Source organism: Rhododendron vialii, chromosome 10a (assembly GCF_030253575.1).
Source record: "Rhododendron vialii isolate Sample 1 chromosome 10a, ASM3025357v1".
Taxonomy (NCBI): Eukaryota; Viridiplantae; Streptophyta; class Magnoliopsida; order Ericales; family Ericaceae; genus Rhododendron; species Rhododendron vialii.
The window spans coordinates 34,827,981-34,970,122 of NC_080566.1; the positions used below are offsets into that span (position 1 = coordinate 34,827,981).

Genomic DNA, 142,142 nt, shown 5'->3' on the forward strand with positions numbered 1-142,142 from the left:
AAATCGGTCATAACGGTAATGATATCGCTTTTATTATTGACCTAATTTTAGATATCATCAAGATTCTATATCAAAAAATAATAATTAAGTCATTTATACGAGTTGGTTATGTGATATTTGAGACACGGCCCAAGAAAAGTTCTAAACTAATGACTATGACATAAAGAGGTCGCTTGATTAGCTAAATAAGAGATAAGGTCAATCTCATTCTGTGTCCCAGGGATTCCCTGCAATACCTTCACTTATTTTTCAAACAGTAAGGATATCATGTACAAAATTGAGAAACACTTGTCGAAGGTCATTGTCTGAAAAATGAATGATCATTTTCCAATGATCCTAGCTTGTCTATTTTGACTTAACAAGCAATAAGTTTGTAACCTAGTCCACGTGGAATACCATAAAATAAATTTTTTAAATATCTTCATAAAGTGATTTAGAAAGATACGATTTGACTTATATAAGAAGGTTTAGGGTGGGTTTGGATTAAAAAGTTAAGTGGACTTATTTTTTTATCTTTATTTAAATTTTTTTTTGATTTGATTATTTTGCGTCAAACTTTTGTGACTTATTGATTCGTCTCGACAACAGGAATCGGAAAAGTAAAAAATTTTGATCGAAACTTATAATTTTTTGAATAAAGACAAAAATAAGTCAATTAGTCTTTTTTTTTTTTACTTATTCTTGTTTTTTTGAAAAAAAAATATGAGTTTCAATCAAAAACTTTTATTTTTCCGATTCCTCCCGTTGAAACGAATCAATAAGTCACAAAAGTTTGACACAAACTAACAAATGTGAAAAAAAAAATTGAATAAAAACAAAAAAATAAGTCAAAATGACTCTTAAAGCCAAACCCCCCTTGTTGAAAATCGTATAAAACTAATTAATCAAACATGTAATAAATAACATATAATGATTTCATATTTTGACTTATTTTTTCCTTGAAAATAAGTCAAAATGACTTTTAGGATTTTTCCTTGAAAATCAAACACCGCTACAATGATCTTCATATTTTTATTTGTTTATGTTGAAATTATGAGAATTTTTGGAGACAGGAATCTGAACGCGTTCGGACATAATTTGTGATGATCGGACGCGGGGTGCTATGTGTTGCAATGGGACGACAAGGAACCACAGGTGTCCTTTGCAAAGAAAATATGGTGCTGACTCACAATTTGACCACCGAAGTATATATGTATATATTCTTAGGTGCTAATCAAACCTTGCATTAGAAAAAAACAAAATTAGAAAGGAAAGGCAAAAGAAAAACGTTTGACTGTAAACCGCTCGCCGTTCCGACCAACGTTGCTGGAAAATTCTATAATTCTCTCCTGGTATCTTTCACCTCACTCCCTAATTTATGTAGCCAGAAAAATTATTACTCGTATAATTATTGGAGTAATTAGTCACAACATGTACATTCACCGCGAAAAAAATAATAATAATAAAACCACACACGCATACTGCACGACGGGTCGGAAAGCGGTGGCCACGGCCACCGGCCCCTCGAGCCATCCTGATTAGTCGTAGTTTGGTTTAGAGCTTTCTTTTTAAGAAGAAATTCAAGGAATGGATTTTTAAGAAAACAAAGAGTAGTCCAAATAAATTTGGTGTCAGTACTTAGTTAAATACCAAAATATGGTGGAGGTCACCAAGAAAACATCAGAGCCATTACTGGCCTTGCAAACCATATTGAGACGTCTAGACTAAAAAAAAGGGGACCATATTGAGACTTCACAAATAAAGAGCTCACGCACCGCTTTGTTTGCACTGTCGGACCAACAATTAAATCAGTTTGAGATTCTCCATTCCGTGGATTCTTAGCTGATTCCAGTATATATTACGTGTTTAGGTGCAAGAACTGTGAAGTGAGGTGACGTGTGTAAAGTGACCGCTACTTCTTTTTGGTGAGTTGCGCATACCTTAGTTACATGTATTTTCTAAAATTTTGGAATGAGATGCCATTGCTTGATTTTGCTGGAAAATATGGGATTTGAACTTCCTACTTGGTTTAATTGATGTTAGTGCATGCGATGGCTTGTTTATAAATCTTATGTGTTACAGTTAAAGACTAGACCATGGCAATATGTTTTGGAAACTAGAATTGTTACTAGTACATGCTTGTGATAATATGATTCATTCGAACGGTGTCCCGGGCGTTAGGGGACGGGTAAAGATACTAGTGGCATGAAGTAATAAGGTAGGAGATGCAGCTAGGCATCACCGGGTAATGATATCTTACCATTCTTCAATAGAGTCGCTCCCCAACCGACTGGCAAAAATACCGTTGAATGATATTATCACTCAAAAGTGCAAAAGTTGAAAGAGAAATAAAATGAAAAGGGGCCATCTTTTGGACCAAAGAAATGAGTTTTCGGACAAAATTGCATGTATTGGATGGTCAACGAAATATTTGAATTGTTGCTTTGAACTGTTTTATAATGTGGGGTATTTCCATGGTCAAACTTGTAATTTTGGTATACGTTTCTCACCCGAGCTTCGGCTTATGAAAACTTTTTCCAATTTTTCAGGTTAAGGTAGATAGTAAGTTGTGGGCTGAATGAGGTGCTAGAATAACCGTGGGGAATCATGTGTAGTCTAATGGTTTGTAATTATTATACTTGTACACTTATAAGCTCTGGGATTATGTTATTTATTCTACGCTTCCGCATACTTTGCTTATATGGTTTGAATTGTCAATGATAAGTGAGAAATCTCTAAACTAGAATTTGTGCAGGCCTTTGGCGGCTTAACACCCGCTTGGCCGGTCACGACTTCCAAGGTAGGTTTTGGGTCGTGACATAAAAAGTCAAAACCTAAAATGTACCTCTGATGACTTATTTTACTAAAACGTGGCCAACATGCATGGTTGTGATATCTACATGTACAATTCGGTTCAAGTCAGATATTTCTGATTTTGTTATGGGTTGCACCTCATTATTTCCTATCAAATTTTAATAATCTGAATTGTTCAATGTGTTTAAAACTTATTTTTAAGGGTACCCTTCGAAAATCAGCAAAAAATATTTCCGGCATGGGTTTGATATGAGCAATTTTTTATAAAATGCATTTTATGAAAAATTGCTTAGATCAAGCCCTTTCCAGTCATATTTTTTGCCAATTTCTAGCAAGTACCCTTAAAAACAAGTTTTAAGCACATTGAACGGTTCGGATCATCAAAATTTGATTGGAAAAATGGACTTCTGCACGAGGTCCGAAACCGTAAATAAAATTAGGGATCCCTGACTTGAATCAGATCGTCTATATGCAAATACTTAACTCAATCATAAAAGCTCATTAGACGCTTATAACTTAAGAAAGATATGCTAACAAGCAACTTATTATACGCCGTAAAAATTTAATAAATATGAAATTTTGATATGCAATCTCTTTCATACCAGAAGGTCAACAAACGAGCAATGCACGTGGATCACATAGGAACGCCACCCTTATAACATCTCCAAATTGGGCAATGATATATTGTAGCCCATTACAAAGAGAGTTGATAGGTGGTCCCATTAATGTATGAAGTGAAATTAATTAATTTATAATGTCACTGATTAATTTATTTAACGTAGAGTTTAGTTGGTTATAAGGACTGCGATATAAAGTAAAAGATTTTAACATATTGCATTGTATCACAAAGTTGGTTAATTGGTTTATTTTTTTGTTCTTATTCAAATTTTTTTCGTATTTGTTAATTTTTCATCAATTTTTTGGAGATTATTGCATCTTCATGACGAAAGAAATCTAAAAAGTAAAAAATTATGATCGAAATCCAATTTTTTTGAATAAAGACGAATAAATTAGCTTATTTTTGTCTTTATTCAAAAAAATTAAGTTTCGATTGTATTTTTTTTACTTTTAGATTCTTCTTGTCATGACGATGCAATAATTTCTAAAAATTGACGAAAAACTAATAAATACGAAAAAAATTTGAATGAAAATAAAAAAACAAACCAGTTGACTTGTTTAGCCCAACGGGCATGCGTGTGTCTCAAGATAAAGCAGGCTGGGTGTAAGGAGCAGCACTGTAGCAATGAAAAGGTCAGGGGCGTCGGGAAAGGGTTTGTTCGTTTGAAAATGAAAAACAGGAAGGGACTACAAAGTGCATTCTACTAGTACTTGCGGGTCGGAAACGTACTATACAAGACTTAATTACGAATAACTCCCCAATTGTAGAATCCAATATCTAGAACTTCAAAAGAATCCTAACAGTGGCACTTGTGATATTTTTTAACGGATAGAGAGGGTAAGATGGGACTATCACAAACAAACTTTTATTCATCCACGTGGGAACTTCCTTAATTTTTCAGTTCCCTTTCTTGTCCTCTTCCCCACCACTCCCCTATATATGAGTGAGAGAAGAGAGAAGAGAAGAGAGAGAGTAACTATGGACGAGAATTCAGAAGCAATTGAGGCAGCAATTATGAGAGGAGGAGAAGAGAGCAGCAAAATAGAAAACGACGACGACGACGGCGAGTACGGGTGGAAAACGGTGTCGTACCATAAGCGAAACAACAGGAAGCAGGCGTCCACTAAGCCTATCGAGACCTTCTCCGATCGGACGGCGTCGTCGTACGGTGGCTCCGGCGACGTGTTCCGGTCGATCGAGCAGCAGTCCGAGGATCGCCGACGCCGCCGTTCTGAAGCTCAGAGGGAAGCCGCCGTGGCTGCGGCCGCAGGAGGAGGAGATGCCAAATTGAACGGCGGGGAGGAAGACGGCAGCGACGTCGAACGCGGAAGAAGCGGCGGGGAAGATGGCGGCGGTGCGGAGGCGGCGAAGAAGGCGAAGGTGAAGAAGCCGAAGAAGCCGAAGGTTACGGTGGCTGAGGCCGCGGCGAGGATTGATGATTCTGATCTCTCTGATTTCCTTGCTGATATAACGGTGAAAGTTTTGTTCTTTTTTAACGGCAGAAGAAAATAATTTCTTTATTATAGAGATTAAAAAGTAAAATTGATACGATAGGAAAAAGATAAGCATAGAGAAAACTAAACTTTAATGCTGCTTCTACTCGCAGAATCTGAACTTTCCTTAGTTTTCTCGATTTCTTTATAAACAATTGAAAAAACACAGACAAAATAAGAACTGAATAAGAAGACTTGATGTTGACAAGATGCCAATAAAAAATTTTAAAGGTGAATTTTGAAAGTCTTTTGTGTTTTGTATCAGTTCAATTTAATCGGATACTGAATGCCTGATTCGTTGTTCAAATGTGGATTTTTTTTCTTTCTCAATTGTGCTGTGTTCTGCTTTCTGTTTAGGTTTCGTACGAATCACAGCAGGATATACTGCTGATGCGATTCGCGGATTATTTCGGGCGTGCATTTGCTTCAGTGAGCGCGTCTCAGTTTCCGTGGGCAAAGACATTGAAGGAGTCTCCTATTGCTAAGATGATTGATGTGAGTTTCTTTCGCTTTTGAAAAGTTCGTTTCTATTTGATTTAGTGTTTGATAAGTTTGGGGTGTTTCCACTGAACTATATGGACTAAAGCCCATGTTTTCACGGATTTCTAGGCAGGTCATTTTCTTCACGTGCATCAACTAAAATACCATTTAGCGGGAAAAAGTTGACTATTGTCATTAGCTTGAAGCAAAGAAATATATAGTGGAAACACACCCTATAGTAGAAACAATGTTTTTTTTCGGCATAACTTGGGTCAAGTATTTAGAGACAGATAGAGTTCGCTGTCTTAAGATATGTCTTAAAAATGTGAATGATTTGTGCGGCCAATGAGTTTGTTTTGTATGCAAGAAGTGTTGTATTTCATGCCAACATACAGAGTTGTAGACTCTCGAGTAATTGTAATTTCTCGTTGCTATAGTTCTTACAATACGTGCCAATGATTTCCTGCCGATTGGAAGGGAAAAGAAAGCAGAATTGTAGGTTGTTGCACAAGGTTTTATACTTTCTTCCAAGCTTCACCAGTTATTAATTTCCCAAATTTTTAGTTATTCTACTCTTCTTTGATTTGAACATTTGGAAGTAGGGATATTTTCATTAACTAGGGTGATGTGTTCGATATGCTTTTCTGGAATTGTTCAATCCTTATCTGATTTAACCTTACCTCAACAGTCAAACAGCTTCAATTTGTTATTCACAGTAATTCATATCATCTTCCAGTAGAAGGAATGGATAGCTAAACTTGGCTTACTACTTTTTCGAACAGATCCCTCTTTCTCATATTTCTGAAGCTGTTTATAAGACATCAACCGATTGGCTTAGCCATCGATCTTTTGAAGCACTTGGGTCCTTTGTATTGTGGTCGATGGATAGCATACTTGCTGACCTAGCTATCCATCAAGGAGCAGTTAAGGGGTCAAAAAAAGTTGTTCAACAAGCATCTACAAAATCTCAGGTAATTTTTTCCGTTTTCCTTGATAAGCTTTTGGTTGTTATCTTTAGCTTTAAGAATAAGGTAAAAGCTTGTTGTCACGTTGTGATCGACGTAATGACTTGAAATTTATATGTGATTTATTTAGTTACTAAGATTTAATGAATTTGAGGCTTCTGACTTTAGATCAATGAATACGGCATATTAGAGAAGATTCCTAACTTAACTACGTGTTATAGATCACTAAAAGTTCGTCCAGAATGTTTCAAACTTGCCCACGATGACAACCCTATAAGTTTGGGTAGCTAAACCGACAAACACAATCACACGACGACAACCTGTCCATCTTACATCTGAGTCCGAGAGGTTCAAGTTTCAGATACAGGACACTTGTCCAGTCCTATGAATCATCAAAATCCATTGGGCAATTATGAATGAAAAGAGCATTATAAAGCTAACTAGTTTGTTAGTCATGGGATTGGGCGCTGTTAATCTTAATTAACGTGCACAGCAGCACATGAAAGGCTTGGATCACATTCGGGATGGGATGTGACACGTGTTGGTTGTTAGTTTGTCTTTTTCCTAAAATATCTCCTAAAGGAGTATACTGATGCCGTTGACAAACGGCCACAATTAATTGAAGTGGTAGTGCTCTGTCGTTATGATGCCCATATGAGGAAAAGGGAACTGTTTGGTAGGGCTGAACTAAATGGCAGTTGTCTGGCACACATTTAATTTGCTTAATGGAAGAATTGCTCGTATATTGTGGAGTGTAGGAGTTGATCACTGCCTAAATAAGAACGAACTTAATAGACCTTCATTATGCAGTTTGAGATATCTTCTCCTTCCGATTATTTTTTCACTTTTGCAAGAAATATTATCTTAAAGTCTTGTGTTCTCCATTAAATGGCATCTTTTATGAATGCTTTAATTTATTTTCTTTCTTTCGGAACTGTTTTGCAACCAAGTGCACAAGATGTTTAAATTGTGTTGAGGCATATAACTCCTAATTGACGATGTATGCAGAGACTTACATGGTTCATATACTAACTTTGGAGGATTAATTACACTGACGCGGAACAAATTCTAGCACGCATCACGTGTGTGACTCAGAGAGTTAGGCAAAAGAAGAAGAGAATGTAATCGTGATATAAGGTGCATTTATGACATGAACAAAGCGGAAGCAAGTTACTATGAGAGTAGTTCAGTCTTACCTGAACTCTAATACCATGTTAAAGCATCCAATTCGAAATCAATTGGTTGTGAGTGAAGAGGCTCAAAAGTAGGGGGTCTCTAGCATGCTTTTAATTTGTTTGCTAGATGAATGGTATGGATTCTGTGGAGTGTATGATCCGATTATATGTGTTGTTTATAGAAATGAGGAATTGGTTAGACCCTGATCATAGAGATCCCGGGCCCATCTCTCATTTGACTCCCGACCTACGTTGTGAGTTTGGTATGTTACTGGCTTCCTGGAGCTGTTATGTTTAAGAAACTTTGAAACAATATATGCTTTTAATTGCATGCTTGTATGATCCACTATATTATGCTTTGAAGCAGGAACCTCTCTCTTCTTTTAAGCTCATCTATGGAGGGTCAAGGATTTGAGAAAATATGTTCAGAAGATAATTATGCTGTATCTTCTTTAATGATTGGTGCTTTTTCAGAAGGGTATTGTTACTACTGGAACATTTTCCAGTAAAATTTCCTGCTTCTACCATCTGAACCGTCGATATTGATATAATTCTGGAGCTGCAGGTTGCCATATTTGTGGTTTTGGCAATGACTTTGCGACGAAAACCTGAGGTGTTGATCAGTCTAATGCCCATAATAAAGGAGAATCCGAAATACCAAGGCCAAGATAAGCTTCCAGTCACAATCTGGGTGATTGCTCAGGTGAAACTAGAAAACACAATTTGTTGAATGGATGTTTTTTTTTGCTGTTGTGTTTGAGTAATTCTCAATCAAGATTCAACTGTTTTGTCTTAGTCTTGTCAAGGTGATTTGGTTGTGGGGCTTTACATGTGGGTACATTACCTCTTGCCGATGCTGAGCAGTAAATCAAGTTGCAATCCGCAGTCAAGAGACTTAATTTTACAGTTCGTGGAGAGGTTCGAAACTATTGTAATTATTTCAAGGGCTACCCACTTCTCCTTGTTTTATTTTCATTCTTATTTTCTAATTCAAAACTCATTCTGATATTTTACAGAGTTTTATCCTCCCCCAAAGCTCGTCCTATTCTTTTAAATGGTGCTGTCAGAAAAGGGGAGCGTATAGTGCCACCTTCTGCTCTTGAGCATCTTATGAGAGCCACATTCCCTGCACCTTCAGCTAGAGTCAAGGTTTGTATTCTATAGTCAAGGATCAAACTTTCGATCTGGTGTGTTTTTCGACAAGCATAGACACGGAAACATTTCGGATATGTTTTGGAGACGTTTCTAAAACGACAAAAGGGAAGTTAACAATCAGAATACAAACTAATTGGAAGTACCAGAAATATTTCAATACATGAACTAAAATTGATCCAAGCGCATGAGTAATTGGTAATCAGATTTTGAAGATTGATTCACTTATTCGTTGAAAGGAGAAATTATAAAGTCAAGATGTAAAACGTTATTGCTCAACAAATTGTACTTGTCAAACGAATCTCAAATCTGTATTTACACTTTTGTATGGCTATGTTTCATTGTGTTTTGATGTGTCTCGCTATATTCTGTTGTTGTCTTCCATTGATAACACTCGAACTTTGTTTCGGTCTCTTAGGAATTGGATACAAGTCGGTTGTTTCAGTGCAAAAGAGTTGAAATTTTAGAAGTCAAGGCATAACAAAAGAAGTAAACTTCAAGTGTCGCGAAAGGCGAGAATGATACACAAAATGGAACGTACAGGACGTTTAGCATATATGACCACCAAACCAGAGACCAAATGTCTATTGTCTATTGTCTATGAAAGCATGTGCTATATTTATTTTGCATTCTACCTGGACCACTCTCTGATTTTCACATAAATTGAGTATGAGGTGCATTGAATCATGCTCTGTTCAGGCAACTGAGAGATTTGAAGCTGTATATCCCACCTTGAAAGAGATTGCTCTTGCCGGTTCCCCGGGAAGCAAAGGAATGAAACAAATGACACAACAAATCTTGCAGTTTGCTGTCAAAGCTGCTGGAGAAGGCAAGACAAACTGACAAGCTACCTTATGGTGCCTGTTTTGATTATTCGGTTTGTATGCCTGTACGGTTAGATTGGGGATTGATGTATGGTGTTGTTTACAGGCGTGGCTGATCTATCCAGGGAAGCAAGCACTGTAATCATATGGTGTTTGACCCAAAACCCTGACTGTTACAAGCAATGGGTAAGTAGTTTTGATTATTATTTCTTCTACTGCTATGATTTTGTTTATTAAATTGAGCTTACTTCTTTCATTATGCATGCTGCAATTACTTATTTTGTTGTGGTAAAACGTACAGGATGACCTTTATCTGGATAATCTCGAAGCAAGTGTTATTGTTCTCAGAAAGCTGGTTGCTGAATGGCAGGAACAGTCGGTTAAGCATTTTACTCTTGAGCCTTTGAAGGTTACTTTAACGAGTTTCAAGCATAAGGTAATCAGATACACTGTAACATACACTAAGATGTTCTAAATATGCAGCTTGCCATGGTAGGAAAATGGAATATGAGCCCTGTACGACCATGGTTTGATTCTCTCAGTGTTCTTTGTGTGAGATGATCCAAATTGTTACTGAGTGTGTCTGGATCTGGATTTGTAGGGGCATTGGAGGGAAAGAATAACCAGACAAAAAATAAACAGCAGAGATAAAAATGAAGCCAAGAAAAATTTATTTCTTTGATTTTCCCATCTATAGCTTTCACTTGGTAAATCCATACACAAATCCGTAAACCAAACACACCCTAGGTTATATTGCATCAATCTGGTTTTGATGCTTGCTGAAAAGTAAAAGTATGCCCGGTTATATCCATCAATGTGGTTTTTTGACGTTTATATCCGATCTTCCGTGTGATATGAATGATGCTTGTTCTTGTTTTTGAATACGAAATCATGCTTCATTGCTCTCTTTCACTCCCACACAACCCAAAACCATCTCACCGAATATAACTGTGGTATCTTGGTACTTCATTCATTTAAGTTTTGAATTCCACAAATATTTCATGATCTTGTTCTCATTTGTCAGAATCGATTAACCTTGTTTCTATCTCTATCTCTATTTCCATTTCGCTTTCTTCTCACTGCTAATCAAGTTCGAGTGTGTATCAATAATGAACTTTTACCTGACCATTTATTTTGATGTTTTCATGTTGTAGAATGAGAAAGCATTGGCCACCGAGGAAGATGCTACCCGCCTGGCCTCCTTCAAGGATGCACAAAAGCACTGCAATGTGCTCATGGGACGACTGTCAAGAAACCATGGATGCATGAAGGGTATGGTGCTCATGTCCGTTGCACTAGCCGTGGGTGCTGCTGTCGTGTCCCAAAGCATGCACTCTTCCGACCTGAAAAAGCTTTTGGTAGATTTCGACTTCCTGAATCTTCTGAGTTAATTATTTACCTTAATATTGTCTGGTATACATGACCAAAATGGTCAATAGAGAAAAATGGGGAGGGAATGAGTTTGTTACATCTCAAAAAATGGAAATAGTTATAGAAGCCGCAACCGAAGAGAGGACTGTATTTCTGTGTTGTTCCTGGGTTTCAATCATGACTTTGAGTTATAGGTTTCCATTTTGCCATACAGAGTTGGAATTGGATGGTTTGATGAGAACCTTTCAATTAAGTTCAATTATTTGAACTTCTCTGTTTCTTTCTGAATTATTAGTTTTTATGCGTATTCTCTATTATGTTGCTTGCTGGAATAGTAGCTCCTTATATTGATTGCTGATGCATGATCTGTCCAGAAAATATTACCATTTTTTATTTTGAAATTTTCTTGTTTCGAAAAATCACGGCGTTCTTTTTTCCTTTGAGATAGTCTGTGTCTGGAACGTATTATGTTGACTGGTGGAATAGTAGCCTTCTCCTTCCATTGATTGTTGATGCATGCGCTCTCTAGAGATTATGATGTGTTAGAGGAGAAAAATAAGCATTCTCTAGAGCTACTTGTGCCAAATTGCTGGGTCTGTGGCCTCTCTTTTTTTCATTCGGTCAAACGGAAATTCATTAAAGATTATGAAACAGAGTACCACATAAGGAGTACACACACAGTCATTAGTCTTACAGAATCATAATAAAACCTAGCACTAGTCTAGCACTTGCCTGATGTTCAGGCTATCCCTTATAACAAACTCTCTCATAGCAATGGGCATATCCATAACAAACACAAGCTCATTTGTGTGTTTGGCTCTCATTTTGGCAAGGTAATCTGCACATTGGTTGGCCGAGCGGTAGATATGGCCAATCAAGGTGTTGGTCCGAGCCATGATATGGTGGGCTTCATTTTTCAACACACTTTGTGGATGATGACTTGGGTTTCGTTCCGTAATCAGGTTTACTGCTGTAAGGGAGTCCAATTCGATTGTCACATTGGCTAGCTTCCTTTCCAGAATGATTTCGAGTCCCTTGTAAATATTCCAGATCTCCGCTTCCAAGCTTGAGGTAAATGTTCTCATACCGTAAAAACCCATAATCTAGTCACCCTTGTGATCTTTGAACAAGCCTCCAAATCCTCCTCTCCCATTAACCTCATACTAGCAGCCATCCGTATTAAGCTTGATGTTACCTGTAGTTGGGTTAGACCAAGAGATTAGGCATGCCAGTTGAGAGCCCATAATGAGGGGACTTAAAAGCTTCAACAATTTGCTGGGGGTAAGAAATAATATTTCTGGCACTGGCTGGAATTGGCATCTCAAAGTTCTCAAAACTTTTTTGGCTCCTATCCTTCCAAATTTGCCATAAAGTGGTGATAAACATAATGTGCCAAGGTATATTATTTCCATTACCCAAGACTTTGTTGCTTCGCAAGTTAAGGGATATCCAGTCATGGTTAGGAGTATTTGTGTCCCCTCTCATTAAGTGGCTTAAGGGAATATTACTCCAAAGCTCCTTGGCAGGGGCGGATCCAGTGTAGGCACAAGTAGGTCGCGTGACTCACCTGAAAATTGGGTTCCAAGAAATGGACCAAAAGTTTAGGGAAGTAATATATATAAATTACCCCAAACACCACTTAATCTACTCGATGGTTCCAGTGGTAGGATGTTGAGCCTCCACCAAAGTTGTCAATACCGTACCGGCCAGCGTACCGTTTTCACTACTGGAATGGTACGTACCGGTACCGGGCTGTATCCCGGTACCGTTCCGGATTTACCGCAATTAATATTTTATATATATATTTAATATATATCTACCATATTTTAAGTATAAACATAAATTAAAAAAAAAAAGAAAAGAAGAGAGAGAGGGTAATTTTGTACCGGCCGGAACACCGGAAAATGTCCGGAACAGGCCGGTATTGTCCGGTACACCCGGTATTGGTCGGAACAGGCCGGTATTTCAACCGGAACGGAACATGACTTTTTGCGTTCCGTTTACACACCGGTACGGTACGTACCGGCCGGTACGGAACGGATTTGACAACTGTGGCCTCCACACATGCGACTTGAGTTCAATTCTTGTTGCTGTCACCAACATTTCACCTTTTTTTTTTTTTGCCGAGCAAAAAAAAACATTTCACCTTTTTTTTTGGTAATGGTTAACCATTAGAACAAAAATATTTAGATTGTACTTTAACATTTTAACGTTTTTGCAATAACAAAAATAAGTTTTTGCTTTAAAATTTTTATCATTTTTTACTTTTGCTTTAACAAAAATGTTTTTAGCAAAAAGCAAAAACGTACTCCCTCAGTCTATTTTTTAGAGTCCAGTATTCCATTTTGAGCTGTCATTTAATAAATGTCCATTTTGTAAAGTTAATGGATAAAAGTTTGTGAATTTTTCATTTTGTCCCTAAAGTAGATTCCATTTTGAAAAGTTAGTGAGTAGAAATGTAACAATGATGTTTTCATAGAGGGTAAGGAGAGAAAGTAGAAGTAAAAGTTGATGTGAAAGGTGTAATGATTATGTCCTTTTAATAAGTTGGAATTACGAAGCAGGATACTTAAAAAAGGACAGAGGGAGTATTTAATTTAACATTTTAACTCACAACAAAAATACGTTTTTGCTTTCACATTTAACATTTTTATTTTTTTACAAGCTCAAAATTGACTACCACTAAAAAAAAATATTTGATGGATTTATATACTCATTTTTGAATTAAATAATAAAAATTGATGTGAATTCGCCTACAATTTTAAAACATATAAGACGGGGTGACCCATCTGTAGAAAATTTCTAGATCCGCCACTGCTCCTTGGCTTTGTTACATTCCCTAAATAGATGTTCAATGGTTTCTGAGCAGGTGTTACATCTTGGACATAAATCCGAGGTTGCAATACCTCTCTTGCCTTAACAGCAAATGAATCATTTTTATCTGCCAACTGGTTTGCAAGGTTTTTTTTCCGATAATTTTTTTTTTCTGTGCTACGGAAAGATAAAGAAATGTTTAAACATTTTTTTCCCGCTTTTGTTGCATGGAGTATATACTTGTTGTTCAACCAATGCTATCATGACCATTTTTATGCTCCACATTCTTTTCTTTTGTTGCATATAGTGGGTGATATGAAATATTCTAGGAAAATTTTGAAAATCTAACTTTTAAAAAGTTATTGCAAGTGAGTGTCAAAAATTCCTGATCAAAGTATAGATTTTGAGAATCTAAAGATTCCTAGAAGCTGAAATATGAAATAAAATCTGATTCTAGAGAAGCTGGAATTAAGGTGCTTTTCGGATCAAATTTTAGACTCTGGGAATTGATTTTTAGCATTTTGAAAAAACATAGAAGTTTTTACTACAGCCCAACCATAATTCCGTTGCTATGGTAAACAAGTTGAGTATTTGTCTTTAATGAAAATCCAAAATCTCAAATCTCCAGCAAAATTTGAAACTAATAATCTAAAATTTTTACCACAGCTATCGCAAACATGCCTAAAGACTTGTTGTTCAAAGCCCCGTAATTGACTAATTGGTTGTGGAAGGTCGAACTTACCCGGACGGTACTATTTCTGGAAAATAATAACGCTATAATTAATGACCATTTTGTGCACCCCATTTTAGATTTATCATCTCATGTGTCATTAACACACACACACTCCAAACTTTACCTTGATGGTGGCAAAACATGAGATTGTATCTAATAAAAACTTATAGCAATATAAACGAGAGCAACCTCTACAACTCTGTTAGATCACTTTCTTTAAAATTTACGGTCATACGATTTTGTAAAGAACAAAAAAGGAATAGCTTTAATCACTCCTTTTTCTACCAAATCTCTCTCTCTCTTTGAAATTAGTTCAAATACTTTGTTAAAATGAAAAAGTTGATGTGAATTTGGAGACAAATGTGTTTATGCGCGGGAATTAATAAGAGAAAGTATAAAACTTACGTTGAAAGTGCCTTTAAGCACGGACAATCCGGTTGTATTATTCAAAATGTGATTGCACCGGCATTTTCACATGCTTATGTCTCACAACATAAACAAATGGAAGGGAGGAAGTTCCAATTTTGGCTATTAAAAAAAAAACAGTTCCAATTTTGTGAAAAAGTAACTAAAAGTAGAAGAATCAGTTAACTACATTACAAAATTGCAACAGCACAAAGAAAAAAGAATTAAAGATCAATGAGAGAGAGAGAGAGAGAGAGAGAGAGAGAGAGAGAGAGAGAAGCAAGCTGCATGAGGATTGTGACATTCCTCAAACTATCATGTGTAGCAACAGTTCCTGTTCTTCTAACTACCACACACACACACACACACACACAGAGTAAAGGGAATTGAGAACAAACACGGCGCTTTTAACGCTAACCTTTTTCCCGAGAAGTCTTTGGGTGCCGGCGGGTACCACACCCGTCAGCGACCTAGCCTTCCAAACGTGTTTTGGACAGTTTGGATTTTAGGGAGGAAAAAAAAGGAGAGAGAATGGTAGTGATCGGGTGAGAGGAAAGAGAGGGAATAAATCTGGGTGGTCTAAAACAGGTTTGGACGGCTGGGATCGCCGACGAGTAGTCGAGTACCACTACGTGGTACCTGTCCGGCACTCAATCATGTATATATGCATGCATGTTGATGTTGTCCAAATCTACCAGTAGTATCATATTACTGTAGTATTTGACTTTTCCGTAAAATTTCCCCCCTCCCCCTATATTCACGCCTCAAACCTCGCATAATAATATCCCAAACCCTCCCTTTTTCCTTCCTATAAATTCCTTTCGCAAATTCCATTCCCATTCCTCATTGTGCTTAATTTGTGAAAGCTCAGATCTAGAGACAAGTGATCGATCATTTTCCAAGTAGTAGTGGACCACTAGCGGTGTGTCTGTGCGCGAGCGGGATAGATAGAGAGAGATGGCGAGACGTCCGCACAACACTCTCTTGTTGCTTGTTCCACTCCTCCTAATTTTGATTACTTTCTCCGATGTGGCCGAGGTAATTTATAAACTCCAATTCGATCCCATGCTTGGCTTTCGAGTTTGCTTATTGTAAGATGAACAGTCGAGCGCAGAATTCAAAAATTATAGCAACTCAATGTTTCGAATTCTCATTATGCTTTCAAATACGACACTCCCAATCCTTTTTGAAATTTCAATCCAAATGTTTCGGACACGGATTCTTAAATGCTTCTATCAAATTGTATCCTAAAAAATGAAATTCAAAATACCTTCCAGAGGAGCTTTTTGGATTATCATTATACTTTCACTTACAAAGCCCTTTTGCAAAATAATTTCTACGCATATCCTCGATCCAAACGCTTCTACAGATTATAATTTACAATTCACAAATTAAGAAATAATTAAGCTCCCAATAAACAATCCATAACAGGGCTAACTTTTCATTCCTCTTTTTGTTATGATTCTTGTAACAGGGCTACAACAGGCTCCGTCCTGCAGGTACACTCCTTGCCCATTTGTTTCAACGTATACACCAAAAATACATGTATACATTTACTATATATATATCTTTAAGAACAAGTAATTAATTTCGTCGAAACCGGAACTGATCGATCTCCCCGGCCCGGCCGGCCCCAATTTAATTAACAGATTGCAGGCCAAGATGCACATACAGGTGCTCGGCGACGTCGCACAAGAAGCCGTGTATGTTCTTCTGCTTGAAATGCTGCTCAAAATGCCTCTGCGTTCCACCTGGGACTTTTGGCAACAAGCAAACATGCCCTTGCTACAACAACTGGAAGACCCAACAAGGCGGTCCCAAATGTCCTTAATTAAATTAATTAAAACCACTTTATATTAATAATTAATTATTAATCCCAACTTATTACTGGGTTCCATTAATACAATATTTCTGTATTTCTTTATTGTAAACCGGGAGGCTTTATTATGATGCGGCGAGAAGATTGATGGATAAGTCATTCTTTGAGGTTTTTTTTGATAACTCTCGAATGGGGTGGTTGTAATAAAATTTTAGTTACTGATCATTTGCGAGTTTTGTTTCACAATTTTTTGGCTCAGATTGTTAACTAGTAACTACTACCGTATGAAAGTTTAAGCTAATAGAGAAAAAAAGAGTACGTAGTAACTAGTAACTTTACTGTTTATGTCCTTATCACACTTCCTCAAGTGTAGTTAGGTTTGGTTGCTCACACGTGCAAGTATTTACAACGTAGGCGGTGAGATTTGAACGCGTAATCCACCAGATCATTCTACTTTCAAAGACTCAAACAGAAAGGGCAAACAAAAAGCCCCAACAGAAAAGCCAAACACTGGCAGAGCCCCAAGGAACCATATCAAGAACAAAACTAGAGGGTACATCCCAAACATCTCTGATTCTCAAATACTCAGAAGGCTTGATTGCCTTCTAGGAGCATAAACAGGATCCGGGGGTCCTGTAGGCTGTCGCCAGCCATCCATCTCATTCGGATTTAAAAAAAAAAAACCTCTTTTATGGAAGAATATTCTCTTTCCTAGAAGAGTTCTTCTTTAATCCATACCATTAAAAACACTTATGAATAATTGAGATTACGTCCTACAAGCCCTCAAGCCTTTTGAAACTCTAATCTCCACATCCGAATTAGAGCCCCCAGGCTGGAAAATGTGACAGTTCCTTTCTCATTAACAGAATCTCTAGACCCAAGAGACAAACATTTCTTTTAAATCTTGTTCCCTATATGCTATGAGATCATTATTGGATTGTTAGACAATACATTTTCAAGTCTAGAGTACCCACTTTCTTTATTTGGGTCAAAGACAACGTTGGCTTGTTAGTAGACGTTAGAGTTACACTTAACAGATATATCTTATCAATAGAAGTCGAACTCGGAACCTCACAAAGAGATTGACATTGCAACTTGATTTGGCAGGGTTATTGTGAATCGATACAATTTACGCTTGAAAAAAGAGAGGGCCAAAGTTCATTAATGTAAGATTCGTTTCTCTACGATCCGACCAATGAGGCAGAATCTTTTGTGCAGAGGGATTTTTCCGTCATTGAATTTAAAATTTAAAAAAAAAATCACACAATCTAACGGCCGAAAAATTCATCGGCACAAGGGTTGGGACAAAGATGATCGGACCCCGACCAACACTTAGCATCCATCAATAAAGATGGCCTGAAACACTGACGTGGCAGAAAAGGTGAGGTTTGTTTTCCCCACATGTAACAAAACTAAAATATTCCGTCCGCACAAAACCAGAACCCGAAACATTCCCACAAGTCACAACTTTGCTAAAGTGTTGGCTGCCTGGGGGCCACAGACTCAGCTTGTGGATGAAATTTAGCGGTACTATACTATACTCCATTTTCCTGCCTCTATTTTTCTCGTACAATTTTCACTCTCATCTCTCTCTCTCTCTCTCGGACGGTCAAGGGCTGCACTTCTCAAGAAGGTGCGTACTGTGCTGATGAGTATCTGCAACTCTCTCTTCGTTCTTGAATCTTCGACGTGATTTTTCCACGGTGCATGCTTTAATCGATAGATCTGATTGGATCGTTACATTCTGCGTGTGAGTTAATATATGTTGGCTCCCATTTTGAGAGTTTGGGTTTGTGTGTATTTAAAGGTTCATTCTATTTCTTCCTAGTCAACAATTGCCTAGTTGAGTTGGTAGGTGGAGTTATCCTCTTGCTTTCCCTAAAAAAACTAAGTTGTGCCTGCCGGTTGCGGTGGTGTCCGACCTCTGGTGCAAGCCCCTTGGCCCGGCTGTCGTAGTGCTGCGATCCACGGCGAGGGTCTTGGGCTTGCGTCAATTGGGCTGGCTCCCACATCGAGAGTTTGGATTTGTGTGTTTAAAGGATTCACTATATCTCTCCCTAGTCAACAATGTCTCCCTAGTCAGCAATTGTTTAGGTGAATTTGTAGGTAAAGTTACCCTCTTGCCCTCCCAAAAAAAAGTTAATATACGTTTATTAACGTTTACTTAAAACATGTTTATTTGCCGGTTTTTGGTGCATGGCACAATTTGTAATGTCCAGATTTAGTGTGAATTACTGTCTGTTCTTCCTTTAATTTTGGTGACAAAAGTGACTTTCTTGTAAGTTGTACGGCGTTTTCTTCATCGTACGAACAGAAAATGATATGAGGATTATGATTCTATGGTGTGAATGAAATTCAGTAGTGTATTTCTATATATGGGGCAAATTGATGCTCCTTTTGTCCCAAATAGCTAGTCCTTCTTTCCTTTCCTTTTATGGATGTCCCAAAATGAATGTACATTTCAAAAAGTCTAACATACAATTTTCTGCAACATTACCCTCACCATTTCTTTTATGTCATGTCAACAAAGCATTAACTAAGGGTTAACTGGGAAAGTCTAACACCAATTAAATTCCCCATCAGGCTGCCCTTAAAAAATTTGCTTCCAAGGGGAAGAAAATTGGGACGGAGGGAATACAAAGACTTCAGCTTTGTTCACAAGACTCTGTCCGTTTTGGCTCTCTAAAACCAACCCTCTCTAAGCGTAGTCCCCAATAAGTTTTCTTTTCAATTGTTACTCTCATTTCTCTCTCTCTCTCCACTCATTAACCCCAAAAACCTTCGTCAAAACTCAAACCAAACAAAAATCCCAGAACTACCCCCTCTCGCAGCACAGTTTCCGATAAATATTTTATCCATTTATTACTCTCGTCTTTCTATCTATCTCTCTCCATGATGTGGAAAGTCCTGAGTATATCAAGAAAAAGGCTCAAGAATGCTACTGCTAATCTGCCGCATCATATAGGTCTAGCACTTTGTGTAGAGATTCTGCAAGATTAAAGTTTTGGAATGCATAATTTTCCTTTTTGATGGCAATATAGTACTCACTCAGTCACATAATTTAAGTCTCTTTTCATTTTTGGATGTCCCGAAACACATGTCCACTTGAAAAGTCAAAGTTATAATCTTTACAATTTTCCAAAAATGTCCTTCATAAGTAGGGGAAGTAGGAACGCTTTGAAAGGTTGGGATAAAGAGACAATTTTAGTAAGAACTAAGAAGCACATTTTGATTTGACTTAAAGTGCATTAAATGTATGACTCCTTGAAAGTTGGAATTCCAAAAAAGGGACTAACATTGTGGGACGGAGTGACTATCTTAGTATGAACTGTATAGAACAATACCTGATTCATATCCAAAAATATTTGGCGTTGATACAACCAATTACTGGACGAATGCAAGTGTTAAATAAATAGCGTGTGAGTGAATCCCTTAATGTGGGAAGGCTGCATTTTTTATAGATGCTAAATATGAAGAGATAGAGTGATTGACAAGGTCCAACTTATGAAAAGAGCACTGGTGTTGAGATGTTGAGCTGATTGATTATTTGTTATTAATGATAAATAAAGCGCAGTTCTGTCATGCATTTGTTGCGTATGATTGTCCTGGTAAGTATTCTGTTGCAGTCCTATCATTCATTTCTTAGACAAGCTTAAGTGCATTTTTCTGTAGTTTTGATCTTGTAATTTGATTTTATTTCTAAATTTAAATTTCAGCTTTGAGCCTATTTGAAGGATGTGGTGGCCGGTATTATAAGCTTATCTTGAGTCTTCATGGCTCTTACTGCAAGCAAAGTTTTAAAAGGTCATGCGAATACTGATGGGATAATTCTCAATAACTTACATGGTACCAATTATATATTTGCCAATTCACCGCAGCACGCAAGATTGCATGGTACAAATCAAGGAGTTGAGCTTGGCCGACAGAGTGATTTACATCCCTTGACATTAAAGTGGAAACTCTCTAAGAAAGCATTTTGGCACATTTGCAGCAAGCCTAGTAGTTCTATTCTTTCTCGAGGACTTTCTGTCATTTGTCGATCCAGAGGGACACAAAAGACTGAATCACGCGAATGTGTCAGAGACCATTCTGATGTATCTAGGTATGAGGCATTAAGTTTTAATGATACTCCTGCAATTCAGCTTTAGCAGGTATAAAACTTGAACTACTAGCCATAACTTTACTATGCGGTTCTTATAGTCGTCGTTCTGGTGATATGATTTGATTATCTTTTTGTTTGCCATTTTATGGTAAATAATTACTTTGATTTGAAAATCTCTTTCCATGAGCGATGGAAAACCTTTTTTTTTTTTTTGGCGAATCAGGTTTCCTGTAGCCATTTTCACCAGTGTTTTAAACTTCAGACTATGGTTGCATTCAGTGGAGTTTTCTGCTTTGATTTGATTTTCTTAAGTAGTAGTCGTAACTTTCTTAATTACATAAATATGAAGCTTAATGTCCATTCGGATTTGGAAGGAAGTGCTATATGTACCCCCTAAGTTGTGAGGTAAGGGCAGCTAGGAATACTTGGGATGATAGGCAGCAATGACATAATTTTTGTTACATAAAAGTAAAGCATAAGTGCCTTTGAATGATAACATGATGCTGCATTTGACCACGGGTTCACGATATTGTGACCCAAAGCCTACGATTTTAAGTAATAATGAAAATAGAAGGATTACTAACTACCTTTAAGGAAAGAAGATAAGATTATCTATGCTAGGGTTGTTTACTACTGGAAGTAGCCTTTCATTTGTTGTTTTCTATGGAAATCATACATGTAAATAGTACTTACGTATATACATTGGGCGTGTATCAATCTTTTTGTTCCTTTTCCCTCTCTTTTTGTTTGAGTAGTACTCAAATATTCTGTTCTCTAATGTTCCATTGCTAGGCTTACTCTAATGTCCTATTTTTATAAGTTTTCCATGGTGCAATTTATTGTGTTACAGCTTGGTCAGTTTTTTCTTTTCACATTCTACTTAAAAAAATAGAATTTTGTATCAGAGCACAGAGTTGTCACGAGGATGATGAACATCACATCAGGCTGGAAAGAACTAATCACCCACACCAGCGGTTGGCCGAGGCATGCCAGTTTGTTCACAACGACGCCAAATTTGTCAATGAAAGGGCTCGAAATGACATTGTCTTGCTTTCTCGGTAAAGTTCGGTTCTCATTACCTTATCTGCATAAATTTTGCTTCATAGAACTAGCCATAGCCTGTGATTTTGACCAATTTTTCTGTGCCCTATTCAGAAGAAATGTTTCTTGTCGCATAAATTAACCCTGACCTGTAGTGGCGGATCCAGAAACTTGACCTAGCGAGTACTTATTAGTTTTAACCTGAGAAATGGCTTTCTATTAACAAAAGCCAATGTTATGTTCAACACATGTTAATGAGTTTGAATGATGGATTCTTTTTTCCCAGAATTAAGATTTCTAATTTCAGAATACAATCACCACAGCAATTAGAAAAGAGAGGGAAGATGTGTTTTTAAAAGAGTAAAAGTAGTGGACCGAATTGATTTAGGAGCTACTTCTGAGAATTAGCTTGGTGATATCCAAATATCAAGGGGCGCTACTGCAGTTTTTAGGGAACGAATGAAAGATATCCCAAAAATCTAGGGACTCAACTGTAAGTGTCAAAAAATCGGGGGAGGGGTTACCCCCCGGGCTCCATGTAGATCTGCCAGTGCCTCCCCCCCCCCAGTGCCTCCCCCCCACCAGTTGTAGGCCCTTGTGATGGATGATGGGCATGGTTAGGCGTTACTCTTGGCCCATAAAATGACACAATTACAGAGTATATGGGATGAATGTGTACATGGAACCACCTCTTCTAGGCTTTTCGTCTTCTGGGATATTCAATTTTGGTTGTCTATAACTTCCCTGCCCATAACCTCATCGATTGGGATTACATGGATACTGTTATTGTTGTATAGAGTATATAACTAATTTGGCAACAACTTTTCTCTTTAGTTGGTATGGTGGTGGTCAGTAGGATATCTATAGATATTTTTTGCACTTTTTGGTAACTTGGAAATATCTGCGTGTTATTTTCAGTGGCATCATGAGGTTGGATGCCCGCGCTCGCCAGGATGTTGCTATTATTGGTTCAGAGTTTCTTAAGCTTGATGGTAATTTTCTCACTTTCTATGCTACAGCCTACAATCAGTTCTACCATTGTTCTTGAATTATGGAGATCTGCTATTACATAATCATCTGACAAAGTCCCTGGACACTATGTTTGTGTAGAGTGAATTAATGGATTATTCTGTTTACAATCTATGTACGTCTGTGATAACAGTGTTTTGGTCCATGTGTAGTGGGGTTTGAATTTTCATCAAGGTTACCAACTGTTGTCCAAAGCGACCCATTTTTGTTCCGCACATAATGACCACTTTCTTTGTTCTTTTTTCCCGTTTCACATGAGGAGATTGGGGATGGTAATGACTCCTTTGTACAGAGTAGATTGTTCGTCAACTTCATTAATTTGAAAGATCAGACAATTGCATTGCGAGTGCTTAAAACATGAGATTTCTCAACTCACTCAACTTGAAATGACATTTTGCTTGGTAGCTCGGGCAAGGAAGGATACTAAGAAAATTGACAATGATGTGAAGAAAAAAGCTGAGCGCCTTCATCATATTGCTACTGTATGTATCATAAACATTCACAATTGTTCTTCCTGCAGTTGTATACTTGTGGCCCCCTTTGTGCTAATTTTCTTATGGATCCTGTATTCTTATCAGATCTTAACAGACAAAGCTCAATCTAAGTTGAAGAAAGTCGCTGATAAGCACTGGAGTGATGGAGCCTTGGAGGTGCTTTTGTTTTCGTAAATATTCATTGCTTGCTTCTCTTGGCGCATCACATACTTGCTTATTGCTCATTGATTTCTTTTGTAACTGGATTTTATGGTTGTGTGTGTGTGTGTAACTAGATTTTAGAGAGAGAGAGAGAGAGAGAGAGAGAGAGAGAGAGAGAGAGAGAGAGATGGTTGTGTGAGTGAGTGTAACTAGATTTTAGAGAGAGAGAGAGAGTACTTAGTTCATACACGTGTTTTCGTTTGTTACCCTTGAGGGGTGATCCACCAAGCCTTCATTCTTTGAGTTCTTCAGTGTAATACTCCTAGAAGAGCTTCAATTCCCCTAGTCTTCAGTCTAAGGTAATCACCAAGAGGCAAGAAGTAGATGGATGAACACAACCCATTATGATCTTCAGTTATGTTTCATTGCTTCGATAATTCTTACATGGACGATAGATCTCCAAGTATCAATAGAACTTTTGCTCCAAGTGAGACAAAATAGTATTTGCATCTCTGGAATCAGGTACGGCACTCAAACGGATAAAAACTAAAGTATGCATCTATTATCGAATATTGTGTTGACCTAAACCTCTCAAGTGGATTCCAAACTGTTTGAGCGGCTTCTTCAGAAACTTGATACTGGACAAAATTCTGGCTAACCGTGCATAATGTGCATGGAAAGATATGCTGGCCCTCGTGAATGTAATTTACTTGGCACCAGCTCTAACACAATTTTTACATTTCTTACGAAGAAAACGCTTCTTATTTGATTCCTAGGCTGATTTGAGGCGTGCAGACTTCTTTGCCAAACAACGTGCACTGGAAGATGCCTTAATGGCTTTGGAGGTATAATTAGTTGAAACTTAAAACTGTGTTACATTATTCCCTTGCTTACACTGGATTCAAATCAATGTACTTATTATTGTCCAGAAAAGACAAGTTTGCACTTCTACCCATTTCACGCATTCCATAATATGTTATCCATAACTTTGTTTTCTCTGGCTTCAGAGCATATCCACAATGGTAATAATCAAAACCAATAACCAAAATGTGTCACGTCAGCATTTGATTATCCATTTAGTCCATAATCAAACTTAACAACTTCTACCTCCACATTGGTTATTTTTGCATCCCTAACCAAAAAAATCCTCACAATACACAATGCACATTTGTCCAATCGCAAACGAGTTCTAATCACGCACCCGACCACATCAAATTATTTGTCTTGATGAGACGATTCCAATGTGGGGTGGTTTTGAGTTATTGAGTTTTGAGTTCGGTTATTGAGTTTGGTTATTGAGTTTTGGTTATTGTTAAAAGTTGTTAAGTTGGTTATGGAATGGGTGTAATTTGGTTATTTGCTAAAAGACTTGTAACTTTGCTTATTACAATGTGGGGTGTTTTTTTAGCATTGTTGTTAAATTTGCTTATCCACGCTCATTTGCTTATTACAATGGGGATGCTCTAAGGGTTTGTGTTTTTGTTTTACTGTTCAACAGTTCGTCAAAAATGTCCATGACACGATGTTAAACAAGATGTACAAGTTGTAAGTTGTTTGAGTTATTCTCTTTCCATTTTAAGCAGGGGAAAAATGCAACTTGTGCTCAAGTATATCAAGCTTCAATCTTCCAAATGCTAATATATTGTTGTACCCATTTCCGTGAGCAGGAAAAAATATTCTCAATCAACCGATAGCATGGAGGGGAATATAATGATTGAAAAGAATGGAAAAACTCTGGACTTCTTTCCAGGGGAAGTATCCACGGGTCGCATTACTGCCATCCAGGTCCCTTCTCATGCTCTTTGTTAGGACACTGAAATCTTTCAATAAATGCATCGGGGTCAAAAAGTCATTAAGTCATTGTACGATGTTTTGGTGATGTGCAGGAAGCTTATTGGGGTATGGCATCTGCGCTCTCTGAAGCTGATGGAATTGACTACACTGATCCAGAGGAGGTTTCAGTTTGAGAATGCATTAATATATATGCTAGAGTGTTCTTCTAGATTTATTATAAATTGTCTCAATGTCCGCCTATTTGACTATTCTGCCCTGTATGAACAGCTCGAGTTATTGGTGGCTACACTTATTGATCTTGATGCAATGGATGGTAAAAGTAGCGTATCTTTATTAGCCGAGTGTTCAAGTTCCCCTGATGTTAATACTAGGTGAGCTTTCCACCTATGAATTTAGTATACAACGTAATACTAGGTGGAGTTCTACCCAAGACTGTATAATAATTATCCCCTATGATCTGACATGGAAGCCCCTGAAACTCACTGTCTCAGATTTTGTTGACTTAATTTGCTTGGCAAGGGTTGGTTGTACCTTTATTTTCATATATCTTCTCAAGCTTTTCTATTCTGTGTGCAGAAAAGCACTTGCTAATGCATTAGCAGTGGCACCATCCATGTGGACGCTTGGAAATGCAGGAATGGGAGCATTGCAGGTATAATACCTTAATAACTGTGTATTTGGCAAATGGAGTGGTAGCCAAGTGATAGGCGACATGTGCTCTCATGCATTACTTATTGGTTCAAACCTCACTAATTACAACTAATAAGTCTGACTTTTACTGAGCAAAAAAAAAAACTGTGTATTTGGAAAGTTGATATTTGTCTCTTTATATTTCTCCTTCGCAATCCTCATAACCAGATGGTCCAGATCACTTGTGAGTGTCATGGCGAGTCCAATCCTGGCTCAGGATTCTTTCTATTCTACCCTTGCATTATTCGTGAAGGCGTAATTTTAGAATTTCCAAACTCATGATTTTCGGATTGCAATTTGTTCTGCATGCAGAGACTAGCAGAAGACAGCAACCCAACAATTGCAGCTGCAGCGTCGACGACTATATATGAACTCAAGAAACAATGGGAAATAGAAGAGGGAGATAGCTGGAGATTCACAATGAATCAAATGCCTATGGATCAGGACAAAGTAGTAAGTGAAGAACTCGACGATGATGATTCGAAAGAGTGAAAGAAAGAATAACTATATACAATCATACTGTAGATACCAACGAGGGCCAAATACTGGGGTTTTAAGACCATCTCTCAAAACCCCAGGCCACAACTCTGCCGCTAAAATCGAGGAAGCAGGTTACCAATGTTACGTTGGAATCCCACCAAAGAAAGGTTCCTGGAGTGATCTCTACATTTTCATTTTCTTCGAAAATGTATCTTGGAATTTATCATTTCTGATATTAGCAATGTCCTTTCCTCCTAAAACGTATCCTACTGTACTGGTGGCATAAAACGTGGGTTTGGTTCGCCCTCATGCATAATTACTCCAAATTGTTCAATTATTGTACTTTCTACCTGAAAAGTTTGGGAAAAAAATCCACCACAATATAACCGCAAGAAACAATAGACAAGCGCTATGAACACCATAAGAGGCTAAGAGCAAGTTCTCTAAGAGCATCTCCAACCCGTACTGTATATTTCTATTTGAGAGTACCAAATCTCTCCGACCAATCCTCTCAACTCTCCTCTGTTTGAGAGTATTTGATTTTGATCCTCTATATTTAAAGGATGACTGGATATGAGGAAATATAGAGGATCATCTCTATAACGCTATTCACCTTTTTCAATGGCATTTTTGTCCTCGTCAGCTTTTGTTAATAAATGGTTATACCAATCATATCCTCATTGGAGAATCAAAATAAGAATTCTTCATCCATGAAGTGATTTTATAGACAAAAATAGAGGATTTGTGGTGGGAGTGGACATGACTAGTAATATCCTCTCTAAGCACTTTATGAGTAAAAAATATGTTTTTGATACTTTCAAACAGAGTGTTGGGTTGGAGATGCTCTAATAAGCCGTTTAGGTTGCTAAAACTTAAATCTGAATTAAAATATGACAAAATTGCCTTGGAGCATCTCAAGCGGAACTGCCGAATTTGATGTGGAGCCAATAATATTTAACTTTTTGACAACACAAGAACATCCAGCCCAACTGTCTTTCTCCATGCCGAATCCATGTGTGTAGGGAGGCTCACTTCTGCCAAATTTTAAGGCAAGGCTGGCAAGCTCATCTCATGTCAAATTACATTTTGTTAAAAAAAAAGGTGACAATAAAACAATAAAATTTGACATTTAGGATTGAAGAAGGGAGGGTTTGATGTCAAATTTGAGATGCTAAAGCCTTCATAAAAGTTTGGCATCTCCAATTTAAAAGCCATAGGTTGGAGATGCTCTTAGTTGCCAATGATCTCATTCTCATGGTGCTCCAGGAAAGCAAATGAAGTTGCCAAAACCCTTTTTGGCATTTTACAACAATTAAAAAGTAGGGTTATCGAGAAATTTTCAGTTTGCAACAACAAAATCATTACTATAACACAGCTTTATTGGTATCATGGATGGGAAATTATATTCCATGAAAATAACAGTCTGGCTCCGGATGATGTTTAGAATGGTACTTTACTCTTTTAGTTTAATTGAAACATAGTATCAACTATGGGCAGGGGCGGACTGAAGGCTGCAAGCAGGGGCCTGGTCCCCGCAAACCTCACAATTATCACAATATTTTTACTTCAGTTTTAGATTTTGTTTGTAAAAATTATAAAAAAAAAAGAGGCCCTCTCGTGTAATTATTATTTGAGGATGAGATTTGTTAATATATGAATACATACGATTCGGCCCCGCATCAAGAATCTTGCGTCGGCAGTTGACTATGGGCATTCTTGAGTTGGTTTTACAACTAATTATGTTCTTCATTATCTTTGGACATCTCAATAGGAAGTAAAAATACAGGCACAGGGTAGGGGGTGGAAAAAAAAAAGTTAAAAGCAAAAGCAGAAACTATGAAGAGGCTCCACCGCATTATACTTAGTCTTTACCTGGGATGCTGCCCAGCAGCACCCCGCTAAGCGGGTGCAGAGCGGCCGATTCGACTGTTCATCTTAGCATAGATGGCTAGAATTGAATCTGAGCGCATACAAATCTAAACTTTCTATTACTCGATTAATATCTGAACCATCGATTGCCGGAATGAATGGTCAGCCGGATCAACTGCTCTGCACCGTCTGCAGAGTGCTGCTTGACAGCATCCCCTCCCGCCTTCCCGCCTTTTGGTACATATATAAAAAGGCTCATGAGTCACCATCAGAATGCCCAACTTGATCCACTCTGTTTTCCATTTCCTTTCTACTTTCTGCTTTTTACTTTCTTTTCAACCCCCTTTTTCCATCATGCTGCCCATTGTCGACAGCTTTGTTTCTTCATTCCCTACCATTTCTCTCTTTTTGGGGATGGGCCTTGACGAGCTACTAATAAAAGTCTCCACTCTCCAAAATGAATTCCGCCCCCCCCCCCCGTTTTTTGTACTGATCACGCCTTGATGTGTGGAGATAAAAAAAAAACCTTTTTTTTTTTTTGGTGCATCGGAAATTTTAGAGACAAAAACTTAAGAGTGATCAATGTCGTTTAATATCCGTTCATCACAGGCAGGGGCCGAACAAGAATTCGTAAATAGTGGGGTCAAATATCAAAATAATCTTCAATTATAAATTGAAAAGGACAAATATTGTGACTTTAGTGGATTCATCGGGAGTGTTTTTAACACTAGCGAGTCAAATTCACAAAACATTAACTCAAATCTGCTCCTTTATTTTACTCCACGTATAAATAGGTCAAGTGACTCGGCGCAACGTAACTCCGTCTTTGGTTGTGAGTATGGAGTTCTCATGATCACGCTCAAAGGTAGCTACCTCCCTTGCCCTCATTCATTGGACACACTTGTGTTATTTCACCTATATTGTTGGACCATTTTTCTTTGCCATAAAATGGTCATATATGATCTTTATTAAGCTCCATGCAATTACTTATTTCAAAAGATGAAGCACTCATACGGTTGTGACATACACTGATACACACAAAACCTATATTACATCCTCCTTTATGTTGAGAAAAAACTCTGCTGCTTTCTGCTGAACACAGTCTCTCTCTCTCTCTCTCTCTCTCTCTCTCTCTCTCTCTCATGGCTGCCAACAAGTTTGCAACCATGTTACACAGAAACACCCACAAAATCACTGTAATCCTAGTCTATGCATTCCTTGAATGGTTCTTGATATTTCTCCTCCTCCTAAACTCCCTCTTCTCTTTTCTCATTTCCAAGTTTGCCAACTACTTTGGACTAAAGCCCCCTTGCCTTTTGTGCTCAAGAATTGACCAAATCTTAGAACCCAACAACAGAAACAATGCCTACACAAATCTCATCTGTGAATCACATGCCACTGAGATCTCCCAATTGGGTTTTTGTCCCAACCACAAAAAGCTGGCTGAGTCACAGAAATTGTGCAAGAATTGCTTACCAAAAAACCCGAAAATCGTCGAGAACTCCATTGAAATATCAAGAAGAATTGGTCTCTTCACATGGGTAAACGAGAAGAAGATTGAAAATGGTGTGAGGAATTTGAAGTGTTCATGTTGTGATGGGATCTTGAGCAGAAAATTCCACCCTTCTTTTTTAGTCTTTAAGCCCTCTTGGGGTACTCTGGGGCATTCATGGAGAAGAGATTTGACTGCAGAAGTAATACATGAGGAAAGCAATGAAGGGGAAGTTTCAGATACAAGTGATTGTGATTGTTTTCTGGATCAAGGTGGCAATGATGATGAAGCCAAAGAAGATGATGATGCCAACATCATTCAAGCTTCTTGTGGAGAAGAAGATGGTGCCATTTCTTTGATTGATTCTTCAACTATGGTGCCAGAGGCTGCTTCACATGTAGTGAGAGAGGTTTCAGAGGAGAGAGTGAATGGAAACTTGAAACAACCAGGTAAAAATTCAACATATAGAAACTATTTGTTTTGTCTGGTTTTTCTTTGACATTGAAATGCTCTAGCCTAGATTCAAGGGAAAGGGAATGGGATCACCCCAAACTGCCCCCATATGGGCTCGAATCGCAACCTCCACATGGAGAGGAGAGAGGTTGGGGCAATGCCATTTAGGCTACAAAGGCCTTGGCGAAACTATTTACCTCAACGGGGTTAACTATTTACTTGTTGCGAGTTCTTGAATTTGAATGTACTCTCAAAGTTGCTACAAAGGCCTTTGACATGGAAGTAGTCACAGTGCCGAACCACATACATAATGTGTTATCTTGTGTTAAAGCAAGAAAAAGTTTGCACCAAGTGCAAAAGTATATGGCTAGGTGCACAAAATTTTGTGGCCATGTGCAAAATTTTGCCGCCAAATGCAATACTATTGGTCCTGGCTGCAAACTATTGCCATTGGATGCAAACTGTTGCTCCTAGCCGCAATTTATTGCTATTGGCCACAAACTATTGCACATGGCCGCAAACTTTTATGTACCTGGCCGCAAAGCCTCAAACTATTGCTTATTGCTTATGGTCGCAAACTATTGCTTATTGCTTATGGCCGCAAACTATTGCTCTTGGCCGCAAAGCCTCAAACTCTTGCTCTTGGTCGCAAACTATTGCTCTTGGCCGCAAACTATTGCACTTTGCCGCAACCTTTTGCACATGGCCGCACAAACGTTTGCGGCCATGTGCAAAAGTTTGTGGCCAAGTGCAATAGTGTGCGGCCAAGAGAAATAATTTGCGGCCAGGTGCAATAGTTTGCGGTTTGCGATTGTTGTGCACACTAACATGATGATTTCAATCCAAACAAACAATAAAGACAGGCAAACAATGCTTTGTGTTCATTTTCACACCCTAAACTCATCCACATTTATATTAGATCAAGAAGTTCTTTCAAAAAAATGCAAATTATTAGCTAAAGATACAATCCTTTGATTATGGAACAAAGGTGGAGAAGAAGAACATGATTATCGAACTTTGTTGGGCGATGATGAAACCAAACCTGCAACCATCACAGGCAAGAAGGAGTTTGAAGCTTTAACTGGCCCTGAAATGTCTGGAACCAGCAGTATTGATCAAGGTATACTTTTTTATCTTCTTTTCCTTTACCCAGTACTTAACTCATCTGCATCTTTTTTGAGTAAGGTAAGCAGTGTAAAGCAAAAATTAATCTATATTATGTAATGCAACGGAGACTTTGTTATCTTGTTGTAACCTAATGGTACCGTAAACTAGGCCATTTGTCCCGGGGATGTTATTATTGGTATTTTTGCTACTTTACCTTCTGTAGCTGTTAGCAGGGTTTTAAATAAAGGCCGGTTTGAACCTTGATACAGTTATTTACTTGCATATCGGCCAATAGTGGCTATATCACCTATACTGTTATGTTTCCAGATACTATGATTTAAAACTTGGCTGTTAGCAATAGGGAAGCTCCATTGTATGCTGTAGTTCTTGTCCATCATAGTGAAAAATCTGCAGTGAATGTGGAGATAATTCAAATTGGTTGAACCATGTAAATCTTGTGTTATCGTGTGACTCTACTTCGTTCTTCATTGTCTGCATTCGTATTGCCTAGATCTCGTTTTAGGCTTGGATTCCTCAAATTCCAAAAACGGAGTTCTGATGATTGAAGTTTGGTATTGCAAGGTTTACAGAAAATCCAGAAAGATTGTCAAGGCACAAATCATCACCTATCTAAAATTTCAGACCTATCTGGGGCAGAGGAGTCTTGGGATGGTAGTTTTATTAGCGAAATGGAAAGTGGTGACGGGAGTCTGACCATTGAAAAGCTCAAATCCGCCCTACAGGCTGAGCGGAATGCTTTAACCGCTTTATACACGGAACTAGAAGAAGAGAGGAGTGCTGCTGCAATAGCTACAAGCCAAACAATGGCTATGATAACACGGCTTCAAGAAGAGAAGGCTGCGATGCAAATGGAAGCGCTGCAGTATCAACGGATGATGGAAGAACAATCTGAATATGACCAGGAGGCGTTACAGCTTCTAAACGAGCTGATGCTAAAGAGAGAGAAAGAGAAGCAAGAGCTCGAGAGGGAGGTGGAGGTGTACCGAAAGAGGGTTTTTGATTATCAAGCAAAAGAAAAGACGGTGATGATTAGAAGGAGAGATGGTAATGCTGAGGACACTGATGAGCTGTCTATTGATCTCAATCATGAGAGTTATAATAACACTTTTACCGAGGGAGTTTTGAATTTTGAGGAAATGGGGAAAGATTTAAGCTCACTTGATGACTCATTGGCAGGATTCGAAGAAGAAAGAATTTCGATTCTAGAGGAGCTCAAGTCATTGGAGGAAAAGCTTTTCACATTGACAAATAATAACAATGAGGAACTGTTTTTTCATAACAATGGCTATGGTAGTCCAAGAGAAAATGGGGGTTCAAATGGGTATTTTGGGAATTCAAATGGGGTAGATTTTTCAGAGAGCAATGAAATGGATTCCAAAGGAAAGAATCTCCTTCCTCTTTTTGATGCAACTGCAGTTGTCGATGGAGAAGGGGAGTTGGATGAAGATGGGATTGAAGAAAATTTAGTGGATTCTAAAATTGAATTGGTGGACAAGAAACTTGATATAGAAGAGGAGGTGGATCATGTGTATGAAAGGCTACAAGCACTTGAAACTGATAGGGAGTTCCTAAAGCATTGTGTCAGCTCATTGAAGAAAGGCGATAAAGGAATGGATTTACTTCAAGAAATTTTGGAACATCTTCGGGATTTGAAGACTGTTGAGCTACGTGCAAGAAGTGGATGCAACAGTCCTCTATTGTGATCTCCCTGATCAAGGAGAGGTAAAATGATTCTTTCTTTCTGCGATGTTCAGAAAATTTGGTCGTCTTGTGTTTCTCAACAGATGAAAACAGGATACATTTAGAGAACCTAGAGTTTCAGCATTCGCATTTCTAACTCATAATATGGTTCTATTGCTACATCGCCGTAGTATTCTTACAACAATGCATCTTCTTGTTTGGTAAATGCAGATGCGTATGTTGGTTTAATTGTTGAAGTTGATCGAGTTACGTGTTTGATTTGATGGAGGACTACCTTTTTTCAGGGTAGACTTCAGAACTGAAGCTTGAACTGACTGTGAATTCGAGTATCTTGAAGGTTCCCTTCATTACTTGTTTGAAAGGGATAAGAGAAAGGTCAAAAATGAAGAGACAAGAGGTCAAGTGCATTTGCCATTTCATTATCAATGTGTTTGATTAGAGAAGGGCAAGGTTGTATTTTATTGATTTGTAAACATGCTTATTTTTGTATCTAAGTTGATGGATTAGGACATTTGTGGAAAGTGATACCAAGAAATAGGGAAGACCGATCGTTTCACATTACATATATCAGTAACCTGTGATTTTCAGAATCGGAAAATACCATTTGGCATTCTTTCAAAAAAACCTAAACATTGTCATGAGAGAGAAGCTTTATTCTGCTCGTACCTTGGTGTGGCAGCAGAAACGTATAGGTGACTGATTCCTTCTTATCTGGTGCGGGTTTGAAGTTTCTATAACAGAGAGGTAGCTACGCCTATCATCCCCTCCTTTTCTTGGACTTGGAGAAGAAAAAATCCCTAGAAATTGGGAAATGACCTTGATAAAGGAAGAATCTAGACACCTTTCTTTTAATTTTCACCCAAGTGTACATTTTGGCAACTTCTAATGAACTGCTCGAGGCAAAAACAAAAATTGTTGTGTAGCCCAGTGGTAAATGATGTTGCCATTCAAGTTAAAGTTCATCAAAACTTAGTAAAAAGAAATAGAAGAACATTTAATTGAGCCATTTCTGGGTTGTTGAGAGTTTGCTGTTTTGCCATGCTAGGGCAGCAACAAAAAGTTACAATACATATACATCAATTGCAATTCCTTCTACTCGAAAATTAAATTAAAAAAAATAGGGGAAAACCTATTTGCTGGTTTATGGCAAAATCAAGCAACAACATAGGTCTCACCTGCTTTCTAGTGGACCAAAAATATATTTACATCAGGTGGCAAAAAAAAAAAGCGTCTATTTCGATGCTTCTTCCTCTTTCTTGTACCGCAAAAGTGTATCTATAGAAGCCACCATGACAAATGGTATCAAGTCGGAGCTGCTAAAACTCCTCCACTTGAATCGAAAATCCACAACGACATCGCTTTGTCCTCATAAAACTCTGTTCATCAACATCGTGATCATCTGTCAAAAACACATGCTCATGTTCTTCTGTGGTTACCATTGACACAAATTCCGATTTTCTGGGCAATGTCTGTCCCTCACATTCATGAGATCTTCCATTATCCTCACTACCACCAACCCCTTCACTAACTTTTTCTTTTGTATTTTCAATGTTGTTTGAGGTTTGTGAAGTTGAATGATCCCCGTAACAGTTGTTCAGCCTTTGACGGGTAACAATAGATGAGAGAAGCTGATACCACCTGGAAATAGCTTGCGCTTCATTCCTTTTCTTCTCTAGAGCCTCTCTTCTTTCTTCTTCCTCTGCATAGGCCTAAAGAACCAAGAAGCCAATTAATTTGAGAGTCAAATACAATTGTGATGCCATGACTAGGAGCACAACCCATTGTACTGATGAAATTCATATCCGGATTAGAAACAAAAAACATCCAAGGGCAGAGCCACTATGTGACTGACTTACGAAAACTCAAGAATAGGTGTAGCATCTAACTGTATTCTATACATTTGAACCTGCAGATATTAAAAACTGCTCCAAGGGCCAGGGCCAGGGCCACCATTAAGATACTATGTTCACCCTTTTCAATTTATTGCCAAACACACCTCAGTAATTTGTTCTACTTATCAACATGACTTGGGTGGACGATCCACAACATATACAAAGAACTAGCGAATTGTCAAAAGGACATTGCTAACTCCACAATCTATTAGGATGCATCTACAGCCCCCACTGTCAATGTGGGATCCACACATAAGACCCACACTGTGAGTGTCATAAGCTGTGGTTGCAAGCATTAAGCCTGCGAATTTGGTTGTCCACTTGTCAAAGAAATAAGCCAGTTAATATGATCAGAATTAGAAATTGTTATGAATCTTGGCAGAAGTTCAAAAATTATATGCATAACAATGGTGTTTGCTGCGAAGCCTGCGATTAAAAAAAATAAAAAGGCAATGGTGTTCCCTCAATGCAACGAGACATGTAAAATTTCTCATGAACCCATACAATCAGAGTCAGTTCATGTACCTCTAGAATTGCATTCCGAAACTCAGCACAAACAACAATGCCATCATAGACAGGTATAGAGCGACCATTTCGGAAGTCAAATCCAACCATAGCAGGTGCAAAATCAATTTCTAGCCGCTTAGCAACTGGAACTAGTCGCGGCAACCTCAAGTGTACAGTTCCCGGTGGAAGGCACTTCTCAGACCAAACATCCACTTGGCCCCGTTCATTCTGTACAGATAGTTCAAACTCAGCAACCATAATCAAATGAGAGAGATTAATAACGAAGTCTACGCAGCAAGTAGATGAATTAATAAACTTCACCCTAGGAACAATCCCATTCACTGCATGAGGCAGACACAAAGGTTCTGTTTGCCACTTCCCATAAAGCACAGTATTTCCTTCACAAGCCTCTTCAGCGTCATCATCAGCATCAGAAGCTTGACCTTTGCTTGGTTTCTGAGAACGTTTCATAACCTAAAAACAAAAGAGAGAGAAAATTGACAAAGATGAACAAAAAGACATGATCAATATACCAACATTCCAGATTCCAATATTCTTATGAGCTAGATCAGACCTGTACAGGAAGCTCGTTGGCTTTGATTTGCAGCCCTTCACGCAGCCACCTTTCTTTCGTATGGAGTAATTGGACACTAGTCCTTGGGAAGACTGGATGACCTGAGCAGAAACCCAAAATGGGACCTTTAGGATGAAGGATCTGATACTTTGTAAGCCATCTTTCTAGCGCGTAAAGGTGATGGTTTTTATAAGCCTGCATATAACCAAGAAAGTTCTAAGAACAAACATTTAAAGTATCGTTATTTATAAAAACCATGTAAATTCAATGACCTGTTGATTGGTAGGAAGAGGCTCAGTTAATGCCCTAGTTTCCAACTCCATGTCCTCAAGAGAGCTCCTGGAATTAATAAAAGAATTCGCTGCAGAAGAATTTGAACAAATTTTGTTACAAGGCTCTTTTGGCACTTCAGTCGCTACCTTCCCAGTCGAGCTGGCATTTTGGGGGACAGTACAGTTCCGGGATGAAGGATCAGTAGTTTTAAATGGTCCCACTTTGGCATGTCCATTAGAACCATCCCTTTCCACATGAATCACACCTCCAGTAGCTCCCGACTCCAACGCCGTCAATGGTGCCAAAACATTGCCCCACCAAATTGGATCTACTCGTTCTGACGCTATCTTGTACCATTTCATACAATACCTGGAAAGCAGATTTAGTGACTCGAGGAATTGGAATAACAAATAGGATAACAAAAACAACTACAAACTTTTTCTAAGAAATCCTACCATAAATGAATATCCTACCAGCAATTTTCCTGTAAGCCTCCAAAGTACATTGTTACAACCACCTTACACGGCAATAAAAAGCTTCCGTGGCTGGATAAACGCATGTTTATCCGAATGTGTATGACCTACATTCGGATGTCTACTGATCAAGTTGTTACATATGTAAGTGCTTACAGTCATACCTACAGCGAAGAATACATATTCTAGCAACAAAAATAAGATTGCTCCCAGCCTATGAATTCTTTTGAAAAAATGGATGGCTTCATGAGGGATCGGAAAGCGCAAACACGGAAAATTTCGACGATAGAGCAGTGAAGAACAAAATTGTACTACTGGAAGATGATAGTGTTTAAATACCCAAAAACTATTCCCAAATAAGGCAGAACATTAAATGCCACAATAAAACCATAACAAAGAAGACATGACAGGAACCTGCGAGTCACATCTTTAGCTCCAAGGCCTGCAAAGGCAACTACATATCTCAAAGAAGCTCTACATGCAGCAACTGCAGGTTCTACTTTATGTTCGCCATCAATAATAGCATTGACAGCATCAACATGCACCCACTTTCCTGTCAAGTTCTCTCCACTGCAGTAGATTTCTGCCCAGTAAAGAGGAGCTCCAACTTTTCTTGATCCAAATGCAGTAGAGATACCCTGAGAAGATGATGGAGATTCCACCATTTTAATTGTTTTCAATCTTTTAGCAGGAGAAGAGAGATTTGGCGAATTACTATGAATTTTGTCTGCATTCAAGCAAATACTGTGTCTAGAAGTCTCAGCTGCTGAAGCAGATAGAGCCATTTCCAACTGCATCTCAAATTCAAAATCCCCTTTTCTCTTGGATCCATCAGATTTCCCAGCAAGGGACCCATCAGAGAAATGATTTCCTGCCTTGCAAGATAATGTGGGCAGATCAGAACTTTGAGAACCTTTGGACGAGGAGAAATTGCTAGACAACTTGGCATGCATAGCCCCGCATGCATCCCTTAAGGAAGTTTCACAGATGTTGCCCTTGCCATCTGACGACAACTGTTTAACAGGAGAAATAGCAACCTGATCTGGTTTAGCCACCATCAGCGTGGAAGACTGAAAGATCCCTCTCACAGTCTTCCTTGGCTCTTGGCTAACAGATTCAGATTTGTTAGTATCAGGCTTCAAGGATGCCACATCAAGAATGGACACAAACCTGAACATAGACAGAAAAACTTCAAATCAAATACTTCAGAATGTGGCACTTATAATGAAATATTGGAGCCAATAATTGCATTTTGAGCTTATAAGGGCCAAGAGTGTACATGCTTTTATTACTTGCCAGCATTAAATACTGGAAAGGCCAAGGGACTTGCCTTTTCGACCGAAGAGGACGGAGTATAAATTTAAGAAACAGTTCAAGAAAATTTTACAAACAACTTATTCTTTGCTGGAAATACAAACAATATCCATGCATACAAACCCCTGCCCTCTTCGGAAAGGAAAAAAGTACAAGTAAAGATATTTGAAATAAAATAAAAAAGCAGGTAATGACTGCTTACAATGTATAGATTCCAATGAAGGCTAGAACCCTTCAAGGCTGCAACTCTTTCTTTTGGAAATCTACACTAATTAAGCTACCATCTAATAATACCGAGAATCTCTCTTATATACACCTATATATTTATATATCATATATATCTTGCATGTATAGGTTAACTTATAGGAGTAACAAATTACACAATATAGATATGTGTTGAACACAATTACACAACCAATAGAAGTTTTGCCTGAGTGCTGCAAGGATTCCATGAAAACTACTTTCCTTTCCACGACAACCCTCTGCCTTCACATTCCTTGAAAAGGCAGTCAACCTACAAAGAAGTGAAGCCATACAAGTATCCGAGGAATTGGTGGACTCTCAAACTTGCACCAGGGATGCTGAATGACTATCCCGCCTCGTTGATCGTACTTAATCGAACTCACAACTCAAATTAAGTACGAAGGAGCATGGGCTATGCTTTGATTCATAGGCTTAAAAATTAGGCATCAACAGCAAGGACCATTTCTTGATAAAAGCTCAGTTATTAATTAAGAGTGCGATCACAGGATAAGATTGGAGAGCAGAAAATAAGTTACAGTGATGCCAAAGGTCAGGCCTAAAGCCATTTTGCCACTCTTAATACCCTGCATATTGGAGGACTAGCCCTGTGTAAATACTATTTTGTTTCTAAATTAGTGGGACCATAGGAAAGCAATCTCGTGAAACTTAAATCATATGTGAAAAGAAAATATGTGAAACAACAACAACAATGCAAGGAAATAAAAATAGTGACTGCAGCAAACGAAAATTCTAATTCACGTTTGCTATAAAAGCTTACCGGGTTGTAAGATTCAGAGCTCTAAATAGTGCCACAGACAATGCAGCAACCTGGAAAGGAAAAACAATTCTATAACACTTTCCTGAGCTTGTAAAGCAGTATACAAACCTGATTAAATTATTCCCAGGACAATTAAATAGTCAGCAGCAACTTTGTTATTTCCCGAAGGAACAAAAATCTCACGAGTCATCAGAGCAATATGCAGAAAAGACAACTGTTTCCAGGCACAACAGAAAAATAATTTTAGGCTACTTCCCGGACTCATGAACACAATAAAGTTTTGACAGGGGATGTATGAGATAAAATTAGATTATATTTCTGCAATACAATCTCGAGATTCTCAAAATACATTCAGGGGGTGTTCCGGATGCGCAGTAAAAAGAACTTTTAGAAAAAAAAGGTTTTTCAAGCTCAAATATAATGAAAATGAAAAATAATTTTTTAATTTTTTTTACACCGTTTAAAAGATCTCGATGAAATCTATCAAAAAAGATCCATATTAGTAGGAAAATTATTTACGTAAACACGTGATTTTTGAGCTTGAAAAACCTTCTTTTTCAAAAAAGAACTTTAAAAAAGAAAGTGAAACACCCTCTCAGAGGCTAAACACCTACTACCATCATCACTTCAATTTTTTCAAGTTCAATTTACACACATAGTAGTATTTACAAATTGCACATATTTTTCCTTCTAAAAACAACCAAATTTGAATGTTCATTGCTCTACTCAAGTCTATGTACAATATTACACAAACAAACGTAAATACCTAGAAGGCTAAAATACGTGCATAGTAATGGGAGAATTTAGTTGACTTTTATAACTAAATCCAGGAAGGATCAGACTCTTTACGAAATTGCAGTTTCCAGCAAATTTATACTAATCGTACACTATTCATCTTCTCCACACACTAACTGAGAAATTCAATGAAGTCTAGTAGGAAATAGAAAACCACACGATGAGAAACCAACCTCCTCTGCAGTCCCTTCTTGAGTCTCTAGAGCAAATGCCAAAGCTGAATGAAATGATCTCTCTGTACTGCCCGAACCTCTAATACGGAAGTTATTGTGAAACTGCATGTTAAGCAAGGTGTCAAACAAAACAGATAAGAAAAAAGCAATAGAAGATGAATTTCATATGATCTCCAAATGGCGAAGAAAACTTCAAAATAACACTCGAGAAGAGGAAATAATGACGTACCCAACTGACAAGCGGCACCAGAGCATTAACCGTCAAATTCGTGTTCTCTGATATCCTATTTAAGTGTTTTGGTAGAAGGGAAAGTAAGGAAGCCTGCAACGGTAATTGAATTGCCCATGATTAATAAAAAATTCACTTTGAATAACCAGCAAAGAGAGAGAGAAAGAAAAAAAGCAGGTTCGAAATGAACAGAATGAGAATGGACTTCAGATTTTCTAAATAATAAAAGGTAACCTTTGAACCAACAAGGGCAAGTTCCACTCCAATAAACAAAAGTTTTCAGTGGGAGTCTTATTATATCCACGATTCTAAAAATCAACCGGTACAGCATCTAGTTCAGTTATAATCCCAGACATATTGCCTGGCTGGCCATTTTGAAACATTAACTAGTTCAGTTATAGTTAGTGCTTTCCAATGCTCTGGACTGTGAAAGAAGGAAACATGGTAATGTGCACAGAAATTTATTTGTGTCTCTAGGCCTGCCCTCTTTGATGCCTTTCGGCTTTGATTTAGGGGTTACAGTGGTATTCTGAGAGCAGCCACTTTGTGAATACATTGCCAAAGGTTAGGTCGGTCTCCAATCTTCCTCCGCCCATACCCAATGATTGGAGAGTTGGGGACTAGATGGGTTATGTGTTACTGTTATTGTCGTTGTGGCCAGTTCAGTCATAGAATGAACTCCAACTAGAATGAACTTTTCATTGCATCTGAAAGTGAAGTATTAAAGGAAATAAGTGCCATCACAGGTGGTGTAAAAGAATGAAGTTTGGAACTCCAGTCTTTTACCACATTGGCTGAATTTTCCTGACATACCCTCAATAAAAGAAAAAGCAAACCATTTCTATATGATGTTCTGACATCACACAAGTTAATTTCATTATTTATTGTATCTACAAAAAGGCATTATAAAGCTTAAATAGCCATTCTTACCCTTACAGAAAGCCCATACAATCCAGTTTTACTTTCTGACTAAATTAATATGACCACCTTCATGGACCAAAAAATTACCTAGAAATTAGGAATTTTCTTCCTGGGTGCCAATCCATGTTGCTTATCAATCATCTTTAAGAAGTTCATCTTTTTTAATACAAAAGACAGATGAAACTAGATATACCTGTTAAAAGGTCAAAGCAAACCACCACAGGTGTCACTCTCCTACATCTATATGAGGAGGCTAACACTCAGCCTCATAAAACAAATTCAGAGAGAGATACACACGGAGGCTAACACTTAAAACTCATACACATATATATGTCCATAACAATAACAGAAGCCATGAAAGCGACACAAAAAATCAAAGATTCCAGGAGATATGAAGTAAAACATGAAGTAACCTGAATGAGTGGATTGTTACACGCATTGTCAATTAACCTTCCCCGTCCAAGTAAACAAAGCAAATGAACCTTGTGCACAAGCACAGCCAATTCCTACAGAAAGAATTAGAGAATGTCAGTCCAGCAAAAAGCAAAATTTTACAATCAGGCAAATATGGCATTTAATGATTTTGAATTATTCAGCCGCAATTCACCTTATCCTCAACAGAAGCTCTGCGAATTGTCTTCCGTTTACCAGAATCTGGTGTCCCATCGAACTCTATTGTCATTCCATTAAATAAATCATTTTTGTGATCTTCTACAGAATTCAAAGTATGTAAAGATCCATCTTCCCAAAACGACTCATCCAATTCTTCTTCACCATCAAGATTAGAATGATGAAGATCTTTCCCTTCAGCTGTGTCTTTCAATGGAGTTGTAGGTACTGCAGCACTTTTAGAATTTTCACCCTCCAAGGCATTTCGTTTTGTCTTATTTCCCACACTGTGTTCATCAACCTTCTCAGGTTCGCTAACTGGCTGAAAAATAAAACAGAAGGAAGGAGTTCCTGTCAAGAGCTTTCCTTAATATGTAACAGTTACAACCAAAATCAATCCCAAACAACTTCTCATTGAACTGGCACCCATTTAAACTACTTGATAATCTATGAAAGCTCAACAAAATTACTAAGCTATGAATGGAATACACGGAGGGGAAAAGCAACTAACTTTGCATTCAAAATCACACCGCTGGAGGTAGTTATCTCGCTTCTTTGACCCTGACGAGCCACGTGAATTCACCCGATTTAGAAGTTCCCCTACCGCCTTGTGGGATATAGCCGCGAGATTTCCTGAAATCATGCCCACATGGTATCACATTGATGGCATTTTTATTCACGAGTAAATTACTTTCCAATAATTCAAGAGTAGCAAGCTTCAAAGACACAAATCATGCACTAAATGAACAAATTACCATCATCAAGGGATTCCAAAAATCCTGAATCGTCTGCAGGTGCCATCACCTCTTTACCTGATACAATAGAAGTTAAAAATAACTCAAAGTCTCAAACCCTAAATTACGATTGGTCTTCTTTACTCCAATTTTAGTCTCTTGATGTTGAGGACATAAAGAATGAAGTTACCCTCTTTCTAACAACTCAAGCCTTTAAGACTTGTTTGTTTGACCGGATATGCACCTCAAATTGAAATGTATATGCAGAGAATCACATGAGGGTGTACTGCTAGTAATCCCACCACTATTAGGCCCACGTAACTACATATCCTTAGGAATCGTATATCGGTACACGGGCCACTGAAGATTTGCCCGACTTTAGGGTCGTGAAATTAGTCGAGATGTGCGCAAGCTGGCCCGGACACAGTTATCGATACACATATACATATTGGTCCACAATTTGAACCTCACCGTCTAGCTGATAATAAAAAATATTTGCACTTGTTTAACCCGTTTACTAAAGTAATAGTCCGGCTACCATAGGACATGTTGAGGATATGAATAATAGAACGAAAAATAAAGTTACAATTCTCGGTTTTTCTGATAACTCAGGTGTCCAGCCAACTTGCGCGAACCTTGACTAATCCCGGGACCCAATCCCACCGTTCACAAGCGGAGAATTCGGGTTAAAACCGGGGAGAGCTATAATTATATTTCAGAATATGTTACAACAGTTAGAGGCCAGTCGAGGTTAGAGTTCCATTAACGTGGAAACCTAGACACGCATATATAACTGCATCATATGAACGTGTTTGGAGAGAGAGAGAGAGAGAGAGAGAGAGAGAGAGAGAGAGAGAGAGGGTGGGTTGAGGAGCGTACCGGTGGATTGGCCCCGTTGCTTGGACTGGTTTCTGGTTCGCATTGCTCCGATTGATGAGAGAGAAACTATGAGAGAGAGAGAGAGAGAGAGAGAGAGAGGCGCGCGCTTTCTACTGGTTTGGGCCTTTGGTGGTTGAGACTTGAGAGTGCTGGGGAAGATACGCTATTTCGTGCTTTCTGGCGGTGATGAACAAAACGACGGCGTAGAAGAATCCATAGTTATTAGGAGTACTTTCTATGTTTTTTTTGAAGGAAAAATAAACAGAAATTGTAATTCAAACAATTGTTATTTTAGTTCCAAGGAAAATACTAAACCCCGTTCGTTTGGAGTTTCGAATTTTGGATTTTAATTATTATTTTATTTTTTTAATTATTATTATTATTATTATTTTTTATTTTTTTAAATTATTATTTTTATTTTCTATTATTATTCTATTTTTTTTCTACACTAATTACTTATAAATTCAAATCTAAAATCTCAAAACGAACAGGGTATTGTACTCTAGCAACCAAATAAAGAAATCGCCAAATTGCAAAATTATGTCAATTTGTCTCGTTCTGTTTTATTTTATTTCAGTTCAATTGAATCTACTACTATAATGTTAAGGGAAAAGAAATTAGATCGAAAACCCGATACTACCATTTGGCCTAAATTTCGGAAACCCGATAATTAAACGAACTTGTTTTGACAACAGAATGTTCTCTTTTTTCTACTACCTTTTTGTCCAAAATTTCCTACTTTTTTCTACTACTTCTTTCCAAATTTTCCAAATTGTTCTACTTTTTTGGTGAAAAGTTTAGATTAATCTTTTAGGCTCTGTTCCAGAAATTTTCTTAAAAAATAAACAGCTTATTTCACATTTAAAACTCAAAAATAATATAAATAAAAAATAATTTTTTAATTTTTTTTGCATCGTATAAAAGATCTCGATGAGATCTTTCAAATAAAATCCATATTGCATATTTTTAAATTTTAATAAATTCATAATTTTTGAGCTTGAAATTATATTCTTAAAAAATAAAGGCTTTTTTTCGTTTCCGGAACGGAGCCTTAGTCACATTATCCTTCACTCTGGCTTTTCGGTCGCGCTCACAATCTCCTTTCGCCGTAAACGAGCCAGGCTCGTTTACTAAATGAGTTAAAAACTCGAGTTCGGCTCGAGCTTTAACCAGCTGAGCTCTTAATGAGCCGAGCTTAGTCATTTATTAGTCATTTACTAAATGAGCCTCTTTAATCGAGTCGAGTCTTCCTTAACGAGTCGAGTTTTTGTCGAATGAGCTGAGCTCCACTCGGCTCGTTTAGTAAACGAGTCAAAAACTCTAGCTCAAGCTTGGCTCTTTTACTAAACAAACTGAGTCAAGCCGAGCCTTAATGAATAGAATCGAACCGAACTAACGAGCTGCTCAATTCGTTTACAGCTCTGCAGTCCCACTCATAAATTTAATAATAGTTCGAGTTCGGTAAAACTCTTCCACGCTCCTGCACGCGAACGCGGAACGTGCGACTTCGGATCAAACCGCCCAGAGGTAAACAATGGGCTGAACGGTCCAAACCGAGTCTTGGGCCCATATCATCTCATCACGTTGACCTCAAATGAGTAAAGCCCCTCCTTACCCTCGAAGCAAATCCCCTACGATAAAAACCCTAATCTCATCACTCCTCTCCCCCCCAAAAAAAAAAAAATACTCCTCAAACCCTCTCACAAAATCTTCTCTCTTCTCTCCCATCGCAAATCCCACACTAGCAATATACTCCATCTGAAGCTCCTCAATCGATGAAACCCTAGTAATCTATCTCCAGAAACTCCCTGCCGCTTCCTTCCCCTCTCTGATTTCGCTCTCTTTAAAAAATTTGGCTAGAAAAGATCCTTGCTTTTTCGCACAGTTAATCCCGAGATCTATCTGTGCCTATTGATTCGTCCACGGATTTGTGTATTGCAGATTATCCGCAGGTAATTTTTTTCCTCTTTCGCGTGTTTTTTTGTTCAAGTTGCTCTTTTTCGTTCTATTTAGATGTCTCTCTCTCTCTCTCTCTCTTGATGTTTTTGCTGTTCCGATTCGTGTATACTCCTCCCTTCCCAAAACGATAGTGCCTTGCGAAAAGACGTGCAAATTTTGAATCAAAAGATGAAGTACTTCTATTCGTTTTTTTCTTCTTGGAAATTTTCGCACCAGATTAAAGAACACATCGCGATCTTAATCTGGTCTCGAAAAATAATGTACGAAAGCACTTTATTTTTTGTCCAAAAATTACACGTCTTGGGACGGAGGGAGTATACTTCATTCATGTATGGGTTTACTTCTTTTTTCTTTTGGGTATGATGGATGTTTTTAGTTTTTTTCTTTTTCTTTTTCTGTTTCTCGATTGTTTTCTTTATTTAACCTATGAAATAATTTGTTGGATCTAGTGGCTGTTTCGAGCAAGATCCTATGGAAGCAAGATGTTGATTTTGTTTCGAGAATAATTTTTTGAGCTCTGAAGAATTAGAACCCACAATCTTTCGTGCTTTGTGCCGTAATGTAAAGTGGACGGAATTTGGATTGATTTTCTTTATACTTGATCATGCATTTAAGAGGGCGTGGAAGGGTGTTTTCCCTTCATAACACGCGTACTAGATTGATAAGATGCATAAATGGGTAGCTGATGATTCAGAGAGGTTCTCCACATAAAATAGTTCAGTTATTACAAAGGAACCAATTGATTTTGTTCGTTGATCAACAGAATGATCTTTTGCAACTGAGAATCAATTTTAACTAAGCGAATGCGTAGGTTTGAGAAATTTGAATGGCAAGTGTCGAATCAAGTATTATGCTCCTTGATTGGTAGGGAAGAATCACATAAAGTAAAGGCTGACAGGAAACTATGGAACTTGGAATCATAACCATTTTAGTAATACCTGTAACATTTACATTTTTTCAGAGTTTTGTTGTCCTCTATATGCTTGTGTATGGACCACTATGTCATTGTCTATCAGATAGTACCAACTATTCTTGAATGTTTACATACTTCGTTTTTGTTTTGACAGGTCTACTATCTTGTATTTGTGCAATCCCCAATCCTCCTTTGAATGGCTTCTTTGGATATGTCACTTGATGACATGATAAAGAGTAGGCGCGGTAGCGAGAGAGGTAGAGGACAAGGTAGGGCATGGCGTGGCCGGGGCCGGGGCCCAGTGGGACCATTCCGTGGTGGAAGAATGACAGCGGCACCTCGCAGAGGTCCACTAAGTGTGAATTCTCGGCCATCATCGTATGCCATTGCCAAGGCAAGCTCGAATCCATGGATGACTTATTCCTTTTGCTAGGGATTCTCATAATGCATAGAAACCAAAAAACAAGGATCAATAATACTGCTTAAGAAAGCCAAACTTGAGGGGATCTCAGTGACATTATTATTGTTCATGGAGAAGCTAACTTTGGTGCGGCCAATAGGGCGGTGACCTCTTTCACTGTGCTTGTACCATGATGGCGCTTGTTTCTAATTGTGGGTTTTGCGATGGATCTCTTTGGTATATGTTTGGAAACTTCATTGGTGGCTCGATAGCATTTTTTACGAAGGAGCTTCAGTAATTGAGCTGAGAATTTGAGCTCTTACCAGTATAACATTACCTAAGAATTAGTGGGGTTCGAATTTCTACATGTTCTCTAAACCTTTTAATTTAGTCTCCATTTCTTTAATCCATGATTACTGGTTTAGACCGGCAGTTTATTATGGGCCCTCTTGCTATATGTGGAATTTTCTGGGGACAAGATTCTTAGTGCCTAGTTCAGGCATTTTTGCAAAGGGCTTCCTTCGCTGAACTTTGGAACTGGAGCTCTCACTTGTAGCATGGTGCCTATCGATATGCAGTGGGTCAAATCACCTCTACTCCCATATCCAGTCTACATCATCTAGCTCAAATTTTCCATCCAGTACATTACGTGGTGGTTTTGCATTTCAATTTGCTGGATTTTGCTGCTAATGTCATTGGATATTCTTTTCTGATATCTGACTTACTCTTGGAGAATGGTGAATTATTGTACTTTATTATCCTCTCCTGACATTTCCTTGTCCACGTCTGGATTATTCTCTCTGTATGCTTGCATCAGTCATTCCGTAGAAGAAAGAGTTTTCCATGGCAGCGTGATTTGTTTGAAGACAGCCTTAGAGCTGCAGGGTTAACTGGAGCAGAAAATGGCACAAAGTTATACGTTTCCAATTTGGATGTAGGAGTCACCAATGAAGATATAAGGGTACAATTAATTTATACGTTTTTGCTTTTGTGGCGCCCTTGGAATGGATTTCTCAAGTTCTATTCAAAATAACCTTGCAACTCAGGAACTTTTCTCTGAGATTGGAGAGCTGAAACGATATGCAGTTCATTACGACAGGAATGGTCGCTCAAGTGTAAGCAACGTCTTTGTACCTCTACTTTTGTATTCTGTTCTAGTATCTTTTCTCGAAATCATATTATGATTCTGTTTCCCCTTGTTTGGTCAAAATATAGTTCTTTTTTCTTTTCTTTGAAGGACTTTTGTTACCAATTCATGAGATATATGTTACATAATGGTTAATGCTGAGGTAGTATTGTGTCCCTTAGTCTTCAGTGAAGATTTCCGTATGGAAGAGCTGGGTGGCAGGATATGCAATTTAATGGAGTTAAGGAGGCACATAGGCATTTGCTAATATGCCTTGGGGTTGCGTTTTATTGAGTAACACTAGTAAATGATTAAAAAATAACTTTTGAAATGTTGCCAAAGCACGGAGACAATGTAAATCTATTGAAGCAGAATAGTTGTAAGAGTGTTTAGGTTGGCCCTTGCAGTCAAACAACTTTTGCGTACTGAATCCCTATGTCTTGCTTGTCCCATGCTACATGGACCCATAGAGGGCTCTGCAGGTATGTGTCAGTGTTGGATTTCATATAATTGAAAGATCATGGAAACAGCTAGATTTCAGGTTTCTCAAATACTTATACTGGCTTTATAGGGTAAAGCTGTGTTTAAAACCGAATAGAAATATCTTATTTGCAAAATTAGAACCTTTGTGGTTAGCTATGACGTAAATTAAACTATGTAGGCAAACGTAATGAGTACATGTTCACCTAGACTTCCTGTCAATCATTCTTATTGAACACTTAATTCTTGAATTTTGGCATGGCTACATAGCAGCGTTGAAGAGTTCATGCAACATTAGCCCCCTGCAGTTAATGTCTTGAGTTTTCGTGTTTTTGTTCTCATTATTGGTTGTTAGATAGCTGTGCTTTCCTTTGATTGCTAAATAGATTGTGGGAGAGTCTTTTCTCAAATGTTAATTCTCAAAGTAATTGCTTCTTTGCAATTTGTTATGTGTCCAGGCTTTTGCAAATTTCTGTTTGAGTTGTCTTCCATTCTCTCTTTCTCTTGTCGCTCAGTGCCTGTGTAACCCCCAAAGCTCTGCTTCTCGTAGATGCTGTACCATTGTCTAGTTTTGTGCTTTGTAAACTTCTGTGCCTCCTGTTGCAGTGAACCTCTGAGGCTATGGTTGTATATATAAACTCAATGTTCACAGTGCGCAAATTACGTATTAGCCCCTGATCCTCAAAGTTTGGATTTGCTTGTATGCACCTGCAGCGTAAAACCAATACACTTCTGTCTGGCATCTTATTAGTTGTGTGCACCTGCCAAAGCATTGTTCACGAAGACAATGCAGATGTCTTGTTTTCATCCCACTGGATTGCATTTGCTTTGTTTATCGGCACCTATATTACGTGGACTTCGCTCAATTTATGAAGTACCTGTTTTCAACACTCAGCACTTGAATGAGGCGTGTCCGATATACGATATACTCCCAGCAAAAATGTAGGAGTAATTGAGTTTACTTCATAATCATGCATAAAACTTCCTTTGTCCATGAGTCCATGTAGCATAGGTTTGACACTTCTGTCATAGTTGGTCTATTATGGGTTTCTTCTCTTGTTTTCTCAAATCCTGTATGTGCTGCAGCCACACGGTCATTTTAGTTCTTTTGCTATTCTAGAGTGATGGGGTTTGTTTCCCATTCTTGTGTGGTTGGTTGCCTCTATTACAAATTGATCCTTTTCAGTCTTACTTATTCTGCTTGTATACAGGGTTCAGCAGAAGTAGTATTTTCCCGAAGAACTGATGCATTTCAAGCTCTTAAGCGATACAACAATGTACAATTGGATGGAAGACCTATGAAGATTGAAATAATAGGCACCAACTCGGAAATTCCTTCTTCAGCCCGTGTAAATGTTGTTGGAGGTGCTAACGGGAGGAGGACAGTTGTTATGGCGTATGTACTATTTTCTTACTTCCTCATTATCTTGCTTTTTCTTGACAATTTTTTGCTTTGGTCTTAAATTCGCTGTTTTGGACTGACTGGTGAACAATGATAAAATGTAAATACAACTCGGGGACTAGCTTGTCCCTGTGAGATTTGAGTAGTTTATTAACCTGCTGATCAAATATTTAAGCTGTGGCTTGTATGCAACCGTTCATGTCCTACTTTCCTTCACTATTTAAGGTGCAATTGGCTTACTGCTGAGTTTTGATTGTAACGTCATCAGACATAGTATGTATATCATAGAGGTTTACCATGCCGTTGCATTATTTTAAGCAATTTTATCCCCATATTTTTCTAAAGTTTACCTATTTCACTATTTGGGGACTCCGGTTTAAACTTGATCTTTTAACTTCTTGACTTTGTTGCTATTAAATATCAGGGTTCCATTGGCAGCTCCTCCATGGAGATCTTTACTGGTTAACACTTTAACAGTCGTTTCATGTGTTTCCGTCAATGTCGTGATTCCTTCACTTTCCAAAAAAAAAGTTTGGATTCCTTAGTACCCGTGCATTCGCAATTGTCCGTAAGCGAAATGAATCATTCAAATTCTTCCTTGTTTCTAAAGATCTATTATGTAGAGTGGTGTTGACAGGATTTGATGGGCCTAGTCCCGCAAATTTTACAAATGTTTCTATTCTTGTATGGAGGAAAAAAGAAGAGAGCTTTGCCTTACATTTAATTCGTTTTTAATGTGTTATGTCATATGTCCTTAAAATTCATGGCCATAGCTGTTTCACTACTAAGACTTTAGGTCTTGCAGGCCAAGAGGTCGTGGTAGAGGCACTGCTGCAATTAGCCGTGGTTCGGGGTAAGGCTTCTTCATTCAAATTCCTTTATCTTCTGCGTGTTGCCCAACATTTATATACACTAGTAACTGAAGCTAATTGAATGTGGAAAATTTTGTGATTAATTGGCATCCGAATAAGGTAGCGTAAGGTCCTCTTGTTGAAGATGATCATCACCATCACCTTCTTGTCATCTGCCGCATTTACCATAATATTGAGACAAAAAAATTTAGGAATGTATCTTTGAGTGAAAAAAGTTGTCCTTGTGATCCATGGTCAGACATCAAATCCATTGACACTTTTATTTCTCCTCTGTGCGTGTGTATTGGAAACCAACCTTTTGCAGTTATGTTGCATGTTGCAGGGCCCTATTGCTGATAAAAAAAACAAAGACCACAAATACTTCCAGTGTGACTATGATTAACTAAATAAAAGTTTCAAAGCTATGTAGGGCATTTAAGATTCAATCATTCTACAAACACTTACACACACATTTACACAAACCACGGTGTGTGGGCCCCACCAAAAGATATGAGTGTGTAAAGTGTTTGTGGTTAGAGATTATTGCAAAGGTTTACTAGCAAGTAGCAACAGTATCATTAGTTATACGTCCGATGTAACTTTATCAGACGGGTACTAGTTGGTGTTCTCTTCAAGAATCTATGTGATTGGCAATTCTGCCTTCACCACCTTGTGCCTTTCTACATTTTTTTAAAAGACTAGTAAGGATAAAAGTAGGGACCGGTGTTGGTTACATTAAAAATAACTTTTCTATCAAAAACAGAGCAAAGCTAAATTCACATAAGATATTCTAACAATACCTAAAAAACATTTTGCATGCTCATACAAAATAGAATAGAACATCTAACTTTCTCAATTTATAAGGAAAAATGCACTCAAATGTGTTAAATTTATTAATTCAAAAAGTAGGCATTCCTATTCACCATCATTTTCTTTTTTCAGCTGCACAAATTAAGTCATCTACCTCATGCAAATCTTCTGCATTCATTACCTTCTGTACTTCACTCACTACTTCCATTGCCGCCCCCACAATTTTATCTAGGTAGGCATTTTTCTTTTGTTGAACCAAACCAATGGACACCCCACCATAGACGAAAATGTTATCTATTCCAGTAACACAAAAATCAGCTGCCTATAGCAGAGGAAAATAATATACAATGTATCACTTTTGGTTCGGCAAATGTATTACGATAAAATAATGAAATCGGATTTAAAATGAAGAAGAACTAACCTAACCAGACTGAAACTTATTATTATTTTCCTCTGATATAGGCAGCTGATTAAAAAAAAAAACAGTATGTGGTGGATGCATAAGTTTTGTATGAGGAGGTAGTTGACTTAAACCGTGCCGTTAAAAATGGAAAATGGTGGTAAAGTAGGAATACCTGCTTGTTTCTTTTTGAATTAATAGGTTTAACACATTGAGTGTCGTTTTTCCTTGTAAATTAAGAAAGTTATATGTTCTATTATTTTTTGTTTGAGCATGCAAATGTTTTTTATGTATTGTTGGGATATCTTAATGTTGAAGTGAATTTAGTTTTGCTATGGTTTTTTGATAGAAAAGTTATTTTCAGTGTAACCAACACCAGTTCCTACTTTTATCCTTGTTAGTAGTAATCTACTCTGATATAATTTGTAATCTATATACAAACATCGTTAAGCACATTAATCTTTTTGTGTCAGTAACGGTTGTCAAGTAGATTTTCTTCTTTTCTGGCCTTGATCTTCAATTAGTTGTTTGTTTGTGCAGTTCATTATCTTTTCTGTTGATGATAGTTTTTTAGGTAATTTATTGTGTGAGGACAAAAATCAGAGGTAGTTAGATAGTTGTGACCAGGAGAGGAGTAGATAACTACTTTTAAACAAAACCACTCCTATTAAGTATTAACCCAGATGTAGTTGCAACATTAGCCACCCTATTGGGGAATTTGTTGGGGTCTGGACCAAGTCCTATTATAGGAAAACACACTGGATATCACCACTATGATCATCTTGTAGCAGTGGAATTTGCCCTGACGTAGGATTTCTTCCCAAAAGTAGATTATATGTCCGGTGGTACAAAGTTTGGGCTGCTAAAGTAGTCTGTTGGACTTCGATGGGAGAATTAACCAACCCCCATTTCCTCGTTTTTCATATTCTATAGTGAAAAACGATACCCATTTTGTGGAGTGCTGAAAATAAGTGTAAATGACACCATATTATAGCTTCCCCATATTCGAAAGGTAACATAACTTACATTACCGCATATTAGCACTAACACTCGGAGTTTTCTTTGCATGAACAATAGGCAGACAAAACACGAGTTCTTATGCCTTTTTAGCATTTTTATAGATTGCATTTGTAGCAAGGTTTAATTTGAGTAGCAAACTCGAATTGGGCAAAAATCTCATTTTTCAGAAGTAAGAGGGATTGACCCAAAATTGGATAGGGGTCCAGGCACTGTCCAGAGCCAGGTTTTTTAAGGCGAAAAAATTGAAAGAAGAGAGGGGAGAGGATCTATAGTGGGTTTGTGAAACCTCGGGCTCAACTTCTACCTTGAACTCATTATTGCATTTCAACAATCACTAATTGCTGCTTCTTTACATAAATAAATCCAGAAGAATCAACAATGTAAACTTTGAGCGCATCTTGTTCCTTAAACTTGATAAGAGCAGTGAAGAACAACTTAATTATTTTCTCTCTTATAAAAAAAAAAAAAAACAGAGAGAAGTAAAGAACAAATAAGAATAAGGGAAGGATGGTGTCAAGTACATAGGGATGGTCTGTGATCACAAGGTTATTAAAAAATGGTCAAAGTTATCTACCTTAAGAACAAATCAAATGCTGACCACGAGAGTCTCAGATCCAGTTACGTTAAGTTCCTCAGGCTCCAAAGGAAAGGCTTTAAAGCTGTAGTGAGGACTACCTTTGCACTTGGAGGATATGATATTGGCTATGATCCTGGGATTGGAGGGAATACCTCTGTTCTTCCCTACCCCAACTTCTAATGGTAGTGATGGAACCTCGATACCTATTTTTCTTTAGTGTAAGTAGGGCCTGCCATCTAGAGAGATAGAAAGGGAAAGCGAAAGGACTGAAAGCGCTTGTCCAGCCTATGGGTAATAACAGATTCCTATTTTCCTACCACACCTGCTCTGATGAGATCTGGTGACTTGGGTAGTCAGCGAGGTGCAAAGTTCTTAGATTGGTCCAGAAGAGCTGAACACAAAACGAGCTTAGAAATAGCATAACTAGGCTATGAGGTCTATCTAGTTATCTTGGTCCCATAGTTTCGGTTTTTCACTTTGCTGATACAAGACCGCTCGTTTCATTTAAGACGCGAAATTGGAATTCTCGGCATTTTCTTCAATCATTGATAAGAACTCAGAAGTTGCGTTTCTGCATTTTAGTGAAATGCCCTTGTCTTGCCTTCATAGGAGAAGTGGAAAAGAAAAAAAAAACGTTCAGACAATTGGCGACTGAGCACCCTAAGTTCCCCCCCCCCCCACACACACACACACAAAAAAAAGAAGAAGTGATAATAACAGTCAAATTTGTTCAATTATTAAAATACAAGGGTTTCCTCTGAAGGTTAGCATTTTTTTGTTTTTTTGATAAGTAATTATATTAAAAACGTGGCCTTAAGGGAATGCCGCCCAAATACAAAATGGCAACCACCACAAAAAGGCCCTATACATCGATCCTACTTGACAAAAGAAAGCTCGAACCAATCTATAAACCAATGTTCTAAATGGCACTTGGCGCTAGTAGGGCGGAGACCCACCTCCAAGCGCCAAGCCGCCTAGGCGCCGCCAAGCAATTCGGCGTTTTTTATTTTTATTTTAACAAACCATTATCCAATCAAACTATATTCTATGTATCCATAATACAAGTTCAAAATTCTACATAACCATAATGCAAAGTTTAATGTACAAACCCAAATGAAATTAAGTAGTAGCAACTAGCAAATAAGTTGAATGAGACAATAAGTAGAAATAAACGAGATCGGAGATCCCTAATTTCAAGTTAAAAGTTCATCTCCTTTCTTTAACTCTTCTCCTCCATACCCTTCAAAACTTGATCTACATTAGTTTAATACTATACATTTAAGGCCGCCAAAGGCCTCCAAAGACGTCGATGATGCCGCCAAGGCCCGCCAAGACTGCCAAGGCCGCCAAACACCGCCAAACCTCCCTGGGCGCCAAATCGCCGAGACCGCCATGGCCGCCAAACACCGCCAAACCTCCTTGGGCGCCAAATCAAACGCCAAAGGGTATTGGCGTGACGGCATGGTACCTCCAAGCGCCTAGGCGGCCTCAGCGGCCGCCATTTAGAACAGAGCTAAAAACTGATCAATAGTGGGATTACAATCTCCCTTGTGCCAACTATACAAGCTACTAACCACAAAGCTTTTGATTCTAAACAAAGGCTATTCAATCCCTTCAAAGCATCTCGAATTCCTTTCACGCCAAATAGTCCACATCAAACAAAGAGGGATCATGGCCCATACACGCTTCCTTCTCTTGCCCACTCTAGCTCCATTCCAAGCAATTAAGACTTCCATAACATTCCTTGACATGACCCATTTATAAACCAAACCAAGAAAACACCACGGACCAAAGTTCCCAAGCTACCGAGCAATGTATGAGAAGATGATCCACTGTCTCGGCGTCCCTTCTACACATGCAACACCTATTAACAATGATTCTCCGCCTCCGAATCAAGTTATCGATAGTAAGAATCTTGCCTTGAGCCGCGCACCAAACAAAAAAACTCACCTTAAGCGGCACCACTGTCTTCCAAATCGCTTTCCAAGGGAAAGAAACATTCCCACCTCCACCTAATGCTTGATAAAAAGATTTCACTTGAAAGAATCCAGATTTAGACAATTTCCAACGCATCTCATCCTCCCCTTCTCCTATTCCTTGCATACCATACACTCTAGCAAAAAGAGCCAACAGAGCCTCTTCCTCTTCCTCCCCATCTCGAACTTGCCTTCCCAAGCGAATGTCCCAAACTATAACCCCCTCATTAAAAGAAAGATAATCGGCAATGGATGCATCCCTATCACGTGCCAAAAGGTAAATGTTGGGGAAAGCATCCCGCAAGCTCACTTCCCCGCACCACATGTCATTCCAAAATGTCACATTTTTCCTGTCACCAACCGCCATATAGGTGTCCCACCCATTCATGATACCCCTCCATAGTGCCACCCCATATGGAAGCCTAACATTACAAGTAGACCACCCTCCCCTCCCACACCCATATTTTGCTATAATCACCTCCCTCCACCATCTTTCTCTTTCGCATGCAAATCTCGAAAGTCATTTCCCCAACAAAGCTTGATTGAATAATTTTAACTTTCTCACTCCCAACCCTCCTTTTCTAATGGGGGTACACACCGTATCCCAATTAACTAGGTGATACTTGAACTCTTCCCCCACACCTCTCCAAAGAAAATCTCTTTGCAACTTCTCCAACCGCTTAACAACTTATACCGGAATGACAAACAAAGACATAAAATACGCAGGCAAGCTAGAGAGCGTATGATTAATAAGAGTCAATCTACCTCCTTTGGGAATGTATTGACACTTCCATCCCGTCAATCTCTTCTCAAATCTTTCCACCACCGAATCCCAAGTTGCCTTTGATTTGAACAAGGAACCCAACGGTAAACCTAAGTACGTAGTAGGAAACGACATCACCTTACAACCCAAAATTTGAGCAAGGGAGTCGATATCATCCACCGCCCCCTCCAGGATCATTTCCGACTTTCCCAAGTTCACTTTACTACAAATTGTTTTGCATGGACATTCTCCCTTGAAATTTGTCCCTACTTTGTACGGTAATGATTTTCAACAGTTGTGACTCCTACTTTCTTTAATTTTCATGTTGCTGTTTCTTTTTTGCAGTCAGAGGGGCCGTGGGGGTCCGAGGAATTTTGGTGCCCGTGGTCGTGGTGGGCGAGGAGGCCGTGGTCGCGGGAGGGAGAAAGCTGTCGAGAAGTCAGCCGATGAACTTGACAAGGAACTGGACAACTATCATGCTATGCAAACATGAATGGATAACCTTAGCACCTAGTCTGCATGCGACTTGGCAAATATTCAGTTGAATTGTTAGCTTTACGAAAATTTGAATATGTTGGAGTGTAGTGGTTTGTTTTCGACTAATATTCACTTATGGTACTTGAATGAGTTGTATGGCGGTTTAGGGTTTAACTTTCGCTGCTTGAAGAAATTCCATGGCTTTCCTGAGTTCAAAGCTCAAGTAGTTTTTGTCATTCATAAACTTCTACATTTATCTCTTTGCTAGGAATACGGGAAATTTGATGAAGAGCAAAAGGGTTTTTGGAGCAGAGCCGCATTGATATTTATAAACTTATAACAAGTTAAAATTTGCCATATTGGTCTGGACTTTGTTGTCCTTGGGTTTTTGAAAGAGTATTTTACCCATAAAAATGAAACATGTTTTCTGTCCTCAGCTCTTATTGCCTGAAGTTTCATTTTCCCAGGTAATTGTGAAATATGTTGTCCTCAAGTTCTTGAAAATGGCCTATTGGCTCCGGCCGAGATGGCACCAAGAACTGGGAGGTCTAGGATTCGAACCTTGCCAAAAGTGAGGTGTTTCGTTCTATGGTGGTTTATATCAAACATCCTTTTCCTTCCCCCTGAATGTAGACTAGTGCAACTTCTCCCAACATTTCACGATCAAACAAAAATAAAATAAAATGAAAAAGAGATTATTGCTAAAAAAAAAGTGGTTTATTCGCGCCAACCGGCTCTCAAAGTCCTACATGTAAACTCTTACCACTGACCTGATAAGGTCATCAGATCGATTTTCCCTGCTCGACCACTTGATGCTTAAACATCTAACAGAAAATAGAAATCAAAATGCAGGGACAGAATACCATGAAGTTCAGTTCAATATTGCGAGTACAGATTCTTTACAACAACATTTTACAACATAACAGAGAGAATATTGCACCAAAAATGATCAAGAAGAAAAGAAAGATGAGCAAAATAATCTTAAAAATGTAAAATCGAATGCATTACAGTCGCAAAGATAAGCAAACAATGTGAGAAGGGTTGTTACTTTGAAGCAACTGCATCTTTCTCAAATAGTAGTTCTCCTGACTCATCTTTCTTTAAGAGCTTTTCAACCACCATATTCCAGTTAGTTCTTCCGCCACAGGGTTGAGACTTAACTGTGCCTTCGATTTCAAAAGACTCAGAATCGTCGCATTCTACATTCTGTTCCTTGCTTGTCGAGGGTTCTTCCTCTTCGGGGGTAGTCACAGCATGAGGTATGTTCAGACTAACAGCTCTTTCCAAAGCATCCTTGTGTTCTTGTTGTAATGATTGGAACCTCTCAATTTTTTGTACTTTTGGGGGAGTTGTGACCGCAGAATTCCTCTCCCTCATATTCTGTAAGAATGAACAAGTTTTCGAGAGGTGAATATTCAATCTGACCTTTCCTGTAATGCATGCAGAGTTACTGCATATGGGTAGATAGCATCTGGAGTTGATGGCAAACCCAGCAAGAGTGCCCCTAATTGTCCAATAAATATAAAGAAACCCCAAAATTTTCAAAATCACAACACTCTCCTCTATAAAGTCTGGCCAACACACAGCAAAATGCAATCTATCTCAAAAGGTAAACATCATCAGCTGAGATATTTGGATTTGATTTAAATCATGAATGAAGCTCTTCCTGCTGGTTTTGGCTAGCCCCTTGAATGTGCAATTAAGCTTACCATATTTGTTATAGAGAAAGGGAAAGGGTTTTTTGCAATAACTGGAAGGCAGCAAGTTCAATCCAAGCAGTTCTATATAAAAGAAGACAGACATGGAGATCAACAACAGTGATAAATGTCCACACAAGACATGTCAAGACTCAAGATGCTTCCTGTGAGAATATGGCAATCTTTTGGTTTTTGTTCAAGCAAAGTTTCTACGTGTAAACAAATCATAAGAGGAAATCATCTTTTCAGTAGATATAGCTTTTCCACATGATTGTATTATGTATAATTACTCAAACTACAGGAGTACAAGGTTTCCCTACACTTACATCGAGAGCTTTCTCTGATTCTTTTTCTATCCAAACAATTCCATGATCTGATGTAGTATTGCACGATAAGACAATGTGTTCAAATCTTCCATCGACTGGGATGGCAGTTCTAACCTCTGGAGGAAATCTCCCACATCTGTGTGTATCAAGCAGCACACAGCTTCAGAGCAAGCATGATAAAATTCTACATTGCTACTTTTGACAGTAATAACATACAGTGGACCTTGAGCACTTCCTATATGATAGTGTGACCTTTATCAGTGTCATGAGAAAGGACAAAAAGGCATTCCAATCAGTGATGCTACTTCTTCTTTGTCTATTTTCTTTGAATGGACAAAGTTATATTAAGTTGGATTTCACAACGGAAGATGAATAAACTGTAGTGCATTCTCGTGATTGCTTCAGATTATTCTATTTACTATAATGGAACACAGGCTGGTCCTTAGAGTCCAAAGTTTGGTCAAGCCTGAATAGGTATAAACAATATTCTCCAACTAATACAAATACCAAATAGGACTAACACTTGAGGGCCTTAAAAGTTGTAAAACAAAAAAATATAACTCCATGCTACCAAGAAATATGAACACAGATGGATTTTTTTTCTCTCATTTTCCTGGCTAAGTAGCTCATAGGTGTATTCTAGATCCATGTTCCGCTAAATTAGGCCACTAACTTGCCTAAAAAGATGAACAAAAAAGAATAAATCTTTCAGAGAGATTATTCCTGCCCCAGTTGGTTGAACGTTTGATCTTTTCTATGTTTCTCCTGCGGGAGACCAGATCATATGGCAATACCTGTAGCTCATTGGTCTTGTTTTAAAATTGGAAACATACACAGTGATAACAAGGGTCACAAATAACCTAGGCCTTAGGCTAGGTAAATTATGATGACTCCAAAAAATACAGGATTACCAGCTGATACTAATATGAAATTGCCCAAGTTCAGATTGCTGTTACCTGCAAAATTTTCTTTCTACAATATGATATATTCTTCCGGGTGCATACAGTCTTCTAGGATCTCTAAGCTTCCTACCTTCTGGTATGAAGGTATCTCTCAAGCAAACAAAAAATAACAAGCAGGGCAAGCTGTCCAAGGCATTAAGGCCTGGTATAAGAGATAGTAATAACAATTCACTCCCCTTAGAGGTTGAAAATCAGAAACAAACAAATCTTTCAAATGCTAGAGTCTGTGTTACATGAAATACATAACTCACCAGAAGATTGATTTGAATATATCTTCCAAAGGGGTTGCTGTTCTTGGTAAGAAATCATCCTGGAAACATTAAATTCAGGCGGCAAGGTTAATTCCTCAAAAGTTAAAACTTATGCCCAATATGCAGGTTTTAAATGTAACAACATTAAGATGAAAGCAAAATTGGCAAGAGACTTCATGAACTTTCTAAATGCACGAGCACGCGAACAACTCCTGGTAGAAGAATGTCTCAATTTAAACAAAAAGAAAAGAACACACATAACTGACGACATTCAGGAAAACTATTCCGTCAACAACTAAACCGGGAAAAGTGCTATTACCAACAAAGATATAAACAAATTCTCTATTAAAACTCAGCACAAATTCTCTATTAAATTCACAAAGCGAAGGTCATTTTTGCCAGTCGCCAATCTCAGGCAACTCTAAAGCTCCATTGAGCCAAAGCGCCTTTCCATCCGTAAACCTATCTAGTCCAAGAAGTCACAGACTGCACCATGGTGAAAGGAGCTTTACTGGGATACATGGATGTTATTGCACATTGTGTTGATATCTGCATGTTCCTCTTACGAATCACCTATTTGCTACAGCTGTGATATGAGTGTTATGAAAAACCTTGCTGTGAGAAATCCAGTAGACGAAAATTCAGTCTAAAAAAAGAAGGAAAAGGGTTTAATAATGGAACATCATACTATTCGAGATTGGATACATAGTTACATACAATGACATGCACACACACCCAAAGAAGTCAATCAAATAGAATGAATTGGGCATTCATATTTTGATGACCAACACCAACAATATCCATTAGACTGTCATCAGTGTTTGGTTTACTGGAAAGAAGTTGGAATGGAATGTTCATTGCTATGGTGGTTAACTTGGTTCGCATAAAAACTGATACAATGTACATTGCAAATGAAACCCAAAAGTCATTCCATTGCAAGGGCACTCTTGTGAATCAAAGAGTACCCAAAAGATATAGCGAATTAGGGGTAAGGAAATTCCTCATCTGTAGATGATAACAAATAAATATTCAAATCCTCATTGGTATACCTATCTAGTTGTGGTAGCAGATTTATGGGAGTTGCAAAGCAGATTTTGGACGTGCAAGCTAAATTTTGTTAATTAGGAGGAATGCTAATGGAGTGGCTCATTGTTTGAACTTTACCTTTAGCGAAACGAGCTGTCAGAGGCGTAGGTTCTTGTAATTGGGAGGCCTACCCTCCGATGTGGCTGGTGTCTTCTTTAGAGGACGACGGCAGTTTATGATGTTTTTCCTCGTCCTATTTTTCTATCATCTCATAAAATTCATCTATCGTTTTGACCAAAAACAAACAAAAAAATCCTCACCTGTAATATCACAGAATGTATAACATCGGCATACTTCACCGCCAAATTGAGCGACATACACCGGGCTGGCGCCACCGCATAACACCGCACACTGCTCCTTGGTATCCCGCCCAGCCGATCCAGATGGTTCACTACAATCACTGTCACCAAGGCGGCAACGCCAGACCCCAATGAGTGCCCGGCAAAAATCAACCTGTATTGGGACCCGTTTTCGACCCACAATCGCCGGAGCGTCTCTGACTCCTCATTCAACAACCAAGTTGCAGATTTCAATAGCCCATAGTGAACGTACCCACCATCGAACTTCTGCATACCTATTCAGGCAATGAACCAAACACACGTCCAATAGTACAAAGACAGATCAATTACAGCCCAATAAAGAAAAACACACAGATACCCAATGTAGAACAAAATTGCTTACATTGACAGCTCACCCCAGTGTTTTACTATATTATCAAACAAAAAACAAGAGCATAACATGGCCGATAAAGAGCCAAGTCGAGGCAAAAGCGATTGTTCAAGTTTAGGATAAACACTCGAAAGAGCTTTACAAATATGTTAAATCTTGATTTGAAAACTTTATGAGCTTAAGAAATATGTTCAACCTTAGTTTGTAATGATCTCGTACAAATTGTTTCTAGGGAACAAGTATTATATATGCTGCACTTGCTTTGGAAAAATAAAAGAGGTGAGAAATGGTATGCAACAAAGAGAAATAGTAAAGGATTTGGAGAGAAATCTCAATCCTATTTATTCTCACCATTTCTCATAAAGGGACTAAGAGTGTGAAGGGCAACAAACCGAGCTGCTCGCAAGTAGCCGAGTCTACAAGCTCAAATTGTAAGCTTGTTAAGTAAATGAGCCGAGCTCAAGTTAGATGTAACTCAGCTCGTTTGTAGCGGCTCAGCTCGTTCATAGGGGTTGTACAGTAAACGAACCGAGCTCAAACACCTCTATGCCAGTGTTCTTAAAGTTAGCTGCCTAGGCCGACTAGTCCCTGCCTAGGTGCTAGGAGGTGGTCCAATGCCTAGATTAGGCAATCGACTGGTCGGCGCCAAGGCGCTAGGCCACCGACTAGTTAGCGCCTATATGCCCCTTTTCCGCCCGACTAGCGATTTTTAGAACATTGCTCTATGCTAAACGAGCCAATCTGGAGCTTGATTATTTGGGCTCGACTCGAGCTTGAGCTAGACTAGTTTTCAACAAGCAAAACTTGGCTCGGCTTGTTTGCATCCCTATTCTACACCAACAACGTATTAAAGTAAAACCCTGACAACATACCTAACCGATTATTGAGTAGTAGCTTGTAATCACTGTCTTTAACCAAATTGAGACCACGGATAGCAAGAACAATCTCGCGATTATCATGATCGGCATAAATGAGGTACGGCGGCGCGTGGCCCTGGGTCTGCTCGTACGTCACGCGCTTGATGACCCAATCGGGGTTCATCTTGTACCCGCCCGCGGGCGGGTAGTTGGGGTTGCTCAGGTCGTCCTCGTAGGCGGCGAGGATGACGCGGCAGACGCGTGGCACGGGCTCGAACTCCTCCGCGGTGGCGTCGGTCCACGTGGCGCTGTCGTAGGAGCCGATGTAGGTGCACCGTTTCCAGGCCCACCGGAGGCAGCCGAGCACTACCACGCACTCTACCCCGCAGGTTACTGACATTTTCCTCCACCGCCGCCGCAGCACAGATACTGCTAGTTGTAGCTGCTGGGATTAGTTTCAGAGAGAGAAAAGTGGGGATTCAAAAGGGTATTGGTCATTGATACAATCTATCGCGTGTACGATGATAGATAAAAAAAAAAAAAAAAGGGTCAACAAGTTCAAGAAATCTCAAGCTACTAAAACTAGGAAAGATTATTTGAATGATTATGCAACTAAGGAAAGGATCTTGAAATCTTTCAAAATTGGGGAATTTCAAGAAATTGAAACCTTAAATTGTGGGGAATTCATAAGCGTGGATCTGACTCTGCTAATATACGTATAATATATGCATGAGTATGTGTGTATAGCATACGTGTATAATGGGCATTGGAGTGAAATCTGGGTTTGGTACAAGGATCACGTGGGGTGGGGGAGGAAGGAGCTGGTGAAGGGTGGTTCTAGCTGCGCTGCGCTGGTGGTGCCGTAGGATTGGTGGTGCTGATGAGAGAGAGAGAGGAGAGAGAAGAGTGCGCCAGTCTGGTAACCGGAGATGGGGAATATAGGATTTTCGAATATTATATTATTTAAAGAGAAGCAAAGGAGGAGTGCTGGAAGATTCACGTTGTGCGCCAACAGAAGCCATTTGTGGTGTAATCTAGAGGCCACAGTGTATCTTCTTTTATGGGTTCAACAGGTACTTGCTATGGGCTCGAAAAATCGTCTCCCTCCCTTTCTTGATCATTTTGGATGAATTATGCATTCCAATCCATTCTCCATGTTTACCTCCATTTTGAATGATTGATTTTCATCATTCATATTTGAAATACCAAAAATTTATGGAGCATTTATCTTTTGTAAAATTGGTCGTAAACAATAAGATCAATCTTGAGTATTTATGTATAAAAATAGAAATATGATAACTTGAATTTTGGAGGAAAAATGATGAAATTTGAGATTTGGAGATAGTTTTTTAAAATATAGGGGAAGAAATGGAGTATTGTGTTGGAGGAGTTATGAATATTAAAACCATCTAAATTCACTTTTTAATTATAAAATAGTATAACACTTTTTTTAATTACCACTAAGTCCAGGCATGTGTTGAGAAACATTCCAAGAGCTAAGAACGTCAGAGAACTTACCACTAAGTCTAGGCATGTGCTAAGAATATTCTCAGTGCTGCGAACGTCTGAAAATGTTCTCAGAACTGAGAACGTTTGTTCTGAGAACGTTTGAGAATGAATTACCTCTAAGTTTAGGCATGTATTCAGAACAAAATTGAGAACGTCTGAGAATGAATTACCACTAAGTCTAAGTGTGTGCTGAGAACGTTATTAGAGCTGAGAATGCTACATTCTCAACTTTGAAATATTCAGAGCTGTCAATATTACCAATCTAGGCAAGGGCTGAGAACATCTAAGAACGTTCTCAACAGTCAACGTCGATGGTCAATGGTCAATACTGATATTTGGTCAACAGTCATTAATAGTGGTGAATGAGTATTTTTACTCTAAAATTTTGACTTACCTTAAAGGGTGTGTTTAATGATTTGTGCCTGATCCGGTGGAAATTACTTTAGATTTTGTGTACCTACTACCTACACGTAAATGGCCCCTAAATTTTCCCCGTTTCCTTTAATCTGTGTAACTTTGGTTATCGGATTAATAATTTTTTTTTTTGTTGATAAAAAATAGAAAGATATATTATAATATCTATCAATATAAAAAAAACTTAAAATCTTATTAAGAAGGAAAAAAAATTTAATTTTTTATTGACGGGAAAAGTTAACCACAGCCCTTCCTTAATTAGAACACTAGATAATGCGTAAAAAGGTGTATCGATATCCGAAAAAGATTTGATATTTATAAAAGTGTTGATATCTATGAAATATAAATCAAAATTCTAATTTATTTATCATTGTAGTATATGCATATTATCAACCGCCGCCTAATGATCTTAGCAAAACTTTTATTCTCAATTTTCACAAATGTTAATGCACGAAATATCAAATGAATTACAGAAGGATACATTACCGTGATTAAAGTTAAGCAAAATAATAATTTAAAATAAAGATGAAACATATAAAAGTGCAGGCCAGAGAGACAATGGACTGATTTGATTCTTTCAAATTGGAATATATTTTTAAAAAGGTGACAGTTAGAAAAGAAAAGAAAGCAGGTTGCTAATGGCTGGACTGATACTCTCTTCACTCTCCAAATCAAATGCTTTCCTTCTAATTAGAAAAAGTATCCCCATAATTCTGCTTTTTAAAATTCGTAATTCTGTTTTTTTTGGCATGATTGTCAACCGAATTAAATCCGTAACAGAAATTTGTATTTATTCTCATATATCAAGGGACAACTTTGGAAAGCACCAAAAAGGCTGTGGCTTAAGTGTTTTTTCCAAAAGCAAGCGGGCCAATTGCACCAACTCGCCCCTTAATACTTCCGGCATGGATTACTTAGATGTGGCCTTTCCAAATGACATGCTTGTACTGAGGAAGCTAAACAAAATTTCTAGCAATGTACAAGATCTTAATGTTACTATAAGAGGTGTACCAAAACAAAAAAATGTTAATCTAAGAGTATTGCACCTTTCCAAACACATTGTTTCATTAGTATGCTTTCTAAATCCGTCGGTACACCATGTAATATCGCAGACATACAAGTCAGCACACAACACATTCAACTGCATGCCTTGGAAGGAAATTGTGGGGAACCTGCAATTGCTACTAATATATATATATATATATATATATATATATATATTTTTTTTTTTTTTTGAGCAGCAAAATAGGAATTTAATCTTTGAAAACAAATTAAAAAGATTAACGGGATCCAATCACGAGGCATATCTTTTTCTTTTGATAAGTATATACACTAATGAATCAAAATCCTAACACACTACAACCCCTCAAAGTACAAGAAAGCAAATCTATCGGACTAATTCAATTAGTTGTCCTTCAAGAATCTAACAGAACTTCAGCTACATCAAGGATTACAATGTCTGAACCAGTTTCTAAGTTCAAAACAGAAACAAAGCTTCCAGAATCATTTTGGGAAGCATAAGAGAAAAATCTGAGGTCAGTACAAAAATGAAGCTTGTAACAAAAAGGTTTGTATAAGAGTACAATAATGTTTGACAATGTTCCCCTTGAACTCTGAATGAAGAAGGGGTCGAGCTATAGTGCTACTGTTATCGGAAACTTGGGTGTACCTTGATGAGTTCACGATTGACACAATCACATAGCCGGTGAGCTTTTGCTACCACTTGCATTAGTACAAACACTAAAATAAATTGCAGCGACTAAGAAGATAGCTAAAACTTTATGCTTAACTTGGGTTGTGGTGCTTATGAGTTCAAATGCAGAGGTTCCACAATAAAATTGTGGAGGTTCCTTACAAACATAACCACCAATAAAAAAGGAGTGGCACATAATATAATGCTAATTTAGTACCATATCATTATCATCCCTTTTAGAAGGTTCCCAACTAAACTTCTTTTGTTTGTTTTTTTCACAAGTACTTGAATGAAACTAAAAATACTGGAGGAAATTCAGAGAATGAATGAAGCTATTGGGGAATGGATCTTAGTTACACGAAGCGGGAGCGGGAGCGGAGACGGGGGAGCAAATGATCATAGAAGGGTGGGAGCACCATTGGGAGCGGTTGGAAAAAATTATTAAAATTATAAATATATTTTGGATTTTTATATAGTTAAATGTCAAAATAAAAAATATTATTCCACCACTTAAAATATTATTAAAATTATGAGTTTCTAGTTAAATTTCAATATTTTTATTGTAGCACATGATTACAAAATAGAGCTATTGTGCATATTAAGTGGGCGTAAAAGTTAAAGGCATTATTATAACCTATGTAGCACCGACACTCCACCAGGGGTGACGTACCGGTGTCGGACACCGACACGCACCGGACACGCAGCCAACACGTGTCGGACACTTCCCCAGAAGTGTCCTATTATTTTGGCCAATATTTGGAGTCTGACACTTTCCAGACACTTGATAGACACTTTCGGACACTTCGGGGACACTTTCCAAACACTTTTGACAAGACACTTTTGGACACTTTTTGTTGCAAGGAATAGATAATAGATGTAATGACTTGGAAAACTATGTACTGCAAAGGAGAAAACAAGGCTATATGGATATAATATTATTAACTTTTATCTTATTTGAATTTTTTTAATTCTTGATATCATTCCAAGAAATGGTTTTGGGTACTTGTACATTAGCATTTGTGCTACCTTGTATAAGTACAGTTTTATCCTTGGGACTTTTGACTAATGCATGAATATTTAAATTAGTTTTCATACATTTATAGTAAATACGGTAAATTAATGCAATTGACTAACTACCTTCAAGCATTTGAGTGATTGCTCCGGCAGTTTGAATATTTAAAGTTAATGCTTTCAAAATATTTTTATCTTTTAAACTAAGGGGTAAATCGGGGTAACAGTTAAAATAAACTGGACCATTATGTAGACTTGACTCCATTAATCCTAGGAGACTATCACTATAGACTGTGAATCTACTATCTCTTAAAGATAATAAAACTGAGGAATTTAATCCTCTTCTTGTTAATGGTTTAATTGCAACTTATATTAATCCTACATGAATATAATTATATCCTCGTTCAAGGTGACGTTTGACTGATTGTTGACTAAGGAGAGAGCATCTCTCTTCTTGTTTAGTAATGGCATAAACATGTTTAGCAGTTTTAGTAACTTGATCAGTACGAAAAGCATCATCTAAAAAACTTGATTTATAAATTTCTTTTACTGGGATTTTAGGTATATTCCAATTTCCTAATCCTGTATCTAAATCTTGATACTCATGTTCTTCTTGGTTGACTATGTCCGCTAACTCAGATAGAGAAGCCATTGAAGAACTGGCTGAAGAACTACACCTAAATAATCTATTCATTGTTTTTAATCCTACAGACTTTTCTTTTAGTATTTTAACCCTAAAGATTTCTTAATTAATATTTTAATCCTAAATTGTCATGATAAACACATACCCCAATTGACACATACCCCAGGTTTTTCCCAACCCCTCACTGCCCTACCCTGGGACTTACTCACGGGGACTTTTACGGATTACCTAAGGTGGTCTTTTGCAAGGTGGTCGACCGATGACAACCGAACTAAAATACTAACTAAAATTTCAGCAGGACTAAAAGACTAAATGAAAATTAAGTAGGAGTAAATACAACTTACAGATTACTTGAGTTTAATTCTTCAACTATATCCTACTTGGCTCTGATACCATTATTCTTCAACTATATCCTACACCCTGATGATAGATATAAGACAGCTTTGACTGTACCATCTATATTAACAAGAAGAGGATTAAATTCCTCAGTTTTATTATCTTTAAGAGATAGTAGATTCACAGTCTATAGTGATAGTCTCCTAGGATTAATGGAGTCAAGTCTACATAATGGTCCAGTTTATTTTAACTGTTACCCCGATTTACCCCTTAGTTTAAAAGATAAAAATATTTTGAAAGCATTAACTTTAAATATTCAAACTGCCGGAGCAATCACTCAAATGCTTGAAGGTAGTCAGTCAATTGCATTAATTTACCGTATTTACTATAAATGTATGAAAACTAATTTAAATATTCATGCATTAGTCAAAAGTCCCAAAGATAAAACTGTACTTATACAAGGTAGCACAAATGCTAATGTACAAGTACCCAAAACCATTTCCTGGAATGATATCCAGTTACCAACCAGTTGGCTTAGTGAAAATGAGAGTTTCCCACAGAAACTCCAAAATGACATAATTGATCTAGACTATAAGGAGTACCTAGGTTAGTCATAAATTATAAACCATTAAACAATGTGTTAGAATGGATCAGGTATCCAATTCCAAATAAAAAAGATTTAATTAATAGATTAAGTAAAGCAGTAATCTTTTCAAAATTTGATTTAAAAAGCGGATTTTGGCAAATCCAGTTACACCCTGATGATAGATATAAGACAGCTTTTACTACCCCCTTTGGTCATTATGAATGGAATGTAATGCCTTTTGGATTAAAAAATGCTCCCAGTGAATTTCAAAATATAATGAATGAAATATTTAACCAATTCAGTCATTTTATTATAGTATATATAGATGATGTTCTCATCTTTTCTAACTCAATTGAAGAGCATTGGAAACATTTAGAATCATTTATAAAAACTATTAAACATAATGGATTAGTCATTTCTGCTCCCAAGATTAAATTATTCCAAACAAAAGTAAGATTTCTAGGTTATGATATTCACCAATCAACTATAGTACCAATCAGTAGAGCCATTCAATTTGCTGATAAATTTCCAGATGAAATTATTGACAAAAATCAATTACAAAGATTTTTAGGATCCCTAAATTACATAGCTGAATTTTATAAGGACCTTAGGAAAACTTGTCAGCCTTTATTTGAGCGTCTAAGGGATAATCCCCCTCCTTGGTCACCAGTACACACCTCCATAGTCAAGCAAGTCAAAACATATGTAAAAACATTACCATGTCTAGGTATTCCTACAGTCAATTCTTTTAAAATTATTCAAACTGATGCCTCTGATATAAGATATGGTGGTATCCTCCTGCAGAAAGTCAATCCTACTTCCCCTGAGCAAATTGTCCGATTCCATTCTGGTCTATGGAATAAAACACAAAGCAATTACAGTACTATTAAATTCGTGAGTGAATAGTGATGAATAGTGATGGATGAATAGTGACACGTGAATAGTGTTGGGTGAATAGTGAATAATTGAATAAATTTGAATCTATGAAAGAACAATGAATAAATCAATTATATAATAGCTCTATAATTTTATAGAATAGCTTTACTAGTAATTTGAACAACAAAATTACTGAAATGAATTACTTACTAAAACAATCTGAATTCAATTGCTGAATCAGAAACAGTACATGGCAGTTTACTGGTTTACAAGGGTTGCTGGAGTATATTGATACTCAGCAATGACTGGGTTTACTACAGAGGATGAGGAACAGGGGAAGTGGTAGGAGAATTTCTCTCTCTAAAACCTCTCTCATTTTCTCTCCTCTCTTTTTACTCTCCTACTTCAGTCTATTCTATTCTATTCCAGTCTGTCTTGCCTACTGACTTCTCGGATCCTTTTATAGAATAAGGATCAGAGAAATTACAAACATTGAATAGTAGAATCACGTGACTACAGTAAATAAAGGAGGTTACTGTTTCTACTTTCGGTGCAGGTGGGACCAAAAGTAGAAATGATTACTTCTTTTGACTGTGACTGTTTCTACTTTTGGTGCTGGTGGGGCCAAAAGTAGAAATAATGACTTTAGGCAAATGGGTCCTGGGCATCTTGGAAAGCTGACCCACATGGATTCCTGTGAGATGTTGCTGTAGCTGACTCTTCAGATGATGTATCATCTTCTTCTTGACTGGCTTGAGCAATTAACTGTTGTGCTAACATTAATAACTGGGAGCACTTGGTTTTTGACTTGGATTTCGAAGGCTTGGAAGAGCTTGGTGTTGGACTTCCAAGTCTAATAGTGGAAAGTGTAGGTGAACTTGGTTGAATCTGAGGAACTTGAACCTGTATAGCTGGAATTTTGACTGGTGTTGGAACTTTGACTGGGAATTCTTCTTTGACTTGATCAATAACTCGTTGATACTTGTATGCATCCCACCATTTTACCAAATACTGGCGATTGACTATCGTGTTATTGATACCATATTTCCATTTGAAGATCCATGGAACTTTGTATTTTGCCATAAATAATAGTAGTACTGGAAATTGACTTGTGTGACTATTGACTAGATACAGAATGGAAAAGTAAGTGACTTGGTCCATGAGTTCACTGGGTAAGATGTCTGGAATGGCTCCATTTTGGTGCCACCATCGGGAGAACCAAGATGGAATTACTGATTTGAATTTATGATCAAACGAAAAGAACCAGGAGTGAGTAAAAGACTCATTCTCATGGAGGATGACTTTGAACCATGCATCAATATAATCATAATAATTATATTGAATGGGATGATTCGGAAGATCTCTGAGTAGTGATGGGTGGCCCCATTCTTCTAGGCTGACTATGTTGTGAATATAGAGGGAATGGTAAATGACTTTAGTTGGATTGACTCTGTCATTAATGGGTTTTATCAGGATTGACTTGTGGTGAAGAAGGATATCTTTGTAAAAAGAAAGGGTTTTAGCTGGGTGAGCAGGGATGAAATGCCATCCTGGGGGGAAAAAGGCTTTGACTAATTCAACTGGGTTTTGAATATTTTTGTGGGCTGGTTCAATGGAGAAGAGGTTAGTGGTGACTGGTTTGAGAATATATTCTGTAGTTCTTACAGGGTAAGGGAATCTTTGTTGACTAGGTTGAATAGTTTGAGTCGAGGAAAAGGGATCAGCATGAAGGTTTGAATTGGGTGGTGTAATATTGTGACTAGGTGAGGGAGCATGTATTAGTGCAGAACTGTAACTAGTTTTGGGTACTTGCCCAAGAACTTGGTACCTGTTTCTGCAATCAGTTGGGGGAAGGGCAAGTTGGTTTTTTGTAGTGGAGGTAGGTTTCTTGCTTTTCTCTGCCATGACTGAACTGCAAATGAATTCAATGTTAAATACAATGAATGCTGCTGAGAAAACAATTTTTAATAGCTATAAAGTAATTTTATGTTGTGCTAAATAAAAATTCTCTAGTAAGAAAATCTGGAATGGAATTTTGATCTCCTTTAATATATTCGATATCAAAATCAAAAATACTTAAAATTGACTGCCATCTAGCAAAGATTTGTTTACTAGCAATATTTTTAACATCTTTTTCTAAAACAGTTTTTTAATAAGATTAGCTTCCTGCTTTAAATCTTGCAAAGTGACTTCAGTGTGGACTTTGTTTAATCTTTTACCAGAATTTTCTAATGATGTAATTGAATGAGATTTTTGAAGTAAAATTTGCTTAAGGCGAATAATATAATTTTGCTTTAACTCTGAATCATCTATTTTACTGATTAGGTCAATTAATAATTCTTCTTCCGGTAAGATTTTGGTGATTACGTTTAATTTTTTAAATTCCTCAATTTCCAATTTACTATTGTTAGATGGTGGGGTATCACTAATGGTGATTGGATCTAGAGGAGGGTGTCCCGTGGTTATAACAGGCTGGTCTGATTTTGTCCATTTTACTTTTGTAAGAGTATTGACTTTTTTGTAATAATTTTCTAAGTAGTCGAAAAAATAAATTTCAGTTCTGGATTCTTCCATAAATGCTTCCCAATGAGCTAAAATTTTATCCTGTTTACTAGATGTATATTTAGCAAAATAATTTTTTCTTTTTTGTTTATTTTCTTTTGACTTAAATTCAGAATATAATTTGTCAAAATTTATTTCAAAAGGTTTATTTAAAACTAATAAAGTTGGATCAGTGGGTTCTTCAAAATCTGTTTGAGTTGGAGACCCTTGAAAGGTGTCTTCATCCTCAAATTTTGACTGTGTAGAATAACAAGGTTTACTGTTCGGTTGTCATCGGTCGACCACCTTGCAAAAGACCACCTTAATTCTAGGCACCCCTTTTATCTATTTACTTTATCCTTTTACAACTACTGAAGAAGGAATTTCTACTAAACCTTTTGGTCAACAAGTAATGTTCAAATTCTTAACACCACCAGAACAAAGAAAATTGAAACAATTAACATTACCATCTACTTATAAAGTAAGTCAAAAAATGAGTAAAAAGAGAGGAGAGAAAACGAGAGAGGTTTTAGAGAGAGAAATTCTCCTACCACTTCCCCTGTTCCTCATCCTCTGTAGTAAACCCAGTCATTGCTGAGTATCAATATACTCCAGCAACCCTTGTAAACCAGTAAACTGCCATGTACTGTTTCTGATTCAGCAATTGAATTCAGATTGTTTTAGTAAGTAATTCATTTCAGTAATTTTGTTGTTCAAATTACTAGTAAAGCTATTCTATAAAATTATAGAACTATTATATAATTGATTTATTCATTGTTCTTTCATAGATTCAAATTTATTCAATTATTCACTATTCACCCGACACTATTCACGTGTCACTATTCATCCATCACTATTCATCACTATTCACTCACGAATTTACTATTCATCCGTCACTATTCACTATTCATCCGTCACTATTCATGTCACTATTCACCATAGGTACCATAGCCTTTGTTTCTGATTCTATTGTAACATTTGTTTGATTCTTTTAGTAATAGTAACATTATATCCCTAGTAAACTTTAGTACTCCAATTCCCACTGTCTTTACTCTGACCCACATGTTCTTCCCCCTTGTCCGTGCTTCCGCCCCCCATAATGGTATATATATATATATATATAGACGTGTCCCCAAACATGTAGTGTCCCCCATTTTCTGAAAATTTACGTGTCGGGGTGTCGGCTATAGAAGGTTAAGATCAGATGTGCACACCAACAAAGAACAAAACATCTTTAAAGGTACCAATTGCAATTCGAATTATAAGTCTCCCAACCGTTTTTTGGGTGTAAGTTTCCGTATAGGTAAGGAATGAGTTCCCGTCGTCATTGGAACGAGTTTCTTGGAGTTCCCTCAGATGGGAACGCGTCCCGTCGAAGAAACGTGGGCATAGTTGAAGGTTCCTGCAACTAAGGAATGGGTATCTTCAAGTGAGAGAGCAACTTTAAAAAATACTTACTATTTCTTATGTGCATGCCACTTTTCTATGCTTCCATACCATATCCATTGGAAGCATAGAGCTACAATACGTGCAATCCCAGCAGCAATCACCTCAACAAACGCCATCAGCAATGATCTCTGAGGGGATAGACCAGCAGTTGCAACGGCCAGTAGGATTCCCTCAAAGTTGCATGGCACAAAAAAACTACCAGACTTGATTCCATCCAAAGCTTTCTTAGCAACTTCATCAGCTTTCATGGCACCTGAGGAAGCTGCTATGATACTGGTCAACGGTGGTCTTTTCTTCTCCCCTGCAATAATTGAAATCTTTTAAAAGAGGAGGCAAAAGTTGTACACATAAAAGACATCAACACGACAAAACTTCTGCAACTTAATTCAATGAGGACAAGATATACTGCAATATTGTCGATGCAGAAATTACTAATGTGATTGAGACTATCCCCTCGTTCCATCAACTAATCTTTATCTTATTCTTGGATCTTGTCTAGGATACTGAAAAAAGAAATCTTTTCATACATTCTTCGATCTTCTATGTATACTAAACGACTACTGTACTAGAATTTGATTAACTAAAGCTCAGAATATCAGAAAATGCACAAAGTCTTAGCATACAGTATAGAAGGCAGAGATACTGCAGAGACTTTGCAAGCATGGTCTCTCTTTTCGGTCTTAGACTTGGCCATAAAATGGTATATCAAAGATCTCATCATAGCCAAAGGAACTGAAGGTACATCTCTTTTTCAGCTCCAGGTTAGTGTTTTTATATGTTTTCACGTCTCTATGAGACCTGAAAAGTGGGCAAAATTCATCTCCCTGGAACGCAAGGCCACATTGACATGTTGGATACAGGCCTTAGGGCAGTCTTTCCGATACTTAAATTAGTTTTACACTTCCGTCTAAGCCCCCAAACAGTGGACAACCCACTTTCTCTCAGGCCAATTTTGCAGCATTTTCACACGACAGTCTTCATTAACATCCCACCACTTCATTTCCGCCCACCTCTCCGGGCGCCACAACCACCGCTAAGCCCCCAAACAGTGGACAACCCACTTTCTCTCAGGCCAATTTCGCAGCGTTTTCACACAACAGTCTTCATTAACATCCCACCACTCGCCACAACCACCGCTCTCCGGAGAAAGCATCCCTCTGCCAACTCTCTGGGTGTTTGCTACTGTCCACTGTATGGGTAACGCTCTCAAGATACCCTTCCTCCCACTTCTGCCCTCTCTCTCGCCCACATACTTCACATACCCTACTCCCTCTCTCTCTCTCTCTCTAGTCCTGGCGATCAACAATACAGTAAAGTGACTGCCACTTCCCTTTCCCTTACTCTTTCTCATCTCTTTGACCTGCTTCCTCACTCCAAGCTTCTAAGGTTAATGACAAACAACTGTTTCTTGCACTTTTTGTGTCCCCCCAAACATATTCTCATCTCAAATTTATATGCACGCCGGTGTGTAACAAACAGATGGAAGAAAACAAAAGAATATAGGTCCGTTGTGGAGGGTAGGTGCCTTTTGTAAGTAGTGAAGCAGTAGAATAGCCTGGGGTATGAAAGATGACTATACCCTATGATGTATCATGCATGTACTTATCCGCAAAACAATTTTAGCTGACAAAGCAAGATGTGTGAAGGTAGAATTGTAGGGACGCTTTAAGATCATAATTAGTGTAAAAGAAGAAATAGGATGAAGATGTGCCTTAATTTTGCAAGCAAAGAAAGTGGCATCTAGTGCACGGAAGCATTTTAGACTACTATAAAGCCTAATAGCCTACTATAACGCGTGCCATGAAATTTTAGGTGATAAAGAAACAACATGCTTAAGAATCGAGGAACTTGCAATGAGAATGCAGGAGTGGTACTCTGAAAAAGATACTATAAGAAGAGCATATAACATAGGTCCGTTAGAAATGGGCACCAAATGAAGCAAAAATAAGGCAAAGCTCTTTGAGATGGTATGATAATACTTCGACTAACTTGATTGAGGTTTGAGGCACTAAAAGAAATAGAGCAAAATCGAGAAATACTATGAAGGTTTGAGATCCATAGGAAACAAGTTGAGCTATAAGAGGTGGTAATAAAGGCATATTGAGTCGAGTAGAGAAGCACTTGATTCAAAGGTTCTTCATATTTATTTTGCCATTGGGGCCTAATCACTTTTCAAATCCAGAAGGCTTATTTAAATTCCTTAATACTTCCCCACTTCCCTGGAACAACCTTTTCAAAAGCACCCTAAGAAACAATTCACTCAAAAATGTAAGGCACGAAGGCCTTACAATATCATTCCCATTTCTCAATAACTTGAACTTCTGATAAGGGAAGCTACTGTTGTTTAGGAAGGAAAAGTGTATAGGGTGTTAACTAACCCTAACACAGGTGAGCTTTATTTATATTATGCGGCGGCTAGTTACATAACATAAGCAACCAATGTGGGACTAAGTCCAACTCTATTCTAACACTCCCCCTTAAGCTGGAGAATAAATATCACAAAATCCCAGCTTGTTACGTAACAACTCTAAACGTGGTTTAACTAGAGACTTGGTGAAGATATCTGCCAACTGAGCTCCTGTAGACACGAAAGGGGTAGCCAACAGGCCACTATCTATCTTCTCCCGAACAATATGACAATCTACCTCGATGTGTTTGGTTCTCTCATGAAATACCGGATTCGAAGCGATATGTATTGCTGCCTGATTATCACAATACATAAGAATAGGTAACTGTACACCAAGCCCCAACTCCTCGAGCAAAGCTCTCAACCATACAATCTCGCATGTAGTATGAGCCATAGCACGATACTCTGCTTCAGCACTGGAACGAGCAACCGCAATTTGTTTCTTGCTCTTCCAGGTAACTAAATTTCCACCAACAAAAGTACAGTACCCAGTTGTGGACCGTCTATCAGATGGCGATCCTGCCCAATCAGCGTCGGCAAAGGCTTCAACACGCAAATGACCATTTGAACGATAAAACAAGCCACGTCCAGGATGAGCCTTGAGATACTTCACAATACGAAGACAAGCTTCCCAATGTGGAAAACGAGGAGCTGACATGAACTGACTTACCATACTGACAGCAAATGAGATATCAGGCCGTGTATTGGTGAGATAATTCAGCTTGCCTACCAAGCGACGATAACGGTCTGGATGAGGAAATATCTCCCCCTGATCAACACACAATTTGACGTTTGGATCCATAGGAGTCTCCGCAGGCTTTGCTCCCAATAAACCAGTCTCCTCTAGAATATCTAGCGTATACTTTCTTTGAGATAGACTGATCCCTTCCTTGGATCTTGCTACCTCAATACCCAAGAAATATCGTAGCTTACCCAAATCTTTGGTGTGAAACTGACGCTGTAAGAACTGTTTCAGCTCATCAATACCTTTCTGATCATCCCCAGTAATAATGATATCATCCACATACACAATCAACACTACTCTTCCCCGATCTGACTGAATAGAGAAGACAGAATGATCAGAATGAGAGCGACGCATACCAAACTGCAACACAGCATTACTAAACCTGCCAAACCAAGCTCGAGGGGACTGCTTAAGACCATAGAGGGCTTTGCGAAGGCGACACACCTGAGAATGCTCCCCCTGAGCAACAAACCCAGGAGGTTGCTCCATATAAACCTCCTCGAGCAGGTCACCATGTAGAAATGCATTCTTGACATCCAATTGAAACAAGGGCTAACCAAGATTGGCAGCCATAGAAATAAGAATGCGAACAGAGTTAATCTTGGCCACCGGAGAGAAAGTCTCAGCATAATCAACGCCATACGTCTGGGTATAGCCTTTGGCCACAAGACGGGCCTTGTACCGTTCTATTGTGCCATCTGGATTATACTTGACGGTAAATACCCATCAACATCCAACAGTAGACTTTCCTGGTGGAAGAGAAACCAACTCCCAAGTGCCATTGTCATGAAGAGCAGACATCTCAGCCTCCATAGCTGTCCGCCACTCAGAAACAGATAAGGCCTCCTGAACAGTGTTAGGAACAAAAATGGACGAAACAGAAGTAGTAAAAGCACGAAGGGACGGAGACAGATGATCATAGGAAACAAACCGAGCAATAGGATGAGATGTGAAAGACCGAATACCTTTGCGAAGAGCTATAGGAAGACCAGGTGATAGCGGAGGTGGAGGTGGAGGTGGAGGTGGAGGTGCAACCGGATCTTGGGACGGAGGAGGCGTGGTGGCTGGTACTTGTGGGGCTGTTAATACTTGTTGCCGACGAACATACACCTGCAAGGGAGGACCAGATGGTACACAAATAGGAAACACAGACTCAGACTCAGGAAGGTCAACTGGAGTACTGTGACCCGAGTAAAAGGGCAATGACTCATTAAATGTGACATCAGCACAAACAAATGACGACGAAGAGATGGTGAGTAACACTTATACCCTTTTTGAGTGCGTGAGTACCCCAAAAAAATACACCGAATTGACCGTGGATCAAGTTTGTCCCGGTCAGGATCCAGAGCATGAACATAACAGGTGCACCCGAACACTCGTAAGGGTAATGAGTGGAGAGGGCGACCAGGAAATAAAACGGTATGGGGTATCTGACCACCTAGAACGCTAGATGGCATACGATTGATCAAGTAACATGCTGTAAGAACAGCATAACTCCAGTAAGACTTAGGAACTCGCATTTGAAATAATAGAGCACGCATAACCTCTGATAAATGCCTAATCTTGCGTTCGGCAACTCCATTTTGTTGTGGAGTTCGAGCGCAAGAAGATTGGTGAATTATACCATGGTCATCAAAAAACTTAGAAAGAGAATTATGAAAATATTCACCTGCATTGTCAGAACGAAATATACGAATGCAAGTATCAAACTGAGTTTTGATTTCCATATAAAATGACTTAAAGATAAAAGACAACTCTGACCGCTCTTTCATGAGATAAAGATATGTAACACGAGAATAATCATCGACAAAAATAGCATAATACTGAAAGCCAAAAACATTAGGAACACGCATTGGACCCTAAATATCAGAATGAACTAAGTGAAAAAGACGGGTTACGCGACTCTCAACCCTAGGATAAAAAGACACTCTATGATGTTTACTAAACTCACAGACTTCACAGGGCAAAGCATCAACACGGCTACATGAAGGTACCAGTCGTTTAAGATTCTGAAGGGATGGATGACCAAGTCGACAATGATGTTGATAGGGTAACACAGAAGACTGAAGGGCAACAGAACTAGGGTGAACATTGTCGGTAAAGTAATATAAACCACCACGCTCAGTACCACCACCAATTTTTCGCCCCGTCTTGAGATCCTGAAACACACAACCATGAGGAAGAAATGTGACAGATCAATTTAAAGATTTAGTAAGTTTACTAACAGACATAAGATTTAATGGAAAACGAGGAACGTGCAATACTGAATCCAAAGTCAAAGAAGAAGTAACAGAAACCGAACCCAAACCAGTAATATCAGTGGTAGAACCATCGGCTAAGGTAACACGAGATGGTTTATCAATAGACTAAAGGCCAGAAAGAATAGTAGAATTACCAGTCATATGATCAGATGCACCAGAATCAATAACCCAAGGAACCGAAAAACGAGAAGTTGCAATACAAGCACTAGAAGAACCTGTCTGAGATAGCGTAGCAATGGAGGAACTTGTCTGAAGTGACACAAGGCGTTGGTACTCCTCCATAGAAATAGTCACCATAGCAGTGGAGCATGCAGCCTGCCTAATATCCTTGGGAGAAGTAACCCGATGAGCCTGAGAAAAACCATGTAGGTCATAGCAGTGGTCCACCGTATGATTAGTTCCCCCACAATAAGTACAAAGTCTAGAACCATGGCCTCGACTATGGCCACGTTCCCTTGACATGTGACCTGTACGACTAAATCCACAACGACCAAAACCATGACCACCAAAAACGCGGTCAAAACGACCACTGTACCCATAATCACGGCCACGACCAAAGTCACGGCTAAATGAAGAACCAAAATCACCAGAATCAGCAGAAGTAAAATCAGAACCAGATTTCATTGCAAACATATCACCGTACAATGAGAGGCAACTAGTCAACTATCGATAGATCAACCAACCAAATACTCCACCAACAAACGGCCAATAAATAAGAAATAAGGAACTGATTGACCGGCTAACGACCAAGGGCACGACACCGCATGCATCCAACAAAACCAAAGTAGCCACCGAACAACATAATCCCAATATCGAGCAACAACCAAGAACTCATATGCCAACATAGACCAAATAACTCAACACAGTCCAACAATCGAAATCAGACTTCAACATACCCAAACTACCATCTATTGGAGAGGATAAACTGTAGATTGACCAAAAAATCCAAAATTACCAGAACAATCTGTGCATAAGAGTAACGGAACAATACCCAACAATGATGAACAGCGCGCGGTGAACAGTAATCGGTGAACAGTAACGACGGTGAATAGTAATCGGTGAACAGTACCAACGATAAACAGTAATTGGTGAACAGTACGATGGGAATAGTAATCGGCGAACAGTACCGGCGATAAACAGTAATTGATGAACAGTACCACGATGAACCGTACCTGTGAACTAGGATTAGAGTTAAGGCATAGGCTACGATTAGGAGTGTGATTTTATGTACAGAGACTAGGGTTTAGGCTAGGATTGTAAGGATTATGTACAAAGACTAGGGTGGTTTAGGATTGTTGGGGTGATTTAGGATTAAGATTAAGATCCCGCTCTGATACCATGTTGTTTAGGAAGGAAAAGTGTATAGGGTATTAACTAACCCTAACACAGGTGAGCTTTATTTATATTATGCGGCGACTAGTTACATAACATAAGCAACCAATGTGGGACTAAGTCCAACTCTATTCTAACAGCTACATCACAAATCATAAAGTCGAGAGATATAATAAAGAATAGTTGGTAGGGTCACATGGTTTACCAGTATTTAGTTGAGCAAGGGCTAGCTAGCTAGGTAATCTACTTCGAAAACCATTAGATTGCTTGATATACAATGGTGGACCCATTAGCTACTAAACTCTAGCGTTATAGGGACAAGAGGTGATTGGACATGATATCTCATCTTAGATATCACGGAGGTATTGGGTTCCAATGTCTTTGTAAGCATCTTTTCCAGCTTTAGTTTGACCTGTCTTCTTCTTCATGGACATGACTATTCTTCTCTACCTGTGTTGATCTTTGCATCTCCACTTACACAGAGAGATGCATATGAGGGAGGGTGTTGGATGGCTAGATATACATGGTTGGGTTCAGTTCCAAACAACTCAAGTTTTGGACAATTAGTGACCATCAAAATGTTTGAGTGAATCAAGAACCAAAATTTTACCAACTAAATAAAATGTTAATACAGAGGAGCAGGATCTGTATACTTTACAAACAATAAATTAGAGGCTTGTGTAGTTGTGTTGCATCGCAACCTAACAACAAATTGCATTCGCAAAAACTATGCTGCCACTAATAAAACAGGATCAAATCCCAAACCAACCAGGGGTTTCAGTGTCCAGGGGAAATATGAGGGAGACGTGAATATTATCTGCAATAACTTCCTGTTGCAATGATTCTGCCATGTCCCCTGAGGTCAAATTTACTAGCTGAATAAGCAGTGTAGCCATATATGCCTAACTGTAAATGAAACCAATTTTAAATAATGAGATAAACGGTACTAGTAAAGAGTTCTATTCGTGTAACAATTGATACCCCGCAAAGTCCATCGTAATGCTTAAAAGTATCTAACATGCTGGTTACTTGGTACCAACATTATTAGAACAATAGGAAGGATATATTCGTGTTTCAACAACATTCCAAACTAAAAAAAGCAATAAAGCTATCAAGGAGGAAGAGCCTGAAAGCGTGTTTCAAAAACATTCCAAACTATTGAAGACCGGAAAAGCAATAAAGCTAGTACAAGATTACTCTACTGATGTTACAGCAGTTTGTAGCCTCACTTGCAAGTGGGCCTTACTTGCATCTATGTCAAGAGGAGTATAAACTTTCCAAGTCAACACCTATAAAATAAGCACAACAACAGGAGCTGCAAAAGTCGATCAACAGCTGAAAAGAATAAAAGGCAAAAGCTACTAGTAAGGCCCTGTTCTTGCTAAATTAATGTTTTGGTATTTCTGTATGTCCTTGCTGAATTTTTATTAGATTCACCATCAATTATTGTTATTTTAGTCTCCACGAGGGTAGTCTAAGAAATTTAAAAAAATTCAGGAAAAAAGAAGAAAGTTTGAAACAACCATCTTTTTTGTCCTTAGTGCCAAAACTTTTTGACAAAAAATAAAACAAAAGATAACTCAGAACTAGAAAAAAAATAAATAGGCATAAGTGTTGCAAGTGTTGCCCAATCATGAAGTAAATGTTGCATATATTTGAAGCCTACCCTCCAAATAATAAAGCTCTCAAAATCAATCTCCAAGTCCTCATCAAATAACTATTTCAAATCTCTTGATATGAAATCTACAGTTAAAACCAAATAGATCCTAACAGTAAAACAAAAGAATGCATGAGTCTTTCCCTGGCCGGCCTGCAACAAAGAATTTAAACTCTTCGGGCTTGACAAGATGGACAGTCCATATTACAACAATAAATACATGGTGGGGCCCACAGTAGCGGTGGTGGGAAACCCACATTTTCCAACGCCGACAGAAAGAATTTAAACTTGTTTTCGAAACATGCTTTTAGGCTCTCAATCCCGATTTTACTCACACATACGTATTTTATAGATGCAGGGCGGAGCCCACTATGAGGATGGCGGAAAACCCATCGTTTCCAATGCCAGCAGACAGAATTTAAACTCGTTTTCGAAGAACATGCTTTCAGGCTCGTGCTCCGGCTTTTACTCACGCACGGGTGTTTTATAACTCAGCAAGCTACCAAATCTTACATTGGAGCTATCCTCATTGCAGAACAATGTCAAATCTAATGATCTAAAATTCATAAACATCCAGACCCCAACAGTAAATCAAAAGAATGCATCCCAGTCTGAGTATACCTGGCCGGCCGGCGAGGACATAAACGCAATGAACCCGGTCCACGCTCACTCCGGTTCTTCTTCATCCCATCCAGAGCCGCCTTGACCAAATGAAACGTCCCGATCAAATTCACGTCGATCATAAACTTCACCTCTTCCATCTCCTGCTTCTCCAGCTCCGACGGCACGAAGACCCCCTGGTTGCACACCAGCACGTCGATCGGCCCGGCCTATTCGACCTTGGCCTTGACGGACTCGAAGTCGCGCGCGTCGGCGCTGAAGACAGCGACGTCGATGCCGGAGGCGAGGCGGATCGCACGCTGGGCCTCCTCTAGCTTGTCGCGGCCGCGGGCGAGGATGGAGACGCGGGCGCCCCCAGGTGGGCCATGACGAGGCCGATGCCGCTCGATCCGCCCGTGATGAAGACGTGGCGGTCCTTGACAGGGATCTTGACGGGGCGGGGCAAAGCAGTGGCGGCTCCAAGATTTTGTAACAGGGTATTCAAAAATTATCTTGACTCTAATAACTCTAGTAACAAATAACACTTTCACAAAATTTCATACTTTAGTACGGTTTCAGGATTTTGTAATAGAATGTTCAAAAATTATCTTGACTCTAGTAACTTTAGTAACAAATAACACCTTCACCAAATCTCATACTTTAGTACAAATAGTGCGATAAAAAATCATAAGGTATACTTGCAATTTTACAATTGTTTTTGACGACTTTTCATATTTTGAGGCAAATAGAAGGCATCGATGCACAAATATCATTTCGAGAGAAATTATGGTGTGAATAAATTGAGAAAGGCCTATTTGGAGATATGCTCTCTTATTTTGTCCCTTATCATCATGTTGTTGTAGTCTTTCATTGAAATGAAGATTGTGAACTCAACAAGTTTTCGCTTAGAAAAACTTTGAGTGTTGCTATAAACAAAAGTTTTCGTCAAAAAACTTGTTCATAATTCCATTAACTAAACAAACAAACATCGATAGTTAATTAATGTCCTAAATATTAAATTAGTAGATTTAGATTGGAGGAAATGAGCATGGAGGCGATTGTCTTTGAGAGAAAATACAGAGCACGATATTGATATCATTAGATTTTTTTCTCTTCTAAACAATTTTTTTTTCTTTATGGGCGTAAGCTTTGTTTGGGATAATATATTGGGTGTTCAATTATGAGTCAATTGGACTAATGGGTGTTCAAAATATATAAATTAAGTGTTCAAAGAAACCTAAAATAAAATTACTACTAGTAAAAAAAAATTTCTAAAAATAATAGGGTGTTCAACTGCACACCCTTCCATGGGTGTGCAGCCGCCACTGGGGTAGAGGAGGAGGTGGAGGAGGAGGAGGAAGAGAGAGAGGAGGGAGAGAGTTGCCATAGGTGAGAGAGAGCGAGCGAGCTTCGATTCAGGTCTCCGAGACGGGCAAGGGTCCAGACCAGTTGGTCTCCAACCAGTTCGGTGGACCATTTGTGGGCCCTATTCGGATCCACAATAATAATCGGAATCGTTCATTTTTTAAAACTCATCGAGAACATTGATAAAACCAAAAAATCACGTTGATCAGATATCGTTTGATATGATATCGAAATGCATTAAGTTTGAAAAAAAAAGTGTATAACATTAAATTGCAACCCATTTGATAAAAAAAAAAAAGTCTCACACTCTACTATATCAGGCCATTTTAGACCTGACGTCTACACTTCTATTGGATCCTGGCAATTGTATAGCAAGATTGGTGCCCGAATTAGTCACCGAGTTATAAAAGACACTACACTACTTGTAGACTTTGTTTGGAATTGAGGGAAAGAAAAATTTAGGGAAATTGGGAAGGAAATTTTACCATTCACAAAACTAGAATTATTTATTTTCTCTCCTCTTTCTCTCCGATCCAAATAATTTGAGGGAAAAATTTTAACTTTCATTTTTTTTCTCTCACTTTCCCTGAGTTCCAAACAGAGCCGTAAAGACGCAAGGTAGCTAGTAGAAATTACTCCTTTTAAGTAAGCTAATTATACAATTTTCTCACATCTACTCAACATTTCTTGGGGTTAAAAGAATTATTAGATGCAGGAGTTGGAAGCCCTGGTGCTCTTGAGTAGCTATTTTTAGCAGAGTGCCTGTATAGCTTTGAATCGTTGAATTTTCATTGTCTGCTGTTTTTCCTTCTGCGGTGGGATTGTTGGGGGGATGAACACACAGTTCCTTTGCTTTGATCTCTTCTGCAATTATTTTGCTGAATATTGTGGGAATATGTTGATGTGCAGGTGGATATTGGCAATGTTCTAAAAAGCACTAGTCGGGCGGTGACCCACCGCCTAGCGCCTAGGTCGCCTTGCAATTAAGTTTTTTTTTTTTTTGAGAGTGTCCAAACCCTAGGCGCCTGCCTAGGCTCCCCGAGTGCCTAAACAAACCGCCTAGGGGAAAATCGTGGCAGCAACCTGCCGCCTAGCGCCTAGGTGACCGCCTTTTAGAACTTTGAATATTGGATAGCGCTAACCACTGCGTATATAGGTAAGACTAATACTCACCAATAACAAGGAAGTTATAATTTAATGCGTATTTCACGAATACGAATACAGATTCTCAAATTCTATACAACTTTTACACATGTCAAGGCACTTCTTGTATACATTAACTAATGCCCGATGTCGCACGTGGATCTTTTTATGTTGCTAATTAAAACATTCCTTTGGGGTTAGTGTGGTCATGAGTGGTAAAAGTCTGGCCCAGTGGGAAAACCATGGCAAGCCCATCTTCTCAAGGGAGAAAAGAACCTAACAAATCTAACATTGCTGACTCTCATGAGACATGAGTTGGCCAACCATGAGAGAGAGCAAGTGAAAACCAACCACCAAAACCCCACAAATAAAGTTGAACTAAAAACTAGCATTCCCTCTTAGAGGCTTCCACCAGTACTAGGAAAATCTTCATAAAGAATATATAAAAGCATCACCTAACATGTGTAAACTTACACCACTGGGCATGACTTAAAATGCAATCCACAGTACTCAAATATTGGCTATAAATCCTGTCACTCTGCTACTTCAAACAAAATGAGAAGAAAATCGGAAAAAAAAAAAAAATGGCTATTTTAAGGATAGAACTCACAATCTTGATGATTGTGGGGATTGTGGCTTTGGCTTCATCAGAATCTCTTGTCACATACATCTTTGGTGACTCCTTGACTGAAGTGGGCAACAACAATTACATGCAGTACTCACTCGCAAAATCGAATTTTCCCTACTACGGTATCGACTATCCTGGCGGACAGCCCACCGGGAGGTTCACAAATGGAAGGACAATCGGCGATATAATATGTATATGATCCTCATATCCCAAATGGTTATTTGCTTCTGTTTTTTCTATACTAGATGATCCTAACACTAAGGTGACGCTTGGTTTGCGTTGCTTTATTTTTGCAGCTGCAAAACTTGGGATTCCATCACCACCGGCTTATCTTTCCTTAGCACCAAATGCGGATGCATTACTTAAAGGGGTCAATTACGCTTCCGGTGGAGCAGGAATTCTCAACGACACCGGGCTTTATTTCGTAATCGCTAGTTTCTCTTTTATTGTTCTGAAACACACACACACACACACACATATTGAGGGAAATGTGTAATTTCTCTGACATTTATGCCATTTCGAATTTTGGGTTATTTCTGCATTTTAGATTCAGAGGTTGTCCTTTGATGATCAAATAAAGAATTTTGAGAAGACAAGGGAAGCAATCAAGATGAAATTGGGTGGAGACCAAGCTGCAGAAAAATTCTGCAATGAAGCCATGTACTTCATTGGAATTGGTACACTCCTATTCTCCTAATCCTCTAATGAAAAAAAAAATATTGAATTTTCATAGCACTTTTCTTTCGTCTGTATGCAAAAGGGCAAGATCCATGTTCTAGCACATTTCGTTTCGTATTTCAATGAGGTAAAAAATATGGATGGAAAATACTCAAACTTCTGTGGAACTCATACCGAGTTCAGTTTCGATGGTCAGAGTCGCTGATTTTGTAGGTCTTGGCTGTTTATCATTCTTGCATAAAATATACTCAATGGAATATATGCCAGTGGTTGATTCTTGATAAAAAAAATACATGCTGATATGGAGTGAGCTATAGGATTGGCTAAAATCAGGCTTTACAAAAGGAACGACTCTGATCATTGAGCAGGGCTCGGTATGGGTCCGAGACAAAGTGGGCAATGTTCACGCACGGGGGAACAAAATTGTACTCCGTCTAACACCCTTTTCCCTGCTTCTGCTTCTGCAGGTAGCAATGACTATGTCAACAACTACTTGCAGCCATTTTTAGCAGACGCGCAGCAATATACCCATGACGAGTTTGTGGGACTTTTAATTTCAACCTTAGAGCAACAACTTGTGGTAATTAACCCCTCTACCGTGTCTTAACAGTTTTTGGATTTCTTCAAGTTTGTTTGAAAATATGTTGTGGTGAGAATCTAAGAATCACCGACACTGACGGGGCACAACACTATTCACTCGAATACTTCATTTCTCCAAAAACTAGGACACGGACACGCTAGGGACACTTCAAGTCCAAAAGTGTCCACAACTAGTTTGACTAAACAAAATGAAATACTAACGAATAGAGTACATATAATATTTAGGTGTGTCAGGCAAGTGTCCTGAGAGTATCGTGTTGTGTCTGGATACGTGAGGCCGGTGTAGGTATCGGGGTGTTTCGTAGGTGAATATTCAGATTCAATCTGATAGCTACAAATGTGTGTACCCGTGTGTGATTGCTTTCATGTAACAGAGACTCCATCAACTGGGAGCAAGAAAGATGGTATTCCACGGGCTTGGTCCCTTGGGCTGCATCCCTTCCCAAAGGGTGAAATCAAGGAATGGGCAGTGCCTGAATCAAGTGAACCAATGGATTCTGCAGTTCAATTCCAAAGTCCAGAATCTGATGGCATCCTTGAATCGACACCTTCCCGATGCACAACTAACATTTGCAGACACTTACAAATCAGTTCTGGATTTGATAAACAACCCTACCACCTACGGTAAGCTGGCATATATATATATATCACGAAGGTCTTGGATTCTCTCCAGTCCCTGAAAGAGACCGGACCCTCAGGTTTAAGACTTTCGTTGGCCTTTTTTGGGCTTCACCTCATCAAATAGAACCGTTTATTCTTCAAAACTCGTCGAGAACATGAATTGTCCTGAAAATCATGTGGATCGTATCACTATCACGAAATGATCGCAACACATTTATCTTGAGATAATTGGGTCTCAATCTAGTGCGCCGATCATGCCAAAAAAAAAAAATCTAGTGCGCCAACATAATTTGTTCAAGATAAATGTCCTAAAATCATATTTCTTGATACTCGATCGGGACATAATTTTTTGAATCGACGAGTTTTAAAACGTGAATGGTTTTTATTGGAGAAGGTCCAGTATGGCTTGACAAGTAACCAATGGAAAAAACTGCAGGGACCTCCAAAGATTTGGAGGTACTTGTACCGAAGAATTTTTAGATGGTACCGAAGGATTTTTAGATGATAACTCTAGATTTTGTTAAAAACTCCTAAAAAAAAGTGTAATTCTGATTGAATGTTATTATTGTTTCTTGATCTGGGATTAGGGTTTAAGATCTCCAACACATCCTGCTGCAATGTTGACACGAGCGTTGGAGGGCTATGCTTGCCTAACTCAAAGTTGTGCAAAAACCGGGCCGACTACGTTTTTTGGGATGCGTTCCACCCTTCTGATGCTGCGAATGCAATTCTTGCTGAAAAATTCTTCTCCACCTTATTTCCGAATTCGAATTCATCGGCGCCCGCACCAGCACCCTCTCATTGACCAAAGTCAGCAGCAAAAAAGATAGAGCATAATTCTACTTTAGGCCTGTCAGTAGGACAGATTTAATCCAATTCCAAACCGAATCTAATCTAATTCATTGACAAACCTACTTTGGAGTTTGGAGCCCTACAAATTAATAGCTTCCTATAAGGATATGCTATTTAGTAGTTTTAAAGACCAAAGGTTCTTCTAAGCTGCAACAAAGAGCTTACTTGGAAGTATACTATAGATAGTCAGTATAAAGCTTGAAAACAATAAGATTTGTAACTTTCAGAGGTGCACAACATCCTAGTCATGCATCAACTTTACCGTCCGTCTGTGCACAACAGGTCCCCCCGCTTTCCAGAAACATGAGAGCTGAATATGCTTGTTGCCTAAAAATAGAAGGGAAAAGCATCACAAAATTATGTAAGATCATGTTCTGTGTGGTATTTTCCTTTGATTTTGTAAAATTTGAATAAGTACTTGCACATCTTATATAGCATTTCAGTCTGTGACGTCGTTGAAATATTAGCTACTCCGGATTTGATTTTTGAGAATTCTTGAATGGTCGTCCATTACGAGGAATATATGTTTCAAGTAAGAGTAGAATCAAATAGTCATTCCGATACAATTTGTTGTACCCAGAGCACCCCGCAAACAATCATACTCACAAATCAAAACAAAAATTATGATTTTTTACTTTTGATGGCCAGTTAAATTAAGAAGAAATTAAACTACTACTTTTGTGTTGTACCCTAAAAAACAAGCATGACAAAACTATTGGGGAACCACCTCAGAATTCACCCCACACAATGCTCATCAAAGAATGTAAAGCCCTCATGAATATTATAGAATGCACCCTGAGGCACACGCTTAGAGAGGGAAATAAGGTGGCAGATAGGCTTGCCAACATGGAAGGAGATCAAAAGGACCGTATGGTGTCGCATATTATCCCTCCGGATGACATTATCTCTCTCCTGGAGACGGATATGAGAGGAGTGGCTTTTGAGAGAGTGTAGCTGTTTTTTTTTTTACTTCCTTTGTACCAAAAAAAACAAAAAAGAAGCATAACAAAACTGTCAAAGCTTACAAGGGCTTTGAAAAATTCGGCCCACAGCCTTTCTCCTAGCCCTCTTGGGCCTAACCAGTGGTTGGGCCATTCTTACACTTGCCGAACAGAGCCTGGCCCGATCGGCCCATTAAAACAAAATGCTCACGACAAGCCTCGGTTTTGACTTCACAGGCCTTTTCGACTCATCCGCTTACGACCCTTAAAAGAGAGTTCTTTGTGAAGGGAAGTGACTTTCGCAGTCCCCAAATTGTTAACCACACTCGCTTTTGAAAGTGATTTTAAGTGCGAAAATCACTCTCCTTCTGTAAATGCAATTTGAGGTCGTTGCTAATAGGACGTATATATGAAAAAGAAGAATAGTTTGAGGTTTTGTTCGCTTATTAAAAACTTGCTTGAGATCGGATTTTTTTACATAAACAAATCAAGCTTGAATATTCTTTTTAGATTGTTAATTTTTTAAACCAAGCTCGAACAAACTAATGTTCTGCATGTTTCACTTATTGTGCTCGGGATCGGCTCGATTAAGACTTGTTCGAAATTGGATCGTCTCATAACCAAGCCAAATTTGAACATATTTTTACAGATTGTTAAATTTCTTAAACCATACTTATACAATCAACTGCCCTACTCGTTTAATAGCCGGCCCTAGTCGTTAAATCAAACTGGGAGAGTGCTACAAATTACTATCTAGTATGGTTTAAAAGGTAAAAGAAAAAAAAAAGATTTTTCAAGTGCGTGTAAGCTGATGCAAATCACCTGAGTTATAAACTAATACTCCACTATAAAAGAGAGGAAAAAATTAGTGTCGAAAGATTTGTCGGAGGGATTCACCTAACAAAAAGTGTTTTCCCTAACCAACCAAATAAAGAACCAATTGACTTTGGAATTATGCTTAAAAAAAGAGCTTTGAACTTACGCGGGTGTGTTAAAGAATGATTTGCATGTGGGCTGCTATCAAATCTCATCGATCATTCTAAAGACTATTAAAAAAAGCCAAATGGAAAAGAATATGGGTTTATGTAATTTCCTAATGCCACTCATAATCATCGGGTGACACCAAATCAACAACTTTTTACTACTCAATTGGATTTTTTTTGGCACAGGCAAGATACATAACCTGCCGAAGGGCTTGTAGCCCAATGATATTTCTTAGTGGGACGTCATGGTTTGAGTCCCGTCATGAGCATTTGTAGTTTAAGGCTATTGACAGCCTTTGAATCCCTTGTAGACTAACTTACTAACTTTCTCTTGACCCCTGTTGGTGTATACCGCTTGGGAAAAAAAAACCCTAACCTAACTTAGAAAATGAAACTTGACTTTAGAAAAAATTATAAAATAACATATCAAAAATTATAATAAGTGATGTTTGTCATATGCACGTGCAAAACTAAAAAAAAGAGTAATTTTGATTTAGTCTATTTACTAAAGCAGAAAAGCTATGAGTACCGTCCATGGGGGAGGGAAATCGTACCAACGACCGCCGGCGGGCCAACTCCGGCCACCAGACGGCCGATCCGAGCCGTCCAAAAATTCTAAAAAAAAAAACCGATGGGGTCTGCACGGGAATTAACGGCATCCGAGGTGTGTAGGGTGCTTGATCCGAGCACCCTTTTTCGTATATATATGTATATACATATATACACGAAAAAAGGGTGCTCGGATCAAACACCCTACACATCTCGGATGCCGTTGATTCCCACTAAAGGCCCGTCGGGTTTTTTTTTTAGAATTTTTGGACGGCTCGGATCGGCCGTCCGGCGGCCGGCGGTACGATTTTCCTCCCCCATGGTCGGTACATATAGCACCACTCTTACTAAAGTGAGGCATCTTGAATTGTAAATTTGTGATGCTCTTTCCTCCCGTCAAAAACATCGATAATAGAATCAACCTCAAAACTTCTCGCAATGTCTTTTTCAATTAATGTGCCCTCAACTTTGGCATACTCGGCGTTTGCAAAAACGCAGCTCGCCGGCGTTTTCCGAAGGCCGTTGCAGGCAATATATATATTTTTTGTACTGATACTTCGCAAAGTATACAAAACTCTCAAACGGCAGAGAAATACGTAGATCTAGGGAGCTTCGCAGAGTATACAAAACTCTTGTACAACCGCTGCTCGAAAAAACTCACTCTAACACTTAGCCTCTTAACTTTTTAAATATTAAACATAAAAAAATAACAGGAACAACACAAAAAATAGCTGACAAGAGTTTTTAGAAATTTTTGGGCACCCCTGAAACAAATTTCTTGTTTCGCCCCTGACCACGTCCCAAAAGCACTTTCCGTTCAAAATCTATTTGCCCGAGAAGTATTCGGCTGCTGAGCGGTTACCACGTGGCAATATTTATTGGCGATCCAGACGATCCAAACGTGTTTTGGATGACCCAAATTTTAAAGAGAGAAAAAGAGGAGAGAGAGAGAGGGAATAAAAAATTCTCCGCCCAACCTATTTGAACAGTTAAAATCCTGGTCAATTGACAACATAAAATTCCAACCAAACGTTAGTAAATCATGCCCCCAACTTCCCACATTCCCACTACCCATATCAACCCAAAGTTTCTACAAGTCTGATGATGGTCTTTTTTTAGGTTTTTGTGCACAATTTTTTTTTTCAATTTTGGTCATGTTTTTGAATTTTTCCGGCTACACTCGTTGAGACGGAAAATATAATGTAGATGGTTTGCACCAATCTTATAATATTTTTGAGAAAATAACTAAAAAGACCCTGTGAAAAAGTCCGTATAAATTAAAAAGTTTGTCCCAATTCCTCTTAGAGGCGGGGATTAGATTGTGAAGGTGATGGGACCCTAATACCTACAATCAAAATAAATATGTTACAAACATACAATCAAATCATGTGCAAAACCAACATGAATAAATGATTTATTTCCTTATTAATAATCCTATCTAATTATCAATCACAATCTTAATCCCACGCCTTAAGGGGCTTGCTAGCTTGGTTCCCCAAAGATTGCAAGTTCGAGTTTCACGAAGGGCAAACATTCCAAATCTTGAAGCTGTTTAAGTCTTGTCGTTAGACCGTTGACTTCAAGACCTTGGAATTAATTGAGGTGCACAAAGGCTGGTCCGAACAACCGTTATAAAAAAACAAACATAAAATTCCAACCACCCAATTACAGTCCCTATAAATCATGGCCCATCTCCCCGCATTCCCACCACCCATATCAACCTCTCTCTCTCTCTCTCTCTCTCTCTCTACAAACACACACACACAAAAATATGGGTGTAAAAGGTGACTTCACGGTGGTGGTTACCAAGAAAGAGGTGGTGGCGACGGTGCTGCCAATGCAAGAGCATTGGCTACCAATGTCCAACCTGGACTTGCTGTTGCCACCGGTGGACGTGGGAGTTTTCTTTTGTTACAAAAAGACCCCAGAGGAGGACAACTTATTAACATTTGGGTCCATGTGCTGTGTCTTGAAGAAGGCCTTGGCCCTGGTTCTGGTTTCCTACTACCCATTTGCTGGGGAGATAGTCCAGAACACTGTGGGTGAGCCTGAGATTCTCTGTAATAACAGAGGAGTTGATTTCATTGAGGCCTTTGCTGACGTGGACCTCTGTCATCTTGACTTGTATAATCCTGATGAGAGTGTTGAAGGCAAGTTGGTGCCTAAGAAGAAGCAAGGGGTGCTTTGTGTTCAGGTATTCTAGTTATTCCTTCAATAACTCTCTCTCTCTCTCTCTCTCTCTCTCTCTTCAGGGTGAGGTTGGACTAAATAATTTAGGCTCTGTTCCACGGAAATAAATACTTATTTTTCAAATAAATTTATGCTTTGTTTGGATTGAAATTTGAAATTTTTTTTGAAAAATAGTAAGGGTAATAAGTGGAGAGAGAGATAGAGAGAGAAATGTTAAGAGTAGGGAAAATCTAGAAAGAATCTAGGAGGAATTTTTTTAAAAATTCTTTTTAAGTTGCAAAGAGAACAAAGCAAGTAAAAATAATATATTGTTAGAGAATGACATGTCTCGTAAAATCGAAAATAAGTACTTAAAAAATAAGAATTTTAATGAAATTTTTAACATTAGTTACCTCATTTTTAGCTTTTCTTAAAATTTTTTTTTGACAGTATTAAGCATTCATCTTGACAAGAGCAAACAAAGCTCCAAGAAGTTCGAAAGACTAGTGAAACGGCTATTTTTGAACTTTTCTCGTCTTTAGTGGTTTCTAATGTTTTTCCATGACATAGATACATATCTCTCTCTCTCTCTCTCTCTCTCTCTCTATATATATATATATATATATACATATATTTTTTTTGTTGCTTTTTCTCGATTCTGCTAGTCATTAGGAATGATTAATCTAAAAAAATTAATGAGAAAAAAGACAATAGGATTGATTTACAACAGTATCCCAAATTATATTTGGTGCCCACCAACTCATCTAAAAATGAAATAAGAGATAATTACTTACAATTAAGTATTTAGTATTCTCGACGTGTAGCCAGAGCCATGCAAACACGTAAAATGATTTTTCCAGGTACGTAATGCGAAGCTTGACCCCAGGAATAATGGCTCGTTTTGATATAATTGTCACCTCTAAGAATTGCTCTCTCTCTCTCTCTCTCTCTCTCTCTCTCTCTCTCTCTCTCTATATATATATATATATATATATATATATATATAGTAATTTCGTACATAAAAGGAGTATATTTTTAGCTCACTTTTCTACTTTCATTGCACAAATCTGAATTGTGGTACGTACGTATACAAGGGAACAACCCTTCATGCATGTATGTTAGACACGGATCCGGCTGCTTTACAGTTGACTATAGAAAAATGTGTATAGTTCAATCTGGACCGTTACTATTGACAATTAATGGTTCAGATCTGTTGAATGTAAAAATATACTCCTATTATTATCGCTAATAATATCAAAACAACTTTGAACCATTGAAAATGTTAACTGACAGTTGCGATTATCTGAATTACTTGAATTACTGACAAGCTATATCCTTGGACACGGGGAGGTGTTGATTGGAACATATCAGCACCTCATCAATGGACATATCACACGTGGGGTGTTAAAGCGTGTTCCTAGAATAATAGTAGAAAATGGACCGGAGTATTAACTACTCCTATTAAGACATTATTGGTGTTAAAAACGTGAATGAAATAGAGTAATTAATTAAGGTATTCTTAAGGAAGGTCCTATTGATCAACATAACACAAGAATGTGATGTGAGTTTCAATAAGATTTTATTCTTTTTTGGTCTGTAATTAGGGGTGATAAACAAGCCAAGCAGGTACGTAGCTAATCAAGTTTGATTTGATAACTTAACAAATTTTAAAAATATGTTCAAACTTAGTTTGTTTATAAGAGACGAGCCGATTTCAAACGAGTTTTAATAAAGCCAAACATGAGCCAATCTCAAAAAACTTGAATTTTTTTATACATAATAAACTTAACGAGCCGAATATTAGCTTGTTTAAACTTGACTTGAAATCTTAACCCAGTCTTCACCCTAACCAAGAAAGCAATACCTGATTCAATTAATGTCATTTAAAAGTTTTTTAACCACCAAGAATAAATATTCTGTTTAAAATATGAGAAAAAGACAGTGTCAGTTGACTCGGCTGTGACATCTTGTTTCCATATGATTTAAACGCGATGATGAAGTATTGAAGTAACGTGTGATTGAAAACAGAAGTTTCTTTTACTCGATCATTACATCAATAGTAACTGTTTTCTCTGTGATTGTCGTACTTCACTTTTCGTAAAATAATTCTCTTTAGAGTTACAGGTGACAGAACTCAAATGCGGCGGACTGGTGGTGGCATGCACATTTGATCACCGGGTGGCCGACGCATACTCCACCAACATGTTTCTTGTCTCATGGGCCGAGACGGCTCGATCAATACCACTTTCTGTTCGCCCATCATTTCGCCGATCGCTTCTCTACCCCCGTCGCCCAGGACTCTATTCATGCTCCCTAAATCACCTCTACATCCCTATCTCTGCCTTGCCGCCACCACCAGAACCCGAACATCCCCTCGTAGACCACCTCATAAGCCGCATTTACTACATCTCCGCCGACAACCTCACCCGCCTCCAGTTACTCGCAAGCGCCAATGGAGCCCACAAGACTAAGCTGGAGACATTTTGTGCCTTTTTATGGAAACTAGTCGCCGCAGGAGTAACAGAAAGAGGGCAATTTTGTAAACTAGGAATTGTGGTGGATGGACGGATAAGATTGAGCGAAGGAAAGATCGACAAGTCGAAACTCTTCAGTTCGTACTTTGGAAACGTCTTGTCAATTCCATACGGGGAAAAGCCAGTTCGTGTATTAACCAACCAGCCGTTGAGTTCAACGGCCGATTTGGTTCATGAGTTTCTAAAAAGTGCTGTTACCAAGGACCACTTCTTGGATTTAGTTGATTGGGTGGAGGCCCAAAGGCCCGAGCCAGTACTGGCTCGGATTTATGCAGGCGGGGAGGAAGGGTCCAATGGGCCGGCTCTGGTGGTTTCATCGGGCCAGCGGTTTCCGGTTTCAAAAGTGGAGTTCGGGTGGGGGAAGCCGGTGTTCGGGTCGTACCATTTTCCGTGGGGCGGCGAATCAGGTTATGTGATGCCGATGCCGAGTCCGGTGGGGAATGGTGATTGGGTTGTGTATATGCATTTGATGGAAGGGCAGGTGGAGTTGATAGAGAGAGAAGGGGGCGATGTGTTTAGGCCCTTGACTTTTGATTATCTTGAGGGTAATTAAGTGAATTTAAGAGGGGGAAGAATGTAATAAAAATAGAATGGAAGTTGTTGCTGTATTATGTTGGGACCATTAATCCTAAATCACTATGTACTATGGTTTGAAACTAATGTATGATGTGACATTTATTTCGCGTTACTTATATGCTACGCAATTGACATTGTGGTCAACCAATCATCGAAATTAAAAAGGGCAGAACACCAGATTACACAGGGGTGCAATCCTCCCCAAACAGCAGAGAAATCGTTTCCTTTAGATAAAGACATGCAACTATACGAGCCGATAACAAATTTCATCTCAAAGTGGGGACTTTTCAAATTGTGTGATGTAATATAAATGTCACGCATCTGATAAAAAAGAATATAATGCCACGCAAAATTGGAAAACAGTTTTTTTTTTTATATAAGATCTCTACCACATTAATAAAATTACTGCGACTACTTAGGTTAAATTCATATAAGACGATGAAAAATATCAAAAAAGACACTCTTTTCAAAAGTCGGACTTATAGAAATTTTTGTTCTCTTAATATGGATTTTTTCAATTTTGATCTATATTTTTCTCCATTTCTGACTTATTAATAAAGTTAGGAGTTGGGTAAGTGGTCTCAGGCACTTTGGTTTTTTGCTCCATCCTAAAGTCTCTGTTCGATTCTCCTAGCCTGCAACTCTTGAAGTCACAACCACCTCACCCCCACGTGTAAGCGTGTGAAACGGTTATGGGAGGGACTGTAAGAATCAGTCTGAGAACTGGTGCTATTTTAGTATTGATTGTTTCTTGTATTATGAATTTGAGTTATACCTCAAGAAAGAGAAAACCACAACAGAAAACTGGTGCTATTTTAGTAGCTGTTGCAACCGATGACAGTTTGTTTTTTCTAAATAATAATAAAAAGGGCATTGCAGATAAATAAATAGTTATCTTTTTGTAGGGTTTTCTTACCTGTCAAAACCATTTCTTTTCGTGCAATTAATTCATAGATGTGTTCGTCTTCTCCATTTCAAATTTCGTGCAATTAATAAGTTGTTGAGATAGGACCGCCGGCCACTTCTTCATCAAGACTTTTACTCTCATCAATTCAATATTATGCATTACGAGAGATTTTCAAAAAAAAAAAAAAAATACTCCTTACATATCAAAAAAAAAAATACTACAGTATGTAGTTCAGTTCGCAAAACGAGAAATTAAAAAGAACGCATTTTATCAAGAAAAATTTCAAATTGTTTTGATAAGTTAAAAGAACTCGTTGATATTTAGTAACCGGAGCCAAAAACTTTGAAGGTCTTTTTCGTAGAGAAGCATTATTTTTAAATTCTAGATCCGCGGACCGAACAATTTTTTTGGGGTACTACTCAACTTTTTGAAAACAGTAATGCTAAATAAACAAAACTTTGATAACCAATTCCTACATGCATACTTTTTGTCTATTCAATGGCAACCTGTTTGGCAGTGGGAGATGGAAGCCGGATATAGCATTGACCTGGATATGGAAATTCGGCTTGTGTTATATCCGGGGTTTGTTTGCAAGGGAGAGCCGGATATGTTCTAGCCAGGATAATTTTATCCCTCGCAGAGGGATATAATTTGGACACCCCTCCCCCTAGTCCACATTATATCCTGCTGGCTCAGTCCCTTGGGGGCCCATTGTGTCTCCCCCGCCCCCCTCCCCCCCCCCCCCCCCCCCCGCTCTCTCTCTCCCTAGTCCACATTATATCCTGCTGGCTCAGTCCCTTGGGGGCCCATTGTGTCTCCCCCGCCGCCCCCCCCCCCCCCCCCCCCGCTCTCTCTCTCTCTCTCTCCATCCAAAGGCACAGCAGCAAGCGGAGAACATGTTCGGGAAGTAGAAGAACGACGACGAGGACAATGTCCGTGAAGTTATGCAACCTAGTCTTCTAGAAAAAATAAAAAAAAAGATGGCAGACAATGTTATCTTCCATTTCTTAAAAACTAAAACAACGGCTGTGCATGATTTGGTCTTTTCCAATCATTTCAGACATTGTTATCTTCTATTTTTCAAAAACTAAAACAACGACCGTGCATGATTTGGTTTTTTCCAATCATTCCAGACATGATTTGGTCTTTTCCAATCATTCCAGACATTGTTATCTTTTAGTTTTCAAACTAAAACAACGACCGTGCATAATTTGGTCTTTTCCAATCATTCCAGACATTGTTATCTTCCATTTCTCAAAAACTAAAACAATGACCGTGCATGATTTGGTTTTTTCCGATCATTCCAGACATGATTTGCTCTTTTCCAATCATTCCAGACATTGTTATCTTTCATTTCTCAAAAATTAAAACAACGACCGTGCATGATTTGATTTTTTCCAATCATTCCAGACATGATTTGGTCTTTTCCAATCATTCCAGATATTGTTATCTTTCATTTTGCAAACTAAAACAACGACCGTGCATGATTTGGTCTTTTCCAATCATTCCAGACATTGTTATCTTCCATTTCTCAAAAACTAAAACAACGACCGTGTATGATTTGGTCTTTTCTAATCATTCCAGACATTATTATCTTCCATTTTTCAAAAACTAAAACAACGACCGTACGTGCATGATTTGGTCTTTTCCAATCATTCTTTTATATATAGCTAATCGACAATCAAGCTAGCCCGTGCATGATTTTAAGATGGGCCTGGCCTGGCCCGGAACCAGCCTCTTTTCCACTAGCCCAACGGGCCATACAGAACTCCTTTGTTACCGTTTTGGACACATTTTGCATCGTAATTGGGCCTAGAGCTTTTCCCACCCTAAACTAGCCCATCTAAAAGTAGACTAAAAAATTCCAAGCCCTGTAAATTATTGGTAGGTTCGAGAAGGCGTAGTGGGCCCGAAGCCCATGTATCCTCCTAGTACTATGCAACAAGGGTTTTAAACTTTTATGCGACGGTTGCAGTGGAGGGGTTTCTCCCCTTCGTGGGTGATCTCCCTCTCCCTCTCTCTTTTCCACCATCACCCCCACATTCTCATCCTCCACATACCACCAGCACCGGCCACTTCTTCTCAACTATTCCACCGCGTTGTCCGATGGTTTATCACTGGCTTTCGCCGTTTGTGGGACTTTCTCATTCCTTTGGGGGACTATTCCTGTAACGTCCTTTTTAATTGAGGTGCTTAAATGTTATATTTAATAACCTAAAGGGCTGGAGTGCAATTTTTTTTTATTAGAATGGTGCATGTGTGCCGTGTGTATGGTGTGGTGTTGTGTGTGTGTGTGATCTTTTAAAACAAAAGAAAAAAATAAAAGAGAACAAACCCATCAGAAAGGTTTGTACCAACGTGAGAGAGAGAGAGAGAGAGAGAGAGAGAGAGAGAGAGAGAGAGAGAGAGAGAGAGAGAGATCAGCCGTGAGGAGAGAAGAAGAAGGAAGAAAGGGATTAAGGGTTTTGAATCTTAATTAGGTAATCTTCATCTTTTTAAGTGTTAAATTTTATATTTCTCATGCTAGGTTTCTTATTCTGCATCTAATATGCTCTGAATTGAAGCCATGGGAGAAGGGTTTTTAGGTTGGAGTTGAGTTTTATTCCAGAAAATTCGTGTATATGATGAGCATGCATAACTGTGTTTGAACAAGTAAATAATTTGTCCTGTTTTGACGAATTTTTCTCATTGACGTTCCTATCATGTGATTTTCTGATAATTTTACTGTAGATGCCTCTGTGAGTTTAGTTTATGCTGTAAAAATTTCAGAATTTTCTGAGCAATGTGGAAAAAGATAAAAATCATGAACCAAACTGGTGTCTGATTCGCGTCTGTGCAGACAGCACAGACATGTGTTGGAAAAACGGGCATAACTTCTTGCTCGGATATCGGTTTTACGCACCGTTTCTTGATTCAAAAACTAGACTCGTATATCTTTCTGAATATGTTTGGGTTGTGTCGTGGCTTGATAAGTGCCAAAATATACATATTTTGGCCCTCCAAACTACATTTATTAGTCATCTATTCTTGTTACTTTATAATTATTTTGTTCATTTTTCTGTTTATAGGTTGCTCGAGCTCGGTTTCCAAGATTTTGGATAAAAGCAGAAGTTAAGAGAAGTCTGGGGTTAAAGTGCAAAGTGCTTTAAAGTTGAATTACTGAATTCTATTACATATATAGCCCAATGGAGCTTTGTGTAATTATTGCATGTTTTACACTATATAAAGAATGCAACACTGACTGCGGCAGCAGCCAGAGGGGAAGAACGGGGAATTGGGTTTTAACGTGAACAGAAGCTTTGGACGAGGACGTGCGTAAGGAGCCGATGTTGGAGATTAAATCAAGATATTCCGATTCTCTTCTCTCCATGAGCAACTAATCCCTTCTCTTAGGGTGTGATGAAACCCTAACCAAGTAACTATGTTTTTATGTTGATTTTGGATTTCGATTGCCGAAACGATGGTTGTATAACATTGAGACTTGTTTTTATGATTCACTATTATTCTTCCAATCTAGTATTATGTATTTGTTTTCTGTGATTGCAAATACATAGTTATACACCGATATTCTTTGTGCATGAAATTGAGAATTAGAATAATCTATGCCTAGAAAAGACGAATTGTGCCTAGATTAATTAGTCGAAGACGATTCGTGCCAACCGAATATAGATTATGTCCGGTTTTCAATCACATGCAATTTTCTTGGCGATATCACTAGGGCTTGTAGCTTTTAGTGAATCAATGTCGTTTTGGTAGTCGGTTTCTTAAATTAACATAATCGTTTGGTTACGAAGTTAGGGTGGATTCGAAACCCTAAGACCTTTTTCCATATTTGAAGTCAAACATCTCTCTTGCTTTTAATTACTTAGATAATTTAGTTAATCAAAATCCAATCACTCTTTCTTGAATTGAATTAGGAATTAATTTTAGAAATACAACAACTTAGCCTCTTGATCTCCGTGGTACGATACCTGGACTTAAACCACTATTCTATTTGAATTGAGGTTTTCGCTCAGTTTTAATTAATTATTTTTTGTGTGAAAAACGACCTACCAAATTTTGGCGCCGTTGCCGGGGATCAAAAGCACGGTTGTTTATTTTGAAAATTGGTTCTTATTTTAATTCCTAGCTTAGTCTCTTTTCTTTTTTTTAGTTATTCTTTTTGTTCGTTTAATTGTTTCGTCTAGTTCTTCTAGTGCAGGTTACTTGCTTTCACATCAGAAATTTTAACTTATAGCTGCAGAGGAGACTTAAAGAGCTTGGCTTTGCTACCTTTGCTTCCAGGAAAAAAAATTACTCCAAAGAGCACTGTGAGTCTTAATTACCGCATTAGCACTACTAGAGTTACTAAGTGTGAATTAGTTTAATTCTGTTATTGCAGTAGTTAGTTTATATTGCTATTCCCTTAATAAATAAATAAAAAAAGTTTTCCAGTTGCTATACTTGTTGCACGTAGAGTGGTGTTAATTTCATATGCAAGGGCGTCGGTCTTGTCATCGAGACTTAATCCCTATTGACCCTGAGTTAGAGAGGACCCTTAAGGCTATTCGAGCAATTAAACGTCCCAATAGACCTAGCGACTCACTTTCAATCATGGCATTACGCGCTAATCAAGAGAACCAGGATAGACAATTGAGGGAGTACTTTGCTCCCCCTGCATACACATCACCTTCTTGCATCTTGTTGCCCACTATCACAGCAGCTCAATATGAGATCAAGTCTCACACTCTTCAGATGCTCCCATCCTTTCATGGGCTTGACAATGAGGATCCTTTCAAGCATATTGATGAATTTGTTGAGAAAAGTTCCACTGTAAAAATTCAAAACTTTTCTGATGATGCCCTTAAGCTGAAACTTTTTCCTTTTTCCCTTAAGGATAGAGCCAAAGATTGGCTTAATTCCTTGGCAACTGGGTCTATCACTACTTGGGCCCAATTACAGCAGGAATTCCTTACAAAGTACTTTCCCATAGGTAAGACAATCCTGTATAGGCAAGCTATCACGAGTTTTTCTCAGGTTGATGGCGAGCAATTTCATGAGACATGGGAAAGGCTTAGTCAGCTTACTCGAAAGTGTCCCCACCACGAAGTTCCTAAGTGGCAGTTAGTTCGTATTTTTTATGACGGGTTGTCTGAACGGCACCGTCAAATGGTTGATGCCTCTTGTGGTGGGACTTTTATGCTTAAAACCCCGGACGAGGCATGGTTGTTATTTGATAACCTAAGTAATAATTCCCAACAACATGCCTCGGCCACTAGAAGAGTTAATATGGTTGCCTCAAATTCCCAACAGCAAAGAGGGATTTATGAGGTTGGGCACTCCAATGATTTCTCTAACCAAGTGGCTGCTTTGAACAAAAAAATTTGACCAGCTTCTATCCCTTGGTCAAGTTCCTTCTCCACCTTCTCAGCCTTCATATTTTCAGGAGGCTTGTGCAATTTGTTCGAGTCCTTCTCACTTTGTGAGTGAGTGCCATATGGCTTCCCAATTCCCCGAGTTTGTTCAAGAGCACGTTAATGCTACTCAAGGGTTTGCCAGACCCGGTAATGATCCTTATTCTAATACATACAACCCGGGATGGAGAAATCACCCAAATTTCTCTTGGAAACAACAAGCTCCGAGCAATTCTCCTGCTCCACCCCAAAGGCCTATGTTTACCAACTCTGCCAATCCTTCAGCCCACCATCCGACCCAATCACTGCAGCCATATCAGTACCATAATACTCCTTCACCTCAAAGAAACTCTGATTTTGAGGATAAGGTGCTGCAAGCCCTCTAAGGGCTTGAGGCTACTTCTCGTAAACTTGAGGCGAACACACAAACCGTCAACTCTCATACACAATCAATTTCAAAGATAGAGGCCCAAATGGGGCAGCTTGCTAATGCACTCAGTCGACGAGAGGAGGGTAGGTTACCGAGTCAACCAATAGGCAATCCTAAGGGTCAGTATGCCATGGAGAATGCACAAGTGAATGATCCTTACCATGAGCAAGCCAAGGCAGTAGTGACCCTAAGAAATGGGCGTGTGCTGGACACTAGACCTGAGGGCAACAAGGGTACTTTGGAAAAGTCCATCACTAACTCCTAGAGTTCTGAGGCTACAATAGACCAATCACCTTTGAGAGAGGATCCACTCTCTCCTCCTCAATCGAGCCCCACTCCAGAATCCTATGTACCCAAAGCACCATTCCCTACCCGGCTTGACTCTCTTTCTCCTCTTGGTAAGAAAGGTGCTACCATAGAAAATATGATGGAGGTGTTCAAGCAGGTGACAATCAATCTCCCATTGCTTGATGCCATTCAGCAAATCCCTTCGTATGCAAAATTTCTCAAGGACCTTTGCACCCAAAAGCGCAAAACTCGGACTCATGTGTCCAAAAAGGTCCTTCTCACCGAACAAGTGAGCTCTATCATCCAGCATAACACTCCTCCTAAGCTCAAAGACCCAGGTGCTCCAGTTATCTCATGTGTTATTGGTAATCATTCCATTGAACGAGCACTTTTAGACTTGGGAGCCAGTGTCAATTTGCTCCCTTATTCGGTTTATGAGCAATTCGGGCTTGGTGAGTTGAAGCCCACGTCGGTCACCCTCCAATTAGCTGATAGGTCGATTAAGGTGCCACGTGGCATTATAGAAGATGTCCTTGTCAAGGTTGAAAACTTCTATTTTCCTGCTGACTTCATAGTACTTGACACGGAACCAGTGCATAACCTTAGGAAGCAAACACCTATCATACTCGGTCGGCCCGTCTTAGCTACAGCTAATGCTAGCATCCATTGTAGGACTGGGGCGATGGATGTCTCCTTTGGTAACCAAACCTTGCGCTTAAATGTTTTCAATGCCTCCGAACAACCTCATCAAGAGGAGGACTGCTTTGCAGTTGACATGATTGATAACTTAGTAGAGGAGGCACTACCTTATATTCTTAATGAGGACCCATTAGAGGCATGTTTGACTCATTTTGGCTTTAACAAATTTGATATAGACCAGTCTATTGAGGAGGTAAATGCTCTACTTGATGCTTCACCTCTCTTGGATTTTCCCCCTTGGAAAGCCGTAGTTGAGCCATTGCCTAATCTTTCTAGTACACCGGCTCTTCCCTTTATTGAGTGTCCACCCAAACTTGAGTTGAAGCCACTTCCGTCTACACTCAAGTACGTTTTCTTAGGTCCGAAGGACACCTTACCTGTTATCATTGCTTCTGACTTGACTGATGACCAACAAAGTCAACTTTTGAGGGTGCTTGGAGAGCACAAGGGTGCCATCGGATGGTCTGTAGTGGACTTGAAAGGCATTGACCCCTCTGTTTGCATGCATCGCATATATTGCGAAGATAATGCGAAACCTACTCGTGAGATGCAACGGAGATTGAATCCGAATATGAAAGAGGTTGTGATGAAGGAAGTTGTGAAATTGCTTGATGCGGGTATCATTTACCCCATCTCCGATAGCAAGTGGGTGAGCCCTACCCAAGTGGTGCCCAAAAAGTCAGGCATAACTGTTGTTGAAAATGAGAAAGGAGAATTGGTTCCCACGCGCACCACCACTGGTTGGCGCGTATGCATAGACTATCGAAAATTGAATTCCATGACTAGGAAGGATCATTTCCCATTGCCCTTTATTGATCAAATCCTAGAGAGGTTAGCAGGCAAAAGCTACTATTGTTTCCTTGATGGTTATTCAGGATATAACCAAGTGCCTGTTTACCTAGAAGACCAAGAGAAGACCACCTTCACTTGTCCTTTTGGTACTTTTGCCTACCGGCGGATGCCATTTGGACTTTGTAATGCACCTGCGACCTTTCAAAGATGCATGATGGCCATATTTTCTGACATGGTGGAAGATTTTCTTGAGGTTTTTATGGATGACTTTTCTGTGTTTGGGACATCTTTTGAGTGTTGTCTCCAAAACTTGTCTAAAGTTCTTCAACGTTGCAAGGAGACAAACCTAGTCTTGAGTTGGGAGAAGAGCCATTTTATGGTTCAAGAAGGTATCGTGTTAGGCCACATTGTCTCTGAGAGAGGGATAGAAGTTGATAAGGCCAAGGTCGATCTCATCTCTAGGCTTCCACCCCCTACTTCAGTTAAGCAAATCCGATCATTCCTTGGGCATGCAGGTTTTTACCGCCGTTTCATTAAAGACTTTAGCAAGATTTCTCGACCTTTGTGTGAACTCCTTGCCAAAGATACTCCTTTTGTCTTTGACGAAGCATGTCTGCAAGCTTTTGAGAAGCTGCGTGCTTTACTATCGTCTGCCCCGATTATGCAGTCCCCTGACTGGAACCTCCCTTTTGAGATTATGTGCGATGCATCCGACTATGCAGTTGGTGCAGTATTAGGACAACGGGTGGACAAGGTCCCTCATGTCATTTACTATGCTAGCAAGACTCTTGCAGATGCGCAATTGAATTACACTACTACTGAAAAAGAGTTGCTAGCAGTAGTTTTTGCTTTAGATAAGTTTCGTTCATATCTCTTAGGATCCAAGGTATTAGTGTACTCCGATCATGCCGCTTTGCGGTATTTGCTCTCAAAGAAAGACACTAAGCCTCGGCTAATTCGATGGATCCTTTTGCTACAAGAGTTTGATTATGAGATTCGAGACAAGAAAGGTTCTGAAAATTCAGTAGCGGATCATTTGTCTAGGATCCTGGTAGAAACCTTGAGTGACCCTCTTCCCTTCAAGGACTCATTTCCGGATGAGCAACTTTTTGCAGTGTCACAGGTCAATCCCCCATGGTATGCTGACATAGTGAACTATCTTGCTATAGGCAAAATCCCTTCACATTGGTCCAAGCAAGACAAGGACCGATTCTTTGCACAAGTTAAGTTCTATTTTTGGGAGGATCCAGAATTGTTTAAGTATTGCCCAGACCAAATTATTCGTAGATGCGTCCCTGAGAGTGAATTCCATAGTATTCTTAAGTTTTGTCATACTCTCGAGTGTGGCGGCCACTTCAGTGGAAAGCGGACTGCCGCTAAGGTCTTGCAGAGTGGCTTTTATTGGCCAACTCTATTTAAAGATGCACATGAGTTCTGTCGAAATTGCTTGAGGTGTCAGCAAACCGGGAACATGTCGCGTCGAGACATGATGCCACTTACCTCTATTCTTATTGTGGAAATCTTTGATGTGTGGGGTATTGACTTTATGGGTCCTTTTCCGTCCTCATTTGGTTTTGAATATATTCTTGTGGCGGTGGATTATGTCTCAAAGTGGGTGGAAGCGGTAGCTACTAGGACTAATGACCACAAGGTGGTGGTCGAGTTCTTACAAAGTAATATCTTCAGTCGATTTGGCTTTCCGCGGGCAATCATAAGTGATGAGGGTACCCATTTTATCAATCAACACTTCGCGGCTTTGGTGCGAAAGTACTCGATCACTCATAAGGTAACCACTCCTTATCATCCTCAAACAAGTGGTCAAGTCGAAGTGTCCAATAGAGAGGTTAAGAGTATTCTTGAAAAAATGGTTAGACCCGACCGTAAGGATTGGTCTCTCCGTCTAGATGATGCATTGTGGGCCTATCGAACAGCCTACAAGACTCCCATTGGCATGTCTCCTTATCGGATGGTTTTTGGTAAGGCGTGCCACTTACCGGTTGAGTTGGAACATCGCGCGTTTTGGGCCATAAAGAGATTGAACTTCGATATGGATGCAGCTGGTTCTACTCGAAAACTCCAACTTAATGAGTTAGATGAGATTCGCAATGATGCCTATGAGAGTTCTAAGATTTACAAGGCTAGGACAAAAGCTTTCCATGATAAGCATATTAATCGTAAGTCCTTTGAGCCTAACCAAAAGGTGTGGCTCTTCAATTCTAAGTTGCGTCTCTTTCCCGGTAAGCTTCGGTCTAGATGGGATGGTCCTTTCATTGTTGTGCAAGTTTTTCCCCATAGTGCAGTAGAGGTGCGGAATCCACGTAATGGTAAAGTTTTTAAAGTTAACGGCCAACGTTTGAAGCCGTATGTGGATGGTATTTCAGATGGGGAGGTGGTTGAGTCTATTGATTTGTTCGACCCTAGATATTTAGACTTTTGAGCTTTCGCGACGTCTGGCTGAAGACAGTAAACTTAGCTCTTTTTGGGAGGAAACCCAAGTTTTCTATAAGCTTTTCTTTGTTCTAGGCATTGATTCCTTCTTATGTTTTTGCTGTTTTTCTTATTTTCTATTCTTTTGTTTGCTTTTATTTTTTTTTTATATTTTGTTGTTGTGGAGGCTAACATTTTGCAGGTTCGTCCATTCACATTGGAGGGTCTCCCTCTCGCTATATTATACCATGCATAGTCACTCCTGTTTGAGGTGGTATCTTTCCTTTCTTTTTCTATTTGTCCTATCTTTTCATGTTCATGGTTTCAATGAGGACATTGAATGGTGTAATTGGGGGAAAAGATCACATTGCTTCATAGTTTAAAAAATTGAAAATTTTTGAAAAAATAGTTGGATTATTTTTGCATGAGAATTGAAACTTGTTGAGATTAATTCTTGGTTGATTGAGCTGAGATATGATGATCATTGCTTGGATATCTCTATGGCATTGTAGTTCTTTTTGCTAGCTTATCACGAGAAATTTGTCATGGCACTTATTCTTAGCAATTTTGCACTTCACGTTTATGTGGGCTTTGGTCGCTTTGTGAGATGCATACTGACTGTTCTTAATGGCTTGTTTAGTGGAGACTTATATGCCCATGTGAGTTTAGAGCCTTACCTTTTCTTGGAGAGGTGTCACATAAACTCTTATTGTCACAAAAGAGCAGATTCGTAGTTGATCTCATTATCTTTGTTGTCAAGTATTGGGAACATATTAATAGCATTGACTATTCTCTTGGGTTCGAAAATTTGCATGGTTGTGTTGCCCCTAGGAGAGGATCATAGGCCATCTTTGACACTTTGGGCCGGTTCGTTTCTTTCTTTCATTTATCATTTGTGAGCCCATTTGAGCCTCTCGCATGATATCTTTTTCTTGTTAAACTCCACCATCTATAATGTGTCTTGAGGAGGCTTAATTAATTATGTGGAGGTGAACTATTAACAAAAGATGGGGTAAGCGGAGTTGGTCATAGAGCTTTGTTTATGGTAGTCCTTCAAAAAGTATCAAAAGAAAAAAATAAAAAAGGATATGAACCAGAAAAGAAAAAAAAACTTTGAATTGAAAAAAAGAGGACACCAAGCTTAGTGAAGAATGTGTAATTGATATTAGTTTGAAAGGATGTTGAAGGATAGGAAAGAGAGATGTGGCAAAGTTGAAAAAAAAAAAAAAAGAGAATGAGAAGAGGGCACTTTGTGAAAAAACATGCCCTAGATGAGTTATTTTGTGAGCCTATTCTCAGACACTTGAATATTTTACCCTAGCCTTAATACATTTTCCCTTACCTAATGCTTTAACCAGAATTGAAAGTCCTATTTTATCCTAGGGGCAATGAGATGTGGATTGATGGAAAGAAAGAGTTTCCGATGCTTGCATTTCGTTCATGAGATCATTTGTCCAGTTTATAGAGCATTCTTTCGTGTCTTTGTGTGCGGAGTACTTTGTTTTCAAGTTGCATAACTTCCACCCGTACATGTTGAGAGTACATAAAATGCACCTTGTTTCGAGTGAATTCATTTGTTGAGTGCATGACATGGTGAGATTTGAAGTCGAGACTCGGTCCGGAGAGAATTTTTAGTTGTTACTCACCTTGCGACCGAGGCCCTTATTCAAACACGTTAAATGTAGGTGCCATGGTTTATTTTTATGATTTGATAGCCTCTAGAACTACTCTTGTTTAGTATGTTTCTGCGATGGTTTCATTTTCTTTGCTTGAGATATCGATGAGTTGTCATACAGTTTTTTTTGGTCTCATGTGAAAAAGATTCACAGTGTTTGTGGGAGTTCATTACTGTAAACCCTCACGAGACTCCACTCGTCCTCTAGGGATCGCCTAGGGGTTTAAAAGGCTTGTTGCACGGGCTAAGTGCAATCGTGAGTCCTACGAAAGTGGCGTAGTTCGAATTTATCTTATTGTTTCCTTTGCTCGGGACTAGCAAAGTGTAAGTTGGGGGGTGTGATAAGTGCCAAAATATACATATTTTGGCCCTCCAAACTACATTTATTAGTCATCTATTCTTGTTACTTTATAATTATTTTGTTCATTTTTCTGTTTATAGGTTGCTCGAGCTCGGTTTCCAAGATTTTGGATAAAAGCAGAAGTTAAGAGAAGTCTGGGGTTAAAGTGCAAAGTGCTTTAAAGTTGAATTACTGAATTCTATTACATATATAGCCCAATGGAGCTTTGTGTAATTATTGCATGTTTTACACTATATAAAGAATGCAACACTGACTGCGGCAGCAGCCAGAGGGGAAGAACGGGGAATTGGGTTTTAACGTGAACAGAAGCTTTGGACGAGGACGTGCGTAAGGAGCCGATGTTGGAGATTAAATCAAGATATTCCGATTCTCTTCTCTCCATGAGCAACTAATCCCTTCTCTTAGGGTGTGATGAAACCCTAACCAAGTAACTATGTTTTTATGTTGATTTTGGATTTCGATTGCCGAAACGATGGTTGTATAACATTGAGACTTGTTTTTATGATTCACTATTATTCTTCCAATCTAGTATTATGTATTTGTTTTCTGTGATTGCAAATACATAGTTATACACCGATATTCTTTGTGCATGAAATTGAGAATTAGAATAATCTATGCCTAGAAAAGACGAATTGTGCCTAGATTAATTAGTCGAAGACGATTCGTGCCAACCGAATATAGATTATGTCCGGTTTTCAATCACATGCAATTTTCTTGGCGATATCACTAGGGCTTGTAGCTTTTAGTGAATCAATGTCGTTTTGGTAGTCGGTTTCTTAAATTAACATAATCGTTTGGTTACGAAGTTAGGGTGGATTCGAAACCCTAAGACCTTTTTCCATATTTGAAGTCAAACATCTCTCTTGCTTTTAATTACTTAGATAATTTAGTTAATCAAAATCCAATCACTCTTTCTTGAATTGAATTAGGAATTAATTTTAGAAATACAACAACTTAGCCTCTTGATCTCCGTGGTACGATACCTGGACTTAAACCACTATTCTATTTGAATTGAGGTTTTCGCTCAGTTTTAATTATTTATTTTTGGTGTGAAAAACGACCTACCAAATTTGGTAGGTCGTTTTTTGGTAGGTCGTTTTTCACACCAAAAATAAATAATTAAAACTGAGCGAAAACCTCAATTCAAATAGAATAGTGGTTTAAGTCCAGGTATCGTACCACGGAGATCAAGAGGCTAAGTTGTTGTATTTCTAAAATTAATTCCTAATTCAATTCAAGAAAGAGTGATTGGATTTTGATTAACTAAATTATCTAAGTAATTAAAAGCAAGAGAGATGTTTGACTTCAAATATGGAAAAAGGTCTTAGGGTTTCGAATCCACCCTAACTTCGTAACCAAACGATTATGTTAATTTAAGAAACCGACTACCAAAACGACATTGATTCACTAAAAGCTACAAGCCCTAGTGATATCGCCAAGAAAATTGCATGTGATTGAAAACCGGACATAATCTATATTCGGTTGGCACGAATCGTCTTCGACTAATTAATCTAGGCACAATTCGTCTTTTCTAGGCATAGATTATTCTAATTCTCAATTTCATGCACAAAGAATATCGGTGTATAACTATGTATTTGCAATCACAGAAAACAAATACATAATACTAGATTGGAAGAATAATAGTGAATCATAAAAACAAGTCTCAATGTTATACAACCATCGTTTCGGCAATCGAAATCCAAAATCAACATAAAAACATAGTTACTTGGTTAGGGTTTCATCACACCCTAAGAGAAGGGATTAGTTGCTCATGGAGAGAAGAGAATCGGAATATCTTGATTTAATCTCCAACATCGGCTCCTTACGCACGTCCTCGTCCAAAGCTTCTGTTCACGTTAAAACCCAATTCCCCGTTCTTCCCCTCTGGCTGCTGCCGCAGTCAGTGTTGCATTCTTTATATAGTGTAAAACATGCAATAATTACACAAAGCTCCATTGGGCTATATATGTAATAGAATTCAGTAATTCAACTTTAAAGCACTTTGCACTTTAACCCCAGACTTCTCTTAACTTCTGCTTTTATCCAAAATCTTGGAAACCGAGCTCGAGCAACCTATAAACAGAAAAATGAACAAAATAATTATGAAGTAACAAGAATAGATGACTAATAAATGTAGTTTGGAGGGCCAAAATATGTATATTTTGGCACTTATCATGGCTCTTTCTAGATTATAGCAGTTTTTGAATTAAAGTTCAGGTTTTGGTACTTCTGAAATTCTGGACAGCTTTTGGCTTGTGTTCGTCATGAAATTCCTCAAGTTTAAGCATGCTGGGTGGACATGGGTTCTCATGAGTCTTAAACATTGATCAATTGGTGATGTTTGGGTGTTGGTATTATTGGAAAATATTGAGTATGTGATTTTTAATGAGCTTTCGATCGCAGACTGTTCTGCTGAAAACTGTGAATTCTGCTTTAGATGTGTAACTTCATTTGAGCGTATCTTGGTCATTCAGACTCCGTTTAGGACAAATTTTATATCAAAATTCATGTACCAGAGGTGTACTTTTTAATGGTGGTAGTCTGACGACCTGGTTCTAAATCAATAAGAAGTTATGGTCGAAATACAACAGGATGGTCATGATTTCAAATCGATTTTAAGAGTTATATCATATTTATACTCTTACGTTGAATTGGGGGCACTTCTAAGCCTTAAGATGGACATATTTGTATTTGTTGGGTATTGTCTAATACCTTATTAGTTTTATAATTTGGTATCAAATGATTGTTAAATGGTTTAGGGGTGTTGGTGGCATTGTTAAGCTCATTTGACACTTGTTAGCGTGGTGAATGTATTATGGGGTGTATCATATATTTACTTAAACATTCCAAGGAATTCATATGCTAATATGGTAGCTTATGGCTAGGTAACAAGCCGGTCAAATAGGAGGTGCCGAAACCGTAAGTTTGGTGTATATCTCGGTCGATGCAAAGGTGAGTGTGTCTGATATGGTTCTTCCCAATAAAATGTTGCTGTGGTGGTGAATGTATATCTTGCTAATCGTAGTAAGCTTTCGATATGGTTATCTTTAATGAGATATTGCTGTAATGGTGAGTGTATATCATGCTATTGTTGTTTAGCTTATGATATGTGAGTGTTTGATTCATATATGTTGTTCTATATTGAATTGAACTTGATTGTTGGCTTAGTGCCCGGTGATTGGCTTTATGCCTTAAACTATTGGCTGTGTGCCCGGTGATTGGCTTTATGCCATATGGCTTTATGCCTTAAACTATTGGCTGTGTGCCCGGTGATTGGCTTAATGCCAAAAGGCTTTATGCCTCAAATTATTGGCTATGTGCCCGGTGTTGCTCTTAATTTCTCGATAAACTGTTGACAAGTTGAGATTATCTTTTAGCTGTTGGATATTACTGTTATGTTGTAATTGGAAGATGTGGTGATTATATTTGTTATGTACATTTGAGTATCTCAGATATGTTGAGAATTTATATTTTGGTTGTTATTTATTCGGTTGTTGCTATATTTTGTTGAGCATTTCTATATCTCACACACTCTGGCTTTCCTTTTTGGTCTGCCAGGTAGCAGGTTGCGTAGAGTGGGTCCACTACCGGTCATCGTGTTGAGAAGTGTTTGGGCTAGCATTAGATGATGTGGATGAACGAGTTGGTTGTAGGTAGTAAACAAAAAAGTTGATTTATGTAAGTTATAAATAAGTCGTCGGTGGACGTATTAAAGTGTAAAATTTTTAAAGTATTGTAAAACTATATTGTTGTTTAGTTGTGTGAGATCGTGGTTGGTTGGTCGATACGTCGACTCATTTTTATGTTAAGGTGATAAGTCTTCCGCTGGGTGTTTATTCTGACAGGTTGTGAGGTGTGGTTTGGTTTTTTTTTTGGTGTGGAATGTCACGTGGTCGCGTCGACTCGGGCCCACATTGGGTGCCGTTTGCGGGGCGGGGCGTGACAATTCCACCGCGTTGTCCTTTTGGAGGATTGTTCTTCTTTTTGGTTGGGCCTCCGTTGTGAGGTCATTGTTCTCTGGTTTGTCCTACTCTATGCGGGCTTTTCTTCCACTTTGCGGGACTTTCTCATTCCTTTAGGGTTGTGTAGAGTATTTTGATGTAATGGAAGTGAATTTTCGAAGTGATGGCAATTCTGTGGTGCAAGTTGTAATAGCCCAAAATGCAATGGACATCTGAGACCTGAAGGTACATCTCTTTTTCAGCTCCAGGTTAGTGTTTTTATGTGTTTTCACGTCTCTCTGAGACCTGAAAAGTGGGCAAAATTCGTCTCCCTGAAACGCAAGGCCACATTGACATGTTGGATACAGGCCTTAGGGCAGTCTTTCCGATACGCAAATTAGTTTTACACTTCCGTCTAAGCCCCCAAACAGTGGACAACCCACTTTCTCTCAGGCCAATTTCGCAGCATTTTCACACAACAGTCTTCATTAACATCCCACCACTTCATTTCTGCCCACCTCTCCGGGCGCCACAACCACCGCTCTCCGGAAAGCATCCCTCTGCCAACTCTCTGGGTGTTTGCTACTGTCCGCTGTATAAGTAATGCTCTCAAGATACCCTTCCTCCCACTTCTGACCTCTCTCTCGCCCACATAGTTCACATACCCTACTCCCTCTCTCCCTCTCTCTCTCTCTAGTCCTGGCGATCAACAATACAGTAAAGTGACTGCCACTTCCCTTTCCATTACTCTTTCTCTTTCTCATCTCTTTGACCTGTTTCCTCACTCCAAGCTTCTAAGGTTAATGACAAACAACTGTTTCTTGCACTTTTTGTGTCCCCCCAAACATATTCTCATCCCAAATTTATATGCACGCCCGTGTGTAACAAACAGATGGAAGAAAACAAAAGAATATAGGTCCGTTATGGAGGGTAGGTGCATTTTGTAAGTAGTGAAGCAGTAGAATAGCCTGGGGTATGAAAGATGACTATACCCTATGATGTATCATGCATGTATTTATCCGCAAAACAATTTTAGCTGAAAAAGCAAGATGTGTGATAATCCAAGGTAGAATTGTAGGGACGCTTTAAGATCAGAAGGTTTGGGAGTAGGACCAAGGGGAAATAATTGGAGTCAAAATTAGTGTAAAAGAAGAAATAGGATGAAGATGTGCCTTGATTTCGCAAGCAAAGAAAGTGGCATCTAGTGCAAGGAAGCGTTTTAGACTGCTATAAAGCCTAATAGCCTACTATAACGCGTGCCATGAAATTTTGGGTGATAAAGAAACAACATGCTTAAGAATCGAGGAACTTGCAATGAGAATGCAGGAGTGGTACTCTGAAAAAGATACTATAAGAACAGCATATAACATAGGTCTGTTAGAAGTGGGCACCAAATGAAGCAAAAATAAGGCAAAGCTCTTTGAGATGGTATGATAATACTTCGACCGACTAGATTGAGGTTTGAGGCACTAAAAGAAATAGAGCAAAATCGAGAAATACTATGAAGGTCTGAGATCCACAGGAAACAAGTTGAGCTATAAGAGGTGGTAATAAAGGCATATTGAGTCGAGTAGAGAAGCACTTGATTCAAAGGTTCTTCATATTTATTTTGCCATTGGGGCCTAATCACTTTTCAAATCCAGAAGGCTTATTTAAATTCCTTAATACTTCCCCACTTCCCTGGAACAACCTTTTCAAAAGCACCCTAAGAAACAATTCACAAATTGTAAGGCACGAAGGCCTTACAATATCATTCCCATTTCTCAATAGCTTGAACTTCTAATAAGGGAAGCTACATCACAAATTATAAAGTTGAGAGATATCATGAAGAATAGTTGGTAGGGTCACATGGTTTAGCAGTATTTAGTTGAGCAAGGGCTAGCTAGCTAGGTAATCTACTTCGGAAACCATTAGATTGCTTGATATACAATGGTGGACCCATTAGCTACTAAACTCTCGTGTTATAGGGACAAGAGGTGATTGGACATGATTTCTCATCTTAGATATCAGAGAGGTATTGGGTTCCAATGTCTTTGTAAGCATCTTTTCCAGCTTTAGTTAGACCTGTCTTCTTCTTCATGGGCATGACTATTCTTCTCTACCTGTGTTGATCTTTGCATCTCCACTTACACAGAGAGATGCATATGAGGGAGGGTGTTGGATGGCTAGATATACATGGTTGGGTTCAGGTCCAAACAACTCAAGTTTTTGGACAATTAGTGACCATCAAGATGTTTGAGTGAATCAAGAACCAAATTTTACTAACTAAATTTTAATACGGAGGAGCAGCATCTGTGTACTTTATAAACAAAAAATTAGAGGCTTGTGTTGCATCGCAACCTAACAACAAATTGCATTTGCAAAAACTATGCTGCCACTAGAAAAACAGGATCGAATCCCAAACCTTCTGCCAAACCAGGGGTTTCAGTGTCCGGGGGAAATATTAGGGAGACGTGAATATTATCGGCAATAACTTCCTGTTGCAATGATTCTGCCATGCCCCTGAGGCCAAATTTACTAGCTGAATAAGCAATGTAGCCATATATGCCTACCTGTAAATGAAACCAATTTTAAATAACGAGATAAACGGTACTAGTAAAGAGTTCTATTCGTGTAACAATTGATACCCCACAAAGTCCATCGTAATGCTTAAAATTATCTAACATGCTGGTTACTTGGTACCAACATTACTAGAACAATAGGAAGGATATATTCGCATTTCAACAACATTCCAAACTAAAAGACAGGAAAAGCAATAAAGCTATTAAGAAGGAGGAGCCTGAAAGCGTGTTTCAAAAACGTTCCAAGCTATTGAAGACCAGAAAAGCAATAAAGCTAGTAAAAGATTACTCTACTGATGTTAGAGCAGTTTGTAGCCTCACTTGTGAGTGGGCCTTACTTGCATCTATGTCAAGAGGAGTACAAACTTTCCTAGTCAACACCTATAACATAAGCACAACAACAGGAGCTGCAAAAGTCGATCAACAGCTGAAAAGAATAAAAGGCAAAAGCTACTAGTAAGGCCCTGTTCTTGCTAAATTAATGTTTTGGTATTTCTGTTTGTCCTTACTGAATTTTTATTAGCTTTACCATCAATTATTGTTATTTTAGTCTCCACGAGGATAGTCTAAGAAATTTTAAAAAATTCAGGAAAAAAGAAAAAAGTTTGAAACAACCATCTTTATTGTCCTTAGTGCCAAAACTTTTGACGAAAAATAAAACAAAAGATAACAACTCAGAACTAGAAAAAAATAAATAGGCATAAGTGTTGCAAGTGTTGCCCAATCATGAAGTTAATGTTGCATATATTTGAAGCCTACCCTCCAAATAATAAAGCTCTCAAAATCAATCTCCAAGTCCTCATCAAATAACTATTTCAAATCTCTTGATATGCGGATAAAAAAAAAATCTCTTGATATGAAATCTACAGTTAAAACCAAACAGATCCTAACAGTAAAACAAAAGAATGTATGAGTCTTTCCCTGGCCGGACTGCAACAAAGAATTTAAACTTGTCGGGCCTGACAAGATGGACAGTCCATATTACAACAACTATGATGCACGGACACGAATATCGATACGGACACGGATACAGACACGAAGGCACGAGAATTCTAAAAAATGGGGACACGGACACGATGGGGGACACGCCATGTATATATTTATTTTGGATGCCGCTATTCGCAACCTTTTATTTTCTCCCATAGCCCACTACATTTCGGTAAATGGTTGTTGAAAATCATAAATAACATTTCGGTAAATTGCTGTTGAAAACAAGATTATATTTTGGTAACTACGTGTCGAAAATATATTCAACTTTCGGTAAATAGCTGTTGAAAAAAATATTATATTTCGGTAATTGGATGCTTAAAATATATATCAATTTCGGTAACTAACTGTCGAGTATAATTGAAAATTTTTAACGGGTTATGGGAGAAAATAGAGGGCTACGAATAGCAACGCCATTTATTTATTTATATAGATAAATAAATAATTTTAGTTTGACACCCAGAAATTAAAAAAAAATTACAATTTGGCTCTAAAATTTTAAAAAATTACAGTGACCTCAATTTTTTTAAAAATTACATTTGGCCCCTAAAAATTTTAAAAAAATTATAATTTGGTCCCTGTCGTGTCCCCATCAGTGTCCCTCCCGTGTCCCCATAAAAAATTTAAATTAAATTATGGGACACGCCATGTAGCGTTTCCCATACGTGTCCCGACACTGCGATACTTCGACCTCTAGAGGTGTCGGTGATTCATAGTACAACAATAAACTTATGGTGGGGCCCACAGTAGCGGTGGTGGGAAACCCACGATTTCCAATGCCGACAGAAAGAATTTAAACTCGTTTTCGAAACATGCTTTTAGGCTCATGATCCTGCTTTTGCTCACACATATGTATTTTATAAACGTAGGGTGGGGCCCACAATGAGGGTGGCGTTTCACCCATTGTTTTTAATGCCGGCAGAAAGAATTTAAACTCGTTTTCGAAAAACATGATTTCAAGCTCGTGCTTCCGCTTTTACTCACGCATGCTTGTTTTATAACTCAGCAAGCTACCAAATCTTACATTGGAGCTATCCTCATTGCAGAACAATGAGAACAATGTCAAATCTATTGATCTAAAATTCATAAACATCCAGACCCAAAGGTCCCCAACAGTAAATCAAAAGAATGCATCCCAGTCTGAGTATACCTGGCCGGCCTGCGAGGACATAAACGCAATCGAACCCGGTCCACGCTCACTCCGGTTCTTCTTCATCCCATCCAGAGCCGCCTTGACCAAATGAAACGTCCCGATCAAATTCACGTCGATCATAAACTTCACCCCTTCCATCTCCTGCTTCTCCAGCTCCGACGGCACGAAGACCCCCCTGGTTGCACACCAGCACGTCGATCGGCCCGGCCTTGACGGCCTCGACGTCGCGCGCGTCGGCGCTGAAGACAGCGACGTCGATGCCGGTGGCGAGGCAGATCGCGCGCTGGGCCTCCTCTAGCTTGTTGCGGGCGCGGGCGCCCTGGGAGGCGGACTGGTGGCCATGGCGAGGCCGATGCCGCTCGATCCGCCCGTGATGAAGACGTGGCGGTCCTTGATAGGGATCTCGACGGGGCGGGGGCGGAGGATGAGGTGGAGAGAGAGGAGGAGGAGGAAGAGAGAGAGGAGGGAGAGAGTTGCCATTGGTGAGAGAGAGCGAGCGAGCTTCGATTCAGGTCTCCGAGACGGGCAACGGTCCAGACCAGTTGGTCTCCAATCAGTTCGGAGGACCATTTGTGGGCCTTTTCGGATCCACAATAATAATCGGAACCATTCACTTTTTAAAACTCGTCGAAAACATTGATAGCGCCAAAAAATCACGTTGATCGAATATCGTTAGATAAGATTTCGAAATACATTAAGTTTGTAAAAAAAAAGTGTGGAACATTAAATTACAACTCATTTGACAAAAAAAAGTCTCACACTCTACTATATCAAACCGTTTCAGACGGGACACCCACACTTCTATTGGATCCTGGCAATTGTATGGCGAGATTGGTGCCCGAATTAGTCACCGAGTTACAAAAGACACTGCACTACTTGTAGGCTTTGTTTGGAATTGAGGGAAATTGGAATTGAGGGAAAGTGACGGAAATTGAGGGAAATAAAAAGATAGGGAAATTGGGAAGGAAATTTTACTATTTACAAAACTAGAATTCTTTATTTTCTCTCATCTTTCTCTTCAATCCAAATAATTGGAGGGAAAAATTTTAATTTCCTTTTTTTTTCTATCACTTTTCCTAAGTTCCAAACAGAGCCGTAAAGACGCAAGGTAGCCAGTAGAAATTACTCCTTTAAGTAAGCTAATTATACAATTTTCTCACATCTACTCAACATTTCTTGGGGTTAAAAGAATTATTAGATGCAGGAGTTGGAAGCCCGGCTGCTCTTGAGTAGCTATTTTCAGCAGAGTGCCTGTATAGGTTTGAATCGTTGAATTTTCATTGTCTGCTGTTTTTCCTTCTGCGGTGGGATTGTTGGGGGGATGAACACACCAGTTCCTTTGCTTTGATCTCTTCTGTAATTATTTTGCTGAATATTGTGGGAATATGTTGATGTGCAGGTGGATATTGGCAATGTTCTAAAAGGCGTTAATCGGGCGGTGACCCACCGCCAAGCGCCTAGGTCGCCAGGCAATTAAGGTTTTTTTTTTTTTTTGAGAGTGTCCAAACCCTAGGTGCCTGCCTAGCCTCCCCGAGTGCCTAAACAAACCGCCTAGAGGAAAATCGTGGCAGCAACCTGCCGCCTAGCGCCTAGGTGACCGCCTTTTAGAACATTGAATATTGGACAGCGCTAACAACTGCGTATATAGGTAAGACTAATACTCACCAAGAGTAAGGAAGTTATAATTTAATGCGTATTTCGCGAATATGAATACACATTCTCAAATTCTATACAACTTTTACACATGTCAAGGCACTTCTTGTATACATTAACTAATGCCCGATGTCGCACGTGGATCTTTTTATGTTGCTAATTAAAACATTCCTTTGGGAAAACCATGGCAAGCCCATCTTCTCAAGGGAGAAAAGAACCTAACAAATCTAACATTGCTGACTCTCATGAGACGTGAGTTGGCCAACCATGAGAGAGAGCAAGTGAAAACCAACCACCAAAACCCCACAAATAAAATTGAACTAAAAACTAGCAAAATGGGCAATGTTCATTGAGCAGGGCTCGGTATGGGTCCGAGACAAAGTGGGCAATGTTCGCGCACGGGGGAACAAAATTATACTCCGTCTAACACCCTTTTCCGTGCTTCTGCTTCTGCAGGTAGCAATGACTATGTCAACAACTACTTGCAGCCATTTTTAGCAGACGCGCAGCAATATACCCATGACGAGTTTGTGGGACTTTTAATTTTAACCATAGAGCAACAACTTATGGTAATTAACCCCTCTACCGTGTCTTAACAGTTTTTGGATTTCTTCAAGTTTGTTTGAAAATATGTTGTGGTGAGAATCTAAGAATCACCGACACTGACGGGGCACAACACTATTCACTCGAATACTTCATTTCTCCAAAAACTAGGACACGGACACGCTAGGGACACTTCAAGTCCAAAAGTGTCCACAACTAGTTTGACTAAACAAAATGAAATACTAACGAATAGAGTACATATAATATTTACGTGTGTCTGGCAAGTGTCCTGAGAGTATCGTGTTGTGTCTGGGTACGTGAGGCCGGTGTAGGTATCGGGGTGTTTCGTAGGTGAATATTCAGATTCAATCTGACAGCTACAAATGTGTGTACCCGTGTGTGATTGCTTTCATGTAACAGAGACTCCATCAACTGGGAGCAAGAAAGATGGTATTCCACGGGCTTGGTCCCTTGGGCTGCATCCCTTCCCAAAGGGTGAAATCAAGGAATGGGCAGTGCCTGAAGCAAGTGAACCAATGGATTCTGCAGTTCAATTCCAAAGTCCAGAATCTGATGGCATCCTTGAATCGACACCTTCCCGATGCACAACTAACATTTGCAGACACTTACCAATCAGTTCTGGATTTGATAAACAACCCTACCACCTACGGTAAGCTGGCATATATATATATATATATATATATATATATATATATCACGAAGGTCTTGGATTCTCTCCAGTCCCTGAAAGAGACCGGACCCTCAGGTTTAAGACTTTCGTTGGCCTTTTTTGGGCTTCACCTCATCAAATAGAACCGTTTATTCTTCAAAACTCGTCGAGAACATGAATTGTCCTGAAAATCATGTGGATCGTATCACTATCACGAAATGATCGCAACACATTTATCTTGAGATAATTGGGTCTCAATCTAGTGCGCCGATCATGCCAAAAAAAAAAAATCTAGTGCGCCAACATAATTTGTTCAAGATAAATGTCCTAAAATCATATTTCTTGATACTCGATCGGGACATAATTTTTTGAATCGACGAGTTTTAAAACTTGAATGGTTTTTATTGGAGAGGGTCCAGTATGGCTTGACAAGTAACCAATGGAAAAAACTGCAGGGACCTCCAAAGATTTGGAGGTACTTGTACCGAAGGATTTTTAGATGATAACTCTAGATTTTGTTCAAAACTCCTAAAAAAAAGTGTAATTCTGATTGAATGTTATTATTGTTTCTTGATCTGGGATTGGGGTTTAAGATCTCCAACACATCCTGCTGCAATGTTGACACGAGCGTTGGAGGGCTATGCTTGCCTAACTCAAAGTTGTGCAAAAACCGGGCCGACTACGTTTTTTGGGATGCGTTCCACCCTTCTGATGCTGCGAGTGCAATTCTTGCTGAAAAATTCTTCTCCACCTTATTTCCGACTTCGAATTCATCGGCGCCCGCACCAGCACCCTCTCATTGACCAAAGTCAGCAGCAAAAAAGATAGAGCATAATTCTGCTTTAGGCCTGTCAGTGGGACAAATTTAATCCAATTCCAAACCGAATCTAATTCATTGACAAGCCTACTTTGGAGTTTGGAGCCCTACAAATTAATAGCTTCCTATAAGGATGCTATTTAGTAGTTTTAAAGACCTAAGGTTCTTCTAAGCTGCAACAAAGAGCTTACTTGGAAGTATACTATAGATAGTCAGTATAAAGCTTGAAAACAATAAGATTTGTAACTTTCAGAGGTGCACAACATCCTAGTCATGCATCATCTCTACCGTCCGTCTGTGCACAACAGGTCCTCCCGCTTTCCAGAAACATGAGAGCTGAATATGCTTGTTACCTCCATGTGAACAAAATGTCCAATGAAAAATAGAAGGGAAAAGCATCACAAAATTATGTAAGATCATGTTCTGTGTGGTATTTTCCTTTGATTTTGTAAAATTTGAATAAGTACTTGCACATCTTATATAGCATTTCAGTCTGTGACGTCGTTGAAATATTAGCTACTCCGAATTTGATTTTTGAGAAATCTTGAATGGTCGTCCATTACGAGGAATTTATGTTTCAAGTAAGAGTAGAATCAAATAGTCATTCCGATACAATTTGTTGTACCCAGAGCACCCCGCAAACAATCATACTCACAAATCAAAACAAAAATTATGATTTTTTACTTTTGATGGCCAGTTAAATTAAGAAGAAATAAACTACTACTTTTGTGTTGTACCCTAAAAAACAAGAAGCATAACAAAACTATTGGGGAATCACCTCAGAATTCACCCCACACAATGCTCATCAAAGGATGTAAAGCCCTCATGAATATTATAGAATGCACCCTGAGGTACACGCTTAGAGAGGGAAATAAGGTGGCAGATAGGCTTGTCAACATGGAAGTAGATCAAAAGGACCGTATGGTGTCGCATATTATCCCCCCGGATGACATTATCTCACTCTTGGAGGCGGATATGAGAGGAGTGGCTTTTGAGAGAGTGTAGCTGTTTTTTTTTTTACTTCCTTTGTACCAAAAAAAAAAACAAAAAAGAAGCATAACAAAACTGTCAAAGCTTACAAGGGCTTTGAAAAATTCGGCCCACAGCCTTTCTCCTAGCCCTCTTGAGCCTAACCAGCGGTTGGGACGTTCTTACACTTGCCGAACAGAGCCTGGCCCGATCGGCCCATCAAAACAAAATGCCCACGACAAGCCTCGGTTTTGACTTCAAGGCCTTTTCGACTCACCCGCTTACGACCCTTAAAAGAGAGTTCTTTGTGAAGGGAAGTGATTTTCACAGTCCCCAAATTATTAACCACATTCTCTTTTGAAAGTGATTTTAAGTGCAAAAATCACTCTCCTTCTGTAAATGCAATTTGAGGTCGTTGCTAATAGGACGTATAAATGAAAAACAAGAATAGTTTGAGGTTTCGTTCGCTTATTAAAAACTTGTTTGAGATCGGATTTTTTTACATAAACAAATCAAGCTTGAATATTCTTTTTAGCTTGTTAATTTTTTAAACCAAGCTCGAACAAACTAATGTTCTGCATGTTTCACTTATTGTGCTCGGGATCGGCTCGATTAAGACTTGTTCGAAATTGGATCGTCTCATAACCAAGCCAAATTTGAACATATTTTTACAAATTGTTAAATTTCTTAAACCATACTTATACAATCAACTGCCCTACTCGTTTAATAGCCGGCCCTAGTCGTTAAATCAAACTGGGAGAGTGCTACAAATTACTATCTAGTATGGTTTAAAAGGTAAAAGAAAAAAAAAAGATTTTTCAAGTGCGTGTAAGCTGATGCAAATCACCTGAGTTATAAACTAATACTCCACTATAAAAGAGAGGAAAAGATTAGTGTCGAAAGATTTGTCGGAGGGATTCACCTAACAAAAAGTGTTTTCCCTAACCAACCAAATAAAGAACCAATTGAACTTTGGAATTATGCTAAAAAAAAGAGCTTTGAACTTACACGGGTGTGTTAAAGAATGATTTGCATGTGGGCTGCTATCAAATCTCATCGATCATTCTAAAGACTATTAAAAAAAGCCAAATGGAAAAGAATATGGGTTTATGTAATTTCCTAATGCCACTCATAATCATCGGGTGACACCAAATCAACCACTTTTTACTAATCAATTGGATTTTTTTTAGCACAGGCAAGATACATAACCTGCCGAAGGACTTGTAGCCCAATGGTATTTCTTATTGGAACGTCATGGTTTGAGTCCCGTCGTGAGCATTTGTAGTTTAAGGCTATTGACAGCCTTTGAATCCCTTGTAGACTTAACTTACTAACTTTCTCCTGATCCCTGTTGGTGTATACCGCTTGGGGGAAAAAAAAAAAAAAAACCCTAACCTAACTTAGAAAATGAAACTCGACTTTAGAAAAAATTAAAAAATAACATACCTAAAATTATAATAAGTGATGTTTGTCATATGCACGTGGAAAACTAAAAAAAAGAGTAATTTTGATTTAGTCTATTTACTAAAGTGAGACATCTTGAATTGTGAATTTGTGATGCTCTTTCATTCCGTCAAAAGCATCGATAATAGAATCAACCTCAAAACTTCTCGCAATGTCTTTGTCAATTAATGTGCCCTCAACTTTGAAGGAGGTTCTTTTGCAAATTTCGACGCCACTCAGTCACAGCCGTGGATACGCTACTTCCTTTCCTTATGTTTGCTTTTAGTTTTTTTTCCTTTTTGTCTTCTCCGACAGAGTTTGCATTAAAAAACTGCGTGAAAGTTTGATTTTTTTTCTTAATTTAGACTCATGGTTCATAATATTTCACTTGGCCATCGAATTTGGTTTTGGACTATTATTTTGGGCTTCCTTTCTTTAAAAAAAAAAAAAAAACCCTAGAGGATTAAAGACTTTCTATATAGTAATGAAAAAAAAAAAATCTAGTTCGAAGATCATTTCTCTTACCTTTTCTAGTCCATTAAGAGCATCTCCAATATTGACCCAAATTCAAAATTTGGGCAAAACTCTCAAAAATTCATATCCAATCATGACCCAAACCCAAACCCATCCCCATCTCCATTTTTGAGTTTTACCCATTCCTTTGCCTAAATATGAGACAATCCAAGCCTCTTCCCATTTTTTCAATAGCTACTTTCTCCTTTCCAATGGCTATTTCTTTGCTAATAAACCCTAGTCCTTTGGTTTTTTGTCCTACAAACTTCATAAAACCCAGTCCCCCTCTCTCTCTCTCTCAACCAACCGTTGTGGTTTTCAAATTTGATCAATGGATGAGTATGAACCGTAAGGAGGACTGAGGTTTGAGAATTGGGAGTACAAATTTCGAGAGAGAGGGGGGGTTTGGAGGAGTCAATTACTGTCGGCAATGCAGAGAGAGAGAGATGGCGTGGGGGGACAAGAAGAAGAAGATGTACCGTTGAAACATAAAAAAAATTGTAAATTTGGGTAAAAGTTTATTTTGTCATTGGAGTGGGCTTGCCTCAAAATGAATATTTTGACCCAAATTTGAATAAAAATTTGGATTCAAATTTGAGTCAAGACTGAAGATGCTCTAATAAATCCATTTCCAAATTTTCAATTCAAATAGTACAATCTAACACATCCCATGACAGAGAAGAATGTAGAAGCATATGGGGATTGGGGTGTGGTTTCGGATGATAAGATTTTGTATGGAAATGGATGGGGTCATATTACCCCATGAGACAAGATCCGAAATACCGAAGGGCTCTGATAGTCTGATGAACGTCATCACAACTCATGAGAAAAGTGATGCGCATGGAAAGCGGGGACCTTGCTGGCCCAAATGGACAGCACGGGTGTTGTCCCGCTGAAATTACAGCACGTCGTCTTGGTGGCCCAAATGGACAGCACGTCGTCTTGGTGCAAGGGGAATTGAAGGTCCCTGTTTGGCTTCCCTTTTTGCTCGTTTCAGATTACTTCCACCCACCAAAATGATATCATTTTTTGGAAATCCATTTCGAGTCTCATAAAGATGATTCAAATTGTTCATTAATTCCACCTGCTTCCGATGGGGATACGAAAATTGGAAACATCACAAAAATAAGACATATGGCAGTGCGAAAGACCCCTCAAATACTCTCTCCCCATCATCTCCTTGGTAATTTTTCAGTTTCTCATTGAATAACGTAAGAATTTTTAAAGATAAAACGATTCTCACTTGATCCAACGATTTGAAATACATGGGTAACTGAGGTACGAGAACATTTTTGGGTACATACGATTTGACTCCTGCAAAAACATGTACAAGAATTATAATCTTTTGGGTCTCTACAAACAGAGTACTGCTATATACACCGACCATTTTGGACCGAAACCGTACCGACGGCCGCGCGCGGCCGTCTCCGGCCACCGGACGGCCGATCCGAGCCGTCCAAAAATTTTAAAAAAAAAAACCGAGGGGCCCAACGCGGGAATCAACGTCATCCGATGTGTGTAGGGTGCTTGATCTAAACACCCTATTTTTCGTGTATATATGTATACACGAAAAATAGGGTGTTTAGATCAAGCACCCTACACACATCGGATGACGTTGATTCCCGCGTTGGGCCCCTCGGTTTTTTTTTTTAAAATTTTTGGACGGCTCGGATCGGCCGTCCGGTGGCCGGAGACGGCCGCGCGCGGCCGTCGGTACGGTTTCGGTCCAAAAATGGTCGGTACACATAGGATTTTCGCTACAATAATTATAATCTTTTGGGTCTCTAAGAACACCACCACGTAATACTAAATTAATTTTCTATACCATCATCACACATTGACTCTCTCTCTCTCTCTCTCTCTCGTGGGTGGCAACTGGCAAGCTTCTTGTGAGACATTTGTGCTAGGAAAATCTTGTGCTCCAGTGATCACCACTTCAAATTTTGGACCCATGACCATACCAAACTAGTCCACTTTAAATCAGATACAACGCGTACAATTGAAAATGCGCCAACTCAAGTGGCCTGTGGGCCATTGTGGCAAAGAACTCTCTTCCATATCCTACTATTAATTCTTAGATTTTGCGTACACAAAAAAAGAAAAAGAAGATGTCGAAAACAAAAGCGTAATTTTCCATCAATCAAAATCATGGGGAAATGTGGGTTCATCACAAAAGATTCAACCTGGTGCAAAATTCAAGCTTATTAGGCCTAACTATTTTTTCGTATCTCAAGTACCCGAAAAGACCGAACGAAATCCTTATTGAGCCTATAACTATTTTTTTTCGTGCATGTATTCAACCCTAATCGGTATCCTTAGTTATTCATAATTCTTGTTTTTATTTTTGGATCAATCGATGGGAGAGAACATTACATGTATCAAGTATCAATCGTAAATTACAAACTATGGGACAGTCCATCAGCTCGATTATTTTTGCTATATAAAAGGTCTAATGTACCTAGACTTAAAAAGAAGATGCTCTAACAAGGAAACCGACCCACTTAAAATTGCTTAATTTTTAGTGGTTATATACGTCTTCCTATGTTAGTCTTACATCACCTTATAAGTTTAAGTGCTTTAACCAGCTTAGAGCATTTGAGCATAATTTTTTAACATTGATCAAATGCCAAATAATTTAAAATTTCTACACGTACATTAATTTCTAAACGCAATCAATGAAAGATTGTACTTGATTCATTTGACTTATGATACCTGTATTTTCTGAAAAGTTTTTGGGTGTCGAGCAGGTATTACATAGCGGTATCTGTTCAAACGTGTTTTGAACGGCTCAAATTTATTTCATGTCTCTTCCCTCACTCCACCCTAGGGATGGCAATGGGGACGGATCGGGACCAGAGGGTACTACCCCCATTCTGATCCCCAAACCACTTCCCCGTCCCCATCGATCCCTGACCCGATCCCCAATGGGGATTTGTTTCTTCCCTCCATCCCCGTCCCAAACACGGAATCCCCACGGGGATTCGGGGATCAAAAGTCAACTTAAAAAAAAAAATCATAGATTTCAAACAACATAAAATTCCAAGAAATTCCTTCCGCCAAGTTTCAAATAACGTCCATTAAGGCGCCACTAATAACGTCAATAATAACAAAATAGGAAAACAACAGATTTCAAACAAAGTCCATTGAGGAGCCATTTATAACAAAAAAAAAAACGACAGATTTCAAACAACGCCATAATAACAGTAGCAACAACAAGAGAACAGGTACGGGTAGGGTTCGGGGCCGGAATATGTCTGTCCCCGCCTCCAACCCGTCCCTGAATTTTTTTTTTTCAAATCCCCATACCCTACCCAATCCAAGAATGGATCTCCAAAATTTCCCTCCATTCGGAGCGGGGATCTGATCAGGGACGGTTGGATCGGACGAAATTGCCATCCTTACCCCACCCCACTGCTCTCTCTACTCTTTTTCTTCCTCTAAGATCCAAATTGTATAAAACACGTTTAGACGGTCAAAATCACCGACGGAACACCACATGTGTACCGGCACCCAAATGTTTCTTGTATTTGCTAGCTTTGTGAGTGGAGTTGGGTGAGTGTCGAGAAAGAGGGCCCAAAGTCCATAGGTGTGGGCCCGACCGACCTGTATGATTCGGCAACCGCCCCATGCCCGGCCAGTTAAACCATATACTTACACCTATATATATTTAGGGAATTTTTTCCCGTTTTATTTGTAAAATGAACCATATGGCCACCGGAAAATTTGTCAGTGCCGGTGGATTTCATATGGTGTCCGTTCGGCGCATTTGAGGCATCCATTGCATTTTTGGACGGCTTGAATTTTGAAAGAGAAAAAGAAGAGGGAAAGTATTGGGGAAAGAAAAGAGAGTTTCAATCCTAGCCGTTCAAAAGTGTAACCAAACGGATACCATATAGGATATACCCACTTGGCCACCATATGCTTTAATTCATTGCCACATCGCTCTATCCCCTCATAGAGGTGCCCAAAAAAGGTTGCTCCAAAATCATCCAATCTCCTAGATTATGCGTATTTTTTAAAATGACGTAGCAACCACCTCTAGTGGCGGAGCTATGATTAATAAACCCGGGAGAAAATTTTCAACCACCATCTATGTATTTTCATTCCTTACCCAGCAACTAAGTAAAAAAAAAACTACCTATATCCTTGTATTACATATATAGTCACAGAGAAAGAAAAAACATATTTTTCTAGATTAATCATCCATCAAAATAGAACAAAAGCAATTTCAATATCCATCAAGGTACCCGACGTTCTTTCAAATCTTGAAAGTCATCCATGATTGATTCGGAACTAATTTTCATCGCAATTTCCCTTTCAATGTATATAATAATAATTGAAGAATCTGAGAGAAAATTATCCTCCATTTTGTTCCAAAGTCTGATTTTAATAATCTTAATTGCCGAAAATTTTCTAGTAAATAGATTGAAACCTTTGAAATCGTTAAAACTTGTTTACGTACGGTGATTGAAATGAGATTGGAGTCCGACCCACTTAAAACTTCTTTGAAAAAAAGAAGAAGTGGGATGGCCTTGGCTCCATTGTGCCCTAGGGTACCTCCGCCAATGACCACCCCATAGCAGGGCCACATCAAAATTAGTCATGCAATGTAAACCTACGAAAAAGTTGTGCAGCAATCCTGAGTGCCTCCCAAAGGAATTGACCCTACCATATTACGACCCTACCATATTACAGGGAAAGTCTGTCCTTACCACTAGGGCAACCCAAGGTGGGCAAACTCTGTGCATATTTTATATTCACCAACCTCTCTTTTTTTCCCCTCCCCCGTCATACTTTCCTCCCATTACGTATAAATCTTCCACTTCCATTTTCCCCCCTATGCTATGCAATATTGTCCGCATGGCTTTGCAACCTTTCAATGGAGCCAATTATTTCAAAAGATCACCTTCTTTCACACGAGCACATTTTTAATGATTACTCCCTTATTCTCTGTGTTTTTTTTCCCTTTAAAAAAAAAAAAGAGTGCTCGAACCAGCATGTTTTACTTCAGCAAATATTCTTATGGAATTAATTTCACCGTCCACTAGCAAATGGTTAAATTAAAAAGTCGACGTATAAAGTCCCATATTGACTGACCACACAAGTGATACTGCTTAACACTTACAATTCTGCTACACACATAAATTTTTGCACGCAATTTGTGCGCAGATTACGGTGTGGGGCCCACTACGGGTCTCACACAAACAATCCGAACCGTACGTTCATTAAATTTAAAACATTTTTTCAAGTCTCCCCACGAAAAATTAGCTCAATCTGATACCTATAGGCACTCGATCCAATCATTCAACTTTTCGTTAAGATTTCCGGATAATGAAAAGTTAGATGATTGGATCGAGCATTTATAGGTATCGGATTGAGCTGATTTTTTCACTGAGGCCCTTTAAATAATGTTTTGCATTTAATGAACGGTTCGGATCATTTGTATGTGACCTGTAGTGAATCCACACCGCGATCTGTGCATGATTTGTGTGCAAAAATTATGTGCGTGTAGACTTACTGTAACAATTATAACTATCTAATATGTTTTTTTCTTAACAAAGAGCACACAGAAAAGAGAGAGAGCTCCCAAAACCGTGTTTTCACGTCAGAAATTCCAATACCATGATTAGGTAAGCTGAAGAGTGTGCGCCCTTTCTGTCCTCCTTTTTTTTTTTTTCCAGTATAACAAGAGTTTCATCTCCCTCACCCTCACCCTCTCTCTTAACCCTAGCCACCACAACTCCTCAATCTTCTCCCTTCCCCTCCCCCTCCCCCCGGGTTCCATGCCCATGTGTGGCGGCAGGAGGGGGAGGCCATGGTACTACTGACTCCCTTTTTATTTATTTTTTTTCCGTTTCTCTAGATCAACAACTTGTCGTCTGATCTGTGAAAGTTTTGTCTCTCGTTCAACGAGGGTTATTAGTTTCGTCTTTGGACGAATTTTGTTTACAGATCAGGTTCTCTCAATCGAGGTTGCTTCACAACGATATCTGTGCTTTAGCGTTCTATCTCTACAAGATATCTTTGATGAGGCAACCCGTGGCGGCTTGATAGATCTGTAGTTCTTGGGATTTCATTGGTGCGTTCACACTTGGGTGAAGTGCATCTGATCGTCTGAGTATTTGGTTTCTTTTGTCCTTAACTTTGCATTTTTTCTCGTTTGAGACTCCTAATTAGATGTTAAACAGTTTAAAAGTGTCACTATTGCGTCAGGCCATGTTTGAGTTAGGATAAAATACATCGATTGCCTTGTGATTTACTTATTTTGTATTTGTTAGACAATTAGTTTGGCTTTGTCCAAGTTCTTTGTAATGATCTCCATTTTATAAGTGCCGCTGAGAGTTTATCAATACAATCTTCTTACTTTTGACAAAAGAAGAAGAAGAAGAGTGTGCACCAGATTAGACTCGTGGTCTTATTATGTCTACGTGAAGTGAAACTTAGGGGCGGACTAAGGGTGTAATCGTGCAACCGAGGACCTGGCCCTTGCACATCTTTTAATTATTCCATTATTTCTACAAAAGTTTTTTTTTTTTATAAACATTTTTCTACTAAAGTTTTGATGTAAAATACGTGGAGACCCAATTTCGTGATCAATTGGACTCCCAATTTCGTGATCAATTGGACTAATCGAAGTCTCGAAAGCCCAAAAGTTGCTTAATTACCCGATTTGGTAAAATTCGGATGAATTCGGAATAGGCTCAAACTAAATGGACTGACTTATTTTCGCGTTCCAATCAGGAGAAAATACTGGGCCGGTCCCAATTTGCAATTTCGTAGCCTTTTAAGTGCACATTGGCTCACTAGTCCCTTATTACAACAACTCCATGCGTCTGCCTTTCTTTTTCCTCTTTTTCCGTTCCCCCCCCAACAGCCCCCCCCCCCCCCCCCCCCCCCCCCCCCCCCCGGGCCCGAAACACACACACTCTCTCATGCATTTCATTCCCTCTCTCCCATTTTTTATTTAAAATCTTATACTAATATTTATAACTTTTTATGTAAATATTTATTCTTTATAAAAATTTATATTTTTGAAATTTACTCGGCGAGATATCTCAAGACTAATATTGGATGTAAAATTATATATATATATATATATATATATATATATATATATATAATTTTTGTTCTAAGTGTAGGCTCTTTTTTTTTTTTTTTTACCCTATGAATTGTTGATTAGATATTTTTAATTATTAATTAACATTGTTAACCATTTATTTAACAGTGTTAATTGTAAATTTAGGAAAAAATAGATACTATTAATTATAAATTTAACAATGCTTAACATAATAACAAAAATATAATTTTAAAAATAAACACTTTTAATTGTAAATTTAACTCTTTTATAATCAATATTGATCTCATTTGGTAAATCTCTTCAAATAGAATTCAAAAATAATTTTTTTTTTATAGAAAATAGATTTGTGCAATAAAAGTTATACAAGTTTTAATATTTAAAAAGAAAAAGTGGAGAGAGAGAGAGAGAGAGAGAGAGAGAGAGAGAGAGAGAGAGAAATATGCCGAAAATGGAGTGGAAGGTGCGCGCGTGGGAGGATAGGATCTCATGGGAAATTGATTGTGTGCATTTGTGCACAAGGACCTAGAGGGACATAAGGCACTCAGGTAGGACCGGTTGGGAAGAACCCCTCCAGTCAATACTCACCACCCTAGGGTTGTGACGCATGGTGGATTTCGGCGATATTCATTCTTTTAGCCCTTCAATTGGAAGTTTTTGTCATTTTAGAAAAGATTTGTTTCATTAATAACTCTTAACGTATAATTCCGTAAAAGTTCGTTTCAGTTGGGAAAGTCTTATTTCTGTTTTCAATTTTCGGGAATATTTATTTTTCAACTTTATTTCTAGGGTTTCGGGTCTATAAAAGGGTTTGTAACCTAATGTTTAAGCAATTTTTTTATCAATAATATTTAGACTATCTCTTTCTCTCGTGGACTCAAGTTTATCATTCGTTTGATTAGTACGCAACTAATCGCTCTTGTTTATTCCTCTGCGTCAAGGTTTAATAAAATAGTTGTATGGGAAGAATGAAAACTGTGTATTGATTCACAATAATCAATACAAATATATACGCAAGACTAAGCCTTGGACTATAAGGAAAAGAATCTGATATCCACAATTTAGGGAAACAAAATCCTAAATTAGGAAGTAAATAAAAGGTAAACTATATTAGCGGGATACTTACGAGAGACGAGATTCTAATATATATTCTCTAACACCACCCCCCCCCCCCCCCCCCCCCCCCCCCCCCCTCCCTTCCTTAAGTTGGAGAGTGAATGTTCTGAAGTCCCAACTTGCCACTCAAAGTGTTGCAATTATCTTTTCCCAATGCTTTTGTAAAAATGTCTGCCAGTTGAATATGTGAAGGAACATAAAAGGCTTGATCAATCTAGCTTGCAGCTTCTCTTAGACTTAATGATAGTCTATCTCAATGTGTTTAGTGCTTGAAAAACTGGGTTTGCAGCTATATGTAACGCCGCTTGATTATCACAATGTAATGGTACTGGATTGTCTTGAACGACTTTTAAGTCATGTAAAATGTATCGCAGCCATGTGAGTTCTAGACATGTGGCTGACATGGCTCAATATTCTGCTTCTGTTGATGAATGGGCAACATTAGGTTATTTCTTAGATTTCCAAGAAATGAGAGAAGTACCCAAGAAAACACAATACCCATGATTGATCTTCTTGTGGTTTGACAACCTGCCCAATTTGAATCACAATAAGCCCTTAAAGCAAGATTGTTGGTGGCCGGAAGTAGCAGACCTTGATCAGGAGTCCCCTTGATAAACCTCAGTACTCATAGAACTACTTCCAAGTGCAGTTTCTTAGGCTGGTGCATAAATTGATTCAAAGTTTGAACTGAGTATACTATGTCCGGCCTTGTTACTATAAGATAAATTAACTGACCTACGAGTCTTCTGTACCTAATAAGATCATTAAGTAGAGTTCTGTCCGTAGGGGTGAGCTTCAAATGTTGTTCCATTGGGAATTTGTCTGGGCATGCACCTAAGAGACCCGCATCCTCTAAGATATCTAATGCATATTTCCTTTGAGACATGAAGATGCCTTTCTTTCAACGTGAGAACTCGATATCCAAGAAATATTTTAGATCTCCAAGATCCTTAATACAAAAGTGTTTGTGAAGAAATGACTTGAGGCATGCATCTCTTGTAGGTCATTCCTTGTGAGAAGAATATCATCAACATAAATAAGAATTGCAGTAAAGGAATTGCCTTTAACCTTGATGAAAAGAGAATAATCGACTTTTGATTGTTGAAAACCAGCCCTTTGAATAGCACTAGAGAATTTAGAAAACCAATTTCTTGACACTTGTTTGAGTCCTTAAAGAGACTTATTGAGCCGACATACTAATTGCTCACCCTGTCGACGAAGGCCAGGTGGGGGCTCCATGTAAACCTTTTCATGTAAATCGCCATGGAAGAAGGCATTTTGGACATCAAGTTGATGAATAAACCAATTGTGGGCAGCAGCGACAGTGAGAAGATAACGGAGGGTGGTAAGCTTGGTTGTAGGAGAGAAGATCTCAAGATAATCGAGGCCATCGACCTATGTATATTCCTTGGAAACAAGGTGAGCCTTATACAATTCAATGGTACCGTCAGAATGATATTTGATTTTGTAAACCCATTTGCAGCCAACGGGTTTATAACTAACGGGCAAAGGCACAAGAGACCATGTGTTATTTTTCTGTAAAGCCTCCAATTCTACTTGCATGGCATGTTGCCAATGCAGATCGCGAATAGCATGAGCATAAGAAGTAGGTTCCGTGTGTTCGGAGACCTTGGCTAAAAAGGCACTATGAGATGGGGAAAAACGAGAGAGGGAAAGATAATTAGATAAAGGATATCGAATACCTTGAGATGCAGATGGTGCTAGAGGCAATGAATCAGCTCGAGTAAATATGGTGTTGAGCATATTACCCTTTTGCCATGCGGGAACCTGTTTTGGTCTGGTTGATTGGCCAATGGGAAGGGGATCAGGTTGAGACGTATAGAGAGGTGCATAAGGATGGGTTGATGTGGTTTTAGGAGAGGAAGGGTCAGCTAGAGGAGATGGGATGTGGGTTAGAGTTGTCGATTGGGTCAAGGCAGTGGTTGGAAGGACTGTAGGTGATGGGTTAGGACTGGAGCTCATTGTAGAGTCGAAGGGTACAGGAATATCTGGAGTTGAGATGGGTAGGACGCTGTTGTCATTGCATGGAGTTGGTGGTGCGATAGAGTAAGGAAAAATATTCTCGTGAAAATGGACATCATGACTAACAACAAATTGATGTGTTTGCAAGTCATAAAATTTGTATCCTTTTTTGGCCAATGGGGTAACCAACAAAAATACAACGACGGGCGTGAGAATCAAATTTGTGTAAATGATGAGTGACAATAACATAGCATAGACATCCAAAAACTTTAATGTGATTGAATTTGGGGGTTTTGTTGTGTAACATTTCATTTGGGGACCTATTAGATAGTAACAAAGTGGGTAACCAATTAATGAGGTACACTGCAGTTAGGACACACTCCCCTCAAAATCACAAAGGAATATTAGCTTGAAAACGCAATGCACGAAGTTTAGCGTATCTCGGTTGATACAAAGGTGAGTATGTTTGATATGGTTCTCCTCAATATAATATTGTTGTGGTGGTGAGTATATATCTTGCTAATTGTAGTTAGCTTTTGATATGGTTATCTTTTATGAAATATTGTTGTGGTGGTGAGTGTATATCTTGCTAATCGTAGTTAGCTTTCGATGTGATTATCTTTTATGCGATATTGTTGTGATGGTAAGTGGATATCTTACTAATCGTAGTTAACTTTTGATATGATTATTTTTATGAGATGTTGCTATAGTGGTGGGTGTATATTATGCTAACAAATGATTTAGCTATTGATATCCATGCATGATGATTTGTATGCTTGGAGGTTATATATCATGCTAACCGAGATTTAGTTATTGATATGCACGTTGTGGTGTGTTGATTGTACCCGCTTAAGGATTGTGAAGTGAGTCACACCATATCGTGGGCCGTGCCATCTAATTAACGGTGAATGGGAATATGGTGTGCGGGACACAATACCTTGGGTACATGGGATGTGGCAGACGTGTCACTGCACGTGATGTGATTACATTCATATTATTGTGCATTGATTATTATTGCTCAGTTGGGTGGATATGTTGATTATAACTGTTGTATACATTCAAGTATTTCAGTTACATTGGTGAAGTGTATTTATGTTGACATTCCTTCTAGTATTGTGGTATTATATTGAGCATTTTTATATCTCACACACTATGGCTTTCCTTTTTGGTCTGCCAGGTAACAGGTTGCATAGAGTGGGTCCACTACCGGTCGTCGTGTTGAGGTGTTTTGCTAGCGTCAGGTGGGGTTTTGATTGCGTTGTTGTGGAGTGCCTTAGCTGATACAGAACTTTACTTGTAAGGAGTTGTAGCTAAGGATAGTTAAAGTTTTTAAATTGTATGGGTTGTAATTACTTTTGGTCGATGATTGGTATTCTATTTGAGGTTAGCCTTGGACGTTGTGAATGGTCTAGTTGTTTTAGGTGGTTGATGATGAAATTGGTTTGTTCAAGTTGTAAGTAAGTCGTCGGTGGATGTGTTGAAGTATAGAATTTTTAAAGTGCTATAATGCAGATGTTGTTTCTTGGTTGTGCGAGGTTAAAGTTGGTTGGTCAATACGTCGACTCATTTTTATGTTAAGGTGATAAGTCTTCTGCTGGGTGTTTAGTTCTGACAGGTTGTGAGGTGTGATTTGGTCTTCTGTGTGGAATGCCACGTGGTCGCGTTGACTCGGGCTCACTTTGGGTGTCGTTTGCAGGGCGGGGCGTGACAATAGCTGTGCTTGCATTCAACTACTCCATGTTGTTGTGGAGTATCCACATAGGAACGTTGATATTCAACTCCATTAGCATTGAAAAAATCCCTTATGGAATAAATTTCAGTTCCATTATCACTGCGAATTTTCTTAATGGTGGAATCAAATTGAGTACGAGTGAAGACAAAGAAAGATTTGAGAATGGATTGTGTTTCAGATTTATGATGCATGAGAAAAATCTATGTGCTTCGGGTAAAATCATCTACAAAGGTGAAAAAATAACGTTCTCCAGAATGAGTGGGAATTCTATGAGGTCTCCAAATATCACAATATAATAATTCAAATGAGTGAGAATTCTATGAGGTCTCCAAATATCACAATATAATAATTCAAAAGGTTTAACAGATGAAATAGAACTTAATAGAAAAGGAACTCTAGTCTGCTTGGCCATACGACAAATCCCACAATTATTGTCAGATAAAATTGCATGGGAAGGAAACAAACGGGCAACTAACCAAAGACAAGAAAGGGAGGGATGTCCAAGACGCATGTGTCATAAGGTAGGTGTACCGGATGCATGACAAGCAACATATTTCCTTTGCAAAGGTGCCATATAATGGAGACCACCACATTATTTTCCTGAGCCAATCATTTCCTCATAGCCAATTTCTGTAGGACACAAAAGGTGGGGGGAAAAATGGCCCATTAGTTTAATGAGGTAGTAATTTTACTTCTAGACATCAAATTCAAAGAAAATGAAAGGAACATATAAAACATTATCCAATGTGATGTGTTTATTGGAAACGGTGCCAACAGAAGTAATAGGTGCAGCAGAACCAATGGGTAAATTAACAACAAACAAGGTAGAAGACTGAAATTTTGTAAAAAGGGTGGAGTTAGATGTGATATGATCAGTTGCTCTGCTATCCAAAATCCAAGAATTAGAAAAGACAGAATTAATTAAAGGGATTTCGAAAGAAGTCCGACTTGCTGCATTTGCATATGCATTGGAAGATGATTGTGATTTTACCTTAGATATGGCTGCGGCGAGCTGTTGATATTGATCGGGTGTAAGTCTATTCAATATATTGTAGTCTGAAAAATTGAAGTGGGTTGGTTGATCCGAAGAATTAGTTGGAGCCGTTTTGGTGGCTGGCTGCCTGAATTGGGCCGCATGTGCAGCAGGATGGGAGGTTGTATTTGCACAGCCTGATGAGCTAAAGCTGTAACGCTGGCCTTTGTGGCTGTCAAAGCGACGAGCTGATTTTTTATTGTCACGTCCTCTTATACTCCCAGAATTAATGTTTCCATATAACTTGCAACAAAACTCATCTGTGTGTGCTTCTTCCCAACCTAACCGTTGGAATATGTTGATTTACCCTGATCGTAGGGCTAGGTCGTAGTCAGCATAATATCCGGAAGTCTAGTATCGTTCCCATAGAGAAAATTCTTTATTGCTTGCTAGGATTTGTAGAAGCGAGGGTTTGTGGCGTTTAGACGGCCAACTTTTGGTTTCGCTTTGAAAGGTGAAAAATGCTCTTATGAAAAAAACTAGAAATGAGTTTTAACTTAATTAAACAAGCAGCAAGGCGTTGGGGTAACTAATGCCCGTAACTTTAGCTATCAAACCATTCTCAACGAAAACACGGTTGAATCGCATGGCATAGGCTATCAACTGGAAGATTTAACTAGGAAACCATTAAAGACTAGAAGTGTAGTGTGGTAAACAAATGAGCTCTTTTGTTCTTTTGGCAAACACGAGGCGAGACATAGCTCACGGAACCACATGAGCAGCATATGATCACCGGAGATTAACATCGACAAATTTTGTTACATAAAAGGCGAACCACACACATTTACAAACCAAACTTCAAGTTTTTAGTTGAGAAAGGCAAGATAAACATAAGTCACGAGGCATTAGTCACCCCGTGGCCAAGCCTAATCGACTACTCAAATATAATGAAGAGACTAGAAAGCTTGCTAATTATTGAGAACATGTTTACCCGATAGAACCGAAAATAAACTTGATTTTATAAAAGATCCAACACCAACGAACAACTTTAATACTTAAGAAATTAACGTAACGTGAATACCTTGAAGTGTTCTTGAGAAATTACAACTTGAAAAGCGTAAGAAGACATTAATGGAGAAAAACCTAAAAGTAGTAATGAGCTAGATACAAGGAGAGAGAAGGAACCCCCTATTTATACAAAATGGGTACTATCTCACAAAAATATCTAAGAAACATACTAATAAAGGCAAGTATTCCATAAATAGAAAGCCCAAAAAGTAAGAAATATCTGGCCGAAAGCTCCCTGTATCGATACAAAATATGCTAAGTATCGATACCATACTGTTAAGTCAAAATGGGCCATTTCCCCGTAGCTTTCTTGTATCGATACGGGTTAAGCCCGTATCGATACAGAATTGTCTGCCTTCCCACGAAGCTAATGCGTATCGATACTAATTAAGGCTGTATCGATACGCGCTAGTTATCTCCAGAACTTCAGGCAACTTTCAAGACTTGGCACCCGATGGCTCGCCGGCTTGCCCGACGCCTCACGCCTTCGGTCTTGGGTCATGCTGGCAGAAGTTCCATCGGGCAAGGATACTTGAACTTCCTTGGAAATTAGCTTCAGGATCAAAATACGCCCTTTAAGGACGTTTTGCCTGAAACACTTAACAAACTACTTTACGAGCATTATTGAATAAAAAAAACAAATTATAACTATTACATCTATAAACTAGGGGACTTAAGCACCATGATTAAGCAATCTTAGGTGCTTATCAGTGTGGCCATCTTTATCACAGTAATTACAATGATAAAAGCGAGTATGACAGTTGGTTATTGTGTGCCCATCTCTATCACAGTAATCACAATGAACCTTGGTATTTTTGAGATTGTTAAAGCGGTTTTGTGTGGCGGTTGCCATGGAAAAATTCTTAGGGACTCCATTCGATAGTTCACGCTGCTTTTCATCTTGGATGATGAGAGAATATGCTTTACGGGCAGTGGATAGGGGATTCATGAGTAGAATGAATCCTCAGATGGGACCAAAGGATTCCTTGAGGCCTATCAAAAACTACATGATTTTGTCTTGATCTTGTTGATCATTAAAAACTTTCATCCCTCCACAAAAGCATGGGGGGGGGGGATGAAAGTTCATCCCACAAACTTTTCAGCTTTGTGTAATATGCTGAAACGAATGTGGAGCCTTGTGAATGAGATCCGATTGCTTCTTGATTTGAAAAATCCTTGGGGCGTTGCCTTGAAAAAAACAATCATGGAGATCCTCCCAAACTTCACGGGAAGTTTCTTCATATACAACTCCATCAGCCAAATCTGGTTCAATTGAGTTCAGGAGCCATGGAAGCACCATTTTGTCACAACGGACCCGAAGGGCAAAGTCCATTGGCTTCTTGGTTGCAAAAGGTGGTTCGATGGTGCCATCGACAAAACCAATTTTGTTTTTGGCTGTGAGGGCAATGACCATCGATCGATATCACATAGCATATATAGTTGTTGCCATTGAGACACTTTGAAACCAGAACAAGTCTTGGATGATCAGAAGAATGGATGAAATAGGGAGTAGAGGTGTCAATCGCGGATTCATTTTTTTGTTTGGAGCTTTCTTCTGATATGGTCATGGTGAAGACAGGAAAGAAAGCAAGGTAGGGAAGTTGATCCTTAGTGGCTCTGATACCATAATAAAATAGTTGTGTGGGAAGAATGAAAATTGTGTATTGATTCACAATAATTAGTACAAATATATACGCAAGACTAAGCCTAGGTTTACAAGGAAAAGAATCCGAGAGCCACAATTTAGGAAAACAAAATCCTAAATTAGGAAGTATGTAGAGACCCGTAATTTCTGAAAAATACTTAAGGGTTTATTTAATATTGGAAATTAAGGGAAAATATGAAAAATGTTATAAGTTTATGTGAATTGGGGTTAATGTGATAGGATTGTTATTTCAGGGAGTGCAAGTCAATGTACATTGACAACTACACAAGCTCACATCGTTCCTCTAAGTCCATTACTGCGTCCTTCGTCACATACCGAACCCACAACGACTCTATGACGCACCACCCGCCAGGTTCTAAGCTAGACTCTTATAGAACGAATGCCAAAGGAATTTAGAAAGATTAACGAGACGAATCACGAGGATACGAGTCACCCCATTCTCATCCGGACCGCTAAGCAAACCCCCATCGACCAACTATGCACCCCACGTCATATCTTATAGCCTACGATATTCGATAACCTCTCTATGATACGTTTTTTTCCATCCCACCATTCACCACGTTTAGTCATAGAACCTAACATGCTTATAGCGTTGATCACATCATGCCACAATCATTCCCAAGTACCATCAATCTCATAAGATGTATTTCGATTAAGTTTTTAACAAGAAGGATATACATGCAATAAGAGTGAATAATTTTCAATAAACGGACACGAGATACAAAGGGGCACCACATTGAACCGACAGACTACGACTACGAGATTCTATACGTCTTAAAGATATCTTTAACCATTCGTACATCAAACTAGGGGCAGCATTAAACACACATCGATCTAAATAACCCACAACAGTTTCTCAAACCATTTTAAGATTCCTCAAATGAATGCCACAATTAACTTCCTCATTTCTTACCATTCACCATCAAACCACTTTTCAGAAAAACACCCATTTTTTGTTGTCAAAATAATTTTGAGAAAACTCTCGACCTTTACGGGTCAAGCTCCGTTGATTCGAGCTTGAATACCGGAATCTGTTGATTTGTGGCCAAATACCGAAACCGTTGATTCGCTCAGGAATACCAGAGGATTTTTAATAAAAATTATTTTTCCAAAAACCAAATTCCTTTCTTTTCAAACCTTGGTAGAATCAATTGTTTATCACTAGACTAGTGAGACCTATCATTTTCAAGTAAAAAGTAAAGAAGTTGACGTGGCGTGCATATCATGCTTGTTGATCATGTCATTCAAAGGTATACAATATGCATTGGATTTGAGAGTAGTGCTTCGCCTTCAAACCTCGCCTTCAAATATAAGGTTTAAAACCCCAAGCGTAGGGCTAGGTCGTTGGTAGCATAATATCCGGAAGTCCGGGATCGTACCCACAGAGAATTCGAATGTAGCTTAATCGGATTGTAGGTTTTATATGGTGGATTGTGGCGTTTAAGACGGCCAACTTGGTTTTGCTTTGAACGGTGAAAATTGCCAAGGCAAAAGACTAGGATAACGCTTAATAAACTAAAAGGAGGCAAGTCTAGGGATCGTCTAACCCTTGACAAAGGATGTTACCGGTTCTCAATATAACTCAGGCGAGAGTCACGACCGCGTGCTCACGCCCGGAAGATTTAGCTTTAATGACTACGTTTATCAAAAGATGTGATTAACCGGAATTAAATCAACCTATTTTTGCTAATGTATCTAACACGTAGGGGGCCACGAGCCCTCAATATGTCGCTTGCCAAGACCGCTTGACTAAACTTCATACCAAGGAGTTAACACGCCTCGCTTAGACCAAAAAGGCTAGATTAATGAAATTCCGAAAACCAAGATTTTAAGCCCGAAGGTTTGAGAACCAAATAACCACCTAAGTCCTCGGGAAAGATTACCCCGAGACTTGGCCTATCAACTACTCACACATAGCTAAAGCATGAAAGAAAGCATAAAAACGAGACATGACTTTTAACCGATGAAAACGAAAACAAACTTGATATTATAAAAGATCTAGTCCGTAGGAACAACTTTAATAAACGAGAAATTAACAAACGAGAATTACTTACTTGAGTTCTTAAGGAATTACACTAGAAAAGCTTGAAAGACCATTAATGGAGGAAAATTAAAAGCTCTTAATTAACTAGATAACAAAGGGGAGAGAGGAGAC

The 142,142-nt window shown here is 38.7% G+C and overlaps 10 protein-coding genes, 2 long non-coding RNA genes and 2 pseudogenes across 18 annotated transcripts; 10 read left to right on the forward strand and 4 right to left on the reverse strand.

Moving 5' to 3' along the window:
- Window positions 1-4,359: 4,359 nt before the first annotated feature.
- Window positions 4,360-11,160, forward strand: LOC131304050 (uncharacterized). Its single transcript, XM_058331145.1, has 10 exons — window positions 4,360-4,885; window positions 5,263-5,400; window positions 6,168-6,356; window positions 8,091-8,228; window positions 8,322-8,443; window positions 8,542-8,674; window positions 9,377-9,506; window positions 9,608-9,687; window positions 9,803-9,937; window positions 10,656-11,160. Exons 1-10 carry the CDS (start codon window positions 4,391-4,393, stop codon window positions 10,890-10,892), a joined length of 1,797 nt encoding a protein of 598 aa, XP_058187128.1. The 5' UTR covers window positions 4,360-4,390; the 3' UTR covers window positions 10,893-11,160.
- Window positions 11,161-15,655: 4,495 nt separating this feature from the next.
- LOC131304051 (protein RSI-1-like) lies at window positions 15,656-16,889 on the forward strand. Its single transcript, XM_058331146.1, has 3 exons — window positions 15,656-15,862; window positions 16,299-16,323; window positions 16,474-16,889. Exons 1-3 carry the CDS (start codon window positions 15,782-15,784, stop codon window positions 16,653-16,655), a joined length of 288 nt encoding a protein of 95 aa, XP_058187129.1. The 5' UTR covers window positions 15,656-15,781; the 3' UTR covers window positions 16,656-16,889.
- Window positions 16,890-18,149: 1,260 nt separating this feature from the next.
- On the forward strand, window positions 18,150-26,748 carry LOC131304052 (senescence-associated protein SPA15, chloroplastic). Of its 5 annotated transcripts, none has more exons than XM_058331148.1 (13): window positions 18,151-18,276; window positions 20,360-20,745; window positions 21,651-21,803; window positions 22,705-22,778; window positions 23,221-23,297; window positions 23,394-23,465; window positions 24,227-24,295; window positions 24,949-24,995; window positions 25,118-25,235; window positions 25,337-25,405; window positions 25,512-25,615; window positions 25,821-25,896; window positions 26,247-26,748. In XM_058331148.1, exons 2-13 carry the CDS (start codon window positions 20,417-20,419, stop codon window positions 26,424-26,426), a joined length of 1,368 nt encoding a protein of 455 aa, XP_058187131.1. In that variant the 5' UTR covers window positions 18,151-18,276; window positions 20,360-20,416; the 3' UTR covers window positions 26,427-26,748. The 5 variants fall into 5 exon arrangements, with proteins under 5 accessions (XP_058187134.1, XP_058187131.1, XP_058187133.1 ...); XM_058331150.1 differs by having other exon boundaries at window positions 18,165-18,280; window positions 20,367-20,745; window positions 26,103-26,313; XM_058331147.1 differs by having other exon boundaries at window positions 18,166-18,280; window positions 20,367-20,745.
- A 2,468-nt stretch (window positions 26,749-29,216) lies between these two features.
- LOC131304054 (myosin-binding protein 3-like) lies at window positions 29,217-33,618 on the forward strand. 3 transcript variants are annotated; one of them, XM_058331154.1, is made up of 4 exons: window positions 29,217-30,224; window positions 31,217-31,348; window positions 31,918-33,078; window positions 33,342-33,618. In XM_058331154.1, exons 1-3 carry the CDS (start codon window positions 29,426-29,428, stop codon window positions 33,057-33,059), a joined length of 2,073 nt encoding a protein of 690 aa, XP_058187137.1. In that variant the 5' UTR covers window positions 29,217-29,425; the 3' UTR covers window positions 33,060-33,078; window positions 33,342-33,618. The 3 variants fall into 3 exon arrangements, with proteins under 3 accessions (XP_058187137.1, XP_058187136.1, XP_058187138.1); XM_058331153.1 differs by having other exon boundaries at window positions 29,218-30,224; window positions 33,268-33,618; XM_058331155.1 differs by having other exon boundaries at window positions 29,218-30,224; window positions 31,286-31,348; window positions 33,268-33,618.
- A 408-nt stretch (window positions 33,619-34,026) lies between these two features.
- LOC131304053 (DNA repair protein RAD4) lies at window positions 34,027-43,615 on the reverse strand. Its single transcript, XM_058331152.1, has 14 exons — window positions 43,452-43,615; window positions 42,594-42,650; window positions 42,350-42,471; window positions 41,837-42,160; window positions 41,643-41,735; window positions 40,309-40,401; window positions 40,080-40,181; window positions 39,112-39,161; window positions 37,191-37,946; window positions 36,303-36,672; window positions 36,031-36,225; window positions 35,778-35,930; window positions 35,475-35,684; window positions 34,027-34,766 (listed from the first exon to the last, which is right to left on the reverse strand). Exons 1-14 carry the CDS (start codon window positions 43,492-43,494, stop codon window positions 34,374-34,376), a joined length of 2,961 nt encoding a protein of 986 aa, XP_058187135.1. The 5' UTR covers window positions 43,495-43,615; the 3' UTR covers window positions 34,027-34,373.
- LOC131305843 (small nucleolar RNA snoR100) lies at window positions 40,737-40,832 on the forward strand (annotated as a pseudogene).
- Window positions 43,616-45,075: 1,460 nt separating the features above from the next.
- On the forward strand, window positions 45,076-56,828 carry LOC131304056 (THO complex subunit 4D-like). Its single transcript, XM_058331156.1, has 7 exons — window positions 45,076-45,403; window positions 46,478-46,717; window positions 47,541-47,684; window positions 47,770-47,838; window positions 49,541-49,725; window positions 50,537-50,584; window positions 56,474-56,828. The coding sequence occupies exons 2-7, from the start codon at window positions 46,520-46,522 to the stop codon at window positions 56,619-56,621; spliced, it is 792 nt and encodes a 263-aa protein (XP_058187139.1). The 5' UTR covers window positions 45,076-45,403; window positions 46,478-46,519; the 3' UTR covers window positions 56,622-56,828.
- LOC131304057 (uncharacterized) lies at window positions 51,131-52,332 on the reverse strand. Its single transcript, XR_009192293.1, has 2 exons — window positions 52,205-52,332; window positions 51,131-51,327 (listed from the first exon to the last, which is right to left on the reverse strand). It is a non-coding gene; the product is annotated as an uncharacterized LOC131304057 (long non-coding RNA).
- A 637-nt stretch (window positions 56,829-57,465) lies between the features above and the next one.
- Window positions 57,466-63,385, reverse strand: LOC131304058 (uncharacterized). The gene is made up of 6 exons (XM_058331158.1): window positions 62,469-63,385; window positions 61,188-61,501; window positions 59,842-59,900; window positions 59,585-59,713; window positions 58,629-58,764; window positions 57,466-57,985 (listed from the first exon to the last, which is right to left on the reverse strand). Exons 1-6 carry the CDS (start codon window positions 62,851-62,853, stop codon window positions 57,650-57,652), a joined length of 1,359 nt encoding a protein of 452 aa, XP_058187141.1. The 5' UTR covers window positions 62,854-63,385; the 3' UTR covers window positions 57,466-57,649.
- A 9,885-nt stretch (window positions 63,386-73,270) lies between these two features.
- On the reverse strand, window positions 73,271-119,720 carry LOC131304061 (3-dehydrosphinganine reductase TSC10A-like; annotated as a pseudogene).
- LOC131304060 (GDSL esterase/lipase At5g37690-like) lies at window positions 85,000-88,690 on the forward strand. Its single transcript, XM_058331160.1, has 6 exons — window positions 85,000-85,840; window positions 85,946-86,073; window positions 86,197-86,326; window positions 86,795-86,907; window positions 87,302-87,551; window positions 88,136-88,690. Exons 1-6 carry the CDS (start codon window positions 85,606-85,608, stop codon window positions 88,351-88,353), a joined length of 1,074 nt encoding a protein of 357 aa, XP_058187143.1. The 5' UTR covers window positions 85,000-85,605; the 3' UTR covers window positions 88,354-88,690.
- On the forward strand, window positions 92,556-96,264 carry LOC131304059 (coniferyl alcohol acyltransferase-like). Its single transcript, XM_058331159.1, has 2 exons — window positions 92,556-93,067; window positions 95,167-96,264. Exons 1-2 carry the CDS (start codon window positions 92,645-92,647, stop codon window positions 96,127-96,129), a joined length of 1,386 nt encoding a protein of 461 aa, XP_058187142.1. The 5' UTR covers window positions 92,556-92,644; the 3' UTR covers window positions 96,130-96,264.
- Window positions 99,382-112,963, forward strand: LOC131304062 (uncharacterized). Its single transcript, XR_009192294.1, has 3 exons — window positions 99,382-99,539; window positions 112,010-112,076; window positions 112,683-112,963. It is a non-coding gene; the product is annotated as an uncharacterized LOC131304062 (long non-coding RNA).
- On the forward strand, window positions 118,589-120,775 carry LOC131303162 (GDSL esterase/lipase At5g37690-like). The gene is made up of 4 exons (XM_058329950.1): window positions 118,589-118,600; window positions 119,166-119,235; window positions 119,876-119,988; window positions 120,383-120,775. Exons 1-4 carry the CDS (start codon window positions 118,589-118,591, stop codon window positions 120,773-120,775), a joined length of 588 nt encoding a protein of 195 aa, XP_058185933.1.
- Window positions 120,776-142,142: the final 21,367 nt, after the last annotated feature.

Excerpts from the sequence above, each read along its gene's own strand:
- LOC131304050 (XM_058331145.1), top strand. The coding sequence starts at position 4,391 with ATGGACGAGAATTCAGAAGCAATTGAGGCAGCAATTATGAGAGGAGGA. Across the intron at positions 6,357-8,090 it reads AAGCATCTACAAAATCTCAG|GTTGCCATATTTGTGGTTTT; the intron begins GTAATTTTTTCC and ends CTGGAGCTGCAG. Across the intron at positions 9,688-9,802 it reads CTGACTGTTACAAGCAATGG|GATGACCTTTATCTGGATAA; the intron begins GTAAGTAGTTTT and ends TAAAACGTACAG.
- LOC131304060 (XM_058331160.1), top strand. The coding sequence starts at position 85,606 with ATGGCTATTTTAAGGATAGAACTCACAATCTTGATGATTGTGGGGATT. Across the intron at positions 86,908-87,301 it reads CCTTAGAGCAACAACTTGTG|AGACTCCATCAACTGGGAGC; the intron begins GTAATTAACCCC and ends TTCATGTAACAG. Across the intron at positions 87,552-88,135 it reads AAACAACCCTACCACCTACG|GGTTTAAGATCTCCAACACA; the intron begins GTAAGCTGGCAT and ends ATCTGGGATTAG.
- LOC131304054 (XM_058331154.1), top strand. The coding sequence starts at position 29,426 with ATGGCTGCCAACAAGTTTGCAACCATGTTACACAGAAACACCCACAAA. Across the intron at positions 30,225-31,216 it reads TGGAAACTTGAAACAACCAG|GTGGAGAAGAAGAACATGAT; the intron begins GTAAAAATTCAA and ends TATGGAACAAAG. Across the intron at positions 31,349-31,917 it reads AACCAGCAGTATTGATCAAG|GTTTACAGAAAATCCAGAAA; the intron begins GTATACTTTTTT and ends TGGTATTGCAAG.
- LOC131304052 (XM_058331148.1), top strand. The coding sequence starts at position 20,417 with ATGGCTCTTACTGCAAGCAAAGTTTTAAAAGGTCATGCGAATACTGAT. Across the intron at positions 24,996-25,117 it reads TTAAACAAGATGTACAAGTT|GAAAAAATATTCTCAATCAA; the intron begins GTAAGTTGTTTG and ends TTCCGTGAGCAG. Across the intron at positions 25,236-25,336 it reads GTCGCATTACTGCCATCCAG|GAAGCTTATTGGGGTATGGC; the intron begins GTCCCTTCTCAT and ends GGTGATGTGCAG.
- LOC131304058 (XM_058331158.1), bottom strand. The coding sequence starts at position 62,853 with ATGTCAGTAACCTGCGGGGTAGAGTGCGTGGTAGTGCTCGGCTGCCTC. Across the intron at positions 59,901-61,187 it reads TACATTCTGTGATATTACAG|GATGATTTCTTACCAAGAAC; the intron begins GTGAGGATTTTT and ends TAATGTTTCCAG. Across the intron at positions 57,986-58,628 it reads AATCAGAGAAAGCTCTCGAT|AATATGAGGGAGAGGAATTC; the intron begins GTAAGTGTAGGG and ends TCATTCTTACAG.
- LOC131304053 (XM_058331152.1), bottom strand. The coding sequence starts at position 43,494 with ATGCGAACCAGAAACCAGTCCAAGCAACGGGGCCAATCCACCG. Across the intron at positions 42,651-43,451 it reads GCAACGGGGCCAATCCACCG|GTAAAGAGGTGATGGCACCT; the intron begins GTACGCTCCTCA and ends CTATTGTATCAG. Across the intron at positions 35,931-36,030 it reads CCAACGAGCTTCCTGTACAG|GTTATGAAACGTTCTCAGAA; the intron begins GTCTGATCTAGC and ends TTTTGTTTTTAG.
- LOC131304051 (XM_058331146.1), top strand. The coding sequence starts at position 15,782 with ATGGCGAGACGTCCGCACAACACTCTCTTGTTGCTTGTTCCACTCCTC. Across the intron at positions 15,863-16,298 it reads CTTTCTCCGATGTGGCCGAG|GGCTACAACAGGCTCCGTCC; the intron begins GTAATTTATAAA and ends TTCTTGTAACAG. Across the intron at positions 16,324-16,473 it reads CAACAGGCTCCGTCCTGCAG|ATTGCAGGCCAAGATGCACA; the intron begins GTACACTCCTTG and ends TTTAATTAACAG.
- LOC131304056 (XM_058331156.1), top strand. The coding sequence starts at position 46,520 with ATGGCTTCTTTGGATATGTCACTTGATGACATGATAAAGAGTAGGCGC. Across the intron at positions 46,718-47,540 it reads CATCGTATGCCATTGCCAAG|TCATTCCGTAGAAGAAAGAG; the intron begins GCAAGCTCGAAT and ends TGCTTGCATCAG. Across the intron at positions 49,726-50,536 it reads AGGAGGACAGTTGTTATGGC|GCCAAGAGGTCGTGGTAGAG; the intron begins GTATGTACTATT and ends TAGGTCTTGCAG.
- LOC131304059 (XM_058331159.1), top strand. The coding sequence starts at position 92,645 with ATGGGTGTAAAAGGTGACTTCACGGTGGTGGTTACCAAGAAAGAGGTG. Across the intron at positions 93,068-95,166 it reads AAGGGGTGCTTTGTGTTCAG|GTGACAGAACTCAAATGCGG; the intron begins GTATTCTAGTTA and ends TTAGAGTTACAG.
- LOC131303162 (XM_058329950.1), top strand. Across the intron at positions 119,236-119,875 it reads CCAAGCGCCTAGGTCGCCAG|GTAGCAATGACTATGTCAAC; the intron begins GCAATTAAGGTT and ends CTGCTTCTGCAG. Across the intron at positions 119,989-120,382 it reads CCATAGAGCAACAACTTATG|AGACTCCATCAACTGGGAGC; the intron begins GTAATTAACCCC and ends TTCATGTAACAG.